At 45.5% G+C, this 143,028-nt stretch overlaps 4 protein-coding genes across 5 annotated transcripts; 2 read left to right on the plus strand and 2 right to left on the minus strand.

Annotated features, from left to right (window-relative positions):
* Nucleotides 1-6,733: 6,733 nt before the first annotated feature.
* Nucleotides 6,734-12,746, minus strand: LOC309518469 (ras-related and estrogen-regulated growth inhibitor-like protein). The gene is made up of 4 exons (XM_082198833.1): nucleotides 12,516-12,746; nucleotides 10,800-10,853; nucleotides 8,988-9,064; nucleotides 6,734-7,517 (listed from the first exon to the last, which is right to left on the minus strand). Exons 1-4 carry the CDS (start codon nucleotides 12,652-12,654, stop codon nucleotides 7,092-7,094), a joined length of 696 nt encoding a protein of 231 aa, XP_082054959.1. The 5' UTR covers nucleotides 12,655-12,746; the 3' UTR covers nucleotides 6,734-7,091.
* Nucleotides 12,747-17,954: 5,208 nt separating this feature from the next.
* KIF7 (kinesin family member 7) lies at nucleotides 17,955-47,509 on the plus strand. Its single transcript, XM_082198305.1, has 19 exons — nucleotides 17,955-17,971; nucleotides 19,279-19,675; nucleotides 20,805-21,005; nucleotides 21,520-21,937; nucleotides 22,443-22,980; nucleotides 23,464-23,607; nucleotides 24,437-24,634; nucleotides 25,689-25,882; nucleotides 35,673-35,785; nucleotides 36,738-36,890; nucleotides 38,186-38,388; nucleotides 38,529-38,726; nucleotides 39,853-39,978; nucleotides 40,619-40,795; nucleotides 42,258-42,473; nucleotides 43,155-43,361; nucleotides 44,852-45,050; nucleotides 45,165-45,311; nucleotides 46,756-47,509. The coding sequence occupies exons 2-19, from the start codon at nucleotides 19,348-19,350 to the stop codon at nucleotides 47,130-47,132; spliced, it is 4,137 nt and encodes a 1,378-aa protein (XP_082054431.1). The 5' UTR covers nucleotides 17,955-17,971; nucleotides 19,279-19,347; the 3' UTR covers nucleotides 47,133-47,509.
* Nucleotides 47,297-79,079, minus strand: TICRR (TOPBP1 interacting checkpoint and replication regulator). 2 transcript variants are annotated; one of them, XM_082198230.1, is made up of 22 exons: nucleotides 79,061-79,079; nucleotides 70,604-70,889; nucleotides 69,066-69,307; nucleotides 68,308-68,533; nucleotides 66,586-66,724; nucleotides 65,186-65,328; nucleotides 64,772-64,981; nucleotides 63,436-63,569; nucleotides 62,204-62,304; nucleotides 61,592-61,685; nucleotides 60,418-60,497; nucleotides 57,013-57,252; nucleotides 56,628-56,724; nucleotides 56,279-56,342; nucleotides 55,183-55,329; nucleotides 53,984-54,074; nucleotides 53,785-53,846; nucleotides 53,210-53,350; nucleotides 51,846-51,991; nucleotides 49,497-51,627; nucleotides 48,513-48,632; nucleotides 47,297-48,187 (listed from the first exon to the last, which is right to left on the minus strand). In XM_082198230.1, the coding sequence occupies exons 2-22, from the start codon at nucleotides 70,854-70,856 to the stop codon at nucleotides 48,072-48,074; spliced, it is 4,977 nt and encodes a 1,658-aa protein (XP_082054356.1). In that variant the 5' UTR covers nucleotides 70,857-70,889; nucleotides 79,061-79,079; the 3' UTR covers nucleotides 47,297-48,071. The 2 variants fall into 2 exon arrangements, with proteins under 2 accessions (XP_082054356.1, XP_082054355.1); XM_082198229.1 differs by lacking the exon at nucleotides 79,061-79,079 and adding an exon at nucleotides 72,118-74,198.
* An 18,486-nt stretch (nucleotides 79,080-97,565) lies between these two features.
* Nucleotides 97,566-140,060, plus strand: RHCG (Rh family C glycoprotein). Its single transcript, XM_082198643.1, has 11 exons — nucleotides 97,566-97,854; nucleotides 117,354-117,540; nucleotides 119,101-119,251; nucleotides 122,504-122,651; nucleotides 123,480-123,646; nucleotides 129,132-129,269; nucleotides 131,677-131,813; nucleotides 132,830-132,954; nucleotides 136,743-136,816; nucleotides 137,861-137,954; nucleotides 138,941-140,060. Exons 1-10 carry the CDS (start codon nucleotides 97,662-97,664, stop codon nucleotides 137,930-137,932), a joined length of 1,392 nt encoding a protein of 463 aa, XP_082054769.1. The 5' UTR covers nucleotides 97,566-97,661; the 3' UTR covers nucleotides 137,933-137,954; nucleotides 138,941-140,060.
* Nucleotides 140,061-143,028: the final 2,968 nt, after the last annotated feature.

Here is a 143,028-nt window from a genome sequence, read left to right on the forward strand (position 1 = left end):
TTTGGAGTAGGAGAAGAAGCGGGGGGGGGGGGTAGAACAAATCTAAAAGCCAGTAGGATTGTCATTTTTTTAAAAAAAAACACTATTAATTGCCCTCTTTCAGTGTTCTAATAGCCCCCAGGCAAACAGAAATTTGCAGCACATCAAGCTGCCAAGAAAGGCAAAGAATTGCCAGTTTCAATCTATGCAAGACTTCCAGGCAAATGGTCTAGTACAGGTAAATTATTTCTTGGTTGGACTCAGGGAACTATGTGGTACATTCCCTAAATGTCCAGGAATGAATATCAACAGGTTAGTATGCTAGCTATGTATCCTATTTTTCAGAGCACTATCCTTTTTTTGAAAATGTCCCTATTTAAAGGGTACTTTACCAAGGTAAAGGTAAAGGGACCCCTGACCATTAGGTCCAGTCATGACCGACTCTGGGGTTGCGGCGCTCATCTCGCTTTATTGGCCAAGGGAGCCAGCGTACAGCTTCTGGGTCATGTGTGGCCAGCATGACTAAGCCGCTTCTGGTGAACCAGAGCAGCGCACAGAAATGCCGTTTACCTTCCTGCCAGAGTGGTACCTATTTATCTACTTGCACTTTGACGTGCTTTCGAACTGCTAGGTTGGCAGGAGCAGGGACCGAGCAACAGGAGCTCACCCCGTCGCGGGGATTCGAACCACTGACCTTCTGATCGGCAAGTCCTAGGCTCCGTGGTTTAACCCACAGTACCACCCGCATCCCTAGACTTGGACCAAACTGCCCTTTAAATAGGGAACACATTCAAATAAGGATAAAAAAAAATAGGAAGGGATCAGGGGAGTCTTGCAGGGGGGAGTTACCTGGTGGCTGCCTTTCCGACTACGGTGAGATGTATTGTTTATCCTATTTAAATTATAGTATTTATTTCTGTTTGTATCACGCCCTTTAGCACGTGCAAATTGTATGCGGAACTGCTTTCATTCTCATTTCTTTTGGTTATGTGTAAGTGGACACTCTTAAGTAACACGTTCTATCATTTTGTGCATTCTGTCCAGTCTGTTATACAGCCTTTGAATCTCTGAGTTGCTCTGTTGCACTTTCCTGTCTCCATGCCTATAAATAGGGCTGATTTGTGCTTTGCATGGTCCTGGCAGAGAAATTAGCATCTAAGCCTTTGGAGCCAGCAGGTCACTTGATGACAGCAGCAGCGAGGAAGGAACACTCGAACTGGAATAAATAATAACTGCCAACATCTATGTGAGGTTTCTGCTTGGTCTAATTACTGGCTTCTCCCAGATTTCATGAGATAAGTCAGAAAGCAGTCTCCACTGGGGCTACCAATCTTTCCCCTAGTAAGAGGCTGCTGCCTTCTGTGGCTTTGTGAGAAATGGAAATCCGACTGATAAAGCTTTTTCCCATCAGTGCATGGGAAGAAAAGTCACCTGTTCAATTCCTGCCTGTTGAGGCCACCTACCACCCCACTCCCCCAACTCCTGTAATTCTAACTCTGAACAAGAGTGGATCTGGATGGGCAGCTGTGTAAGTGAAATAATGTGATCAGGTCACCTCTGTGCCTGACTGTCATTCATGTGGTGATAAGAGTTGATGGGCTCTTCTGGGGCCCCTCTTCCAGTAATAATAATAATATTTTATTATTTATACCCCGCCCATCTGGCTAGGTTTCCCCAGCCACTCTGGGTGGCTCCCAACAGAGTATTAAAAACACGATAAAACATCAAACATTAAAAACTTCCCTGAACAGGGCTGCCTTCAGATGTCTTCTAAAAATCAGATAGTTGTTTATTTCCTTGACACCCAATGGGAGGGTGTTCCACAGGGTGGGCGCCACCACTGAGAAGGCCCTCTGCCTGGTTCCCTGTAACCTCACATCTTGCACTGAGGGAACCACCAGAAGGCCCTCAGAGCTGGACCTCAGTGTCTGTGCTGAATAATGGGGGTGGAGGTGCTCCTTCAGGTGGACTTTGGTAATGTGTTGCTTTGAGCAAGGACAAAATTTGGCACCCCTCCTCAAATATATATATTTATTTTCATGCCCTCCTCCCTCTTGCCTTCCATTCTGTGCCCCCTCAGCTCGGTGCCCTGTATGGGGGAACCACCCACACTGCCCTAAATCCGGTGCTGCCTCTTCTCCCTTCCGATGGTTCAGTATGTGGTCAGCCTTTCAAATAGAAGACTCTTTCAAACAGAAGACTGTCCCTTGTAAAGCTGGACAAATGTGACACTAAGAGAGCATCGTGAGCACACCCAGCCCAAGAAAGACAAACGGCTGGTATTTGTTGCTGTTGTTATTAAAATATTTCCAATTATAGAGTAAAATTGGAGATAAACAAAGAAGAGAAAAAGATGCTAGAAATAAAGGAAAAAGTGAACGAGAGAAGAGTGAGATAAAGAAAAGAAAAAAGATTATCAGCAAAAGATGCAAGAGAATACACACACGCACACACAGTGGCACCTCGGAAGTTGAACGGAATCTGTTCCGGAAGTCCGTTCTACTTCCAAAACGTTTGGAAACCAAGGCACAGCTTCCAATTGTCTGCAGGAAGCCGCAGAAGCCGTGTCAGGTGTTCAGGTTCCAAAGAACGTTCGCAAACCGGAACACTCACTTCCGAGTTTGTGGCATTCGGGAGCCAAAACATTCAAGCCGCAAGGCGTTCGTCAACCAAGGTACGATTGTATATAGGAAGATGATGTGGAAAAATGAAAAAAAAAAAGAGGAATGGACAGCTTCATCCATCCCTACTTCTGACTCACATTGATTTGAGCGCTGGGCCATCTTTTAAAGGGCTGACAGAATGATGCATCACATAATCTGGGTTGTTTTGATCTCTCGGCATATCGTTGCTTTGCTTTGGAAACCACCTACAAGTGATGTTGCATCTAAAACCATTTTTAATTTCTGAATAAGGGGGTCTTCAGCATCTGGCACAAACTTACTGTTACAGCAGCAAAGCGTGTGTTGTGTTTGTGTACACGTGCTTGGCAGGTCTTCTTTGCTCTGATCTAAGCCAGGGCTCACCTAGTATGTGGTCAGTGACTGGAAAGAACAGTTTATCCAGGGAGAAGCGGAAAGCTATATAAACAGCCACCTTAGCAAAGCGACGGGTGCTGATGAAAACAAACGGGCAAAACAGGGAACATTCCTGCCTGGAATCACAGTAGCAGAAGCAGACCTCATATCTCTGGGAGTTCTGCAGCAAGGGAGGGGGACAGAGTTGAAGATGGGAGGCACTTCTAGGTGAGTTGTCGTTGAGCATTCATCCTGATACACTCAGAGGGAGATCGAATGTTGGCTACATATCGAACATTCACTCTGATTCGATTGTGGGGAGGTTAGATGCCATTGTGTCAAAGCACACATTATCCTATAGGCTCCAGTGCATTTTCCTGTCACTTTCCTTACTGCAATTAGCTTTGGGAGGAAAGTTTGTTGCACAATACCTCCCAATGAACTACAGTATACTTGTGCGACATGTATGAGCCAGTGTGATGGACTGCTTGGATGCAGAGGCATGGTGGGAGAAACCAGCTGGGGAACCCCCAAGGGAAGCAGGCTCAGAGCCTGGGGATCGGTGGTGGGATGACGATGAGTGGTCAGAGGAAGAAGAGGGAGAAGACTGGGAGGAGTTGGTGTCAGAAGCTGAAGGGGCAACAGGGCTTAGTGAGCGGGGGTGAGTCCGTGGTAGAGAGCAGTCCACATTCAGAGGCAGAAGCTGAAGAGGGAGGCCAAGAGGCAGAGGTGAGTCAGGCTGGTGAAGAGCCCCTCCTGCTCCCCTCCCCCGTGTAGTTTAATTCTACAGCAGGGAGCCTTTTTTCAGCCTGGGGCCACCTTAGCTCTTATGCAACCTTCCAGGGACCTCATGCCAGTGGTGGGCAGGGCCAGAGGCAAAAGTGGGAGGAGCACCAAATGTCAGTGTTACCATTTTACCATCATGTAGGAGGCTGATTACTACACACAACCCTCTCTTATCTTTCATCCAGGCATGTACCAGAGTACAAAAACATCTAAGGAGGTTGTGATCATGTGAGCCTAGGAGGGGGAGAATCTCAAGGGACAGATAGAGACACATAGAGGGCCACAATTGGGTTCCCCATCCCTGCCCTACAGCATATTCCTTCTTCTAGCGTGGACAAAAACAGAAATCCAAGTAAACAAATAAACATCTTGTTCTCTGCCCATTTTCTGGGCCATATGACAGCTGCCCTGCCCCTTGTCACCTGGCTCCAGGAATGTTCCCTTTCCCTCACCCTGTTGAGAACAAAAGATGACCCCCAAACTGCCTGGACAAGAGGTGCATTTGTCTTTATTTTACTCCCTTGTGCACAAAAGCAAAGTACCAGCATAGAAATGAGTCTAGAAACAGCCACATCCATCTTATTTACACACTCAGCCTTCTCAGCTCACCGTAGAAAGAGGAGCACATGGTAGTGACTTGAAATTACACACATATATTCAGGAAGTGGCTATGCTTTGTAGAAACGGCAGTGTGAAGGGTTCAGATCTCAGACTCATTTTCAGCTGTAAGCTGCAACACTGGAACAGAAGTGGAGAATCCTGCCTGCCCCCCCAGGTATTGCTGGACAAAAGCTCCAATTCTTGATGACTGGCCATGGAGCTGATGGGAGCTGAAGTTCAGCACCATGTATGCAGCAATCTCATTCCAAAGAAACCAACTCCAGGGTAGACCTTGTAACTTCTCTCCACTAGGCTGCTATCTGGGAATTGGTTTCCTTTGCATGCAAAGGAATGATTTCAACAGCTTCTCCCTCTGCACTGAACAGCTACTGCCCAACCCAACCTGTGCATCTGGGGTGAAAGGGCAAATCATCTCCTTGCAACCTTTCTCTGCCAGAGGAGTCGACTGCTCCCAATTCCTTGCACTTTCCATCGCTTCTTAGGGGCCCCAGGGACAATTTTCCAGCAGAAGACAAGCTCCAGCTCCTCTCTGGGATCGGGCTATTTAAGACCTACCACACCCACACAAGGCCCTGGAAGGAAGCCATGTCTCCCTTTGCACAGGCGTGTGCTGTACATCACTTAAGAACAGCAGCTGCCTGCTGCCAGCCAACGGATAGGGAGGGAGGGGTGGCTGATTAGGACATGGAGTTCCAGGCACCTACTCACATCGCTGCAGCTCAGCAGTAAAGCAGTCAAGTCGAAAGCAAGCAAGACAGAACCGGAGGCTGGAGGAAGACTTGGCAAAGCTTCTTGCCTCTTTGCTCAGAACACGCAGCTGACAGTATGCTTCTTCCAAGCGGCTGTTACCAAGGCGGGAGGAGCAAGGACTCGACAGCAACATGTACAGGGAGAGGCTAAGATCATACCATATAAGCTTGCCCCATTCAGCCTCCACTGAGCTTAAGAGATGGGAATGCTTTGCATGAATAAAGTCCCAGATTCTACTGTTCAGGTCCAGCATCACCAAGCAGCCCCACCAGTGTTGGAGACCGCAGCTGGGTTTTAATTTCCCACAATGCCCCATAATGCTGCTCAGGGGCACAACTGGAAATTAAAATGTCGGGGCACACCCAACCCCTGCCCCAGGGCCTGCAGCAGTGCTGATAAGTCTGTTGGGGGCCACCTGTGCAGAGGAAGGACCACCAGAGGTGACCGTGCTGAAGTCACCTGAATCCCTGGCCTCTCCAATTAAAGGTTCTTGGGTAGCAGACCTGGGGAAGCCTCTGTAAGAGTTGTTGCCAGCAAGCCAAATTAGGATGTACTGGGTCAGGTGGATGACTCAGTGTAAGATAGCTCTGTACAGTGTTATTCCTATTCCAGAGCTGACAATGAGATTTGCAATCCCATGCATCGAGTGAAATTCCCATCTGTGCCATGGGGTGTAAAATGAAGATGTAGGATGGTTGCATCCACACATTTAAAGCATCTTTATGGCCCCCTCCCAAATAATCATGGGAGCTGCCGTTGCCCCCTCTCAAAAAGCTACAATTCCCAATACCCCTAACAAACTACAGTTGCCAGTATTCTTTGCAGGGCGAGAGCACACTTTAAATGTGAATTTAAAATATGGTGTGGATGCAACCGTTGTCTCTTTCAGCCATTGGTCCGAAACAGCCTTTTCTCAATCTTGGTTTCTCAGGGGCTCTTGAACTACCTCCCCCATCATCCCTGAACACTGTCCATGCTGGCTAGGAATGACAAGAGTTGTAGTCCAACAACATCTAAGAATCCAAGGTTGAGAAAGGTTGGTCTAGAGCAGGGGTCTGCAACCCGTGGCTCCGGAGCTGCATGTGGCTCTTTTACACCTTTGCCGCGGCTCCGGGGCGGATACTAGCGAGGGGAGGAGGCACATTGTGCACCCCGACACTCCCCACTGTGGCGGGCGCTATACTGGCTGTGACGTCGCATGGGGGCGGTGCGTGCGTTAGTCACGCACCGTCCCAACGTCACCTTCCCGCCCGCTGTCAGATTGGAGGGCAGCAGCGCGCATGCTTTAAATGTTGCAATGGTTTTGCAGCTCCCAGTTGTTGTTTTTCTTCGGAAATGGGTCCAAGTGGCTCTTTTTGTCTTAAAGGTTGCAGACCCCTGGTCTAGAGATATGGCCCTGTGCAAAAACCAAGGTTTTATAGCAGCTCTCATGCATCAATATAGGAGATTGAAATGCAGACCCCCCCAGCTTAAATCAAGGGTCTTGGGCAAGAAACTAGCTGCCCCTGATCCAATTCCTACTGTGTGAAAGTTCAGGGGGAAGGGAACGTTCATTCCCCCTTAAGGGCAGCTGGCACCTCTTGTATTTCAACACCACAAGGAATCACTTTATTGCCTATTGAGTCGCATTGCCCTGCAGACTCCTGCCTCTGGAGCAGGGTTAGAAGAATGAGATACCCTACTCCAGGCAGTGAAGGCTGGATGCCATGGTGTTTCTCATATTCTCAGTCCATCTCACTAATGGTGGTGGATGCCCATTGGGACTGGTAGGGCAGAAGGCAAGGAGACCAACAGTAGGTGGTGCACAGCCACTGACAGTCCGAGCCTGTACTGATGGGTCGTACATAAGAAGGCAGGCAGTCGGGAGCTGGCTGACGGCAGGCTGAGGTTGGTGGGGCAGTGCCCTGTTTGCCCTGGCGGACCAGCTTCCACCATGTCTCACATGGAGTCTGTTCTCTTCCGGGCAAACACAGCAGACACACTCTTCACGATGCTGCGAATCCCAGTGCCTTTTTTCACGGCCAGTTTGGCCTCGCAGATGCGTTCCGCCAGGCTGTTGAAGACGACGAGGGCCCCGTGGTAGGCCTCTGCTGCTGACACCTCGTAGAACTCACAGTCTAGGGAGAGAGCCAGGAGCCTGCCCTCCTCGCTGGAGACCGTGCGCCGGTGGTGCAAGTCTCGCTTGTTGCCCACAATGACAATGGGCACTTTCTCCTGGGCTGCTCCTTCCTTGGCTGCCTTGATGAACTGGATTTTGGGCTGCACACTGTTAAAGCTGGCGCGGTCACAGATGCTGTAGACCAAGACAAAGCCATCGGCCCACTGGATGCGCTTGTCCTCAGAAGAGCTCTCATCTGTCCGCTCCTGAAAAGGAAGGAAAATGTAAGGGTTCCCATGTTTAGTCTATTGATTGGTTGCTCTTTTTTATTGATAAAAGCAATGCCCTTATTAAACAGTTGGTCTGCAAATATAAAGCATTCCCTTGGCGGGGAGAGAGAAGGAAAGAGGTATCTTCTAAGCTGGATTGGAGAACCTGCAGTTCTGCAATGCTGCTAGACTCAGCCTCAAGCAGGATTGCCAATGGTCAGGTATGATGGGAGTTGCAGCAATATATTGAGCCCTCCCAACCCAATATGAAAGAAATAATAATAATAATAATATCTTCTTCATCGCAATTATTGTTTTTCACATATGCAGATTTATTCAGTTTATTGACTGAAGCTCATGTGGCTAAAATGTAATCTAATCAGATGACAAATGAGAACCCAGGAGATGCAATAAAATAACATTAACAAGGCCGGTCTTTCAGAGGAGCACCATAGAATCATATCATCTACATCCTCAGTTTGGTTGAGATCCCATATCAGCTCAAGTCAAGAAACAAACGCCACTGGCCGGAATTCCCATAGTTACGGTAGTCAGTTACTTCTCAAGAGACTAATCCTGTGCAAACCAGTCTCACACACAGCTTTTAAACTTGCTGCACTCTCGTCAAGAGGAGACTCCTATTTCCCTCGTAGAGCAATAATTCCCTGAGCTCCCTGGGAAGAGGGGTTGATTGCTAAACCACTCTGGGAATTGTAGCTCCATGAAGGGGAACAACTCTCAGCACCTTTAACAAACAACAGTTCCCAGAATTCTTCGTGAAAAGCCACGGCTGTTTAAAGTGATATAAGAGGGCAGATGGGGCCTTAGAAAGTGGAGCTTTACACACACACACACACACACAAAGAGGAATTCGGCACGAAGCTTGTAATTTAAAGGTACTGATCGTCTGCCAGACCTTTGGGAACTAACTGAGATCAACTGGGAATATTTATATTCTTAACTGTTGCTCGCTTTGCATTTGTTTTAAATAGTTTACTTTCTTATTAAAAAAAAAAAAATCCCCACCCCCCACAATCATGGCACTGCCCATGAATCTCTTGTCAACCTTTTGTCATAGCTGTTCAAAGGCGGAGTATAAGTACTGGAAGTCAAATGAAGGTGATAGTGTGGATGGTTAAGTCCAGTCAAAGGTGACTATGGGATTGCAGCACTCATCTTGCTTTCAGGTTGAGGGAGCCAGTGTTTGTCCACAGACAGCTTTCCAGGTCATGTGGCCAGCAAGACTAAACTGCTTCTGGTGTAATGGAACACTGTGACAGAAACCAGAGCGCACGGAAACACCGTTTACCTTCCCGCCACAGCGGTACCTGTTTATCTACTTGCACTGCCATGCTTTCAAACTGCTAGGTTGGCAGGAGCTGGGACAGAGCAACGGGAGCTCACCCCGTTGCAGGGATTTGAAACACCAACCTTCTGATCAGTGATAGCGTAGGATAACCCCCTCACCTGCGAGCAAGGGAAATCCCAGATGTGGAAGAGGATCTCTCTGCCTTCCGCTGCCAAAGTGTGGGTGTAGATAGACTCTGGGTGGGGGAAAAGCATACAGTTCAGCTTTGCCAAAAAGCCACTCCCAATAGCTCTGTTCTCTCGCTTCTCCTCTCTGTGTCTGCTCCTCTGCCACTCCCTTTCCAACCTCTCCAGGTGTTAGCAACTGGCAGCCTCGTAAAGCAAGAAACGAGAACTGAAAAGTTGTGTACAGTTTCGATCCCTGTATGGGACAGCAGAATATTCCTGCACTGCAGGCGGTTGGGCGAGATAATCCTCAGGGTACCTTCTAACTCAACAATTCTATGAATCAAGGTTTCTCCTTCCTCCTTAATGACAACTTTATACAGCCAAACCTCAATTCCCAAACACCTCCATTTTGGAACGTTTCAGCTCCCAAACGACAAAAACCCGGAAGTAAGTGTTCCGCTTTTCTAACGTTTTCCGGAAGCCGAACATCTGACACGGCTTCCGCTTGAGTGCAGGAAGCTCTTGCAGCCAATTGGAAGCCATGCCTCGGTTGTCGAACATTTCGGAAGCTGAATGGGCTTCCGGAATGGATTACATTCAACAACCAAGGTTTGATTGTACACACAAAATGGCGCACTGTGTGGAGGCAGCTACTATGCAGTGTTAGTTATAAGTGGCCTCCTTGTGGCAGCTGAGCAGCAGGCTAAGAATCTTGACCAGCTGGAGGACTGAGAAGGCCCCGGGGAAAGCAGCCTCCAGGTCCTGGTGGGCCCACATGGGCTTATCTGGCCTTGTTGATGGTGCTACAGCCAGTGCCGGATAGCTTAGAGCTGCCATTTTAATTTTCCATAGTGCCCAGGAGCAGTGCTATGTTGGAGCCACAATGCGATGTTAAAATGAGGTCATAGAAAGTTCCCTTATTGGCCCACCTAGCTCAGTACTGCCCACACTGACTGGCAGACTAGGGCAACCTAAGGCCCGTGGGCCAGATCCGGCCCAATCGCCTTCTAAATCCGGCCCGCGGACGGTCCAGAAATCAGTGTGTTTTTACATGAGTAGAATGTGTCCTTTTATTTAAAAAGCATCTCTGGGTTATTTGTGGGGCACAGGAATTCGTTCACTATTTTTTTCCAAAATATAGTCTGGCCCACCACATGGTCCGAGGGACGGTGGACCGGCCCACAGCTGAAAAAGGTTGCTGACCTCTGGACTAGGGTGTCGAAGCCCTACCTAGAGATGTCAGGAGATTGAATCTGGCACTTTCTGCATGCAAAGCAGATCCACTACAGCACGGAGATCCCAGGGCTGGTTTCAGGTTTGGAGAAGCAGGCATCAGCGCAGAGACAGACTCTGGCAGCTGCCTGAGAATCCCATATCCTGGCACTGGTTTTTCCTAGAATCCCCCAGTGGCGTAGCGTGGGTTGTCAGCACCCGGGGCAAGGCAAGTAATTTGCGCCCCCTAACCTGTGGATTTGCGCCCCCTAACCCGTGGATTTGCGCCCCCTAACCCGTGGATTTGCGCCCCTAACCCTAACCCCCAGATGTTGCGCCCGGTGCGGCCGGCCCCCCTGCACCCCCCACGCTACGCCACTGGAATCCCCTCACTGGATGGTATTCTGATCTACCCATCCCTTCCTGCTCCACATTTCACGGCAGAAGGAAACAACCCAGCCCTTTGCACAGCATCCATTTTTGCAATTGGGATTTTTTCTTGTTTTTTTTCAACCATCCAGCCTCCCCAAGGGTGACATGAAATTAACAGGCACAAATCTGTCCATGCAATGATGCAATTATGACACTCACCCATGTCTCCATATTCCCCGATGAACCTTCTAGTGAGAAAGCGCACTGTCAAAGCTGTGAAAAAGAGTGGGAGTTGTAACTGTTATGTAGGACAGATATTGAGATTGGAGGGGGGGGGACCTTTGTTCTATTCTCAGAAAAACAAAACAAAACCACCCCACCCCAGACACAAACTCAAACCTGCAAATATGAAAGTTATCAAAATTAAGTTTGCTGGATTTGTAGCTGATCTGACAGCTATTTTTTTCCCCCGAGGAGAAAATCTTAAGTTTTACAGAGCCAAAAGCATAATTTTGGCCGTTTCCAATTAAAGATGTTTGCACAGTTGTAGGTCGATACCCCTGTAAACATCCATAATTATAGCACAATCCCAATCATGTTTAGTTCCACTGAGCTGGTTTGCATGTAATGCTGTGCCAAACCATGACTTAGCATGAACACTTGAGGAGAATTGCAACCTGCGGAACTCCTCTCCTGGTATTGTTGCCACCATACGACCTGGGCCTAAGCCATGGTTTGGTTTAGCTTTCCATTTGAACCCGAGCCTGTGGTTTGTCTCATTCTAGACAGACCATTTATAGCTAAGGTTTGTTCATTTGTTCGCAGTTCATGGTTTGTAAGTAAGCCAAATTATGGCGTCGCTCACATAAAGGCAGCAGGCGGAGAACTGTGCAAGGAACAAACACGATCTTCTCTCTGGGAATCTTCACACTTGTGCATTTGCACTAAACCATGGTTTGGTTTAGAGTTACATGCACACCAGCTTACTGCACTCTGTGGAGCTTGCTCCATAATAATTGTATTCAGGATAGAAGCCTTATTTCTAAGTTCAATTGAATTTTTGTGGAATTTCCTTCATACCAAGTTCCATAACACTTGGGGAGCATATGGCTGGGCTGTTATTTTTTCTTTATTTCTTACATTTCTGCTCCACCTTTCTTCCACCATAGAACCCAAGGTGACATAAATATAGTTCCCACACAGTCACCCACCCAGGCATTAACCAGGCTCAAGCCTGCTTAGCAATGACAAGATGGGGACGTTGTTTGCCTACAGGCCATTTGCTAGCAATACCTCAATGACCTAACATCCAAGTTAGTATGCAAAAACTCACACACAAAAAGATACAGCTATTGACAAATTATAGAATATATTTCATGTATGGATGCAATCATTATGCTTCAGATTACTGTAGAGTTTCTTTAAAGTAAGGCTGCAATCATTTGTACGTCTACTTGAGAGTAAGTCCCATTGAAATCAGCAGGATCTACTTCTGAACAAACATGCACAGAAGTCCACTGGAAATATATACTGCGAAAGAGTTAAGAAACAAAAAATAATTTTAAAAAAGACATTTGAGTGAGCTGTGAAATACTGCAATCTTCCTTCTGCACTTCATATCATTTAGCAAATCTGATGAGAGGTTAGCAATTGGCTCATACAACTGGATCATAGTGGATCATGCAACTTTTCTTGTGTACTGTAAATATCAAACTTACAAAACATTGCTGAGTTGATTTCCACCCTAGCTACCTTTTGTGAAAGGCAAAAGAGAACTCTCCACATGTTAAATTTAAGTTTTGCATGAAGATCAAGTTGAGAAGTCCCCAAAATAGAGGGTTTCTGTCTTTGAGGGGGTGTTTCGCAGCATCAAGTTTCCAGGTTTCCATCGTTTGGCTCACCTTTCGTTTACTTTCTCCCAGTGACAGAACTCACCTGATTTTCCCACGCTGTCTGCTCCAAGGACCACCACATTGGCTTCCACTTTCAGTGGCGAAGGAGTGGGTGCCTCCACCCCAGACTGGTGGTCTGGGGTGAAGCTGGCACTTCTACGCAGAGGGATTCGGAGGACCATTGGTGGATCTGTTCTCACCCAATCTGTCAACCACTGACTTGTCTCTTTGCTGCTTTCCTCTCTCTGTTCAGTCAGAAGGAGAATGACTCCCTTTCTCACTGCAGCTGGAGGAGTGATTTGCATGGATCATACCATTCCTAATGAACGGGAGGGGTTTCACTCAGGGGTGCTGCTAGGTGAACAGATCCCCAGCTATTAAAAAACAGACTATGACAGCAATGTAGCAGGCTAATTTTATTCACAATAAAATTGTCAAGAGGAACTAGTGGTGAGATTGACCCCCCCTGCATTGGAGTAGTGGGAGAATCCAGGTGGGGCTCATTCTTTCTATATAGATTTCACCTCCAGTATTTTCCATTTATTATACACACAACCCAATATGGGATAAGATGAACCCCATCATGTCTTCAAAGTGCATATGATTGGTATCTAACACTGAGTAAAATTGAGTAAAAATGTACAAAACAAGTTAAAAATTGTGTTGGAAATGTAAAGAGAAGGAGGGTACTTTTTACCAGATGGGGTGGACATGTACATTGGTAAAGGCTTTCTGGGAAATGATATATAATGAACTAAAGAAAATGTTTAAAAATACATTCGTTTAAAAAAAACCAGAAGCCTTTCCGTTAGGAATAATAGGTGAAGACATACCAAGAGAGGATAAAATACTTTTTATGTATGCAATGACGGCAGTGAGAATGCTACTAGCCCAGACATGGAAGGAAGGAGAAATACCAACAAAAGAAGAATGGCAGATGAAACTGGTGGGAGTATGCGGAGATGGTGAAACTGAAGGGGAAGATCCGAAACCAGGAAGATCAAGTATTTTCTAAAGACTGGAGTAAATTTGTAATTTATTTAAAAGGCCACTGTAAACAGTTAAAACCTTTGGCAGGGATGTAATGATACTTATAATGTGGAATTACTTATGGTAATTATGATAATAAAATAGATGGATAATGGTAAAAGATGCAGCAATTTTAAACATGGAACCCATGGAGGGAGGGAAGGGGGTTCGAAGGTTCAAAAGAACCTTGTATTTTAATGTTTGAAATGGTTATGTTTTATATGTATAAAATTATTAAAAACCCAATAAAAAATATAAAAAACAAAAACAAAGTGCATATGAAGGCCTCTGTTTGAAGGTGTTTTCTGTTTGAAGAGCTGTCTGTTCCAGGGGTTTCCAAGCAGAGGTTCACAAGCTTCATTCAGGTGAACCCCTGTTTCCAGGTTTCTACAGAATTCAGAATTGCAATACAAGGAATAAGAGAACCAATAACATTTCAATCAAAAATCGCACAGCATCTAGCACAGTGAATTACAGTTGTTGCAACAGGCAGGAAAATTGCAAAGTGGTCCTCCGGGGTCTTCAACCATTTTCACGTGGTCCATGGTGGGGAAAGTTTGCGAACCACTTGTGGTTTAAAAAAAAATTAGGGTTGTGTGTCCAGCTAAGTTCTACTCAGAGTGGACCTATTGAAATGAATGAACCTAACCATGGTGTTCGTTAACACCAATGGGTTTACTCTGAGTAGAACTAGCACTGGACCCAATGAATCTTAAGAAGGGAGAGCAGGCGACTTGAAGTTGCCCATCAACAGTTAACAGCACCTAACAGTAGACTGAGCAGGCCGGCACCCAGGTCACCTGGGCACAGTCTTGTTTTGCACTCTGGTATAATCAGTTGTATTTCTGTTTAAATGACAGTAATTATTTCTAAATCTGCATCTCAACATATAAATTAGGCTATGCAAATTTATAATTATAAATATAATTAATTATAATTATAAATATAATTAATTATAATTATAATATTTGCAAATTATGCCCTCTTTTGTCCTCTTTTTCGACAACATGTCGCAGGCCACTTTAAGCATGGCATGTTCCAGAATAGGTAAAAAAGTAAAGGTAAATGACCCCTGGATGGTTGAGTCCAGTCAAAGGCGACTATGGGGTTGCAGCGCTCATCTTGCTTTCAGGCTGAAGGAGCCAGTGTGTGTCCACAGACAGCTTTCCTGGTCATGTGGCCAGCATGACTATACCATTTCTGGCGCAACAGGACACCATGACAGAAACACCATTTACCTTCCTGCTGCAGCGGTACCTATTTATCTACTTGCATCGGCATGCTTTCGAACTGCTAGGTTGGCAGGAGCAGGGACAGAGCAACAGGAGCTCACCCTGTCGCTGGGATTCGAATTGCCGACCTTTTGATTGGCAAGTCCAAGAGGCTCAGTGGTTTAGACCACAGCGCCACTCGCATCCAGAATAGCACCTGCCCCAGAAGCTACAAGGTTATGGTGTTAGTTTCTTATTAACAAAATGTTACCTATTGCCTTTGCAAAATTGCTCATAGCAATACAGAAAACTGTATCGAAAAAGGATGGATTGAAATAGCTGCAGTAGCCTTTATTTTGAATTCAATTTGGAAGCACACGCTCATCAGGATGGAGGGCACTCCTATACCATCATCATTTTCAGGTGAGATTTAATCGCATCCCAGCAAACTTGGGCTGCACAATTCAAGCTAATGCAGAGCTCTTACGAAACAAACCAACTTCCCGGCACAGACAGGACTTTGGGCGATAAGAAAAGAGATGGCGTTGTGAACTAGAAAGTGTGAGATGACATTTGTTTGACACGATGTTGACTAATCTCCCCACAAGCAAATCAAGATGTATGTTCATGAAACAGGTCGTCTCAAAGCAACTGGAGAGAGGGGTGTGCAGAAACTTCTGGCTTTTGTGTGGCTGGAATGTAATCTAATGTACAAAGGTAGGAGTCACATCTGTTGCTCCATTTATGATCGCCTCAACCCTGGACATCGGACAATGTGACCGTCAGGCTGAATAAAGGTTACCTATCCCTGCCTTTACAAAGACCTGTGAAAGCAAATGAGTCTTCAGCGGGTGATTAGGAATGGGCTTTGCAGTAACTGACCCAGTCACTTGTTTTCCACAATTCCCAAGCACAAAATCAATTAGTTAAGTAAAATTGTTAATAAACCTGAGCTCGGCACTTGTGAGAATCCCATAATTGATTCTGGTTCTTTAGACTGGCTTGCCAGAACTCCTTGTGCAATGGGTAGCATTGCTTACAGTTCTGCTACTGTTAATTATTGCCCATTATCACCACCAAGTATTTATTTGCAGGCTGTTAGCAATACAGCAAATTTGTTTCTCTTGTGGTGCTGTTTCTTCTCATCTGCATGCAATTCCAACAGACCATCTTGTATTCACAATCTGTACCACTCTGAATCTTTACCCTTTTTTGCATATTTTTTTAAACCCAATTTGTTAGTCACAGTTTTATGTGTTTTTCAGAATCTTTAACGATGGACCATTTTTTTTTTGCATTGTTCAGAATCCTGACCCCACAGTTCAAGTTATTGTGCAATTTTTTTCCCACTTTGGCATTTCTAGGATCTTGAGCTGCAGGCCACATATTAGTGCATTTTCAAAATCCTGACTCCATGGGTCACATTTTTCTATTTTGCTATTGGGGCAGCCATATATGATCCTGCTTTTAATACCATTTGCATCCTCAAAAGTTTGGGGGCAATCCAGTGGCGTAGCGTGGGTTGTCAGCACCCGGGGCAAGGCAAGTAATGCGCCCCCTAACCCGTGGATTTGCGCCCCCTAACCCTAACCCCCAGATGTTGCGCCCGGTGCGGCTGGCCCCCCTGCACCCCCCACGCTACGCCACTGGGGCAATCACACAGCTTCATTTCCAATTAGTGTATATTCCAGAACTTCCCACTGAAATCCCGCAACTTCTAATGCTACAAATGTTCTGATTTATTTTTGTCCCCCTTTGGTTGTACTACCTCCTCTAGACTGGAAACTTGGGGGGGGGGACACATTAAAATGACCTGCTTACAACATCAAATATATCTGAATGACCCATTTGCAGTATTAAGTCCCTATCTGGAAGCACCAATGATTTTCATCTCTGCTGCTGCTATATTGTTGCTTTCTCATTTTGGAATCATGCTGCTGCTGGATTTGCTTTGTTTAACATGTCACTGGAAAGACAGTTGCTTTATTTCATAAGCAAATGCGATGCAATAAAAACAAGCACTTTCCAGTTGCTTTTTTAAAACATAAAAGTATTTTTTGTGGTATCACCCCCCCCCTTTGCTGTTTTTTGGCTCTAAAACAGTATTTAAGGAACCACAAATCTCTGTAAAATAAGGCTTCAAGGTGCAACTGAAAACATGTGGTTGGCATGTCAGAACTTTGATTACCATTCATAAAGAATAAAAGAAAATGCATTCAAGAGGTGAACAAGGCTCTTTCGTTGTTTGGGATGTTGAAGCAGGCATCACCCTGAGTGCAAAATGATGGGATTTATTTTTTTATATAATAATCTTTATTTTCAATTATAATCCAATAATAGCCTCATTATAACAATACCAATTTATAATACAATTACCAATATCAACCATGAAACCAAATTATATAATTTAGATAAGGTGGCCCAAATCCGTGTGCAAGAATTCATGATTTTGTTTCTGCATTCCCAAACCTTTATTGATTTCAATTACGTTCCAGTCATCATCGTAATCCCTTATACAACAGCTGCAATATTTACAACTTCTATTCGTGTCGACACATTAAGTGATTTATGCAGGGCTTTTTTTTGGGGGGGGATGCAAGGGGTAGGCATACCCCTAAACATTTTGTGAATCTTTGTACTTTTGTCCATCCATTAACTATTTATTTCCGATTTGAACTATAAAATGGTGATTTCCTTGAGTCAAAAGGAAAGCATCTCTAAACGTATTTTTAAAGGGAAAAAGCAATGGATTTATGATTTAAGGAGTGAAGATCTCGAACTGTCTATCCTGTGTGTGACATTTATTCTGTCTGTGGTGTTTCTTCCTGTGCTTGCAAAACGTTATGTCTTATCTTCTGCAAAGCATGTATTGACTGATTTTATTTTTATTAACTATTTCTGGTGGGTGGGTCGTTGGGCTTCTGTGGGTTGCAAGGATCCACACAACACAGCATCCTCTGGAGAGAAAAAAGCAAAGCCACGCAGGGAGCACCAGCTTCCCTGGCAGGGCATGAAAACGAGGCCTCCTCGACGGCGCCCTGAGGAGAAAGAAGGCCAAGGCGGCAGCGGCGGCGGCTCCTCCTCCCTCATTTTTAAAAGCCACATCTCCCCCCCCCCCGGCCGCCGCCTCCTTCTCCTCTCCGAAAGCCTCCCTCACTCGACGGCTCCGTCGCCGAGGAAAGAGGCGGAGCCGCCTGCCGACGCCATTTCCCCGCGCCGGCCTCGTCGGGCCCGCCCAGCGCCGACGCCTCAACTCTGGGTAGGGATCGCCGCGCCAAGGCTCAAAAGGAGGCGGCGGCGAGGTGAGGCGGGGAAGTGCACGGCGCTTCGTCAGCGGTTTCCCTGGGAAGGGTGCCTCTGAGCATGTGCAGGGAGTTCGCGGCGTCCCGCTCCCTCGGGCTTGGTGTGCTCGAGGCTTATGTCCCTGCAGGGGGCATGGAGCCGTTTGTCCCGCCGCATCTCCTATGCAGGTCCCCCCCCCCTTCTTAATTTCCTCGACCCTCGCATTGTAGGGGGATTTCTCGGTCCCTGACTGTCTCCTCCTCCAACCCCCCCCAAAAACCCCACCCCTCAACGCCCCCCCTTTTTTTGCTTATGCGACCTGTGCCCACCCCACATTTTCTCGTGGGGTGACTCCAGCTAGCCACGCGCCTGATGCTTCTCTTTGGGAAAGTCTTTGGGACTTTTGGGCCAAATTATTACGAAAAAGTTACGCATTTGGAAGTTGCAATTTCTACATGTTCTGCTAGTGCAATTTTTTTTATAAGGCAATTAAAGTTGCTGCTTATTATTCATTTATTGTGTTTCTGTCCCACCTTTTTCTCTCCAAATGAGACATACGTTGTTCCTGCCCCCTCATTTAGTCCCTACAACAACTCTGCGAGGTAGTTTAGGCTGACTGTCCGAAGTTCAGACTGTGAGCTTCACGAACGCATGGGGATTCGAACCCTGGTCTCCTAGGGTTCATCCCACTGACTATAATGTTGTCTAGCCTTTAAAAACAGGTGCTGAGCTGCAGATGGGCAAAGCTGGGGTAAGGGAGAAGGGTTAAAATGATGAAATTTATTTAAAAACCTGTTAGATTACTTTGAAACTGGCTGCTGTTTATGGGTGCTTTCAAGCTGTCACTATTTTCAGGTGGGATTCAATCATGTACCGGCCAATTTAGGTTGTGCAGTTTTAGTTGATTGAGAGGTCTTGACATTTTGTAGTGACAGGAAGATGCACTGGAAGGTGTGGGATGATAATACTTGCTTTGGTGCAATGTTATTCAACCAGTTTCTGGTTGTTATTCAACCAGTGGGGAGATTTCTGTTGCATTTGGGTCCTGCTTGCAGGCATCTGATTGGCCACTCAGAATATGGTTCTGGACTATTTAAATCTTCGGTCTGATCTAGCAGGGCTCATTTTATATTCTGTATTGTATTTGTATTGTTAACTGCTTTGGAAACTTTAGCTGAAAGGTGACCTAGATATCCAAAAATACATAACATATGCCTTAACCAGTACTTTATTTTATTTTTGCTTGTGCTGTCTACTCTAACTTGGCTTTTCCTCTTCTCATAGCATGTCAGGCATAGAGATGACACTCCTACTTAGTTTTCAGATGTCCTGACTCTTCATTTGCTACCAGCCATGGGTCTGAAAGCCAAACTCCAACCACCAACAGTGGAGGTTCCTGTCAGGGTGGCTGTACGCATTCGACCTTTACTTCCCAAGGAACGACTGCATGGGCACCAGACTTGCCTACAAGGTGACCCAGAGACTAAGGAAGTTACTCTTGGGCGCAGCCGCCATTTCCACTTTGACACAGTCTTCACTGAATCCTCAGACCAGGAGTCTGTGTATGCTGCTTGTGTACAGCCGCTGGTGGAAGCTTTCTTTGAAGGTTTCAATGTTACTGTGTTTGCCTATGGCCAGACAGGCTCAGGGAAGACCTACACCATTGGAGAAGCTAGTGTCTGTGAGTTCCATCTTTTGCATGAATAGCATGTCCTGCATTCTCCTCTCCTCTCTACCCAGGATACATGTAGCCCTATTACTTTTTATTGTAAAGGCAGGGACTGTATTATATGTAAGCCACTCTTTAAACAAATAAGATAAATCCTAACCTGCATCTGAGCAAGTCGACTGTAGTTCACAAAGGGATCTAGCCTCAAGGGCAGGATTTCATAGGTGGGTGGAGCTGCCCATCTGTCAATCCCTTGATGACACAGTGATGGCAAGTGATTGTGTGCTTTCAAGTAATGAAGTTGAGACTTTAAAGCACCCAGTGTAGCTGATTTACTCTCTCCAAAAATGTGAAGCCGATTTAAATGTTTTGAGGAAATTTTTCAATCAGGTTTCTAAAAAAGCTTTTGTAAGAATGAATCACTCCAAGCGAGCTAAGAGAGTAAACTTTGGAAGAAGCTTGGTTCCTCAACACCCATACCACTGTGCCACTAGCGCTATCATATGTGTGTTTGTGGCAAATGGGCTAATAAAGTACAGTCATACCTTGGAAGTCAAACAGAATCAGTTCCAGAAGTCCGTTTGTCTTCCAAAATGTTTGGAAACCAAAACGTGGCTTCTGATTAGCTGCAGGAAGCCCTGTTGGACTTTTGGCTTCTGAAATTTTTTTAGAAGCAAACATTCACTTTGATCGTTCGGGGGCCAATTTGTTCTAGAGCCAAGGCGTTTGAGATCCAAGGTGTGACTGTACTTTTGTGGATTCCTTTTGCAAGGCTGTTGTACAGTCTCAGGTGGGGACAGAAGCATTTTTCAGCTTCTTGCCTTACTTGAGACAACTGGGGACTCTTGGATAATCAGTGTAATATCTGCTGGGATTTGGCTGTCTGGTTTATTGAGTAGATGTGTGTCCCCTTAAAGTGTGTGGGACACACTTTAAGGAGTGGATTGCTAAATTCATGCTGAACTGTTATTGAAACCTGTGTTCTACCAGCAAAGTTGCCTTCTGAATCAGTTTGGTTAAAAGCAAACAATAACCACCTTCGGTATAATAACTTTCTTCCTGGTGATTAAATTAGTTCCCCACACATCCATTACAGCCTGCAATTTCCTCCCAACAAATGTGTTTTCTTTGTTGCTTCCAGCTTCCATCAATGAGGATGAGCAAGGCATAATCCCACGAGCCATGGCTGAAGCCTTCAAGATCATGGATGAGAATGACTTGCTGGATTACACGGTCCGCATTTCTTATCTAGAAGTGTATAAGGAGGAGTTTCGGGACCTGCTGCAGGTGGAGACAGCTAGCAAGGACATACAGATCCGGGAAGATGACAAGGGCAATATTGGTAAAAGCGAACAAACGGTTGCTGCTATTGCTCCCTGCATTTTTAAAAGCCTGACTTCTCGTCGTAGTTTCAATTGGCATTGCTCCTTTTCCTTGCCATTGCTAGGTGGCAAATTGAGCAGCTAGCACTTTGGTTTGCCTGGTCTGTATTTTGTGGATTTAACAATCTACCACTTCCCTTTTTACCTCTTCTCCAAAACTGGAGTTTAGTTCCCTCCAGCTTCCCTGGCATGGCTAAAAACTAGGCTTGTACAGGCATCTTGCCCCAGGATTTACCTCTTGAATCTTAAATTATTTCAGGATTTGGCTCCCTGTACACAGTGACCTTGCTATGCCATAATTAGCCCGAGTTATTGCTTTCATTACTTAATTAATCAAATGGGTTTTACTTACCCTCTTGTTTCTCAGCTGTTTAACTCACCTTGATGCTTTCATCAGCTGAGGCAGAAAAGCTTCATCAGCTGGAGCTCCCTTTAGCTCTTGATTTTCCCTCTTTGCTATCCCTCTTGTTGCAGTGTTGCATGGGGTGAAGGAGACCGAAGTGGAAGGCCTGGATGAGGTCCTGAGCCTACTGGAAATGGGCAACATGGCCAAGCACACTGGGGCCACCCACATCAACAGAAAGTCAAGCCGCTCGCACTCCATCTTCACCGTGACCATGGAGCAGCGCCGCAGTGCTGGGCGTCTTACTCGCCTCACCCTTCAAGAGAAGGTCTTGGTTCCAGCCTCTGGCCAGGTTCTTTCCTCCAAATTTCACTTTGTGGATCTGGCAGGCTCTGAGCGGGTGGTGAAGACGGGGAACACTGGGGAGAGGCTCAAGGAGAGCATCCAGATCAACAGCAGTCTTCTGGCTCTGGGCAACGTAATCAGCGCATTAGGAGACCCCCGCCGGAAAGGCAGCCACATTCCTTACCGGGATTCCAAAATTACCAGGTAAGTAGTATGCTGTTCTTTTTATCCACAGTGGCATGCATTAGGGCACAGTCCTGTTTTCTCATGTCTTGACTGTGCTGTCGGTTCTTCTCTTTCTGTGTTTCCTAACTTGGACTTGCCACTTGGAATCTCTGCTAGTTTTGTCCTGATTGCTGTTTCTGAGGCAGGCTCAGTAGTCGGAATGTTCAATTTTATTGTCCTCCTTGTCTGTTCAGCTTCAGCCTTGCTAATGGATGTACAGTGGTACCTTGGTTCTCAAACTTAATCCATTCCGGGAGTCTGTTCGACACCCGAAACCATTCGAAAACCAAGGTGCAGCTTCCGATTGGCTGCAGGAGCTTCCTGCACTCAATCAGAAGCTGCGTCGGACATTTGGCTTCCAAAAAATGTTTGCAAACTGGAACACTTACCTCCGGGATTGCAGCGTTCGGGAGCCGATTTGTTCGGGAGCCAAGCCGTTTGACAACCAAGGTACCACTGTACTGATTCCTGTCATATTCCTCAGGATCCTGAAAGATTCTCTTGGTGGGAATGCCAAGACCGTGATGATTGCCTGCCTCAGCCCTTCCTCCTCTGACTTTGACGAAAGCTTGACCACGCTGAATTACGCCAACCGTGCACAGAATATCAAGAACAGGGCGGTGGTGAACTGCTGCAAGGAGACGGAGCACATGGAGCAGCTGCAGCAGCAGATAAAGAGCCTGCAGAGGGCGCTAGAGCAGCGCCACCGCTCCGAGACACGCATCATCAACCGTTCCGAAGCTCCCGTCAAGCGGCCTTCGCAGGATAATGCCACCCGGTTGCATGCAGAGTGTAGCCGCTACAGGACCTGTACGGACGCCGCGTACCAGCTCTTCATGGAATTGCAAGGGGAAGGCAATCTGACTGTGGACCAGATCCTGCGGGTGAAGGAGTGGTTGTGTGCTGTGGAGAGCGAGAGGAGCGAGCTGAGCTCAGCCTCTGGCTTAGACAGTGGCATTGAGAGCACTTCAGTGGAAGATCAAAACCATAAGGCAGCAAGTTCCAAGCCAACTAAGTCTCAGGTACTATTATTCGCTGCTATTATTTTTTCAGATTTCTTAGCCACAAGGGTGAGCCACAACCATTTTTTAAAATCCCATTTAAAAAAAACAAAAAAACCCTCACACACTTTAAAATACAGTGGTACCTCGGTTTACATACGCTTCAGGTTACATACTCCGCTAACCCAGAAATAGTGCTTCAGGTTAAGAACTTTGCTTCAGGATGAGAACAGAAATTGTGCTCTGGCGGTGCAGCAGCAGCAGGTGGCCCCATTAGCTAAAGTGGTGTTTCAGGTTAAGAACAGTTTCAGGTTAAGCACGGACCTCCGGAACAAATTAAGTACTTAACCCGAGGTACCACTGTATAACAACAATCATATAACCCCGACTATGGTGGCTGCCTTCTAACTTCCTGGTTCAATTCCAAGTACTGTTTTTGACCTATAAAACCTCAGGACTCCAGTACCTTAGGTAGCAAGTGTCACCCTCCTTTCTCTTTGGCAGAAGCAAGAAGACCACATGGAAGGATCTGAAGCTGTGAGAGAAGAACACATGGCAAGGTTGGAGAGGCAGGTGGAGCGTTTAGAGGAGGAGAATCGGGATTTTCTAGCCGCCCTTGAGGATGCCATGGAACAGTACAAGCTGCAGGTATCACTTAGGCCATGTGCAGACTTCCTCTCTTGTGGGCACAATGGTGATCTTCAGACAGAGAAATCCATATTTGCAGCCAGATTCTTCTTGTCCTCCCTTTTACTTTCATTCTCTTCTTTCCTTCACTCCACTAGGAAGACAATTGGTTCATCTTTTGAAAATGAGCCCACACCAGCATTTTTACAGGTCACCTTTCCAACCTTTGAGTTTCGGGATTTTTGCTTGCAGTCTTCGTTCAGCTAAGCTGTCACTGGATGGGGTACCCAGCAGTATCTGCTGGGCTCTTAATACATGGAAGAGTCCATCTTCTATCATCTTGCGTATTGTTACTCTAAGGTAAAGGGACATGGGTGGTGCTGTGGGTTAAACCACAGAGCCTAGGACTTGCCGATCAGAAGGTCGGCGGTTCGAATCCCCACGATGGGGTGAGCTTCCATTGCTTGGTCCCTGCTCCTGCCAACCTAGCAGTTTGAAAGCATGTCAAAGTGCAAGTAGATAAATAGGTACAGCTCCAGCGGGAAGGTAAACAGCGTTTCTGTGTGCTTCTCTGGTTCGCCAGAAGCGGCTTAGTCCTGCTGGCTACATGACCCAGAAGCTGTACGCTGGCTCCCTTGGCCAATAAAGTAAGATGAGCACCGCAACCGGCCATGATTGGACCTAATGGTCAGGGGTCCCTTTACTCTAAGGTAGGTCTATCCAGATGCTGTTAGAATCCAGCCTAGCCAGCAGTCCAGGATGATGAGAGCTGCAGTTCAACATCTTCTGGAGGGCACCACATTGACTACCCTGTGAGGCCACCAAAACTTGTTTCGCCCTTCCCCCACAGAGTGACAAGCTGCAGGAACAACATGACATCATCTGCAAACTACAAACATACCTGCAGACGGAGATGCCCAGACTTGGTGTTCCTGAATTGCTGCAGAACGTCTTCTTGGTGCAGCTTGACCAAAGGCCTCACACAGCTCCTGTGGATGCTGCCCAGTCTCACCACCGGCTTAGGCTTGCCCGTGATAAGCACAGCAAGGTTTGTGAGCTGCCTTGGGGTATTCTATCATGATACATTGAGTTTTGTCTAGGAACAACCTATTTCACCTCCCACCAGCCCATCAATTTAAGCAAATTCTGCAACAGTAGAGTTGGATGTCCTGCAGATTTGAATTTAAAGTGGTGAGAGATGTAAATACCATATTGCTTTTATTCGAGGTGAGAAGACAACATAGACTTTGTGTGTAGAAAATACTTCTGATGCATTGTTTTTGTGAGGGCTTTTCCTTCATTTCTTTTCTTCTCTCGACAACTTTTTGTGTAAAATTGGGAGGTGCTTCCTCACACAGTTTTAGCATAACTCTGGAGTGAGTGGGAGGAGCCTCCCAGTATATCATTTGTCCACGCTGAAAAGAATTAACAGCACAGTAAGTCTAATGCAAGACCATGCTGTAGTCTAAACCACTGAGCCTCTTGGGTTTGCTGATCTGAAGGTTGGCGATTTAAATCCCCGCGACGGGCTAAGCTCCCGTTGCTCTATCCCAGCTCCTGGCAGCCTAGCAGTTCGAAAGCACGCCAGCGCAAGTAGATAAATAAGTACTTCTCTGGCGGGAAGGTAAACGGCGTTTCCATGCACTCTGGTTTCCGTCACGGTGTCCCGTTGCGCCAGAAGCAGTTTAGTCATGCTGGTCACATGACCCTGAAATCTGTCTGTGGACAAACGCCGGCTCCCTCGGCCTGAAAGCGAGATGAGCGCCGCAACCCCATAGTCGCCATTGACTGGACTTAACCATCCAGGGGTCCTTTACCTTTTACTTTTTTTGCCTAGAAATATTAAGAAGCTATTTGCGGATCACAGGTATCTTGTGTGTGCTTTTACTGGATATATCTGCCACAATTACATTTTCAGGTAAGGGAGTGTCGGGGTAGAAAACGGGTTAGATAATCTGGTGAACCTGTTACTCTTTCAGACTTCCTTGAAGGAGTTAGAGCTAAGGATCTGAAGTTTCCCCTTCAGAGGACAAATAATTTCAGGGTGCAGGCATCACGTCAGGGACATTTCACTTATTATCCCTTTCTCTCCCTCTAAACAGCTGTGCAGTGCCCCAACCCTCAATGGGAAGAACTTGTTGGTGTACCGCCAAAGACTGCCTTGTGGCTTGACGAGCAGCTTGGAGGCTAGCAGTACAATACAAACACAGGAGATTGACAGGACTTCAGAGCAGGCAGCGGAGCCATCTGTAGAGAAGGGAGACTGTGAACAGATAAGGTCCCTTTACCGACGCAGGTGAGTGAAGAGCCTGATGCTGGGCTTACAGACCCACCTACTTCGCATAACTCTGGTTCAGTCTCTAGCACTCCACCTGGCTATCTCTTCCTGAGACTTTGGAGCAGTGTTTCCCAAACTTGGGTCCCCAGTGGTTTTTGGACTACCAACTCCCATCATCCCTAGCTAGTAGGACCAGTGGTCAGGGATGATGGGAATTGTAGTTCATTGCTAGGAGATGCGATGAGGTTGAGGGAACTGTCAAGGGAATTGGGGTTGCTTGTGTGTAAACCTCCAGCTGTTCCAAACTGCTTAAGGGGTGGTTGTGTCTTCCCCTGACTGAGCAGCCCTTGGCGCTGCTGCTCAGTCGCTAGCAGAATCCGCGAGTGGGCGTCTCCTAAATTTCCTCCAGCATAAGAATTCCTTAACGGACAACCTTCGCCTCGCCTCTCTGCGCGGAAGCCTTCTGCGCAGAGTGGGCGTGCCAAGCGGTGGTCCTCCACTCTCCTCACTGACTTCACTGGAAGAGTCTCGGAGCCTCCCCTCCGAAGTGCTCTCTGCCTCTCCCTTCTTCCTGGTGTCACCTGGACTTCCTTCCCCAGATGACGTTCTCTCTCTTCCCTTACTCGTTCCCTCTCCTGCAGAATCCGGGAGCCTCTCCCCTCTGCTCCGATGTCAGTTCCCTGACAGGAACCTTCTTTCATATGTGTTGTACCTGTAAAATGGTAAAAGAGTTTTGGGAAATAATCCATAATGAATTGGGGGGAAAATGTTTAAAAGTACTTTTTTATTTAAAAAAATGAGTCCTTTTTTCCAGATGGAAATTCCCAGGTGTCAAAAAAGGTTATGCCACTACTGCAGCCCCTAAATGGAAAACGAGCGAGGTCCCAACTAAGAAAGAATGGCAACTTGGGATATGCACAGCTTGCAGACTTAACATATAGAATAAGAGAACAAAAAGAACATACATTTAGAGAAGATTGAAAAATATTTCTTGACTATATGGGGGGAAATTGTGTACACTTGAAAATGTTGGCAGCATTAAGATAAATTCAACCGTGTAAATTTGTTATGATGGATGTGATAATGGACTACTGAATGGTTTAGTTTGTAAAATATGCAGGGATCTATGATATGCAAAATGAACTATGGAAAGAGACGAAGGGAAGTCATTGATATTTTATTTATTTTTTTATAAATTTTTTATTGGTTTTTCACAATTTTTATAAACACAAACATTACACACTACAAACAAACAAACACATAAACAAACATGTATAATTTCAAATCCTTTTTTCCTTAAACCTTACTTCGCCGACTTCCCCATACCTCCCCTTTCTGCATCCTAATTCCCCAATTTGTTTCAGCAAATCCTGCCCCTTGGTTTTATCAAATTTTCCCTTATTCTTTTCTTTTACTTAATATTTTACAGCTGTAATCCCCTTTTTTCTAAAACCTCAACATTTTAGCATTCATTAATGTCAGGGGTTCAGGAGCAGAGGCGAGGGCAAGGGAGGAAACAGAGAGCGAGGGGGAGGAGGCAGAAGAAAGGATGAGTGACGACGACGACCCGAGATCTCCGAGTCTGTCCAGTGAATCAGAAGATTCACAAAGAGGAGCACCAGTGGCAAGGGCAAGGGGGGAGACTAGGGGGACACCCCAGGAAGAAAGAGCCAGAGGGGACTCAGAGGGGAGCAGTTGGAGATCGGGACCTACGTCACCGCCAGAGAGTAGGGAAGAGGAAGAGCGCCTGGGAACTAGCGCTGGCAGCTCACAACAGGAGGGAGGGCACGAGTCAGGAGTGGCCACACCTTCATCGGGGAGCGAAGTGACGGTTAGACGGAAAGTGGAAGGTTGGGCGCGTGCGCCAAGTTCAAATGCACAGGAAGGTGGCGCAGTAGGCAGCCCGGAAAGAGAGCCAGGTCCTAAAGCCCGGCGCAAGGAGACAGGGGAGTCAGGGGGGTCAGCGTCAGAAGAATCCCGGAAGGGAGAGACCCAGGGGGGCAGAGGGACCCAGAGGAGAACTGTCAGGCGGAAAAGGTGGAGCAGGGCTAGGATATTAAGTTGGTGCGCAAGGGGCGGAGACTCAGAAGGAGCTTCGCCGACCTAAGCATAAGGCGTAGGGTTGCACGCAGCAGCTCAATAATGGAGACTGTAACTCAATAAAGACTTTTAATCAACAACCGCTGGCTAGCGTGATCCTCTGTGAGCTAGGATCTGGAAGTAACCCTGACAGTAAGCTCCTTCTCTTCAAATTGTGGACATCCACGACCTCGCGGAGAGGAGGGAAAGCGGGTGCCTACAAGAAAGCTCACGAACGGTAGACAATATGGCGGCCGAACAGCAAATAACGGAACTCAGAGACGCGGTTTCACGACTGACTGCCGAGGCGGTGGCGTCCAGGAAGAGAGAGGAGGACGCAGCGGCCGCCTACAGGGATCTCCAGGTCAGGTTGGACGTGCTTACGAAGCAGGGGCAACAGACACCCAAATCAGAGGGGATTGGGTTGGGGAGACGCACAGGCAGTCTGGTCTCGCACTTCGATGGGAATTTGCAACAGTACCCCAATTTTAGAGCAGACGTAATGTGTGCACTACAACTACTGCACAAAGACTTTAGAGATGAACAAGAGAAAGTGGGGTTCATCATGTCCCATTTGCATGGAGACGCTAAAGCATGGCTGCGCAATTTGTGGAGGGATAAGGATCCTGTGCTCCAAAATGCGGACGCCTTTATTAAAACGATGGATGGCTGTTTTTTATCAAGCATTGACGTGGATCTTGCCCGAAGGGAGGTGCACGGACTAAGACAAGGGAGGGCCAGCGTACGGCAATATCATGCCCGCTTTTTCGCTTTGGTCAGTGCCCTGGAATGGGACAGAGATTCGGCTCCCGTCAGAGACCTTTTTTGGGAGGGCTTGAACAGCTCGGTGAAAGATGAGATTGCGAGGGGGGAGAGACCCCGGACCACGCAGGAGATCGTTCAGAGGGCGCTGGCGGTGGGAGTGCGGCTGGAAGAACGTCCGTGGAGCAGGGACGAAGGGCGCAGCGGGCGCGAACCAGCCAGGGGCTCCTCCTTCCTTCCCAGAGAAGCAGCGCGTGCGCAATCCACGCCCCCAACAGGGGGAGGGGTGGAACCGATGGAGGTTGGGAGTGCAAGGGCTCAGTCAGCAGCCAGAGCCCTAGCACCGGCAGCAGTGAAAGCGAAGCCTCCTAGAGGGAACAGGAAGTGTTACATCTGCGAGGATCCAGGCCATTTGGCGAAAGAGTGTCCCCGGAGGCTCCACAAGCACACTGCAGCCTCAGCAATGGTGACTGCAGCAACGCAGCAAGGAGAACCACAGCAGGGAAACGACGATGTCTGGCTGGAAGAGGAGGCACTGGGGCCCAGCCAGACGTGTCAGTGAAGCAGTCCCCAGAGATTTTACCGCCCATGGACCCCCTCCCGCCCAAGCCAGTAGTGAGGCTCACCGCATCGCTCCAGCTACCCAATGGAATCACCATGGACGTGCCAATCACCGTCGACTCGGGAAGCAATGCAGACTTCATAGGGCAGGACTTTGTCGACCGGCACGCTATACAGTTGCTGCCTGCCGCGCTGCCACTGCAGGTTGTCACGGTGGATGGCAGGGAGCTGTTAGGGGGGCAAGTGGTGAAGCAGACGCCACCTATGGTGCTGCGGCTTGGAAATCACAAGGAGATTATCAGCTTCAACGTCACTCAACTCTCAGACACGCCTATCGTATTGGGCATGAGTTGGCTGGACAGGCACAGCCCGACGCTGGCTTGGTACCAGAGGCAGCTGACCTTCGGTTCTTCCTTTTGTGCTGAACACTGCATCATGCCCCAGCAAGAAGGGGAGCAAGAGGAGTCACAGCTGCTGCTCGGCACGCTGCAAGCGATTCCCCACAAGTACGCAGAATTTTTGGAGGTTTTCTGCGAGAAGGAGACAGACAAGCTACCCCCCCACAGACCATATGACTGCAAGATTGACCTGCTGCCGGGGGCGGCGCTGCCCAAAGGGAAGCTGTATTCCATGTCTGAAGACGAACTGCAGGAACTCAAGGAGTTCATTGATCATAATTTGAAACGCGGTTTCATCCGAGTGTCCCAGGCAGCGGGGGGCAGTCCTGTATTCTTTGTGAAGAAGCGAGACACGCCCCAGAAAAGGCTCGTGGTGGACTACCGCATTTTGAACAGTGTCACCAAGCCGTCGGACTTCCCCATGCCCTGAATCGACGACCTCCTCGCGAAAGTACGCAAGGGCAGCGTGTTCACCAAGTTGGACCTGCGAGGGGCGTACAACCTGATTCGCATGCGGGAAGGAGATGAGTGGAAGACAGCCATGTTCACACCCCTGGGCACCTACGAATATAGAGTTATGCCTTTTGGATTGCAAAATGGCTCCCACGTTTTTCAAGCTTTCATGCATCACGTGTTGGCGGGGCTCCTCTACAAGACGTGCGTCTGTTTCTTGGATGACATCCTGATCTTTTCGGAATCGCAGCAGGAGCATGACAGACACGTCAGGGAAGTGCTGAGCAGGCTCCAGCAACATAGGCTTTACGCCAAGCTGGAGAAGTGCCAATTCGACGTGACGGAGGTGGATTTCCTGGGATACAGGTTGTCTGACAAGGGGCTCGCCATGGACAGCGCCAAGGTTCGAGCGGTGTTGGATTGGAAAAGCCCACGCAACCGGAAGGAGGTCCAACGATTTGTCGGCTTCGCGAACTTCTATCGCAAGTTCATCAAAGGCTTCGCTATGCAGACTGCAGCCATTACAGACACGCTCAGTTCCAAGAAAAAGAAGTTCATCTGGACAGCGCAGGCGGAGCAGTCCTTTCAGGCACTCAAGCGTCTTTTCGCCTCGGAGGAACAGCTGCTTCATGTCGATCCTAGCAGGCCGATGAGAGTTGAAACAGACGCCTCGGACAGGGCCGTCGGAGCAGTCCTGCTGCAGAAGGACCCGCAGGGGGTTTGGAGGCCCGGAGCGTTTTACTCCAGGAAGCTCAGCAAGTCCGAACAGAATTACACCATCTGGGACAGGGAGTTGCTGGCTATTCATGCAGCGTTCAAAGCATGGAGGCACTTCCTGATTGGAGCCAAGCACACGGTGCAGGTCTGCACGGACCACAAGAATCTGGAGCACTGGCGCACGGCACAGTTCCTGAACCAGAGGCAGATACGTTGGGCTGAGTTCTTTGCGAATTTCGACTTCCGAATAGAGTATGTCCCGGGGGACACCAACATCATGGCGGACGCGCTATCCCGTAAGCCACAGTATCTGGAGGACACCACGCCAGCGGCCGCCATGCACATCTTCGCGCCAACAGTGTGGGCGTGCGCTGCGGCGACAGTGGACCTGGAGGCGGTGCGACAAGCGTTGCAGAATGACTCTTTCGCGCAAGCAAAGATGGCTGAGATGCGAAGGGGCACGGCAGCGACCAACGGGTTCCAGCTGAGAGATGGATTGCTCATCCGCAAAGGGGCCATCTACGTGCCGGGAGACGAACTTCGCGCCAAGGTACTGCATCAGCTGCACGACGCGCCCACTGCCGGGCACTTTGGCAAGGAGAAGACGGTGGAATTAGTCGCCAGGGATTTCTGGTGGCCCGGAATGAGAGGGGAGGTCGCGGACTACGTGGCGAGGTGCGACACCTGCCAGAGGGCCAAACCAGTGCACAGACCGCCGGCCGGACTGTTGGAACCGCTGCAAACTCCGGTCGAGCCATGGGAGAGAGTCGCCCTGGACTTCGTCACGGATCTGCCCAGCTCGAGGGGCAAGACGGCCGTGCTGGTGGTGGTGGACTTGTTCTCCAAGATGGCGCATTTCATCCCGTGTGCGAAGGTGGCCACGGCGGAACAAACCGCCAAACTGTTCATAGACCACGTGTTCAAGGTTCACGGTCTGCCACGGTCTATTCTGTCCGACCGCGGGCGGCAGTTCATCTCGAACTTCTGGCAGAAGCTGATGGGCTTCCTAAACGTCAAGATCAACCTGGCGTCGGCGAGACACCCGCAGACCAATGGGCAAGCGGAGCGGGTCAATGCCATCATGCAGCAGTACCTGAGATGCTATGCGAATCAACAGCCTGCGATGTGGGTGGATTACCTGCCGCTCGCCGAGTTCGCCTACAACAACACGAAGCACGTGTCCACGGGGGTCACGCCGTTCTTCGCCAACAACGCGAGACACCCCAGAACCTTCCCGGGACTGGAAAGACTGGTGGAGGGGGAGCCGCAGACAGCAGATGCGTTCGCGTCGGAGTTGCAAGAGGTTCACGATCAGCTGCGGCGGCACCTGGAGCTGGCCAAACACGCATACAAGGTGCAGGCAGACAAACACAGAAGGGTTGGCGAAGAGATCCAGGTGGGAGACTGGGTCTGGTTAGCAGCCCACGCAGTGCCGGCCAGGTCGTTGGCCAAGAAGAAACTAGGGCATAAGCAACTGGGGCCCTACCAAGTCGAAGAGCAGGTCAACCCGGTGGCTTTCAGGCTGGCGCTTCCGGAGGGTTCCAGAATGCATCCGGTGTTCCACAGATCGGTGCTCACTCCCTACAAGGCACCGCACAGGTTTCAGGAACCCGGCACGGCGCCGAGTCCGCTCCGAGAGGGAACCAGGCAACGGGGAGTGGCACAGGAGGTGCGCCTCAACGAAGTCACGGAGATTTTGGACTCCAGATGGGGGGAAGAGGGGGTAGAATACCTTCTCGCTAAGGAGGGCACCCCGGCCAATGCCAACAGCTGGGTGCCGGGCTACACTCTAGATGAACCTCTGCTCAAGGAAGAGTTTCATGCCCTCTTTCCCCATAGGCCAATGCCGGCGGACTTTTTCGACGACTGGCTTTTCACGCCCACGCTTTCAGCCAGCACGTTCCGGGGGTTCGACTCGGATGAGGAACCGACACGAGACGCCCGTTCCCCGGAGGGGTCACCCTCGGGATCTGCCTCAGAACCCTCGTATTGGTGGGATGATCGACCAGAGGAGCAGTGGCGCAGGAAGTGGCTGGAGGGTCCAGGACGAGCTACGCCTACAGAAGGAAGCGAGGGAGAGACCGACATGGACTTTTTCGGGGACAACCAGGGTCTCGAGCACGGCGGCACGGAGATGGAAGCAGAGGTGACCGTCGTTGACGAGAGCAGGGAGGAAGAACCGGGAGTCTGCGGATGGAGGCCGGCCACGGGAAGCGAACTGTACCCGACATTCGTCCCTTTGACACTGCAGCACCCAGTTCCCGCACCGGAGGGAGGGGAGGGGGGAAGGGGGGGCTTTGAGGGGGGGATGGATGTCAGGGGTTCAGGAGCAGAGGCGAGGGCAAGGGAGGAAACAGAGAGCGAGGGGGAGGAGGCAGAAGAAAGGATGAGTGACGACGACGACCCGAGATCTCCGAGTCTGTCCAGTGAATCAGAAGATTCACAAAGAGGAGCACCAGTGGCAAGGGCAAGGGGGGAGACTAGGGGGACACCCCAGGAAGAAAGAGCCAGAGGGGACTCAGAGGGGAGCAGTTGGAGATCGGGACCTACGTCACCGCCAGAGAGTAGGGAAGAGGAAGAGCGCCTGGGAACTAGCGCTGGCAGCTCACAACAGGAGGGAGGGCACGAGTCAGGAGTGGCCACACCTTCATCGGGGAGCGAAGTGACGGTTAGACGGAAAGTGGAAGGTTGGGCGCGCGCGCCAAGTTCAAATGCACAGGAAGGTGGCGCAGTAGGCAGCCCGGAAAGAGAGCCAGGTCCTAAAGCCCGGCGCAAGGAGACAGGGGAGTCAGGGGGGTCAGCGTCAGAAGAATCCCGGAAGGGAGAGACCCAGGGGGGCAGAGGGACCCAGAGGAGAACTGTCAGGCGGAAAAGGTGGAGCAGGGCTAGGATATTAAGTTGGTGCGCAAGGGGCGGAGACTCAGAAGGAGCTTCGCCGACCTAAGCATAAGGCGTAGGGTTGCACGCAGCAGCTCAAGAATGGAGACTGTAACTCAATAAAGACTTTTAATCAACAACCGCTGGCTAGCGTGATCCTCTGTGAGCTAGGATCTGGAAGTAACCCTGACAATTAATTTTACAATATTTTTTGAGATAAATTTTAAATTTCTTCCAGTCTTCCTCCGCCGTCTCTTTCCCCTGGTCATGGATTCTGCCAGTCATTTCAGCCAGTCCCATATAGTCTATCACCTTCATCTGCCATTCTTCCAGGGTGGGTAGATCTTGTGTCTTCCAATACTTTGCAATGAGTATTCTTGCTGCTGTTGTAGCATACATAAAAAAAGTTCTATCTTTCTTTAGCACCAATTGACCGACAATGCCCAAGAGAAAGGCCTTGATATTTTAAGGATGTTTAAATGAGTATTCTAAATTGTAAAACAGAATTTAATAAATATATGTAAAGGAAATGTAGTTCAAAAAGCTGGAGACCTAAGTTTGGGAAACACTGTTTTGGAGGGATACTGATTGTGTGAAATACCTTGCCTTTCTTCCAGACTCAGCGACTTCCTTGTCAGGTCTGAAATTGTCAGTGTCTGAAATGGGAATGTCTGAGGCTCACCTCTTGCAAACACCCAGCTAACACAAGTGGGAGAACATTTTATGCATGAACTGCCCTTAACAATATAGGGGGGGAATGTTACTGACTGGCTGAGCAGGGATGCAGATGCTGCCAGCTTGGAACAGGGCAGTTCAGATAATAAAATAGAACATGAGCCCTGTTGCAGAAAGGATGCTGCTCTGTGCACAAAATCTTCTATTGTTGAAATATATATAAAAAATGTCCAGTGGCACCTTAGAGACCAACTAAGTTTGTTCTTGTTATAAGCTTTTGTGTCCATGCACACGGAAGCTTATACAGTGGTGCCTCGCAAGACGAAATTAATTCGTTCCGCGAATTTTTTCGTCCAGCGGATTTTTCGTCTTGCGAAGCACGGTTTCCCATAGGAATGCATTGAAAATCAGTTAATGCGTTCCTATGGTCCAAAAAAGTCCAAACAAAGCCAAATTTGGTACAACAAGAGTTTATTAAGTGCTCTTTAAAGTCACACATACTGTAAAGAGCATTTCAAAATTCAAACCCAGAATTTTTTTAAAAAAACAGCAGAGTGGCCCAATGGTCACAGAAAATCATAAAAATGCAGAAAAAACACACACAAGCTTCCAGATTCTTGCAAACCCCTTCCCAACACCAAGTCCTTGAATTCCAAACACCCCAACCCAAAATCCAAAACCCCCCCAAAAAAAGTTTTAAAAGCTTAACTTACCAAATGGCTGCAAAAGAAGTTTTGGAAAAGCTTCAAAAATCACCAAAGTCTTTAAAAACCTCAAAAAAGGCTACTATGTACACTGCGTTCTATGAGTTCAAGTCGCAACTGTATTAACGGTGTTAAGAAAAAGGAAACAAACTTGCAAGACGTTTTCGTCTTGCAAAGCAAGCCCATAAGGAAATTCGTCTTGCAAAGCAGCTCAAAAACGGAAAACCCTTTCGTCTAGCGAGTTTTCCGTCTTGCGAGGCATTCGTCTTGCGGGGCACCACTGTACCAAGAACAAACTTAGTTGGTCTCTAAGGTGCCACTGGGCTGTGTGTGTGTGTGTGTGTTGACTGTGTCGGACCAACACGGCTACCTACCTGATTCTATTTCTTGTGTGATCCCTTAACTTTAATTCATCAAAGGTGATGAATTCCGTACAACGAAGGGGAAACTGACTGAGATGCCACCAGCTTTACTTCTGTCTGGACTCAGGGTGGGGTGTTTGCTTTATAATTTCAACTTTTCTCTCCCGCATTGTTTATGCAAACCCTCTGGATAAAGTGACCAATTTGGTTGCCGTTCTAGAAATGGGATCTACAGCTGCAGCCAGGGGGAGGTTTCGGATAAGAGGAGCAGCAGACAATGGAATAAGAGCAATCCAGCACAGATCCAGGAGGAGCCTCCAGAACCCTCTAGAGGTAAGAGGAGACTGAGTTGCCGCTCTCAGAACTCTAATGACAGCAATATAAAACCAGGACACCCTGAATGCCTCAAGCTATACCTGGACTAGGCAACTCTTTTTTTAAAAAAAATTATTATTATTATTATTTATTATATTCAATTTTACACTATACATTTGACTTCAAGCCTTAATCAAAATCATCAACATTTAGGATTCTCCAAATCCTTAGACTTCCCTCCACCCTTTCATGGTTTCCGATATGAAACTTTTTCTGCTGCATCATATATTTTCTCCATTTTTCTTAAAATAATCCGTATTTACCTTAGTTTTCAATACATTACAAGTGTTACTCAAATCCTGCCAAAGTTTTTAGTTGTTTACAGTGTTCTCTTAAGTAAATTCTAAATTTTTCCCAATCCTTATTAAAGTTTCTACCTGATTTCCCCGGCAATTTTTGCCATTTCGGCATAGTCCATCATCTTCATCAACCATTCGTCTCTGGTCGGGACTTTATCTTCTTTCCATCTCTGGCCAGTAGTATCAGCGCTGCTGTCATCGCATGCATAAATAATAGTTTTTCCCCTTTGGTATCTCTGCATCTAAAATTCCTAGTAAAAAATGCTTCTCCTCCCCCCCCAAAAAAACACACACGTTATTTTAAACATTTCTTTCAACTCATTATATATCATTTCCCAGAAAGCTTTGTTATTTTGCACATCCACTGCATAAGGTAGAACGTTCCTTCCTTCTCCAGCATAAATTAAATACCCACGATACATCATTTTAATATAGTTCTCTTTCAACGAAAACTTTAAGTCCTTCTTTCATAACTTTTCCCAATATGAAAATTGAATATTATGCCCAATATCTCTTTTAGGCAACTCTTGCCTTGGTGCCTTCTGTCCCTTCACCTATTTGGATTGGATTATTGCCAGGGCACTTCTATATTTTGCTTCTTTTTTCCGCAGAGGACTGCAGGAGACCAGAGCTGAGCAGTCTTGGAGAAGGCTTTTCAGGGAAGGATTCAGAGTGGCGGCTGCTTCAAGCCCACCAGAAGATCCGTGAACTGGCAATCAACATCCGCATGAAGGAAGACCTGATTGTGGAACTCATCAAGACAGGTGAGGAGCACTCTTAAGTAGAGATGTAGCTTGGGTGATTGACTTGAGGATAGGGGAGTTTCCCCCTTTATATATTCTCAGAACAACTTATATATGAAGAGTTTCCCCCTTTATATATTCTCAGAACAACTGGAAGGTGTGTGTGTGTGTGTGTGTGTGTGTGTGTATATATAAATAATATCTTGGTTGTATGGCTTGAGGAAAAGCCTAAACCTCTCTCCAAGCTGAATGAGAGCCATTTGGCAGTCTTCTGCCATGTGTATGTGTACAGCACATAAAGCCAGAAAGGAATTACTTTGGTTTTCTTTCAAGAGTAGTAGCTGTATTGTTTTGTGTTCCCAAAGTAAATGCAGCCTCTGTATACTTACTTGAGAGCATCTCCATCAAACCCAGAGGGACTAACTTCTGAACAGGCTTGCATTGAACTGGAAATTCTTATCTGAGGTGTTCTTAGTGAAAATTGAAGCAAGACAAGGTGTTTTTTTGTGTGTGTGTGTCAATATTTTATACGTGAAAAGTGGTGTGCAAGTTTTTAAAATACTCTGGTTTTATCCAGAACACTTTTGTCTCTGGCTCTGCCAGTCATTGTCTCTAGCTCTGCCCCTTCCAGCATGCAGCCCCCATAAGAAAAAAAGGTTGCCAACCCCCTGTGGTAAAGGGATAATTAATTCTTATCTGTGTCATGCTGCAATAACAAATATTTACTGCCATTCAGCCTTCTTATTCCTTTTCTTTCCATTCCTGTTCCCCATCACAACTTCTGCTTGTCCTCTCTTTTTCCTGGTCTAACTTTCCTTCTCTATTCCCTTTTTTTAAAAAAATGATTTTTATTGGTTTAACAAAATTAAATTATAAAATCAAATAAGATTCTTCCGAATTGTAGGACTTGCCTCCTCCACTCCAGGGGTCCTTTGTATAGCTTAATCAACTGCATATTATAGTTCATCCAAATTACAATCCTCCAAAGTATCCAAAGTCTTTGTAACATTGCAAGAGTTATTCCTTCTCTATTATTCCCATCCCGGTTTACAGTTACTATTACATCCTTACCAAACACTGAGCTGATAAGACTGCTGCTGTCACGTCTTCCTCTTCCTAATTGCTGGTGGAAGCAGAGATAGGAGTCTGTCTTGGAGTGTCTTGATTTTGACCTGCAATTGATCTCCATGAAGTTTCCCTTCCCCTCCTTAAAATGATTTTGTTTATGCTGCTCCACTGACCCCCCCCCCCACAAAAGCCCACCCCAGGTGCCAGACTAGCCTTTGGTGGTGATGCCAAGCGTCTGTGTCTTTCAGGGAAGCATGCGCAGACGATGAACAAGCAGTATTGTCAGAAAATCCGCGACTTGGAGCAGGAAGCAGAGCTGGTGCGAGTGGAATTAAACGACGGCCAGAGGCAGCTTTGGGAGCTGGAGGGCAAGGAGTCCCGAAACCCCGCAGAGAAGCGGAAGCTCCAGGAATACCGTACCAAAGTGGCAGCAGCTCAGAGCAAGGCAAAGGTGAGCCCCGGAGCACTACTATATTGGGGGGTGGGGGGTGGCAGAGTGCCAGGGTGTCTCAAAAAGGCCTCTTCCATTTTGAGAGCCTCCTTTCGGTCCCTGGCATTAGCTGTCCTGCCTTATTGTCCGTCCTGCAACAGATCCTGCAAGAGAAGAAGCGAGCGACTGAGAAGCTGGCCTCTCTCTCCGCTCAGAACGAGAAGCGCTTGCAGGAGCTGGAGAGGAACGTGCAGCTGATGCGGCAGCAACAGGGGCAGCTGCAGAGGCGGCTGCGGGAGGAGGTGGACCAGAAGCGGCGCCTGGAGACAGAGATGCACAAAGGGCAGCACCGTGTCAAGGTAGGGGCGGCTCGGCTTCAGTGCCAAGGCCAGAGAGTATTCAGGAGCAGTGATGGCCCTAGCCATTCACAGAATTGTAGAGTCGGAAGGGACCATTTTAAAGAGAACAACACTGGTTGCTGCCATATTCTGACCTCGGGTTAAAGAAGCTAGTTTTAACCTTGAAAGCCCCTCAAGGCTTTGAGATCCAGGGACCCCTTGTATCAACCTGTGAGAGAATAACATTTTCCACTGAGGCTCCTCTGACTGCCACAACCAGTAATCAAGAAGGTGGAAACAAGAGAGGGCTCCTTCATTGGCTATGTAATCCATTCATTTCGTACCCATAAAAGGTAATATAAAGGTAAGGTAAAGGACCCCCTGGACGGTTATGTCCAGTCAAAGGCAACTGTGGGGTGCGGCGCTCATCTCGCTTCAGGCTGAGTGAGCCGGTGTTTGTCTACAGACAGCTTTCCAGGTCATGTGGCCAGTATGACTAAGCTGCTACTGGCACACGGAGGTCCATCACGAGTGCCAGAGGGCACAGAAATGGCGTTTAGCTTCCTGCTGCAGCGGTGCTTATTTATTTACCTGCACTGGTGTGCTTTCAAACTGCTAGGTTGGCAGAAGCTGGGACAGAGCAATGGGAGCTCACCCTGTCACGCAAATTTGAACCGCTGACCTTCCAATTGGCAAACCCAAGAGGCTCAGTGGTCTAGACCACAGCTCCACCTGCTTCCCATTTGGTACCCAATTACAATTCGGTACCCATATTATCTTTGTCACCAGGTTAAGACTTTTTTATATTTTCTGTGGCATTTTAAATGAATTGAAGTTCTAGTTTTAATGGAGAAGAACAGGGCTTTTTCTGGCACCTCTTTTTCTAGAAAAACAGCACTGGGGAACAATATACATAATAAATATAACTACCTGGAACTGAGTTACCCATTTGGCTTTCTGAATATGTTTTGATGTTTTGGAGTCTTTAGAAGGTGGTCTGTTGTTTGTTGTTGCATCTTAATTGCATAGTCTCATTTTGTGCCATGAGCCACGCTGGGATATGTCGCTATGAAGGGTTGTGCATAGAAATGTCTTTTAATAAATGATACCTTGCGGGTCTGACAGTTTCCCCTCCACTCATCTTCAGGAGTTGGAGCTGCAGCATGAGCAGCACCAGAAGATATTGCGCATCAAGACTGAGGAGATAGCAGCATTCCAAAGGAAGCGCAGGAGTGGCAGCAACGACTCCATGATCAGTTTAGAACAGCAGCAGGTAATGGGGCAAGGGCTGGCGTGCCTTTCATCTTCAACAGCTCGAGGCTGGGGTGTGAAATGCCCCTGCAAAAGGGCAGGATTGGGAGCAATAAGTGCTTTTTGAAGGGTTAATACAGTTGTACCTTGGTTGACGAACACCTTGCGAGTGGAACGGTTTGGCTCCCAAACGCTGCAAACCCCGGAAGTGACTGCTCCTGTTTGCGAACTATTTTTGGAAGCTGAATGTCCAACTGGGCTTCCGTGGCTTCTGATTGGCTTCAGGAGCTTCCTGTAGCCAATGAAGAAGCCCCACTTTGGTTTTCAAACGTTTTGGAAGTCGAACATACTTCCACAATGGATTCCCTTCGATTTCCAAGGTACGACTGTATAATAGTTAAATCGTTTCCCGGGTTTACAAGTCTTGTCTTTATTTTATTCAGTTGTGTTATGTCCTGAAATTGGGGGAACGTAGGAAGCTGCATTACACTGAGTCAGAGCATAGCTTCATTTAGTATTGTCTACTCTGGCTGGCAGTGGCTGTTTAGAGCTTCAGGCAGGAGTCCCCTTTTCCCAGCCCTTTTGGGAGATGCCAGGGATTGGATCCTCTGACAGCTTGAGTCCCTCTGACAGTCTCTCCCTCTGCCTTGCCTTCCCATCAGAAAATCGAAGAGCAGAAGAAGTGGCTGGACCTCGAGATGGAAAAAGTCCTTGAGCAACGCCGTGCCTTGGATGAGCTGGAAGACGAGCTGACCAAACGGGAAGCCATAGTGGCCAAAAAGGAAGCGCTCCTTCAGGAGAAGAATGGCCTTGAAAACAAGAGACTCCGCTCTAGCCAGGTGAGCCTTGGGTGTGGAAGGTGAGCTGCTCGTTGCCATTATTTTCTTTGTGACAAGTATAACATAATCCATTCTGAATGTTTTTTCTTAGTAAATCTGGGGTGGGGGAGTACATAAATGAAGCTTACATTAACGAATCTGTTCATGGAGAAGGTGTAAACGAAAATAGGAGGAAACACTTCATTGCAAAATTAAAGCTCATTGACTTTTTTTGGGGGGGGGCTTAATTTACAAGTCAATATTTATAGGATTAGGGGATGCGGGTGGTGCTGTGGGTTAAACCACAGAGCCTAGGACTTGCCGATCAGAAGGTCGGCGGTTCGAATCCCCGCGACGGGGTGAGCTCCCGTTGCTCCGTCCCAGCTCCTGCCAACCTAGCAGTTCGAAAGCACGTCAAAGTGCAAGTACATAAATAGGTACCACTCCGGCGGGAAGGTAAACGGCGTTTCCGTGCGCTGCTCTGGTTTGCCAGAAGTGGCTTAGTCATGCTGGCCACATGACTCGGAAGCTGTACGCCAGCTCCCTTGACCAATAAAACGAGGTGAGCGCCGCAACCCCAGCATCGGTCATGACTGGACCAAATGGTCAGGGGTCCCTTTACCTTTATCTATAGGATTGGGCTGTAACAACCAAAATATGCTGTTGGCTGAAGGAAGTGAGGGGTGGGGGTTGCTGCTGCAGCCTAGTTCACTCCCTTGGTCATTGTTTGGTGCCCACCTAGCAGAATGAGGCCTGTGCAGACTCCGCCCCATTACAGTGTACAGTGGCTGCTGGGGACAAGACCTGAGGAGACAGTTCCTCCTTGGTTTTTGCCTTTTACAACTCATTCCACTTCGGGGGTTGTGTACACACACAGAATTCTCCGCTGAAATCTGCATGAAGGCAGAAAATTGCCTGAGGGTTGAAGGGAGGTGCCCCCCCCCCTTAGGATAAATAAATAGGGTCCTCCTTCGGGTACAGAGGACTCGATCAATGCTAGCTGCCATCCTCCCTTCAAGAAGATGCAGTGGGACCTCGGTTTAAGAACTGTACTGTTTACAAACGATTTGGTTTATGAATTCTGCAAAACTGGAAGTAGTGTCCCGGTTGGCGAACTTTACCTCCGTCTAAGAACGGAATCCGAATGGTGGAAGGGCACCAGCGGTGGGAGGTCTCATTAGGGAAAGCGTGCCTCAGTTTAAGAACGGTTTCGGTTTAAGAACGGACTTCCAGAACGGATTAAGTTCGTAAACCAAGGTACCACTGTAATTGTTTTATTCTATGCCAAGATGTGTCCCCTCTTTTCCCTTATAGTTGCTATGCTATTCCTTCTTTGAATAGAATTAGCTCTGTTAGCTCCCTCCCCTGAGGAATTAAAACTAGGCGATGTTTGGTAAACCACAAGGACATAAGCTGCAACCGGTGGACTTGCCATCCTAAGGATTCCCCCCCCCCCCCCGTCCCTTGATTTTTTCTGGCTTAGGCCCTGAATGATGACATCATGCGGGTGTCCAGCCGCCTGGAGTACCTGGAAAAGGAACTGACGCAGAAGAATGGGCAGCTTTGCCACAGCAGCACGCATGATCAACAACAGATCCGGCAAGAAATTAACAACTTGCGGCAAGAGAAGGACCAGTTGCTCAAACAAAGGCTGGAGATAGACAACAAGCTACGTCAGGGCACCTTGCTGTCCCCAGAGGTTAATTGGCAATTTTTTCTTGTTGCAAGTATAGTTGATGTACTAGAGATGTTTTGTTTTTCCCCCTGTGATTTTTGGTTCTTACTATAAACAGTCTACACAGGTATATTTCAGGGGGAACTTGCTCTGAAAGTGCTTTGAAAACAACCTATGTGCATCTTCATTTATTCATTAATTTATGATGTACAGTTCCTCTCATTTTTAAATAAGGGTGTGATTGCCATGAGTGCAGAACACAACTGCTCGATAAGGTGGAACAAATGAGCCACCGTGGAGTGCGGGAATCTTAAAACTAGGTCATTAGTGGAACTGGGACACGACATCCTGTGTTCATTTGGAAGGAAGTAATGTAAGTTTAATAAAATGAAAATATATCTGATGTCTTGACTCTTGGGGCACTGTGTCCATGAGTAGCATCCTATTTCTTTCCTAGATGCTAAATTTTAAACTCAGGTCCCTGCTTGGCCAAGGACTTGAGCAAAAAGGCTTCGAGTAAATTATGATCAGCCTTTGTACGCCAAGTGGGAGTCACACTAAACTATATTTCAGGTTTATGAGAGCAGCTAAATGTAAGGACTGGGAACCTCTCTGCCCAGCAGAACTAAACGTTATTAGTTGCAAAACAACTAAAGTTATCCTTTCCCTCTCAGTAGTTTTCTTGCTTTCTTCCTCTCCATTTAGGAGGAACGGATCCTTTTCCAGCTAGATGAAGCCATTGAGGCTCTAGATGCTGCCATTGAATACAAAAACGAGTCAATCACTTGCCGGCAACGTGTTTTGCGGTCCTCAGCCAGTCTCCTATCCCAATGCGAGATGAACCTGATGGCCAAACTCAGCTACCTCTCATCCTCCGAGACCCGGGCACTGCTTTGCAAGTATTTTGATAAGGCAGGTGTTGAATTGTGGCTCTGCTCCATGGAGCAATTCACTGTCCAGTATGAGCACATCAGAGGCCCAGGCCTTACCCAGGGGTGCAAAACTTTTAGTCAAGTTTGGTCTCTTTCCCTCCAAACCAGCTCCTCCCTGCAGCTTTCAGAGCAAAGCTCCCTCAATGGTTTTCCTGGTTCTTAAAATATAATAAATATAATACCTTTATTGCCAATGTACAACCTGTGTACAATGAAATTAACCGAGCCTCATCCCCCCCCCCCACAAACACTCAATCTCATTGCACTCTGTGTGCTTGTTGCACAACACACCAACCCCGAAAGTCAGTTGCACTATATTATTTTCCGTTCAGCAGCCTAACAGCCCCACGGATAGAAACTGTTTTTTAGCCTGTTGGTACGACTGATTATACTTCTATATCTCCTGCCCGAGGGTACAAGATTAAAGAGGTGCTGGCTGGGGTGTGAATCGCCCAAGAATTTTTCTCGCTCTCCTAAGGCACAATCCCTTGCAATGTTATCTAGCAGAGTCAGGGGACAGCCCATGATATGTGCTGTATTCACTACCCTCTGTAGAGACTTTCTGTCCATGGCTGTCAAGCCAACGTACCACAATGTGATACAGTATGAGAGGACACTTTCTATTGTGGACTGGTAGGAGGAGGTCATCAATTGTTGTTTAACATTGCTCTTTCGCAAGACCCTGAGCAAATGTTGGGCCTTTCTGACCACCTGAGTTATGTTGATTTTCCAAGTGAGGTCTTCACTAAGGAAGGACTTTAAAGGAATAGACTCTCTCCATACAACTCCCCCAATATACAACAGGGCTAGTTCCCCTCTCTTCCTCCGAAAGTCCAACACTGTCTCCTTTGTCTTGCTAATATTTAGGTGCAAGTTATTCTCTATGCACCATGTAAATACTTTCTGAACCTCCCCTCTGTACGCTGATTCATCTCCACCTGTAATTAGACCCATTGTGGTAGTATCATCTGCAGACTTAATAATTGCAGTAGATGGATCAGATGAAATAGTCATATGTCTACAATGAGTACAGGTAGGGACTCAGCACACATCCCTGTGGGGTGCCAGTGCTGAGCTTCAGGGAGGTAGAAGTAAAAACAAGCACAATACCTTAAACCCGCATTTGGACTGCCACCATTTTGGGCAGTAGGTTGCATAGGAAGGGAGCAAGAAGGCATCCCTACACATAGAAAACTAGGATGTCTGGGGTTAGATTGGAACCCTTCTCCCTGAAATACCCATTCTCTGTGTGAGGGGATTTTTCATTTATGTTTTGCACAGAGGAGCTCCCAGCCTCCATCTGCAGTGGCGGTCCAATCCAGACCCAAGCAATGGCTTCCCACATTATCACTGGGAATCTCTCACTTCATGAATCTGTCAGTGTCATACGCATACAATGTTTCAGTTCTGTTAACAAGATGATGCCTTAGTTGCGAGAAGACCATGCAGAAAGTTTGTTTTTTTGGCCAGGTGGTGACTCTGCGAGAGGATCAACACAGGCAGCACATTGCCTATTCCGAACTGGAGATGCAGCTGGAGGAGCAGCTGCAGCTGGTATTTTGGCTGGAAGTAGCACTGGAGCGCCAGTGCTTGGAGATGGACCGCCAGCTCACCTTGCAGCAGAAGGAGCATGAGCAGAACATTCAGCTTCTGCTCCAGCAGAGCCGGGGTAACAAAGGGCCTTTGTAGTCATTGGCGGATCACTTGGCATGTTAAATCTCCAGTTGGACAAAGTTTGCCGGTCCTCAGCAGACTGCGTATTTAATTCCCTTCTCTCACACAGAGCACATGGAAGAGGGGCAGGCAAACAGCAGGCTTCAGTACCAAGGAAGGATCCAGGCATTGGAAAAAGAATTGGCACATTACAAGTGGGCCAACCACGAGCTGACTCAGAAGCTGAGTGCAAATGATTTGGAGGGACAAGGCAAAGGTGAGGATAACCTCGGCTCTGGAGGTTTAGTCTTTTTATCACTGCCACTGATGACGGTTCAGATGTGACTATTCTACACAGCAAACCAAGCACATAGTCCCAACCATGTTTTGAAAGGCAAAGCGGTGGACTGGATTCCTTAGAACAGGGATGAGCAACCTTTTTCATTCAGAGGTCCAAATTCCTGTGCTGAGTGGGGTCAGGCAAAAGTGGGCAGGGCATTTGGAGTAAATTTCACCTTAACACTGTAAACTAGTTTTTGCAGGCATTTTCTGCTCTCCATCCAAACGATGTACATTATCAGAATTAAAGGACACACGCCAGCCGGGCATTGGGAGTGGTGTGGCTTAGGAGGGCTGTATTTGAACCTTAGACCTACCCGTGCCTTAAAAGTAACAGAGGCCAAAATAGACTGGTGCTTGCTGCCAAAAAAAATTTAAACCTGAAAACAGGGAAGTAGAGGTGAATGAATGGGGACCATTGTTGTTACACCTACTTGGTTACAGTTGGAAATGATAATTAGGCTTTGGCGAACAAGGGAGTTATGGACTGGAGCAGCATTTGAAGGGAAGTTGCTCAGACAGTGGCTCTACATGGTTGTTGTGGGCCATCAGTCTTAAAATATTTTGGAACCTGCTTTGTGGAGAGATGTACACTGATGTTGGAAGGGCTGTAGCACATATGCCCAGCATGGAAAAATGCTCAGCTTTAATCTCCAGGTAGGTAAAAGGTGGAATCAACACAGCCCATTTTAATATATTTTTTCAGCCCTGGCATTCTCAAAACTAGCACTGTTATGAAAGCCATTTGCAGGGGGAAACCAGTTGAGCTCACCAGCACTGTATTTCTAAAAGAGATAGGGCCCAGTCTCTCTGAAGCTATATTGACCAGGGCCACATTATCAATCTCTGCCATCAGAAAAAAATATATGTATGCTTTTGTTTCCTCCACAGCTTTTTCTCTGAGCATGTGAACAGAGATTGCAGAGGTGGACAGACTTCAGGCTTACTTCGGGTCTTTTATTAGCTCCCAAGATCCACAATCCATAGGCAAATGCAAAAAGACATGCACTAAAAATCAAAAGAATTCTAAGCCCAGGAATGGTCCCCCATACCTGGCACGATGATTGTCCCTGGTTAGGTCAAGCTTTCTTCGCTTAAGTAGTATAATTTTGGTGTGTTGTTTAATGGTAGTAACAAAACAAAGTGGGATTTGGAAACCTTTGCTGATCTACTTCAAATCACCCAGAGGTCTCTCTTGCAATACCAAAGTTGGGCAGAAAGCAGGCAGTGTTGAGCTCAATGACCAAATGGCTTAATTTTACTATACTCCTGTTGGTTTTCTCTGTACAGGGATTTGCCGATTTTTCGGTCCATTTTTTGTTCATTACACAGCACAGACCCTAGGAAATTACTTTCTAAAATGTTCTCCTCTTCTCATACAGGTATGGAAAGAATCACTTGTGCAGCCGAGGACAGACCTGGTTCGATTAGAATACATGGTGACTTTAGTGCGAGTAGCATGTTGGATCCCGTGCAGATAGAGCTCTCTGAAAGAACCCACAGAAGCGGGGATGAACCCCGGGACCTGGTGCATGCAGCCTTGCCATCCACCTGGAGGCGGTCTTCATTATCCAGTGCCAACACCTTAGTACCGGAAGACTTTTGCCAGAAAGAGACAGACTTCTTATCCAGAGGTGGCCAGATCAAGGAAGCATCTCTGCCACTGAGCCTAGCTCCTCTGCTGAAGTCTCACATGGAGCTGTACAGGACTGGGCTGTCATATCCAGAAATAATTGATGTCAGGAAAAACCCATTCTAGGTCCCAGCTTCTCCCTGCTACTCTTGCTCAAAGCTTGAGGGGTATTGCCTACAGAACAAGTGTATTGTTACAAGTTGCTACAAGTAGTAATCGATGGCTATGCTTAACTTAAGGTGCAAATTAGCCTTCTGTCATACACTACAGAGGATTTTTTTTGGAGGGCAGAAAAGCAGTATGTCAGACTTTTTCCTGTACAGCAGTGACCTTTGTATTTAGCTGCAGTACCTCCCAGAGGGAAGACCACTACCTCTGGCAAAACACCTGTCTCTGGAGAGATAGGAAAGTCAGAAATATTTTCTGCTGTAGGCCTAGAGACATGTAAATAGTTTAACTAGCCTTTTATACTGTAGCTTCTAATAAACGAGTAACTTTTATAAGGGCTTGAAATACATTGTTTCCTTCCTGTTCACAATTTAACCAAAAGTATTACTATTTATACTCCCTTCCTAGCAGTATTCAAGTACCATACAGCTTTGGAGGGTAGACTGATGCTAATTTCAGTTAATTTATGAGCTTTAAAACCTAACAATAAATATTAGTTTCCTTCGTTTCTTGGCAAGGAAGATGTGAAATTGTTTTTTGCATGGTACGTAAGAGATATCCAGTTCCCTAGTATTTAGCTAGCACAAATAAAGAACATTCTTTCAGTACCATAAGAGCAACTTACCATATTAATTTATTTTACAAAAGTACTTTTTAAAAGCAGTCAGTTTCACCCATCATTTATACCCTTTAGTGCTGGAGCCCTATGATGACACGCTCATAGCTTAAATTTATATGGAGACACTACAGCTTTTCCTCACAGAACACAACTGTGAGTTCATGAGGAAGAGGTGCTTCCATTGTGGCTGGCAATGTTATCTTCATTTTGGTTTTAAAGTCATCCAAAATGGCTTTGTCATCAGGCTCCCAAGTATGTTCACCATCTTTTTCCCAGGTTCAGCTGAGCAGCCTTTTCCGTGAGTAGGTCCTCCTGATGGAATGTTGTCTCATGGTTGTACTGTGAAAGGGGGAGAGGTCTTCATCTGCAGCTCCAAATGCATCATTGTTGTCTCCTGTGTAGGAAAGCAATAATATGAAAAATACTGGCAGGCATAGACAGGAGAGGCAAGCAGTTGTAAGTCAGCTATTTCCCTCCGTGGAACAGCAACTTTCCGTGAGAGAGCAAAATATTGAATAGCTGGTGAAAAAACCCAAAGCAGTTTAAGAATATAGCCTTCATGTCCTGTTCTGCGAGAACCTAAAGGGAACTGGGTATTTTATTGCTACAGGAAGGTCTTAAAAGAACCATTGGACTATATATGTGTGGGCAGTTTGGCTCTTTGCAGTTCAGGCTTCTTTTGAACACCATTCGGGTTCAAATAAACTGCATTTTTTTACCTGTGGGCCATTTCCTCAGGGATGTGGTGTGGCCTTGATAGAGCAGCGGGGACTGCGTCAGTGCCCGAAGTCCAGTAGCAGAGATTGTGCTCTTCCCTGAAGACGTTGGTGGAGTCATACCTAGGAGACGTGACAAAAGATATCAGACACAAACCCTGGTTGGAGGTTCCAACACTTCTGGTAGCTATGTAGTATTCATATGTGCAAAATGGCAAAAATAGGGCTTGGGTTAAGGTGAATAGATTAATCAACTACAGCTTGATCCTTCCTTTGAGCATGCAAGTGCAACCTTCTGTTTACTAAATTCTAAAATACTGAAGGAAAGTTAAGACATATCTAAACGACTGGTCGACATTTTGGTAATATGCAAATTGACTGTTTAGTTATCTGCCTTTAATAAATTAACAGAACAATCCTATGCAAATTTACTCATAAGTCCCACTATGCTCAATGGAGTCTACTTCCAATGGTGTGCATAGGACTGCATCTTAAAAACATCTGATCCACTGATAGCCCTTGACACAAGATATGTGTTGCCCCAAAACTGCTGGGGGGGGGGGGGAAGAAATACCACTAGCTCATTAGGGAAGCAATTAGACTTGTTTGTTAACCCTGTAAATTGCAATGCAGACTAATGGTGCTGTATAAATTTGGCATAATAGTGGGAGTATTAATTTTAAAAAGACAGTAGTAAATTGAAAATCTGTTCCAGCTCTGCTTTTATGAACTAAGTGATTCAAGGCCCTTCTCAAAGGCATGACCTTTGGATCTACCATGCCACAATCAAGCAGGTACACTGTTGAATGGTTCCTGCAGCTGGGATTTTTTAAAGACTGAGCCTTGCTTGGTGTGTTGGTTGGGCTGGCTAGAGGGTAATTCTAGAGCAATAAAGGTATGTGTGGAAAGATGCAAAGGAGCCTTTTCTCTGTTTGTATCCTCTACTCTGTTCCTTTTCACTGTAGCTGAATTTCAGTCCAAAATTACCTGAAATGCTGAAGACCTCCTCTTCCTCTTCCAGTATTGTCTTGTTTAAGGACGCTACACCCTTTCCTGTACTCAGCAGTTCGGCTGCATACACTGCCGCGTTTGGGTTGCCTCTCTTTGCGCAGTGCCTTTTTTTCACTTCCTGGCTGACTTCCTCCTCAGGAGACATGTGGCCAAAGGGCCTTTTTCTGAACTTTAGGCCAGGGGTCCCTCTGCAGGTGCTCTCGTCTCCACTGGGCTCTGCATCGCTGCAAGGTGACTGGTCCTCGAGCCTACAGATGCCTTCAAGTTCAAAGTCCCCCAAAGGCAGTGCTTTATTGACGCCAAGAAGGTCGGAAGCTCTAGTTTCCCCAGCCACCTCCACGTGCCTCTCGCTTTTGCTGCAGCCCACAGTGGCCCTTTTCCTTCGCGGCCAGTCCTTGATTGCTTCAGGGGTCACTTTCCCTTTACGCTTTGGAGAAGGTGTCCAGGCAAGGCCAACATTGCCCTGGGATGGGGAAGTAGAGTTGGGGGTGCAATGAGTTGGAGTGTATGACTGACATATATAGGTCTGCCCCCCACCCCCAAACTTCGCAGGGGTACTGTGAGCAGATCGATTACAAGATGGCGAGATGGAGACGGTTTCCAGTTTCCCAGAGTGCCTGCCGCACCAGGTCACGGAAAGATCCCCTGCAGCAAGATCGCTTTCATCTCCTTTGGGCTTTCCAGCCTGCAAATGAGACTGAGGATCCAAAGCTGGCCCAGAGCCAACCCTTTTAATCCGGAGCTTGGGCAGGCCAGAAGCTTGCATCTCGAGCTCAATCTCGTAAGTTCGTGGGCTCGTTGCCAGAGGCAGAGTGTGAGCAGTCCTAGGTGTGCTGAATGTTGCCCCCTTCTCGGGCTTGCCCAGCCGCGCTGCAGCCTCCCGCTGCCTTCTGTCTGGGGTGTGACGCAGTGAATAGGCACTCGAGCCAGACTTTGGGGTTTCGGGCAAGGAGGCCTGGTCACACGCAGGAGGGCTCTGGAGGAGCAGAGGCTGCAGACCTACTGCCTTCTCCCCTGGCAAAACTGTACCTGGACCACCACCTGCTTCAGAACTGCCAGTGGCAAACACATTGGTTAGAGAGGAAGCATCTAGGCGCTTGCACAGAACCACAGCATCTGGGAGATGCACGTGGTCCTTTGTGGAGAGCTCAGGAGGCAGGTGTCTTTCTAACCCCCTCCTCTTACTTGGAGTCCTCACTCCACGTCTCTTCACGGAGGGGGTGCTCTCTGCTTTGGTTTTAGCAGAAAGATTCACGTCGGTATAGCACGGATGCTGCTTGGCAGGCAGGCAGGCAGGCGACTGGAGGGCTTTGGCTGGGTACATGCTTGTGACCCTCTGGTGTTTCAAAGGAGTCTTTTGGGGAGTACAAGGCTTCCTGCGCAGATCCCAAGTCCCAGTAGGAGAAAGTGTGGATGTGGCTATGGCATTTGGGGGTGGGCTATATGGCAATGAGTTAACATCGGGCATCAAGACAGGACCACCAGGTGGGGAAAAGGTTTCACTAAGCTTGGTATTCTTTGGACTTGACGGTTCTGAAAGTCTGCCTCTGAATACCGCAGGTGTCACTTCTGACACCGGAGAGTCCAGCTCCAATGCTGAAAGTGGCTTTGTAGGTTGTTCTGTCCCAAGAGGCTGTTTCTGAGCAGAAGCTGGAGAGGCAATTCTCCAGGCAACTCTCAAGGAGCGCCTTGGGGACTGCAGTTGTGAGAGCCACGTTCCTGGTGAATTTGATGGGACTGGAGAGAGCAGAGCAGCTGCCGAACAGGAACCACTTGCAGGCGAAGCAAATACATCATCAGGCACCTCATCCCCTGCCTGCATTCCAGATGTTTGCAGCTGTGCTGCCTTGTGCGGGGAAGAAAATATTTCCTTCATCAGAGCCGTGCGTGCAAAACAATCCCCTTTCTTTTCAGTGGCTTCAGGCAAGGACTTGCTCTTCTGTCTACAAGGTGAGAAGAGATTTCCCAAACTTTTGGCTGCACTATGCTTTGGGGCTCGGCTGTTTTGGGGGGTCTGCTGTAGCTTCTCCAGAATAGTTCTTCCTGGTGTGTTATTAGGGGGACTTAAGAGCTTTGGGGAAGACCGAAGGGATGCTTTCCTTGGTGTCTGTGGAAGGAGAGTGAAAATGGGTAACTGCTTTTGTCTAGGACTACAGCAACAGAACAGACTACATATGGAGCTTAATATCATTTCTACTTACAGAATCACTTATGTATTTGACTATTGACATTACATATTAAGGCTGTACACTAGAAGTGGGAAATTAAGGTGGCATGTAGACTAGATAAGTAGGTATGGAAAGAAACATAAGACAGCAATTTTACCTGATAAACAAGCTCACTGGAGGCTAAAGTTTTTCTTCTTGTTCTGGGTGAGTCCATCCCTTCAGAACCAAACACATCAAGAACTGCTCCAAAGAGAAGGCTCTTTGGGGACTGGATGGCTTTTTTCACAAGAGGAGATGCTAAGCCTGTAAAACAAAAAGATAGCAAACAGTCCACACAAGTGTCAGCTGCTGTAGGCTCAAGCTTTTAAGGCAGCATGTTCCTGGCTACCCACATTGGCATGAACTAATTAGTAACTACAAACCAAACATTTCCAACTTGTAGATGTCTGACTAAATGTATGACTGACTTGCTACGCTGAGAGACTGTGCCATACAAACCTTGGTCTCTGCAGTGACAAAGTGGAATAATTACTTTCAGCAGCAACAAGTGGCAAGTATCGCCTACAACTGCAACTGGAGGGACAAGTTAGCATGCAGGGACAGGTTAGACCTCCCTTTTACTATCTGCTTCAAATTGCCCTCTATCATGTACAGTGGTACCTCAGGTTACAGACGCTTCAGGTTACAGACTCCGCTAACCCAAAAATAGTACCTCAGGTTAAGAACTTTGCTTCAGGATGAGAACAGAAACTGTGCAGCGGCAGGAGGCCCCATTAGCTAAAGTGGTACCTCAGGTTAAGAACGGACGTCCAGAACGAATTAAGTTCTTAACCCGAGGTACAACTTTACTTATGGCAGATATATGAATATCACTAGCGGACTATGAGGCCTGTAGAAGGAATGAATGAAAGTAGGAGTAGGACCCAGGTGATTGTTAGATAGACAGTAGTTTTCTGTACCAATCCATCTACCACTGAGAAGTGGGGCTGTCCACATCCAAGGAAATATAGGGAGAGTAGTTTTAGGTTGTGGTACCTGTGGAATACCCTACCCAAGGAGGCTTGCTTACCTCTCCCTTCAATGTTCTGAAAGAAAGGATGCAGCAAGTTCACCACATGTCGTCGTGTGTTGCTGATTTTGTGTGAAAATCAGTCTGTTTGAGAAACGAGTATCTATCATTTTTTATTATTATTGGATAATCAATTTGTTTTGATGGGGAAAGATAAGGGAGCTTGAACATCCAGCAGATGTAGATTAACGTCTACTTTGCCTTAAAAAAATACCTTTCATTTGTAGAGTTTTTCATGACAGTACAACATCAAACAAGCATTAGAAGAAAAGTACAAAATCTCCCAAGCAAATAAACAATAGAAAAGTTGCAGGTGGAGCAAATAGCACAGTAGGAACACCCAGGTAAAATAAAGCAGCATCTACTTTGCCTCTGACTGAACTCTCATGTGTTCAAGTCAATCTTGTAATCAATCCCTGGAACCAAAAGCAATCCGTTGCTTGCTTCCATACCTGTTAAACTGTCTTGTACATCAGGTGCTTCCGACTGCATTTGCTGTACACTCTTCTTGCTGGGTTGAGAGCAGTAGAAGGAACCAGAGACTGCTCTATCCTGTAAAAGTTGCTTGATCCGTGGACTTCTTCTTAATCCACCTTTGGGTTTGTATGTGGAAGAAACAAGGTTCATCTTTAAACTCACAGCCATATAGTACCAAGTCAGTGCCACCAATAAAGGGGTATCTAAGAACTGGTGCTGCAACTCAGCATTTTGTTGTTGTTGTTTAGTCATTTAGTCGTGTCCGAGTGTTGAGATGATAAAATGGAGGGAGAACCAGTGATCTTCCCAGATATTGCTGGACTACCATTGACCATGCTGGATGGCCGTGACTGATGTTGGAATCCAACATGTTCCCCATACCCACTGTAAACTGTCCGGAACTCCTTGAAGGAAAGGTAGGATAAAAATGAAATAAAAATCGGAATTTTTGCCACCTTCTGCTCTGTTAACAAATGAATTTAAGCTATAGCCAAAGAGCTGGAGCTCCCCAAACATGCAAATAAAAAGGTCACATAAAATCAACACCTACATGGTATGGCTTTTTCAGGAGATTCTTCTACAATGCCAACTTCAGATCCAGGGTCTGAATTCCTATGAAGGAAACACTGCTTTAGAAGTTCAAGCACAATGGCAAAGGACATCCAAGTGCAGAAAGGTATCCAGAAAAGTTCCACTTTCTACCAAAAACAGTAAGTTGCTTGATCAGTGAATCTGGTGCCTTCACTCACCGGCCTTTAATCTGCTTGTGCAGCAGCCGCCTGGAGATCTGCTTGTGCAACGGTGTTTCTGCCACACTCTTGGTCAGCAGCTTGAGATTATCTGAAAAGGACCAAAGAATAATTATCGCAAGGTAGCAAGTCTGCACAATGACTTGCATTGTGTAAGCCAGGTGAGGATAACATATTTGACGTTTTGAAGTTTAGAAGCAAGTACTTTTTCAGATTGCAAACAGCTTCAGCCCCCGCATCTAAGTTTTTCCCTTCCCTTCCAAAACACCCTTTGACTCTCTGGGGTGGGAAGTCCTCCTGGCTCCACATTCACTTAATCCCTTCCATAGTAGACACCTTCCCTGGTGTTCCATATTTTCCCACTTACTGCTTTTGCCCCAGCCATCCTACATAAGCCAAAACAAGCAGTGGGAGTTACGTTCCAAGGCACCACACATTTAAGTGAAATTGTGTATATCTGAAACACTATTGAAAAAGCCTGCAAACACCCTGTTCTGCCCCCGACTCATCCCCTTTTGTGATGTTTTTGGGTCACTTCTGGGTTTGGAGCAATGCATGTGTTGCGCACAGATCGGACGCACGCACAACAGTCGCTGCCTGTACAGCAAAGCACTCATTTAAGTAACCTCTCACCTAAAGAATCATTGACACCGAGAGACAACGGGACTGCTTAAGGTGCCCCGACTATAAAATTGGAGAAATCAAGAGATATATAGCTCGCCGTTCCTGGAAGGAGCCTTTAAAAAAGTCCCATATGCTCAGAGACTTTGCGCCTGTTCATTGGGGGAGATAGGAAGCCCAGAGAACCTGTTCTTTAGATGTCCCTTTTATGAAGAGGCACGTAGTAAGACCACTGATCTCCTACTGGTGAGGCTCCCTGACTTCCCGGAAAAGCAAAAATGTGACCTTCTCCTGTTAGGCAAAGATCAGAAGACGACCCAGGTGGTCACCAGATTCTGTGTACAGATCTGTAGGTGGAGACCATCTCCCATCTCAAACTAGTTTGTTAAGAAAACCCCCAAACTTGGTTCTATGGGTGACTCTGGGTCAGCTCCCTGCGGTAGTTTATTGTTGTACATTGTTTTTAAATTTATTGTTGTACATTGTTTCAATTGCTTGTTTTCCTTCTGTGACTGTACCCCAAGTGTGCTTTATAAGCTGGTCTCCAACCGTAATAAATTATCTATCTAACCTCTCACCTCTTGCACACTCCTTAGTTCGGTTCCGCCTGTTTTTTAAACCTTCTACAGCTGATACTGACTGGCTTCGAGGAATCTTTGATAGGGATCTTTTGCCTGGAGGAAGCATTTCTTCATTGAAGAGGTTCCTTCGTACCTTTGTCACTTCTGGAAGCATCAAAAAGCCAAAAGAAGGAACTGAGTTTTGATTGCTGTTCACAAGACAAAGCACTCTGGAGAAAATATTATTTTTCTGTGCAGTTCAAAATCCGAGAATTAATATAAAGTGTCAGATTATTTTTTTTCATAATTAAGTATTTTTTTCTTTGTTTTAAATCCTGGACACACAGAGAACCAAAAGGAAGACACTGGGTTGTATCCAACTAATTTCTATCCCAAGTAGACCCATTGAAATTAATGGGCTTAGTTAGTCATGTCCATCAATTTCAGTGGCTCTACTCTGAGTAGGATTACCACTGGATCTAACTCTCAAGAAATTAAGAAGATCCAGAATATGAATCACATAGAGCCCAAATGCATTGCTGCTGAACTGAATCATGTATCCTGTTGAACGCAGTGGAGATATGAATTGCTTCTCTCCACAATGCACAACCTGAATTCAGTGATACATTCTGGATTACTATCGATAGACACTAGGGACTCTGGCAATAAATGCACATTTCATGGCACTTATTGTAGGATCAAAAGAGAAAAGTTTGGTAAATATAAAATTATTTCCATCCTCATAAGCCTGGACAAAGCTTTTAAAACATATATATGGATATTCTTTAAATAAACCAAGCACTGTGCCAAATTTGAGAAAGTTAGCTGCAGTGGTTACAGTTTTGGGATGGATAAAAAAAAAAGGAATTATTGAATTTCTCCTAGTGTATTGTGGGCAATTGGTCTGAAAATTGAGGACAGGAGAGATGCCCCTGGGGAAGAAACTCGCCAAATTGCAAACTAATAGGTCCACTAGTAGGTGGATAAATGCCACTTTATAAAGACCTCTTGCTTCACCTCTTGACAAGCCCCAAAATCCCTCCAAGGGATTAATCTGAATCAGATCACAGCCCTACCATCTAGTTCTCTAATAAGGAAGGAAGAAGAAGTTTACCTTGCACTGCCACTTTCTGTACAGATGGCACTGATTTCACATCAAGGCACACATGAGAGCTGTCCTGAATTATTAGAATATAGTATTAGAATGATTTCAGAATTACATCTATTTATAGGTAATTTGGAAAAAATAATGCCGGAAACTGAAATCCATTTATTTGGAAAAGGACTTCCCTTTGTTCCAGTGAAAACTAAATCAGTGTAACAGCTTTCCATATAAAGGTGTTTTAACATCAGAAAGACTATTCAAACAGGCATAGAGACACAGGAGTTTTACAGCTGCTACATGCATTTTCTGGTTTTCCAGAAAGGTATTGCGGGGGGGGGGGGGGGGGAGGAAACCTTACCTTCCTAGTACGGTTTCTGGGTACTTGAGGAATCTCTATTTGGCGCAAGTTCTGCGATGCTTCTGTTACACTCCGGTGTCTGGCCAGCGTGTTCTTTCTAGAAGTACAAAGTAAAATCTTGAGCAAGGCGCACAATTACATTTCAACAATTTTTTTAAAAAAAAGTAGGGGCTTTTCATGCAGTCACCTTGAAATAAGGTTCATTGTTTTCAACACAAAGTGACATTCTCCCATGCTGCCCTCAAGGTAATCTAACACCAACAGGAAGCCCACATGGACACACCTTTGAAATGTTTGCAATATCCTTTGATAAACTTCAGAAGGAAGGAAAGAAATTGCAACCCAGTCTAATTTTAATTCAATGCCATTTACGCCTTGCAGTCACCTTTTCTTGGCAGATCTGGTGCGTAGTTCTTCCAGTTGTTCTGCATCGGTACTTAAGGAAGCTGTTCTGGAAACAGGAACTGAGGATGCAGAAGCAGGCAGAGATGGGGTTTGGCTCTCCTGACTGAGGGAATCGTCACTGAAGAAGTCTGCTGGCAGGACAGAGGCCAGCTTTGGGGGAATCTGTGTCCCCAGACTGTAGTACAAATCCCCAAGGGTCTTTGGCATAAATTCCAGATACCTACAGAGACATCGTAACACAAGCACGCATCAGACATGCTACTTACCACGGACTCTAACCTTTGTGAGATATTGTTACCTGATTCTGCACCTGACTTTATTATTAAACTTGCAAGCTCTTGCTTTTAAGAGTATGCCTATGGTTTCAGTTGAAGAAGAGGGGTGGTTGTGGCAATAATGGAAAGCATACAAATCTGCCATAAAAATAAATCAATCAGAAGGCATGTTCACTCACTACTAGCCCAATTATCCCTCTTTCCCAACTGAGTTATGTTTCCTTCATTTGACGATTTAGCCCAGCCAGAAAGTTTTCACACAACCAGGTATCCAGCTGAGCAACCAAAAGTCTTGTTGTGTCTTCAGTGGATTCACAGTGCAATCTTAGAATCATAGAACCATAGTTGGAAGGGACCCGGAGGGTCATCAAGTCCAACCCCCTGGGTGGGCTTGAACCACCAACCTTCTGGCTAAGAGCCAGAATCACTGACCCATTGTGTCACCTGAGATCTTCTGTATGTTTGCTCAAAAGTAGGGCCAATTGAAATTGATGGGTAGAAATCTTAACCAGTGAAATAAAGCAATATACCACCTACAGATTTGTTACACACTGTTCTGATATCTCTAATGAATTGATGGTATATAAGTATGCTTACAAAGGGACACGGGTGGCGCTGTCGGTTAAACCACAGAGCCTAGGACTTGCCAATCAGAAGGTTGGCAGTTTGAATCCCCGCGATGGGGTGAGCTCCCGTTGCTCGGTTCCTGTTCCTACCAACCTAGCAGTTCGAAAGCACGTCAAAGTGCAAGTAGATAAATAGGTACCGCTCCGGTGGGAAGGTAAACAGCGTTTCCATGCGCTGCTCTGGTTCGCCAGAAGCGGCTTAGTCATGCTGGCCACATGACCTGGAAGCGGTACACCGGCTCCCTTGGCCAATAAAGCGAGATGAGCGCCACAACCCCAGAGTCGGCCACGACTGGACCTAAAGGTCAGCGGTCCCTTTACCTTTACCTTAAGTATGCTCACAAGTGAATAAATAAATTTACTACACTCCATCAAGCAACAGTACTACCCAAGTACTCTGGTCTATATTTGGAAACTTTAAACAAACAAACATCAACCAAAAGAAACCAAAGTGTTCTTTAGATTAAACTCGGTGAAATTCATGGACCTAAGTTGGTCTTGTCTCTTAATTTCAGTGGACCCACTCTGAGTAAGACTAACGTTGGATGCAACCCCAAATAAATTTGTAGCAGCTAGAGAAGAAAAAAACACCCTAGACTTAATTTGAAACATCCCCAACTATTTAAATAGTGATAAGTTGAAATACAGTCAATTTTGTTTTAATTCTGGTTCAGGAAGGCTGCAATGAGCCTAAGAATGGTAAATATATCTGGAGGTGTGGGGAAGGATGAACTTTTCCTTTTGGGGTAGAATTTCAACGATTAAAATGAGTGTGCTTCCAAAGATGTTATTTTTATTCCAAATGATTCCAATAATTAAAGGGACAACAATCTTTAAAGAATGGCAAAGAGTAATTTCAAGGCATATATGGCAGGGCAAAAAGCCGAGAATAAAATTCAAGTTATTAACAGATGCGAAGGAAAGAGGAGGCTTTGCCCTGCCAGACTTGAAATTATATTACGAAGCATCGTGTCTCTGTTGGTTAAAAGAATGGATAAAATTTAAAAATACAAAATTGCTAGATTTAGAAGGATTTGATAACAGATTTCGATGGCATGCGTATTTATGGTTAGAAAAGAAGAAAAGTCAAAGGATTTGAGAACCATATCTTCAGGAGATCTTTAATAGAAATATGGGATAGGTATAGAAATCTATTAGAACCAAAAGTTCCACACTGGCTGTCACCATTAGAGGTTATGCGTATAAAGAAAATTAATATGAGAGGGAGTTGGGTTACATATAGAGAACTGATAATTAAAGAAGGAGGAAAATGGAAAATGAAACCATATTAACAAGTAAAAGAATACGTGTTTGGCTGGTTGCATTATTTCCAAGTAAATGAAATGTTTAAAAAAGATCTTAAAGAGAGTGGATATTTAGAAAAAGAATCGAAATTCCAAACTGAAATAATAAATAATGATTATAAGATACTGTCAAAAATGTACAAAATACTGTTGGAATGGCATACGATGGATGAGGAAGTCAAATCGGTTATGATACATTGGGCCAGAGAATTTGGATATAATATACAATTGGAAGATTGGGAAAAAAAATGTAAAGAAAATATAAAATTTACAGCATGTATTACGTTAAAGGAAAATGTTATGAAAATGCTATATAGATGGTATATTACACCGGTTAAATTAGCAAAAATGTTTAAAACATGTAATAAGTGTTGGAAATGTAAAGAAAAAGAAGGGTCATTTTATCATATGTGGTGGGGTGTAAGAAAGTGAAGGGTTTCTGGGAGATGATTTATAATGAATTGAGGAAGATGTTGAGATATACATTTGTAAAGAAACCAGAAGCTTTTCTTCTAGGAATAACAGGAAGAGAGATAAATAGAAGGGACTGTAAACTTTTCCAATATGCTGTAACAGCGGCAAGAATATTAATGGCCCAAAAATGGAAGCAGGAGGATTTACCAACTGTGGAAGAATGGAGAATGAAACTTATGGACTATGCAGAACTGGACAAACTAACTGGGAAGATTAGATATCAACGAGAGCACAAGTTCACTGAGGACTGGGGAAAATTCACAGAATATCTGGAAAGTATATGTGATGAACAAACAACGCTAGTGAGATTTAAAGAAGCTCTGTGAAAGTTAGAGGAGTATTGTAAAAAAAGGAAAACAGGTTAGGAGGGGTATACAAAAAGGCAATGTTAAATTTAGGGAATGCGTAACAAAAACTTAAATATGGATGATTGACAGAGAAGCTGATGGAAGTCAAAAAGTTGAAATTTATGAAAATGATTTGTATAATGGAAAAATGAATAAAAATAATTATAAAAAAGGGGGGAAAAGAATGGTAAATATAAAATACTGGCAATTCAGATAACCAGCTCTTTAGCTCACGTTCTGCATTAATAGTCATGCAGCTCTCAAGTCCTCTGCATAACAGAATTTGTTCAGCCTTCCCTGCTCCACTCATCATTTTGTAAATGAATGAATAAAATTAGCCAGCACACAAGAGCACTTACGTTTCTACAACTTCTTCCAAAAACCTGGCAAGGTATCCTGGGTCTTCAGTCAAACACAAAATCCGCAGCATCTCTGTCATCTGCAAGCAAGTTGAGCGGCAAAAAATTGGTCAAGGGTTAATGATAGCAGGCCAGTTCACATGTAATGCCAGGCCAAAGCATGATTTAGCATGAACAGACAAATGTGAAGTTCTACTGTTTCCACTATGGCCTCATTGACCTTTGTTCAGATATAACATAAAGCCAAACCTCGACCTAAGCGCACATGAGCAAACATGCAGGTTCCTGGGGTGAACACTAGGGCTGCTGTGCTCCTTTCCTAGACCCGTGCAATCCAGGGTTAAGTCAATGTTTGTTTGAATACATTTTATCGAGGCTTATGGAGAAAAATAGAAAACTTAGTATCATTTTTTCCCCTTTTTATCCAAACTAAGACTTTAATCTTACAATAAAAAACATAAAGAGAAATGGCGAGGGAAGGGGAGAAAGGAATAAAGAAAGAGAAAGAGAGAAATAAAGGAAAAGAAATAAATCAGAAGGTAGGGGATTTCGTCTGTCAGCTATATATAAACAATATTCACTTCATCTACTCCAATATAACACCCAACAAAGCCACTTTCTAAAAAACAAACCTTATCTTCATTCCTCAAATCCAAATTTAATTACCGGTAATTCATTTTCTTTTTCATGCAAAAAAGTCTTTAACAAATGTTAACAATGACTTTTTTCCGATTAAACATGTCAACTGACATGTTTAATTGATTGGCGTGGTTACGTCAATGTTTAAATTAGCAGTGCATCTCAAACCTAGCAGACAAACAAGGAGTGGTACACTAAGAACAAACTTTGGTTACAAGCTTGTGACTTGTCTGGAATGAGATAAACCACAAACCCGGGTTTGGACATTAACCCTGAGACAAACAATAGCTTAGCCCTGCATAGTCCATCAGTAGCAAGACCAGGGGAAGAGTGCAACGGCAGTGATCTTCACACCAGGAAGTAGCATGTTTGTTCATTTGTGCTAAGTTATTGTTTGGTTCCACATTATATGCTGGCCGGGTCACCAAGACCATAGTTGCTGCTCAACAGCAATTGAGATGTGAAGATTTCACATGCTGGCTGAGAATTGCTGTTTTCAACTTCTGGAACCCAGAGGCAAGGCTTGTTCATCTACCTCTTCCACAAGCTGTTCCATCTCATCTGTGCTATTTTGCAAAGAAGGGCACTGCAGGCACATTTCAAGGCGCAGATAGACCTGAAGCTGACACCTGTTAAAGAGAGGGAGAGGGAAATATGAATGGAAGAGAAGGTATGCCGTGCTGCCAATTTTATATCACCTGCTGAGAGTAGTAGCGACATTAGCAGCAGGAAGAGCTACAAATGTTTCCACCCAGTGCCTTCCTTGCTGCCACCATCTTCCAAAAAGCTGAGCAAGGAGCCACACGTTATTGCTAAGATACCATGGATATTGACTGGCATTCTGGTTTGTTAGTGCAAGGGTGATATCTGCCTATCAAAAGCAGTATACAAACATTGTAAAACAGATTAACATAAAGTGATTTTGCAAGGTTGTTTACACATTCAGCATATTATCTAGATACACACCACTACACAAAGATATCCTTGAAAATTAAAACAAAGGGCAATTGTTATTTTTGTAGCGTTCACTAGTGAATTCCTCCACTACTGCACAAGAGAATTTGGTAAGGCAATCTCTTCAGCACTACAGCAATCTATTCCACAATTATCAGAACAACCTATCTGGGAAAGTAATAGCGTCTCGTACTCTCTGACTTTGATTTCCTTATCAGGATCGTTGCCAAGCTGCTGACGGAGGGCTTTGCTGGTTTTCAGGAGATTGCTTCGGATTGTATCCACACCAGCTGCCTGTAGATTTAAAATCAGAAAGCATGTAACGCTCCGAGGACAGACAGCAACTTTAGAAGCAATGCAATGAAATAATAGCTGAACTGTTTAATTGCAAGGGCAAAATGAAATATTTGAGCGGACAGAATGATCAGTGTCAAGGAGACATTCAGGAGCAACAGGGTTAAGACTTCTAGGGGTTTTTGTGTTAGGATATAAAATGTTAACACTGGATCTTTACCATCAGGCTTCCTACCAACTTCAGTTTTTTTAAGTATTTCCTAGGTTCAGTGCAGTTACACCCAGCATGTAAACTCAAATAGCAATGGACAAACAACTAGGTTCAAGGATTAAAGGTTTTTAACTGATTTAGTAAGAAAAGGGCATGTACAACACAAAAATGTGTATTTGCCACTGCCGGCAAGATTTAGCACCAAACCAGATGAGACATTAAGCACAACCATGCATGTAACATGCCATCTAATTTGACCTTAGCAAACACACTGATTCTCACCAGGAAATATATCCCAACACTGGGAATGTTGCTACTGTGCTTGGAGCACAATTCCTGCAATTTATTGCTCTGGATTAGGGTGGGGAACCTTTGAACCTGCAGATGTCGGCGGATCACAGATCCCATCACCCCCAACCACAAGCCATACTGGTTGGTGCTGATGTGAGTTGTAGTCCAGCAACAGGTTCCAAAACTCTGCTCTGAATAATCTAGGACTGAGCTGAAAGGGACCTCCTTTTTGTGATGAAGTATCTTGGTTTGTGCAAAAACAGAATCCTTGTTTTGATTATTAGAGGGGCTGGAGGGAGGAATGCAAACTGGCAAAAAAGAAAAAAAACCCAGCGAAATTTTCCCAAAGCATGTTGCCAAAAGAGGTCAATGGATGGTATGTTTTACAGCAAAAGACATCTGTGTCCCACAAAGTTGTGCTCATTGCAAGCAGACAGAGATCTGTAAAGAAAGGCCTCATTGGTGCTGCTGCCTGAATATCCAGCATTTTCTTCCATTTCCATTCCAACTCTAAAATGGCATGAAATCGCCTCCTGTTTTAAGAACCTGTTGTACATTCTTCCTACCCCCAAACACCTTCCTATATGTTTATATTTAAATGGAAAAGCAGGCATGTCTAGCTACCCTACCTCATTTGATTTCTGCAACGCATTAACAGCTGCCACCGTCTCCTGGGCATACGCAAACAAATTCTCTCCGCTTGTCACCGCCTTCTGGTAGTTTGTAGATATAAAAGAAAGCATCTCCTCCGCAGTCGTGAAGCCTACAAAACAAATGCACACATAGGAAAACCAAAGTGGGAGGGGGGAATCAAGAACTTGCCATGAACAGTTCATGCAATCAAACACTTAAGGAATAGTGCTAAAGGATTATTTGAAACACATATCTTTAGTAGGTAAAAGAAAGGAATGGCCAGGGGTAGCCCTCTGGGTAGTCCTCCGGGTGTAGACGGGACTTCAACTTCCATTACCCCAACCACTGGGCCATGCTGGCTGGGGCTAAGGGAATTCAAGTATGACCACAGCGGGAGGACACTGTGTTGACTACCCACGAGGTAGGCAACCATAAATGCTTTTTCCTTTTAAAAAAAAATTTATTAAAGTTTCTGTTTTACAATTTGGAATATTCATTTATACAACCTTAAAATATAAGTGACTTCCCTTCTCTTTCCATGGTTCATTTTACACAGCATAAATCCCTGCAGATTTTATATAAACTAAACCATTCAGTATTCGATTATTACTTCCATCAAAACTTGTTTACACTGTTGAATATTTCTTATTGCTGCCAGTGTTTTCAAGTGTACACAATTTCCCCCCATATACTCAATAAACATTTTCCGATCTTTTCTAAATTCATGTTCTTCTTGTTCTCTTATTCTGTATGTTAGGTCCGCAAGCTGCACATATTCCATCAGTTTAAGCTGCCATTCTTCTTTGGTTGGGACCTCGCTCGTTTTCCATTTTGGGGCTAACAAAACATTTTTTGACATTTGGGAATTTCAGTCTGAATTATCCCCAACAAAAATGACTCTGGGTTTTTTTGGAAAGGATTTTTTGGAAAGGTGCTTTTAAACATTTTTTTCCAATTCATTATAAATGATTTCCCAATACTCTTTTACCCTTTTACAGGTCCACCACACATGAAAGAATGTTCTTTCATAAATGCTTTTTCCAGTGAGGGAGCAATAAAAAAGCAATTCTACCATTGCAGATTTCTCATACCTTGGCTCACAGGTTGCACTAGGCCCCATACTGGTGCCAACAGTAGCAAGAAATACTCCACAATTCTACTACATTTAGCACAGTGCCTTCTACTCATGCTCTTATAGCTAGAATATCCTAAACATTTTCCTTCCCCCTCTACTTCCGAAGCCATTGCAAAAACCCATTGCTTCTCCTACAAAGCCTCTCTCTTGCACTCTCCAAAACACAGGATGGGCAGAGGACTTCATCTTGTACATACCTATCTTGGTTTTCTTTGCTTCCCCCCTTTCTTCCACTTTATCATTCGATTTTCTCGGTAATAACTTTTGGGAAACATTCTCACTGACTGGCAGCTCTCCATCTGGCTGGAACTTTTGAGCCTTTACATTCAGCCTTGCAGCGTTTAGCATTTGAAGGGAGCGAGGCATGGTCTTCATTTTTTGCCTAACAGGAGTCCGAGGAACTCCGCCTGTTCAAATCAATAGACATAGGCATAACTTGGAGTTAGAGAAATCATAGTGAACCACATCCAACAGAAGAAAAGAATACCACATGCATATAAAGTAGCTTTTTAAAAAATGAAAGTAGAAGCAGGGTGTTTATTAAAGCACAAGAGAGGCAGCTATCTTGAAGAATGGAAGAGGGTAGACAAGTGACAGTGGAATGTGCATACGTCTCTTCCTGTGATCCCGCTGTTGGGATGTAGCAGAGATGCCAGAGGCTTTCTTCTGGTAAAATTCAGACAGACAGTGGGTAAGTTCCCTTTCATGCTTTGGAGCCTCCTTTTCCTCAGCAGAAGACCCTGCCTGCAGCAACCTGTGTAGGGAAAGATTGCTTCTGTTTATAAATCTTATTTTGACAGCAAAAGCAAAGATTTTCCTTTCCACTACAGTTGAAAGCTTGCAATATGTAGCATGTCTAACCAGCTCCGCTGAACTCTGCAAGTCTTCCTAGTCATCCTAGACCTGAGGCCAAACTCTTGTCCGAATAGGACATATTCATTCATGTTGAAATGTGAAGCTCTGAAAACCATATCTTTTTTATTCAATTTTAAATTTGGTCTGTATTACTGAGTAAATGTTATTTTTGCTCATTACTTCATAGCTCAATCTCTGCGACGAGGTTGGGACCACCTTCACGGAATGCTTGCTCATTCAGTCTAAACTGCTGCATTGCCATTTATTAAGCTCATGTTAGACTTAGAAAAAATTAACCGGACACCCGTACCCAGGTACCCAAGCTCCATTCTTATCAGCCAAGTGCCTCTGGGGAACTTTGAAGAGCTTTTGCCAGGAAGCAAGCACAATAAAAGCCTTATGTTTTCCCCCCACTCCAACTCCCTGCCATCTTGATGCCATAACCCAAGGCAAGAATGGGATGGGACCATTTCTCATAAGAACCCTCCCTTAGTCTGAAGAAGTGGTCACCAGAACCTCCCTCAATATCTGTACCCTCACCCATCTAACCAGGCAGTAAAGGGACTGTTTACTGAGTATGTCTATTTCACCACTCAAAACTAGGCATTCATTTCAAAACCAATAAGACAAGCTATAACAACTGTAACACAGAGAATAGTCTATGTGTTTTGATCCTCACTAAGTAGCCTTCATGTTGCCCATCGCCCAGGCTTTAATAGATGCTTAGGATTATATAATTCTAATTTTGCATTTATTTAACATGGAAATACCATGGAAATAACATGGAAATACCATGTGGAGAAGAAAAAAAAACTGATAAGGCATAGCCAATACAAATACAGTCGTACGTTGGTTGACAAACGCCGTAGCAGTTGAACGTTTTGGCTCCCGAACACCGCAAACCCGGAAGTGAGTGTTCTGGTTTGTGAACGTTCTTTTGGAAGCTGAACATCCAGCAGTGCTTCCTGCAGCCAATTGGAAGCTGCGCCTTGGAAGCCAAACGTTTTGGAAGTCGAACAGACTTTTGGAATGGATTCCATTCAGCTTCCAAGGTACAACTGTATATTTTGCAAGGCTGATTATAGAATCCTCCACATCACAGATCTGCTCTTCCCGAAATTAAACTGGCTTTGAAGGCAAAGCAAAAAAGAATCACCTGAATGATTCCATCAAGTGAGAACTTGCTCCACAGAGGTTTGAGAAAGAGTACCAGCCTTCAATCATGGCAGGACTCCAGGGGTGGGTGCAGGACAGCTCCTGCTGTGCCCACTCTGGAATCAGAGTTTCTGCTGGGTCTGCAAAGACAGAATAAAAGCATCCAAGAATTATAACGGCCACAAGCTATCCCACAGTTAGGAATGAAGTTGCTGCAAATGTTATGCATGTTTATTTAGTTATTTTAACTATTTCTTATACCATACTTTTCTTTAAAAACAATACTTCAAGGTGGTATTTTATATCATTTACTAAGAAATTACCGTATTTTTCGCTCTATAACACGCACCAGACCATAACACGCACGTAGTTTTTAGAGGAGGAAAACAAGGAAAAAAAATATTCTAAACGAAATAGTGGATATATGATTTTTGTGGTTCATGCTGTGGCCACAGACATGTGATCTGACAGTGAGTTTGGAGTAGCCCAATGCAAAAATCCTGAGGATCCATGTGGATCCATGCTTTGTAACCACGGAAGAGGGAAGGAAGGGGAACCATGGATCCTCTGCTCACGACTGCAGCAGATCCCCCCGCCACCTGCAGGCATTCGCTCCATAACACGCACAGACATTTCCCCTTATTTTCTAGGAGGAAAAAAGTGAGTGTTATGGTGCAAAAAATACGGTAATCCCCCAGAGTTCAAAATACCTCATTTTCCAAGTCATCTGCATACAATTCTACTTTCCAACAATATGGATGAGTCTATAGCATAGACTCATCCATACATTTTGCTCACTAAACTGCTTTAGAAGAAGAAGAAGAGTTTGGATTTGATATCCCGCCTTTCACTCCCCTTCAGGAGTCTCAAAGCGGCTAACATTCTCCTTTCCCTTCCTCCCCCACAACAAACACTCTGTGAGGTGAGTGGGGCTGAGAGGCTTCACAGAAGTGTGACTGGCCCAAGGTCACCCAGCAGCTGCATGTGGAGGAGCGGAGACACGAACCCGGTTTCCCAGATTACGTGACTACCGCTCTTAACCACTACACCACACTGGCTCTCAAACAGGCAGGGCATCGTTGTTTTAGATCAGTGGCTTTAAAGCTATATTCCAGCGAACACTGGAGTTTCTTGGGTGCTTATCTGGGGTTTCTCAATGAGAAGTTCTGATTAAAGATGCCTTTCTCCTCGTTACCAACCTTCCCCTGCAATGTGCAGCTGCAAGAGAAGGTGGGTTATGTTTCTCAATTCAAGTAGGGCACTGGTAGTGGAGAACTGAAGGGAAGCAACTCTGGTTGATTTCTGTTGGAATGATGGAACCAAGGGCCATTGGGAAACTGTATCCCCTTTCACCCAGGAAGAATATCACGGCAAGGGCCCCATCCACTCTGGCCCCATCCACTGACCAGAGAAGGAGCAGCTGTAGGGAGCTTGCTCTCTCCCCACCCACACTCTCCTGGAAATCACTTAGCTCCAACTGAACAGCTGAATGAAAGTGTGCCTTGGCTCCAACCAAAGAGAATTCAGGGGTGAAAAGTTGTGTGTCTGTTATGTGTGGTTATAATCCATTGTAAACCAGTTGATTGAAAAGTAGGCTACAAATCTTCTAAATAAATAAAACAAAATAAGAGGCCTGAAGATTCCTCCACCGATGAAACAATATGGGTGAGGTTCGCTGGAAAGTTCTAAGCAAGCAAGCAAGCAAGCAAGCATGTAAACGTACCAGAACTTGCCAGATCACCAACTTGATTTACCACGCTGCTCACGATTTCTGGAAGGCTAGACTCCTCTTTTGAAAGATTCTCTTCTAGAGCTGTTTGAAGGAAGGCTCTCTCAACTTCTGGTGCTCTCTCAGCACAGAGTAAAGAAAGAACTGCAGTGCTATTTGAGGTGGGAGAGAAAATCCCAGTACAGGGACAATAGGCCCCGGATGGAGACACTTCAGCAACCTTTTAAAAAGGTAAGGAAGAAAAAAATATATATCATATAGCAGCTCTACCTTTGCTCAGAAAGGAAACACTATTCAGTATTCAGGGCAACCCTTGTGTGTAGTGCATAGACCAGAAAACATGGACCACTTGAAAACTGCTCAGAATCTTGGTAAATCATTTAATGACTTTTCTGCCTGTTGTGGAAAGGGTAATGCACTCTGTGCTAGATGCTGTAGGATATGTAAATGTATTTTTATAGATACACCAGACTACCTGAATGAAGGTATTGGACCACTAGCAGTTCACAGACCACAGTATGGTATCCCCTGGACTAGAGAATGGTGCCAAAATATCTGATTCAGCTCTATATCTGAGGTTTTGCAAGGTGCAACCCTGGCTAATATAAGATATCCCCTGGAAAAAGTGATACATGTACTACTGAACACTCAACAAGTAGAATGAGTCATAAATGTGACTAATAAATATTGAAAACTAGTTAGCTCTTCACAGCTAAATGAGAGTTGCTATTTTGAACAGACACAATCCTTACCATGTGTAGCCCTTGTGCTTGGAGGGATTTTACAAACTGCTGAAACAATGAAGTCTCTTGGACTGACAGTCCTGACAATGTGCTTCGCAGTATCCAGCTCTGTGTGTGAAAGCTCCCAGCATGCACTGCATTCCAGCTAGTCATAGTGCATTTCAGAGTAATATTGACTGGACTTTTGAGGTGCCTCTGGCTTAGAGTTAGAGGCTCCAAGACCACACTACAGCTTTGTGCCTCTTCAACTCCTGTTTAGGGGAAAACACAAGTGTTAAGATTTAAGAGCTTTTAAAATGGAAAAGAAATAGTAAATTAAAGCAGGAAATAAATTATTGATTAACTGAGAACTCAGCGACTATGGAAAAAATAAAGAGATTTACACTTTATTTACTAGGTTGAGAAGCACAGAACTGAGCCTTATACCTAGGAATAGCTTCTTACAAGTTTAGTTGAGACAGATGTTCGTTTAACACACCAGGCCCCTTTCAAAAATAATACTAATGCAGGTATTACATTTGCTGTCTCTCCGTCTTCTTATAAGGATGCTCTCAGCAACAAACTACATGTTTTAGCTAAAAGATTAACAATCTCACATTTAAGTTAAAACTCAAGACAGCAGCTTTCCAGAGTACAACTTCATTGTTACCCTAATTGTTTGCTGAAGAATTTATAAACATCTGCAACTAGGAAACGATTTAATTGGTCTGTTTGAAAGTACAGCGGTACCTCGGGTTAAGTACTTAATTCGTTCTGGAGGTCTGTTCTTAACCTGAAACTGTTCTTAACCTGAAGCATCACTTTAGCTAATGGGGCCTCCCGTTGCTGCTGCGCCACCGGAGCACGATTTCTGTTCTCATCCTGAAGCAAAGTTCTTAACCCAAGGTACTATTTCTGGGTTAGCAGAGTCTGTAACCTGAAGCGTATGTAACCCGAGGTACAACTGTACAACTACTTAAAAGAATAAAGCAGGGGTGGAGATCCTACAGTTCATCTCTGGCCACTTGTCATGCTGGTTGGAGCTGTTGCAAGCTGGAATCCAACAACTTCTGGAGGACCACAAGTTACCCAGCGCTAGAATAATGTATCCTTTTCACAGCACTTGAGCTGTACAGAAAAGGGAAAAGAAGTACTTGCTGGCTATAACCAGGCATTACTTTCATTACCATCATTATTGATTTTTATCGTCTTCCAAAGCAACTACTCTATTCTGAACTTAAAAATGGAAAGTGTCATGCTGGTGGTCAACAACTGGGAAACACAGGCCTGTGAGCACTCCAACTGGAGAACAGCCTTTACCAAAGGTGTTATGGGCTTTGAAGACGCTCAAACTCAGGACGAAAGGGAAAAACATGCTAACAGGAAGGCACGTTTGGCAAACCCTCACCATGATCAACACCCGCCCGGAAACCTATCTACCCACTGTGGAAGGACGTGTGGATCCAGAATTGGCCTCCACCGTCACTTACGGCCTCACTGTTAAAACCGTGTTTATGGAAGACAATCGTACTCGGCTACGAGTGATTGCCAAAACAGACTTTCATTACCATCAGATTTGAGGTACAACACTCCTTCTACATGAGGGAAGGATGCTTGCAATGAAGAAGGCGAGGTAAACAGGCAGTTCAAAGTTGAATCAAAAGGCAGGGTTGTAGTCCATGGTGTGAATGGTTGCCCGGAGGACACAGGCTCCATAGGAAAGTCAGGGGTAGCCCCTGTACATTGGTGACTCAAACACTGAATTAAAGTCTCAGATGGCAAGATGTTGCCCCCCAATAAGCGCATCATTTCAACCAACATCCAGTAGCCAATGTGGTCTGACGTTCCAAGAAGCTGAAACAAGGCAACAGAATGGCTCAGGTTAGTGATATTAGTAGGATGACCAAAGGCTAATGATACAATGTATTCTGCCTACAAGCAGAGGGAAAAGAAATATTATGGTCTGAGAGATTTCAATTATGCATTTTTTGTTATTAAATATTGCTATGAAAACAACTGTTCAGTGCTGGTTGAATGTTTGGTGGTTTGTTTTTGTTTTTAGCAAAGAACCAAGGCATATATACTAAAAGCAGGCTTCTAAAAAGTAACCTCCAGGCAATCAGGGGAAGCATCTGAAAGACCACCTGCTTCCCTACACACCCTAATGGGTCTGAGGTTCAGCAGGAGGTAACACTGTGCATGCGTATTTGTGTATGTAGCTAAGTGCTGTCATCTCTGTTGAAGAGAACAGGTAGTCCACATGCACAGAAGTTCTATGCACATCTCATAATGTGGACTGCACACTTATACAAACATACCCTTGCAGTGTCACTATCTGTGAAAACCAGAGGAGCGTAATGGGTTGTAGAAGACAGTATTGGACCCTGACCAGTGAGATCTGGGTTCAAATAGTAATTGAGGCATAAAGCCCACAACATCACCATGGCACCACCAATCTCTCTCTCTGCCTAACCTACATTAACAAGTTTGGGGGAGGATAAAATGGCAAGCCCAGCATTTGACACCATGTGCTTCTTTGGGGAAGAGAGGGAAACAAACACAACTAGCAACATGCCACATAAGATGGCAGGGTAATTGTCAGGGAACTGCCATCAGAGGCATGGGAGAAGGAGAGGGTCTCTGATTCTGCAGGGGAAGGTCCAAGCGCCAGAGGGAGACTCAGCCGGGAGGAAGGGGAAGAGAATGAGTGTAACACCAGGGATCCAGGAGAGCAACGGGACAGGGAGGTGCAGGGGCTCCAGGACTCTTCGTTGGAAGTTAGCGAGGAGAGCCCAAGCACCCCGCTGCCCACGCCCACCCTGCGCAGGAGACTCCCGCGCAGTGAGAGGCGGAAACGATTGGGGGTCAAACAACTCTTATGTTGGCAACGCTTTAAGAAACGCCCACAGACAGATTCTACAAGTGACTAAGGGCAGCCACGCTAATATGGGCTGCGTAGTCCGGAGGGTTTAACCAGGCAATCCGATGCTCAAACGGAGCAGGATTACGCACGAGTAACTCCCAACCACTACAGTAATCATTTGTGATGCAGCATCCATAATGATTAATTCTCTCATATTACCTTGATCCAGTCAGCAGTGTCCACCCAATACAATGAGATTTTCTGGCTAGCCATCATTTCCCGGATTCTCTTAGGGATGAACTTTTCTGTCAGATCACATGAAGCAAGCAGTTCATCAGAGAAATGAGTGGGACTTCCAGAAACAAATTGCAGCAGCTCCCTCTGGGAATGAGGGCAAGGAGAGAAGAGGAAAATAGCATTCACGAAGCCCTCAGAAGGAATATAACTCCCTGGAGGTTTGTTCAGGGTCACAGTTAACTTGCTTTTCTGGTTCCTCAACACTGGTTTGGATGGCGAAGCAATTTCAGGCCGGTCCCACTGATAGTCAAGTAACGATTCTTTCAGTATGTTCTGAGTGAGTGTGGCTCGGGGTACCGAGCCAGATGACTTTGGGTTGCAGTCCTGGTTTCCAAACTTTGCATCCAGCTCCTCCTCGAATTCTTCCCAACTGCGGGATCCAAGCTCACGGAAATTGCCCACTCGCGAAGTTCTGCCCCGGGCGCCTGAGGAGTCAAAGAACTTGAAGCCCCACCGGATTTTAGCTAGGCCAAACTTGCAGCCCAAGTAGTTCAAGATCCTCAAGGTGCCCAGGTGAAGGTGAATCTTCCGCTCAGAACTGGCAGTGTCCAACAGGAAAACCACATTGTAGGAGCAAGTCATGACGCTACAGAAAGTGCTCTTTTTTTTGGTATGGTGCCTGCGGTCCGTCAGTCCAGGGCGGCGCTCACGAAAATGCAGATTACATAAACCAGCCGGCAATCTAAGGACAAACCCAGCTCAGCCTCCTTGCCTTAGCATCCCAAGGCTGCTCCTGGATACACTTCCTTAAGAAAGATTAGCCCCACTGAAGAGGCAACTGGGGGAACTTGCTTCCAAGCAAGCATTCTTAGGGCCAGGCTTGCAAACAAACTGAATTTTCTATTCTGCCTGGGACGCCAAAAATACGTTTCCCTTAAGATTTAAGTCCTATTGCCCCTCCCCCACCCCCTGCATTAACAAACCTCCCCAGCGAATTCCTCTCACGCCCCTCACTGCCACCTTCTCCCCCCAACCCTCCCTAAAAGGGGGCTCTTGATAAGAGTAACAGCTTAATACTAAGGGAGCACTCGGTTAACTGCTATTTTCAAGTCTTAAAAGGGCCCCACTAGCTTCTCTAAGCCCCCTCGGGGTCAACCGCACCAGAGCTTCAGAATAAAAACAGGCCCCCCCGTTTCTTATGTCGCCGCCGCCATTATCTCCTGCGCGCATCCCTCAGTCGAACTGCTGGCGCGCTCCCCTCTCCGCTCTTCTGATTGGCTTCAAGGCGCCTCGCAGCCGCCCTCGCCATTGGCCCGGGTGGCTTCCTAGGCTCCGCCCCGCTCTCGCGAGCTCCTTCGGATTCCTGTTCCTTTTACAAATCAGCGCTGGGCTTCTTCTGATTGGCTAACTGCTTGAGTGGCGGAAGAGCGGGTTCCCTCTCCCCTTCATCTAGGAAGACGTGGAGGCTGAACTTCCGGCTAAAAAGTAATCCTGCCGCTCTGGACTTCTCTCTATGGAAAATCAGTTCTTAGGCCGGAAGTGTCCAGGGGTTTTTGCCTGTACCAGTTGCACGCTTACCTAGGAGCAAACCTCACTGAAGATCTGTATAATTTTCTATCCCTGTTGTTGGCCCTCCAGATTACTGGGTCGTCGGTTTGCTTAGCTATGTTTTGCCTCTAGCCTGTTCTAGCCATTATATTTCTTTGGTTTTTCTTCCCCAGGCCAGCTTCCTGCTTCACTTTCATTGGCTAGTAGCTCTGGGACGCGAGCTCCCATTGGCTGGCAATTGGGAGGCACAGATTGGACTGTGGGCGGAGTTATTTTGAATTTAAATGTATTGGAGGGGAAAGGAGGTGACTGGTGGTTGGGGAGTAATAGCAGAGTCTGTTAATAATAAGCTCTTGGAAAGGAACCTTGACCTAATAAGGACAGTGATAGTTTGTTAAACAGAACACACAATTACTGGTATTCAAAGGAGCATCTCTGTTAGCCTATAAGGCAGTAAAGCCAAGATAAAGTGCTGTAATCTTCAGAGCTGTATGCAATGGACAAACAGGGTCTTGCACCACCTTGGCAGATTACAGTGCAATCTTGTAAAATGTTTACTCAGGAGAAAGCCCCACCGAGTTCCATTGGACTTACGTTTAGACAAGTGTGCTTAGTATTGTAATTCTGGGAGGGGTTGCATTGTAGGATAAGCTTTGATGGACTGGATGCAGTAGTTTTCTGTCTGTTTGGACCAGAGACTCGCCTATAACCTGAACCTACAACATAATAGCAAATTTTAATTTTTGAATAGTGCATATTCATCTCTTCCTGTCTTCTACAATCTTCCACTTTTTGGGTCCCTCTCCCTTCTCTTAGTAAAATAATAATAATAATAATCATCGTCCTGAATATGTTTTTTGTTTTGTTTTTGTTTTAAAGTTAAATGATGGTGTTTCCTATTGTGAAACCGATTTCTTGGTCCTGGCCAGTCAGTTCACTAATCTCTCATCAATTTCCAGGAATCTCGGGGGAACAGCAATGCCAGAACTGTTAAGACGGTTATGAAACCGATACAAGTTTGTCAGGCAAAGAAGCCTTGAGATAATAAGCCTTACTGTTTCTTTCTCTTTTTTACCACTAGATGTCAATATAGGCTCACTTATAAGGAAATGATTGCTTGTTCGGATAAAGGTAAAGGTAAAGGTACCCCTGCCCGAACGGGCCAGTCTTGACAGACTCGGGTTTGTGCGCCCATCTCACATCTATTGGCCGGGGGCCAGCGCTGTCCGAAGACACTTCCGGGTCACGTGGCCAGCGTGACAAAGCTGCATCTGGCGAGCCAGCGCAGCACACGGAACGCCGTTTACCTTCCCGCTGGTAAGCGGTACCTATTTATCTACTTGCACCCGGGGGTGCTTTCGAACTGCTAGGTTGGCAGGCGCTGGGACTGAACGACGGGAGCGCACCCCGCCGCGAGGATTCGAACTGCTTGTTCGGATAGAGCTAGGTTATTTTCCACCCAAGCAAGGCTGCATGCTAATTGTAACAAATTATTTATTTGATTTATATCCCACCTTTCTTCTAAGGAGCTCAAGGTAGCTTACATACTTCTACTTCTCTTTGCCATTTTTATCCTCAACAACATCCCTGTGAGGTAGGCTAGGCTGAGGGTGAGATATTTGCCTAAGCTCACCCAGGTGAGCTTCATGGCCGAGTGGGCATTTGAACCCTGGTCACCTAGGTCCTAGTTCAACACTCCAACCACTATGCCACACTGGTGTTAGAAGAATTCTAAGGTCTCAAACATAAATTAAATGTTCAGAAATGTACGAGGCAAACACATACATAAGTATATAAACCACGTGTCTGAAATAGTACAGGAGAACCATCCTGGAGCCATTTTGACTCTCCCAGTGACCTCAAATATTCCTCTGCAGTAAGGGAGGAAAATGGGGAAAGCCTTCACATTGTCTTTTGCTTGCAAATCCTGTTGTAAAGGGTGTATTTGTGTATTAATAGGGCGAGCCTGTGACCTGAATTCAGGAACTAAAGTATTTACCATCACAAAAGAATGGCTAGGCTGCCCAGGTAAAGCAATCAGTGACCATTATCAGGTATCCTGGCAGACAGGATTTCTGCTGTAGGCTGCCTCCTTCTGTGATGTATGTATGATGTTTTGCAGGTGGTCTTGAGCTACAGAAGGGCAATTTCAAAAGTCTATATATGGGCTTGTGCACCATTCTTTCTGGATTCTTTCCTCCCTCCTGTGTGTGGGGAGTGGGGACTCTGTTGCAACAGTTCTTTTCTATTGCAATAAAGATCAGGCTTACTAGCTGCTTTGCTTCTCAATATACTCTGGTTGGCCTCTGATATTTTCTCCTACCAATAGGGAACCCACTTAAGGACTATACAGGCTCCTGGATACCTCATAAGGGAAAAGGAGCAGTTTTTTCTTATAACACTGGCTTTCAACACTTGCGTGAGACTGACAGTCCCATTGAACGTAGTGGGTCATAAGTCCAGCAACACATGAAATGGGAGTTTCATTACTGGAAATTGAACCTTTAAACCTTTTAGAGTTGCATTTTCTAAAAACAAGTCACTAGTTTATTTATTTTTTAAATCACCCCAATACACATGTAGCAGTTAGACTTGTGGACTAAGGCTGGGAAGATCTGGCTTAAAATTTTCACTCAGCTATGGAGCTCCTGGGTGATCTTGGAGCAATCACTAGCTATCAGCCTAAAGGATTGTTGTGAGGGCAAAATGGGGTGGGGTGGGGTCAGCTATGCAGTTCTGCGCTCCTGGGATGCAAAGGCAATTTATAAGTATCTATCTTTTATGCTGATTTTTGATAATTGTTTACCAAATTAGAAATACTGGTACAGTTTCTTCCTTAGAGAGCCAGTGTGGTATAGTGGTTAAGAGCGGTAGATTCGTAATCTGGGGAACCTGGTTCGATTCCCCGCTCCTCCACATGCAGCTGCTGGGTGACCTTGGGCTAGTCACACTTCTTTGAAGTCTCTCAGCCCCACTCACCTCACAGAGTGTTTGTTGTGGGGGAGGAAGGGAAAGGAGAATGTTAGCTGCTTTGAGACTCCTTCGGGTAGTGATAAAGCGGGATATCAAATCCAAACTCTTCTTCTTAGAGCTTTGGAGTGGGGAATTTGTGGCTCTCTAGATGTTGTTGGACTCCAACTGTCATCAGCCCCAGCCAACATAGCCAATGGCCAGAGATGAAGAAAAGAAATACCTGGAGCCCCTCGTCTTGACAAATAAAACTTTCACCCTATCAGCTGACCTCTCCTTTCTGAAAGATAACCTGTCACACTTAATAAAGTTTTTATTGAGTTTTCATAATTGTGTGGTCAATAAGAAAGAAGGCATAATCATTAACAACAAAAACCCTGTCTGCCAATTACAGATTAATATAAGGGAAAGGAATATATCAGCACAACTGATAGCGTCCACAGAGATCATGTTGATGAATGGAGGTAACCCTGCCACAAAGTTATCTGAGTCAATGGGAGATGAAACATGTAAGTTCTTATGAATGGCTGTTTTTTCTCAGTTATAGTTGAAGCCACCTAAAGTTAGTAGCCATAGTGAGGTAGCAGATTCTACCTATGTGATAGAGGAATGGGATGGGTAGTGATTAAGGGGAGAGCCTTTTCAGAGGTGGCATCATGTAGATCAGGGGTAGTGGGGCTGCATTTCCTGCTGAGCAGAGATATATCATGATATGGGACCAGAGATAAAACAGGGAGGGGAGTATTAAAGGTCAGGATAAGGAGTTTTGCAATGATCTCAGAATGGACAGGGAGCTGGTGAAGAGATGAGATTTAAGGAAGGAAGTTGTATATCCAGAGCAACGAATGAGAGAAGATTTCGAAACAGACTTCTGGATAGAGGTGAGTATAGCTGTGCATGGCTGGACAGGTGGACTATTTATATTATTATTAGAAGGCAACTTTCATCCTATACCCTCTTGATTATGTCAAAGATAAATACAGTGGTACATTGGTTGTCGAACTTAATCCGTTCCGGGAGTCCATTCGACTCCCAGAACCATTCGAAAACCAAGGCTTGTCTTCTGATTGGGTGCAGGAGCTTCTTGCACTCAATTAGAAGCTGCGTCGGACGTTCGGCTTTCAGAAAACGTTTGCAAACCGGAACACATCTGGGTTTGCAACATTTGGGAGCCAATTTGTTCAGGAGCCAAGCTGTTTGACAACCAAGGTTCCACTGTAGAACTCTTCCTGGATCATTCATGCACATTTATTTATTTTTAAATTACTACACTGGCTTTCCTTATGGCAGATAACCAAATGAGTTTATAACCCAGAAATCCAATGAAGCTAAAATGTAACATGAAAACAGCAATAGCCAGTGGCCTTCAGAACCTGGTACTAACAGATAAGAGAAAACCAGAATGAAAGCACGGGCCTCGAGCATTAGACTATCTGCTTTCAGAAGGATGCTTACTTGATGGCCACTCGATGACTCAGAAAGAGCCGTAGTTCAGTGAGAGAGCACATGTTCTGCATACAGACAGTCCAAGGTTCAATCTCCTGGTAGAAGAAGAGTTTGGATTTGATATCCCACTTTATCACTACCCTAGGTAGTCTCAAAACGGCTAACATTCTCCTTCCCCTTCCTTCCCCACAACAAACACTCTGTGAGGTGAGTGGGGCTGAGAGACTTCAAAGAACTGTGACTGGCCCAAGGTCACCCAGCAGCTGCATGTGGAAGAGCGGGGAAGCGAACCCGGTTCACCAGATTACAAGTCCACCGCTCTTAACCACTACACCACACTGGCTCTTGGTAGGGCTGGGGAGAGAATCCAGCCTGAAACCCTGGAGAGCCTCTGCCAGTCAGTGCAGGTAATACTGAGATAGATGGACTCATTGAACAACATGTAGCAGACACAGAGCACCAATTGGATTAAGCCCGGACCCGAACTTTAATTGCCAGTGAATCCACCAGGTGCTCTGCCTCCCCCATGGCATATGTAGCTAAACTCAAAGTCCCTAAGCTCTGGAGGGCTTTTACCCCGGCATGATGTCATGCCCTCCCCTCGGCTGTCATTGTAGGTCGATACAGGAAGATTGCTTACTCGGAGAGACAATGCCCCTGTGACTCTGGTCAAATGGAAACAATAGAGCATGTGCTTCTCCAGTGCCTATACTATGGAGACATTCATATTAGCCTCATCTCCCCACTACTCCATAAGTACCCCGGGTGCACAGGACAACTTTATTTTCTACCTCCCTGCTGCTGTCAGATACCAATCCTGCTACAACGTACAATGCTGCCAGATTCTGCACAGCAGCATTCAAAATTTGTCAGATGATGACCTGTGCCACAAACTAGATTGAATGAACACTCACATCAGAGTGCTCTCTGCACTGATAGTTGTAGTCTTTTATATACTAACCTTTTATGCTCTTTCATATCTGTTTAATGTGACAAGAGCTGCAGGGTGACCTTGGGCCAGTCACACTTCTTTGAAGTCTCTCAGCCCCACTCACCTCACAGAGTGTTTGTTGTGGGGGAGGAAGGGAAAGGAGATTGTTAGCCGCTTTGAGACTCCTTCGGGTAGTGATAAAGCGGGATATCAAATCCAAACTCTTCTTCTTCTTCCTAACCCTTCTTTTAGATTCTTTTAGTTTCTTTTAGATTCTTCCTATAGTCTTTTAGATATAGGTAAAGGTAAAGGGACCCCTGACCATTAGGTCCAGTTGTGACCGACTCTGGGGTTGCGGTGCTCATCTCGCTTTATTGGCTGAGGGAGCCAGCGTACAGCTTCCGGGTCATGTGGCCAGCATGACTAAGCAGCTTCTGGCAAACCAGAACAGCATGCGGAAACACCGTTTACCTTCCCGCCGGAGCGGTACCTATTTATCTACTTGCACTTTGACATGCTTTCAAACTGCTAGGTTGGCAGGAGCAGGGACCGAACAATGGGAGCTCACCTGGTCATGGGGATTCAAACCACCCACCTTCTGATCGGCAAGCCCTAGGCTCTGTGGTTTAACACACAGCGCCACCCGCATATCTCCTTTTAGATATACCTTCTGTTTTAATACTTTTTAGCTTTCCAAAACATTTTACACATGATTGTACCCCACCCTACTTATGCTGTTCTATGACCGTAATAACTGTTTGGTTGATTGACTTAGATGGACCAATGGCCAGCCATGGTGCAAGACGGGCTTCCTGTGTTCTTATAGGTGTTTGAATGGCCCATGCCAGAATGTACCTGTCGAAGCGACCTGAAAGGGACATGTAGGAAAGGTGAAGTCACAACCTGCCTTATCAGCAGTGGCAAGAGAACAGAAAACAACAAAAGAGCCTAGCGGAGTTTTCTAACTGACTTCTGATGGAAAGATACGATCCATAAAAATCTGTCGGTTGACAACCGCCAGGTTAAGAGCTGATAACGTCAAAGCCTTGGGGTTGGAAGCTGATCCAACTGGGTTGTCCTGCTCCAGGCAAGTTGCTGTGGCTCTTTCTTTCCTCCCTTGCTCTTTGCAGTCTCCTTCCTTCACTCCTTCGTCAGCAATGCAGCTTGCTGCCAGCATCACCTTTTTGTGCGCTCTTGTCACCAAGGAGTCCAGCATTAGCATGTATCTAAGCTGGCGAGTGGAGATGGGTGACCCAATCAGATCAGCTTCCAACCCCAAGGCTTTGACGTTATCAGCTCTAAATTACGGTTTCTCATTTTTCCAATCTTAAGTTCAGTTCTCTGCATTTCCACATCAGTTTGCAGTTTACGTCTCTGTGTGTGTTTTCTGTTTTACAATTTAGAATATTCTATTAAACAATCTTAAAATATCAGTGACTTCCCTTCTTCTCTTTCCATGTTTCATTTTACCTATCATAAATTCCTGCATATTTTACATAAACTAAACCATTCAGTATTCCGTTATTACATCCATCAAAACTTATTTACACTGTTGAATTTATCTTAATGCTGCCAACATTTTCAAGTGTACACGATTTCCCCCCATATATTCAACAAACATTTTCCAGTTTTCTTTAAATGTATGTCCTTCTTGTTCTCTTATTCTATATGTTAGGCCCACAAGCTGTGCATATTCCATCAGTTTAAGTTGCCATTCTTTTCTCACTCATTTTCCATTTTGGGGCTAACAAAACACCAGCCGCAGTAGTGGCATACACAAATAACCTTTTTTGACCCCTGGGAATTTCCATCTGAATTATCCCCAACCCAATGGACTCTGTTTTTTTGGGGGAAAGTACTTTTAAACATTTTTTTTTTCAATTCATTATGGATTTCCCCCCAATGCTCTTTTACCCCTTTACAGGCCCACCACATATGAAAGAATGTTCCCTTGTGTTGTTGTTTTTTAATGCTTTCTGAAAATTCATCAGCACTTTATTGTGAATAACACATAACATACACATTTTTTGTAGGTCATCTTCCCCAATAAGCACAATTATGCTGGGAAGTCTAGAGAACAGGGAGTGTGATTTCTCAGACTGTTATCATTCATGAAGCTTAGTCCTCAGGCCATGTTATGTCTCATTGAATTAGCTGAGTCTCATTAAATAAAATGCATAAGGAACCATGTACAATACCTTCAGCTCCTTGGAGGAAAAAGTAGGATACAAACACAATGAAAAGTATTCTTTCTGCAGAAAAACTCCTTGCTGAGGATGTCAGTGATGGGGCATCATTTTGCCATGGAGAAAAATCAAAATCGTACATTTAATTTTGGGGGGTTTGCCAAAGGCTGGCAATCGAGAATGTAATGCTACAAGCTGTAAGACTGATATGCTCTTGAAACCTTTCTTGGCATTGCCTGAAGCGAATGGAAACCTGCAACATTTGCGCTCCCTGAACTGATGTGCCATTGTATTCAAACCACCAAACAACATCCCATTCTCCTGAAACTGAAATTGATACCAGAGTGACCTCCTTTACTTGCCTTATCAGAGGACAGAGGTGGGTGGAAATGGTCATATCTCCCTTGCACTGTTGCTACTTTTTATACTCTACTTTTTATATCATTTTTACACAGTGAGAAGAACTCTGGAAGTTATCATTTTACACAGTGAGAAGAACTCTGGAAGTTATCATTTATAAGCATGGCTGTTTGTTTTTTTAATAGAACTCACATTTCTAAGTTTTGTTTAAAGACTGCACAAACACTATGAAGCCTATCATTTTACTTTGCACGTTTCCTCCTTGCTTTCTTTATAAGCAAATGCAGCTTTACTAGCAAACATTGAAACAAATAACTAAATAACCCAGAACAAATGACCCAAAATTACTAAAAGCACCATCATAAGGCTAAGAGCAGACTGAAAACAGTTCAGATTAAGAAGCAGAAGATAAAACCATTAAAGGATAGCTTAGTCGGTAGAGCATGAGACTCTTAATCTCAGGGTTGAGGGTTCAAGCCCCACGTTGGGCAAAAGATCCCTGCATTGCAGGGGGTTGGACTAGATGACCCTCATAGCCCCTTCCAACTCTACAACTCTATGAACAGATCCCATGTCAAAAGCTCTTCACTCTACCCCCATGAGTTGCTACTTTGCTCTCTTGATAGGGCAGTGTTTATTTTTCCCTTTTGTCCCTTCCAGAACACCTATGCCAGGTGCGGGAACCATTGGCCCTCCAGATGTTCCTGAACCACAACTCCCATCAGCCCCAGCAAACATGGCCAGTCACCAGGAATGGTTGGAGTTGGAGTTCAGGAACATCTGGAGGGCAAGATGTTGCCCAGCCCTGACCTGTCAACTCACCCTTCCTTCAGACTTCAGCTCAAAACCCACCTTGACCGAGGAGACTTTAGCTTAACCCAGGAATGGGGGATCTTTTTCAGCCTGAGGGCTTCATGCCAGTGTTGGGTGGAGCAACGAATGTCCATCTTACCCATGTGCAGTAGGCTGCTTTCTACACACACTCCCAAGAAGAAGAAGAGTTTGGATTTGATATCCCACTTTATCACTATCCTAAGCGGTTAACATTCTCCTTTCCCTTCCTCCCCCACAACAAACACTCTGTGAGGTGAGTGGGGCTGAGAGACTTCACAGAAGTGTGACTGGCCCAAGGTCACCCAGCAGCTGCATGTGGAGGAGCGGGGAAGCGAACCCGGTTCACCAGATTACGAGTCCACCGCTCTTAACCACTACACCACACTGGCCACCGCTCCTAACCACCACACCACACCAAGCCCTTCAATAGTCTCCACCCAGGCAAGCGAGAGTTCAAGGACATGTTCCAGTCAGACAAAAACACTTGAGGAGGGGGTGAAGCTGTGGCAGTGAGGAGTTTTGCCTAGTCTGAGGGCCTTATTATTATTATTATTATTATTATTATTATTATTATTATTACCCCGCCCATCTGGCTGGGTTTCCCCAGCCACTCTGGGCAGCTCCCAACAGAGGACTGAAAACAGAATAAAACTTCAAACATTAAAAACTTCCCTAAACAGGGCTGCCTTCAGATGTCTTCTAAAAGTCAGGTAGTTGTTTATTTCCTTGACATCTGGTGGGAGGGCGTTCCACAGGGCGGGCACCACTACCAAGAAGGCCTGCTGCCTGGTTCCCTGTAGCTTTGCTTCTCGCAATGAGGGAACCGCCAGAAGGCCCTCGGCACTGGACCTCAGTGTCTGGGCTGAACAATGGGGGTGGAGATGCTCCTCCAGGTATACAGGGCTGAGGTGGTTTAGGGATTTAAAAGTCAGCACCAACACTTTGAATTGTGCTTGGAAACATACTGGGAGCCAATGTAGGTCTTTCAGGACTGGTGTTATATGGTCTCAGCGGCCACTCACACTCACCAGTCTAGCTGCTGCACTCTGGGTTAATTGTAGTTTCCAGGTCACCTTCAAAGGTAGCCCCACATAGAGTGCATTGCAGTAGTCCAAGCGGGAGATAACCAGAGCATGCACCACTCTGGCGAGACAGTCCATGGGCAGGTAGGGTCTCAACCTGCGTACCAGATGGAGCTGGTAGACAGATGCAGTTCACTCCTGGGTGTGAGGTGCCCTGCCATACCCTCCAAGTGTCCAGATTTTCCAGGGACAGTCCCGGAATTATGAAAGCCACCCCAGCTTTTGATTTCATCCCCTGCCAGTTCCACCGCTGCTGAGCTCGGGGGGAGGATGAGTCGGCGTTTCTCCCGAGCAATGGCGGTGGTGGCAGTGCCAACTGTGAAAAAACATCCCATTGCCTCTCCATGGCTGCTGCTGCCGGCCTGCTTCCTTGGGCAGCTTGTAGCTGTTGCTGGAGAGCAGGAGAGGCAGAGGAGAGGCTGTGGTTGTCAGGAGTTCGGCCTACACTTGAGTAGGACCCTGGCTGTTAAGTTGTGGGTTGACATAGCAGCCGGCACAGCGATTTCTTCAAGTAGCTCTTTTATTCTGGTAAGCTGGAAATAAACTGACAGCGAACAGCTCAGCCGGCCTGTATTTATAGTCAGCCGGCTGTCAACATTGTAACCATAACAGCTCAGAGTTCCCGCCTAAAATAACGGACGCGGACCTGAGTGAAAACTATCTACAGACCTGAGTGAAAACTATATACAGTATCCCCCTGTTGGCCCAGGGTGAAACTACACTACATAACACCCCTCCCCACCGAGATAAGGCGTTAGTTACAATCGTAATGGTTTCCTTATATACAGCACTACGCGTAATGGTTCAATTAGGCACAAAAGCATATCGGTTACATTTCCCCTACTTAGACCAACAGTGATACCTGTCCAACAACATAGTCCTTTAAATAAGTTGGGCGCTTGGAAACTCTGCCAGACCGCCGGGGACTGGTAGCCAAGTCCGGAGGGCCACACAGTTCTCGCTGAGGCTGTGGTGCGACCCTAGGTGGCGTTGGAACCAACTCCCCTGGATCCGCTGCTGTGGGTGGAGCCTCCGCAAGTGGAGTGGTCTGAGTCTGTTCTGAAACGGCTTGGTTCGGCTCCACGCTGGCAGTTTGCGAGGGAGGTGTAGGTGGGGCCTCGCCATCTGTACGTGTCTCTTCTGGAGCCGCAAGCGCAGTTGGGGGCACCTCGGTAGTGTCCAAGTCCCCAACCCTGCGCCTAAGCTGGTCTATGTGCCGTCGCCACAAGCGTCCGTCTTCGAGTGCCACCTGGTATGAGCGAGGTCCAGTGACTCCCACTACTGTGGCTGGCACCCAAGGGATGTCCCCCACATAGTTCCGGGCAAAGACCTGGTTTCCTGGGACAAATGACCGTGGTGCGTTGGCACAGCCTGGGGGTTCAGCCACGGCAAAGTCTGGGTGTAGCCGGTCGAGCGGTGACCTGAGGCGGCGGCCCATAAGCAGTTCAGCAGGGCTCCTCCCTGTGGCCGCATGAGGGGTGATGTGTTGCACGAACAAATATTCGGCGACCCGCTCATGCCAGTCTCCCCGGTCCAGGCGCGCCAGTGCCTCTTTTGTCCAGCGCACCATTCTTTCTGCTTGCCCGTTGCTGGATGGATGAAAAGGTGCCGTTAGGGCATGGCGGATGCCCAGTCCCAAAAGATACCGCTCAAACTTGCCTGACGTGAACTGCGGTCCGTTGTCAGAGACCAGGACATCAGGACACCCATGCGTTGCAAACAGGCTTCGCAGCACCCGGATGACAGCTTCGGTAGTGGTGGAGGGCATCAGGGCGACCTCCAGCCATTTGGAATAGGCGTCCACCACTACCATAAAGGTCCGGCCGTGAAAGGGGCCAGCCAGATCGATGTGCACCCTTGACCAGGGTGTCTTTGGCGTCTCCCAGGTGTGTCCCTTAGCTGCCGGTGGTGCAGGCCTCGACTCTTGGCACGCTTGGCAGGCGGACACCCAGGCAGTGATGGCATCGTCCATATTAGGCCACCAGACGTAACACCGAGCCAACGCCTTCATTTTGACAATTCCCGGGTGGCCAACGTGCAGAGCCTCCAGGACGCACTGACGGAGTCCCTGGGGAATCACGACGCGGTCTCCCCACAGCAGACAGCCGCGATGAGCTGAGAGTTCATGTTGTCTGGTTGCGAAGGGCTGGAACTCCGATGCAAAAGGCCCTTGTGGCCACCCCCTCCACACCCAGTTGAGCACCCGGCTGATGGTGCGATCCTGGGCAGACGCGGAGGCCACAGTGGCAGCCGATACAGGCGCTGTCGGAAGATCCTCAATCAGAAGGAGCGATGAAGCTGGAGCCGGGTCTTCCACAAATGCTGGAAGAGGGCAACGGCTGAGGGCGTCGGCATGGCCCATCGATTTCCCCGGGCGATGGATGAGCCGGTAGTGGTAGGCAGCCAGGAAAACAGTCCATCGCAGCATGCGTGGTGAGAGGACCGGTGGAGTTGGACGATCACCGGCGAGAAGGCCCAGGAGTGGCTTGTGGTCAGTGATGAGGTCAAAAGTCCTGCCATAGAGGTATTCATGGAACCTCTTCACTCCAGCCACAAGTGCCAATGCCTCCTTGTCGAGCTGGCTGTAATTCCGTTCCGTCGGAGATAGTGTCCTGGAAAAGTAGGCGAGCGGTGCTTCTCTTCCATCTGGAAAACGGTGACAAAGGACAGCACCGATGCCAAAAGGTGAGGCGTCGCAGGCAAGGACCAGCGGCCTGGATTCACTGTACTGTACCAGCACACTGTCTGAAGAAAGGAGAGCCTTGACCGCATTGAAGGCCGCCGTCTCCCGATGACCCCAGGCCCAAGGCGTCTTAGTGCTAAGGAGTCGGTGAAGAGGCTCAGCCACTGTGGCTTTGTGGGGCAGGAACATGTTATAAAAGTTCAGCAGCCCCAGGAATGCCTGCAACTCCGTTTTGTTTTTTGGGGTGGGGGCCTGCTGGATAGCGCGGATCTTGGATGTGGTTGGATGAAGGCCGGAGGCATCGATAAGATAGCCCAGGAACTCTACCTGTGAAACGGCAATCTGGCACTTCTCCCTCTTTACCTTGAGCCCGGCCTCCTGGAACCTGGTCAGCACGGCACGGAGGCGCTCGAACAGCTGCTGGTGTGAGTCTGCAGACACCAAGACGTCATCAAAATATGGTACCACGCCCGGAAGCCCTTGCAGGAGACGCTCCATAATGCTTTGGAAGATGCCAGGAGCCACACTCACCCCGAACTGCAACCGGCGGCAACGGAATGCCCCCCGGTGGGTGACGATCGTCTGGGCCTCAGCAGTGGCATCATCGACAGGCAGTTGTTGATAGGCTTGGGCAAGGTCCAGCTTAGCGAAGACCTTACCCTCACCCAGGGAATGCAGCAGGTGGTGGACAACAGGAACCGGATAAGCGTGCTGCTGAAGTGCCTTGTTAATCGTGCACTTGTAGTCAGCGCAGATTCTCACCGACCCATCTGGCTTGACAGGCGTGACGATGGGGGTTTCCCACTTTGCGTGGTCAACCGGCTCCAAAACTCCTTGGGCGATCAGTTTGTCCAGTTGTTCGTCCACCTTAGCCTTGAGAGCAAAGGGAACCCGGCGTGGCTTTAGCTTGATGGGGGCGACTTGTGGATCAAGGCTAAAGGAGATGGGCGTACCTGTATATTGCCCCAAGGTGCCGTCAAAAACCTCGGCAAAGTCTTTGACCAGACCCTCAGTCTCGGCGTTAGAGATGCAGTTGATGCCGGTGATTTCCAGGCCGAGGGCATCAAACCAGTCTAGCCCTAGGAGGCTTGGCCGCTGACCTTCGACCACCACCAACCGGAGCAGGCCCGAAAAATCCTTGAAGGCGATCTGGAACCGGCCAACGCCTACCACGGGAATGTCGTTTCCCTGGTAGTCTCTCAGGTGTACGCGGTGAGAGTCGAGTTGCCTTTTGGACACTCTGGGTACCAGTCTTTTGAGGGTGCTCCATGACACGATGGACAGGGCAGACCCGGTGTCGATCTCCATGTCACATGGAGCTCCTTCAATGAGCACCGTGACGTTCAGCTTGCGTCGCGTCGACGAGTCGGTTTGGCCAATCGTGGTTCCAGACGGGCAGCGGCAGTTGGTGAGAGCGAAACAACTTTCCTTGGCAGACTGGAGTGAAGACTTGGACTTGCGAGTCGATGAAGGGGGGGTGTCAGACGGAGCCGATCGGCAGACCTTAGCGATGTGGCCCCTTCTGGAACACTTCCTACAGATGGCGTCTCTGAATCGACACTTGGCACGGGAATGGTTGCCTCCGCAGCCAGCACATTCCGGTTGGCCCTTGGAGTTCTGTTGGAACTTCCTGCGCTCCCGCTTTGTCTGGTGCACATCATCGTCTTCACTGGAGGATGCCTCATCACTGCTGGCCTCTTCATGATGCACCGGAACTGGCTCCCTAGCAAGACGCGGGCTGCTGGACTTGTGGATCTCCTGAGCGGAGCGTTCAGCAGCTTCTGAGGCCACAGCCTCCTCAATGGCTTTCTGTAGCGTGAGGTCTGGCTTGGCTAGGAGACGCCGTTGCAGATGGATGTCCCGGACCCCGCAGACGATTCGATCCATCAGGGCATCGTCTAAGTCTCGGAACTCACAGTGCATTGCAGCCTGTCGCAGGGCGGTGGTGTAGTTGTTGATTGACTCCCCCTCTGCCTGGTTCCGGTGGTAGAATGCATGGCGGGCAGCAATCTTGGACGGCTTTGGTGCGTAGTGGCTGCGGAGCTTCTCTTGGATCGTGTCCCATGGTGTTTCCTGGACTGCTTCAGGCGCAACCAATGCTCGGGCCGTCGCAAACACCTCAGGCCCACAGAGGCTGAGGAATAGGCCCCGCTTCCGATCCTTTGATACTGCTGTCAGCTCGTTGGCTTGGAGGTAGCAGTCGAACCGAGCGAGGTAGGAGTCCCATGATTCAGATGCTGGCGCAAACGGCGGTAGAGGCACAAGTGAAGCCATGATTCCGATGCCGGCGTGAAGGGCGATGGATGGAACACAGTGCTCCAGCCAGAATAGTCAGCTCTGAATTGGTTCTGCCCAGTGATTTCGCTCAGTGATTTCGCTCAGTGATTTCGCTCTGTGATTCAGCTCAGTTCAGAGGCTGGCCGCATCTGGCTGTGCTCTGATGTCCATCCATCCCACCTTCGTCGCCAGTGTTAAGTTGTGGGTTGACATAGCAGCCGGCACAGCGATTTCTTCAAGTAGCTCTTTTATTCTGGTAAGCTGGAAATAAACTGACAGCGAACAGCTCAGCCGGCCTGTATTTATAGTCAGCCGGCTGTCAACATTGTAACCATAACAGCTCAGAGTTCCCGCCTAAAATAACGGACGCGGACCTGAGTGAAAACTATCTACAGACCTGAGTGAAAACTATATACAGTATCCCCCTGTTGGCCCAGGGTGAAACTACACTACATAACACTGGCAGAGACACATGCCCGACTGGCATGGTCCCTCCTGGTCAATCATTTGGGAGCTTCAAAAGTTTTCTTCAGCCTGAACAGCACAGTGACCGATGCCAACCGACACCGGCACACTTAGGGATCCGCAGAGTATGCACATCATGTGTAACAGACCTCAGTAACTCAGCATTTTGGCTAATCTACTTTATTTACATATAAACACACATGGAGCACTGCAACATGGCTCCCTCTCTCTCTAGCATCAGCCAGCAAAAAGAAAAGAACAAAGGACATTAGTCTCACTTCATGGAACACAGTAACACAAACATCCTGTCTCTGTCACTTCAAAACATATACCGTCATGTGATAGACAAAAATCCCATGACTGCAGTCATGGAGCACGAATTCTAACAGTGGTCACTGAGACCCAGCCCCATGTAATACACCAGCTCTGAGGGGCAGGCAGAGGGCAGGAAGAAAGGGGGAGTGGAGTGGCGCTCAAGCAGTCTTGATTTTTTGAAAAAGTGCTTTGTGTCTCTGTGTCTAATCTTTCTAAAAAAAAAATATTATTGCCACTTTCTAAAAAAAAAATTATTGGTGTATGCTTTTCTTTTTGCAAATCTACCGAAGAATAAAATATTTTTTTAAATGGGATTAATGGGATTTCTCAGGACGGTGGAGGGCCTGTGTGTTTTGTCCCATTGGTGTTGCGGTGGTGACACTTACCCTTCTTCAGATAGGAAAAATGGGGAGACGGTTGAGAAGTGTCAGTTGGGGGAGACGGAGAAATGTCCCTATTTTCATCTGAGGAATGTTGGAGGGTACGCAATGGAACGTGTACAACAGGGTGAGAAAAACCTTGGAAAGGAGATCATTCCACATCTCAGGGGCCACCACAGAGAAGATCCTTTTATGACCTGCTGCCCACAAACTTGCTTTTAATTCGTGGAAAGGTTGACATGCGTCCATTCAAGAATAAAGGTGTATGTGTGTGAGAGAGGGAGAGGGAGAGGGAGAGGGAGAGAGAGAGAGAGAGAGAGAGAGAGAGAGAGAGAGAGAGATTATACTCATATCCAGGGATACAACTTGATCAGTGCCAGATTTACGTATAAGCTAAACAAGCTATAGCTTAGGGCCCCACTCTCTTGGGGGCCCCAAAAAATTTAAAGGAAGAAAAACCTGGATGCACATTTCCAAAATAAAAGATAAAAAACAAATAAAAATAAAATCTACATACAGCAGCAGTGTTTTGTGTTGTGTAGGCTCCTATTTGTTATGTGCAAATGGCTTTAGATAGCTATTAGGTCCATAAATTACCATATAGCATATATTCAACACAAAAAACAGTGACAATTTGTTGTTGACAAAGGACAGCTGGACATATAAAGGGCCCCATAACCTTTAGTAGCTTAGGGCAAGGGTAGGCAAACTAAGGCCCCGGGGGGGGGGGGGGCTTCTAAATCGCCTTCTAGATCCAACCCGCGGACGGTCCGGGAATCAGCATGTTTTTACATGAGTAGAATGTGCGCTTTTATTTAAAATGCATCTCTGGGTTATTTGTGGGGCCTGTCTGGTGTTTTTACATGAGTAGAATGCGTGCTTTTACTTAAAATGCATCTCTGGGTTATTTGTGGGGCATAGGAATTCATTCATCCTCCCCGCCCCAAATATAGTCCGGCCCCCCACAAGGTCTGAGGGATAGTGGACTGGCCCCCTGCTGAAAAAGTTTGCTGACCCCTGGCTTAGGGCCTCATCAAACCTAAATCCGGCCCTGAACTTGATAGTGGTTGACAGGGGAAAGTCCTGCACGCCAATCATCTGCAAAAGCAGATGAACTGGGATGCCAAGGAAATGAAAAAGAAGCTATTCAAAAGTTGAACAAAGAGAAGGGAGTGCCAAAGGCTATCCTTGCCCGGGGCACCATGTGGTCTAGAGACAGCCCTGGGATTTTTCCTCTTCCTTACAAGTGAAGCAGTGAGCAACATGTTTTCCTTTAACCACACCTTGATTGGCATTTGCATTGTCCCATTCCTTGGTGATACAATGCTTTCAAATGAAAACAATGTCAAGATGTGTTTCAAAACACGGCGTACAGGAAAAACAAACCACTTGTCCCTTAGATGACTGTCCTTTCATGTTGCCCAGACTTCCATTCATTCTACCAGGATCTCCTTGTAACCATTTCAAATTTCAGCTGTTCTGTTTCAACCATTTCCAGCAGCATTTGTTGTTCCCTTAGATCAGGGATGGAGGACCCTGTGGCCTTCTGGATGTTGTTGTAATCCAACTCTCATCAACGCTAGCTGACAATGGCTGACAACCGGGAAAGATAGGGGGTTGTAGGATGCTTCCACAACATGCACAGCAAACATGCTTTCCCCCACCCCACAAATCAAGACTTTTTGCAATAAGGAAAGTGACAGGGGAAATGTGGGATACACCTGCTTGACACGGCATTGTATAACTACCCTGTAAGGAAATAAGAGGGAATGCTTGATAAAATGGCTGACATTATCTAACCACCCTGCAAGCCTGTGCAAACATATTGTGACTTCTTCTTCTTCTTCTTCTTCCCCTCCTCCTCCTCCTCCTCCTCCACCCATCTGGCTGGGTTTCCCCATAGGTTGTTGGGAAGAAAACAAAGCATCTGAAGATAGTGTTGCAAGTACAGTGGTGCCTTGCAAGACGAAAAGAATCCGTTCCGCGAGTCTCTTCGTCTTGCGTTTTTTTCGTCTTGCGAAGCAAGCCCATTAGTGGCTTAGCGGATTAGCGCTATTAGCGGCTTAGCGGGCTTAGCGGATCAGCTGATAAGCGGCTTAGCGGCTTAGCGGATCAGCTGATAAGCGGCTTAGTGAATCAGCTGTTAAGCGGCTTAGCGGATCAGCTGTTAAGCGGCTTAGCGGATCAGCTGTTAAGCGGCTTAGCGGATCAGCTGTTAAGCGGCTTAGCGGCTTAGGATCAGCTGATAAGCGGCTTAGCGGCTTGGGGAAAGGGGGGGGAAAAACCCCGCAGGAACTCGCAAGACATTTTCGTCTTGCGAAGCAAGCCCATAGGAAATTCGTTTTGCGAAGCACCTCCAAAACGGAAAACCCTTTCGTCTAGCGGGTTTTCCGTCTTGCGAGGCATTCGTCTTGCGGGGCACCACTGTAATGGCGGTGAACCTGTGGCCCTCCAGACATTGTTGGACTCCAACTCCCATCATGACCAATGGCCTGGGACGATGGGAGTTGTAGTCCGACAAATATCCAGATGGGTTCCCCTTCTGTGCCTTAGCTGATGACCGGAAATATTCTTATTTATTAAATGTGTATACCACCCATGCTCCGCAGATCTCAGGGCAATTCACAACATAAAATTAAAAGATGATAAAAAGAACAAAACAACAGCAAACACAGACCAATAACCCTCTCCCTCCACCCACTCCCATAAACACATTTAAAATAAGAGGAGCATTTTTGCCTGGCACCTAAAGGTGTATAATGAAGGCGCCAGCCAAACCTCCTTGGGGAGAGCATTCCACAAACGGGGAGTCACTGCAGAAAAGCCTGTTCTCGTGTTGCCACCTTCCAGACCTCTTGTGGAGAGGGCACGCGTGAATGATGATTGCAGGGTCCAGGTCTGTTCACATGAGGAGAGGCAGTCCTTGAAGTACAGCCATTTAAGGTTTTGTAGGTCAAAACCAGCCCTGTGAATTGGACCCGGAAACTAACTGGCAGCCAGTGCAGTTGCGCCATGATTTTTAGCAGCCAACTGTGATCCTCACAGTGGGGTGAGAAATGGGAGAGAGGTTGTGTTTAGACTAGAGGAGAACCACTGGACCATGCAGGCAACTTCATGGTTTGGAAGACTGCCCACAAAGTTCTGATCCCAAAGACCGATAAGGTGAGAAATGGTGGAAAATAAGGCAAGGTGAGAGAGTCTATTGCTTCAGTGGAAAAGACGTTATTTGGTTCTCATAATGGGTGCAAACAAGGAAAGAAAGACTCTTTGCTTTCTTTCCAGTGGGAAAAAAAGTATTTGCTTAACTCAATCTCTGCCACCCTACAGATGTTTTGGGTTACAGTTCTGATCGGCCACCGCTGGATGGTGACCGATGCAAAACAGAGGCAGAGCAAGATCACTCCCAGAGCTACAAAGTCCCAAATGGGATGAATGAAGTCTGGTGCCCATAGAGACTCATGGGGTGGGGGGAGAGAGACAAAAACCCCAAGGGTAGAGTCAGAGCCAATGACAGGAAGAGGCAAATACTTCTACTTTAACCTCTGCAGAGATCTAGAATGACACTGGTGACGCTATGTCTAAAGAGGACTGGATCCCTGGACTGGATGTAAGTAAGGAGACAGGCGGCCCCGAAAAAGCACAGGATTGTGGCCCTGAAAAAGCACTTTCTTTGGGGCCACCGTGCTCTCAAGGGGGGGGGCTGTCCCAGTTTTTCCAGGACACTTGCAGGGGTGGCGCTGTGGTCTAAACCACCGAGCCTCTTGGGCTTGCCAATCAGAAGGTCAGCGGTTTGAATCCCACGACGGGGTGAGCTTCTGTTGCTTAGTCCCAGCTCCTGACAACCTAACAGTTTGAAAGCACACCAATGCGAGTAGATAAATAGGTACTGCTCTGGTGGGAAGGTAAACGGCGTTTCTGTGCACTCTGGTTTCCGTCACGGTGTTCTGTTGCACCAGAAGCAGTTTAGTCATGCTGGCCACATTACCCAGAAAGCTGTCTGTGGACAAACAACAGCTACCTCGGCCTGAAAGCGAGACGAGCTCTGCACCCCACAGTCGGCTTTGACTGGACTTAACCGTCAAGAGGTCCTTTACATTTTTACCTTTTTTGCTGCTTTTGGCAAATGCTGAGGGCATATCTCTTTACTTTGGCCTTTGATACCTGAGATGTGGGGGGGTTGGGGGTGCACTTTTCCCTGTTACTGTAATTTGTTTTAACTGTTCTTAATCTTAAACTGTTGTAACTTGCCCTGGGACCTGGTGGTAAAGGGCAGATAATGCATTTAAAATAAAATAAGTAACAAAAATATAAAGCAAAACAGCACTGTGCAACTTGCTACTTGAGAACGATTGCCCAGGAGTCAATTAAAACTTGCCCCCAGGTGAATGGCAACTTAAAAACCTGCATTAGTAGTTCTAATGATGAGTATAAGTTAGATAACGGCTAACAATGTACACCGCAGTGCCCCAGTGGCAGTTGGGGTTTTTTTTTACACCCAGTGACCAAGCCAGATGGTTTACATGCCATCCCCATAGAGACAGCTGCAGGCAATTCTGGAATGGCCTTCTGTGTTCCTTAGGAGGTTAGGAAAGAAAACGGGAGGAGGGAAGAGGTGAAAGGGAAGGGCAGCAAGGCCTGCTGTGAGTTGGAGGAAAACCAAGAGGCCAGAAGAAGATAAGAAGAGCCTGCTGAATGACCCATCTAGTCCAGCATCTTGTTCTCATAGACGCTGTAGTGGATTGGAGTTACTCGTGCGTAAACTGTCCCCGTTTGGGAGCTTAACTGCCTGGGTTAAACCGTCTTGACTGGACAGCCCATCTCCGCGTGGCTGCCTCAGTCGCTAGCAGAATCTGTCTGTGGGCGTTTCTTAAACCTTTGCCAGCATAAAAGCTGTTTGACACCCAGTCTTCTCCGCCTCTCATTGCGCGGAAGCCTTCTGCGCAGGGAGGGCGTGGGTAGTGGAGGACCAGCGCTCTCCTCACTGATGTCCAGGGAAGAATCCCGGAGCCCTTCCACCTCCTTCTCCATTGGCTCTCCTGGATCCTTGGTGTTACGCTGATTTCTTTCCCCCTCCACCAAGCTGTGCCTCCTCCTGGTGCTAGTACCTTCTCCTGCAGAGTCGGAGAGCCTCTCCTTCTCCTTCTGCTCTGATGTCAGTTTCCTGACAGAGGCTAACCAGATGCCTGTGGGAAACCAGTATGGAGGACTCAAGCACGAGAGCACTCTCGCCTCCTGGGGAAGACCAAAAATAGCCATCATGGGTCATGACCTTCATGAATCTGACTCATTTTCTTTTAAAGCCATCTAAGTTAGTGGTGGGGACGCGGGTGGCGCTGTGGGTTAAACCACAGAGCCTAGGACTTGCCGATCAGAAGGTTGGCGGTTCGAATCCCCGCGACGGGGTGAGCTCCCGTTGCTCGGTCCCTGCTCCTGCCAACCTAGCAGTTCAAAAGCACGTCAAAGTGCATGTAGATAAATAGTACTGCTCTGGCGGGAAGGTAAACGGCGTTTCCATGCACTGCTCTGGTTCACCAGAAGCGGCTTAGTCATGCTGGCCACATGACCCAGAAGCTGTACGCCGGCTCCCTCGGCCAATAAAGCGAGAAGAGCGCCACAACCCCAGAGTCGTCTGTGACTGGACCTAATGGTCAGGGGTCCCTTTACCTTTAAGTTAGTGGTCATCACTGCCTCCAGTGGGACAGAGTTCCACAGTTCAACTATGCACTGCATGAAGAAGTACGTTTTTTTATCTGTCCTGAATCTTCGAACGTTCAGCTTCATTGCTGAGAGCAGCAAGAGGTAAGGTTTTAAAATGATGGAATATGCACAGCTTGCGGACTTAACATATAGAATAAGAGAAGAAGAAGAACATACGGTACTTTTAGAGAAGACTGGAAAATGTTTATTGAATATGGGGGGGGAATTGTGTAGACTTGAAAACGCTGGCAGCATTAAGATAAATTCAACAGTGTAAATAAGTTTTGATGGACGTAATACAGTGGTACTTTGGGTTAAGTACTTGGAGGTTCGTTCTGGAGGTCCGTTCTTAACCTGAAACTGTTCTTAACCTGAAACACCACTTTAGCTAATGGGGCCTCCTGCTGCTTCCGTACCGCCGGAGCACGATTTCTGTTCTCATCCTGAAGCAAAGTTCTTAACCCGAAGTACTATTTCTGGGTTAGCGGAGTCTGTAACCTGAAGCGTATGTAACCCGAGGTACCACTGTAATGGAATAATGAATGGTTTAGTTTATGTAAAATATGCAGGGATTTATGATATGTAAAATGAACTATGGAAAGAGTAGAAGTCATTGATATTTTGATGTTTAAATGAGTATTCTATATTGTAAAACAAAAAACATTAATAAAAATTATATATAAAAAATAAAATAAAATGGTGGCTTTTAATGACAGGATCAAGTCCTAGGAGTTTAAAAGCTGCATTAGAAGAGAATTCCTCTGAGCATATGCAGAGTATATTTCCCCATGCTACACTTAACAACTACAGCCAGCTTCCACCCATCTAGAATTAGAGAGTAATATATAATAAGGTGCTAGTTCTGCATTTTATATGCCACAAGAAAACTCCTCTGTAACAGCTAGAGTTTCAGACTAGGCCCGGGAAAAAGCAAAATCCATATCTCCATACGCAGCCATAAAATCATTGGGGGATATTTGAACTGAACACTTTTCTTTAACCTAGCCTACCTCACAGGGTCGTTGTGCTGATGACTGGTAGGGGAGGGGGGAAACCATGTACACCATCTTGAAAGGTCAGAAATGTAATAAGTAAATAGCTCTTAGTGTAGTGCAGGAGATGAAAGAATGAAATCAATGAAGGATCCTGTGGACCCAAAATACAGATACACAGGGGAGGCGACCCACTGCTTCTCTAAATCATTCCCTGCTCTGGCCTTGGTTCTTTCACACCATACATTTAAAGTGGTGTCGTAGTGCTTTAAATGTATGCTGTCAATACACACGCACACAAACACACACGCACACACGTGTGCCCGAAGCAGCTCACACTACACCGCACAAAGGACAACCACAATTCAGAAACCATGTTAGGAACCATTACAAATAACCCATAATTATTTAATTAGGAACCATTACAAATAACCCATAACCCATAATGTCAGTCTTTAAATATATCATTAAAAAAATCAACCTGTGCAAGCAACTTTGTACAAATCAATAGACTGTTTTAACAGCTTGAAACTAAACAGGTGTGAGGATCAAGCTTAGCGCAGAAATAAAACAGCAGTATATAAGGCCAAAGGGGGGGGGGGGAATCTCCGTTTCAAAAAACCAGTCCGCATAGATTCACCACAGTTAACTTACATCCCTTGAATGTCAGCCTTCCCTCCCGACTCTCTCACCTGCTAAGTCCCTTCCCCATCGCTCACCTGGGGAGGTAAAGATTGCCACTCCTCCTACACTCACGGTCTTGATCCAACTCGCAAACTGAAACAGTGAGTCCACATGAGAACGCAGTGCAACAGGTATGGTTCCTAAGCAGAGTGCAAATGTAGATGAGATACATAGAGTGGTCATTTTCTTAGCTGTGATGGCACTGCGGCTGCCTCCCCGCACCAGCACAAACTCAGCCACTGTGTGTACCCCACAGATAACCCTGGCTTATCAACCTCTAGCCGCTCCCACCTTAGGATGCTGTGATGCTAATCATGGAATCCATCCAGCCGTGATGCTGAATCTATTCATCTGTGATGCTGAGCACACAGAATGCACTCAGTTTCTTAAGGCGACACGACACATGTGCCTCGCCCCTTTGTTTGTGGCTGGTTATATGAGAGAGTGCCCTGATCTATTAAGGAAGCTCTGAAATGGGACTGGTTGCCAGTGTCCTTGAGTGTCTGAAGTGATGACTGACAGCCGCACGGTCACACCCACTTCTCCCCAGATGACATAAAATGAATGAACTTCCCCCAGCAGTTGGGACTGTAACTTCGCACCTCCCAGCTCACACACAGCTCCTCTTCCCCCTTCACCAAACAAGCAGGCAAATGACAAACTGATTGCGAGGACTATGATGGCGAGGAACACTGACATGCGCTGGCGTCTGCCGCTGGTTTGCCTCCTCTGGGAGCTTGCCATGATCATCCTTTTTGGCATCTTCGTGCGCTTCAACGCAGAATCCGATATAGCCGGCTGGGAGAAGGCGAAGCAGGAGAAGAACATCACGAGTGACGCTGAGAATGACTTCTACTTCAGATACCCGTGTAAGTAATGTTGACATTTGGCCATTAATGTTCCGGGGGGGCTTTCCAGATTGTTGGGATTTTTGAAGGATGGGTTCTTACTGCATGCCAGGAAATTTAGGTTTGGGTGACTGATGAGGATCAAAGCATTCTGTCACTCTGGTGCAACAAAGGCACTTTTTAAAGAAAAGAAACAGACTGTTTGCAGTTAGGAAAGTGACGGGAGAGTTGACGGTGTTCGAAAGTGAGGGGTGCACGAATGGTTTAGCAGAAAGCTGCATAAAACCCCTGCAAGAAAATCAGGATGAATGCTCATTGTTGTATAAAATTCCTGCAAACAAATCAAAATCAATGCTCAAGAAACACCAGGTATAAACTAGCCTCTGTGTAAGCTTTGCGCAAGGGAATCAGGTTAGTTGCTCAGTAAACAGGTGATCCAGAGGAGCCCAGTGGTTCTTTATTTCTCCCATTGGACCCCATCCATGGGGCACCATCTATATGTAGACCTTGGGACCCCAACCACTGCACACTGGGTGTTGGCAAGCACCCAAAGGAAAGGGGTTAATCGGGAATCATGATCCTGCATTGGTGAGGCAAGTTATCACAGAGGAATGATTTCATTCCCAGATCAGTTTAATTTCAGTGTTCTGGTGATATACAGCCAGCCCTACCATTGGACAAAGTGCCGTGGCTGTTTCAGGCAGCTGATCTTAGATGCTGTGAAAGGGCAACAATGATCAAGTATCTATTTTTTATTCTATTTTGAGGCAGGGATTTTTCTCAGGTGCCAAAATACTGTATACTGTGACTTGGGGAGAGGTTTTCTGTTTTCTGTTCTGCTTCAGGCCAAAAAGAATTTTGGGCCAGTCCTAGCTTTAGACAAGACTAGTTTCCTCCTCACTTAGGCGAAGGGGTGGGCAGTGTGCTCAGACATTCTTATACAGAAATAAACTATTTCTAGCAGCAAAAACGTAACTTTAATGCAGTTTTGCACAAAGGAGTCTTGATATAGTGAAATCCAGAGAGCAAAGCCTTTCCTGCAGGTGTGAGGAACTTCAGTTCTCTCCCTCAGATGTTGCTGAACTGCAGCTCCCATCATCCCTTGGGCATTGGCCATGCTTGCTGGGACTGATGGGAGATGCAGTTCAGCAACATCTGGAGGGCCAAAGGTTCACAGAATTGTAGAGTTGGAAGGGGCCACGTGGGGCATCTAGTCCAACCCCCTGCAATGTAGGACTCTTTTTGCCTAAGGTGGGGCTCGAACCAGCAACCTTGAAATTAAGAGCATCATGCTTTACAGACTGAGCTACCCTCACACCTGATTTACGGAGGCATTCTGAGCCAGTGACCATCCTTGAGCTTATTCGGTTGAACAATTGGTATGGTTAGGTTAGGTAGAACTGTGGACTTGGTGTTCTTATGGGATAGTGCTCTTTGGGTGGGAGACCATGTTAAGCCCACCAAACTGACTTTTGAGGGTCCTTCTGCTCCTTCTGCTGAAGTGGGGGCTAGACTCCTGCCCTACAGGCATCACTGCAGCTAAGTGTGCATATTGGAGGGCAAGGCAGCTTGAGAAAGGAATAGATGACCCTGCTTAGGGAAGAGATGCTGAACTAGGACCAGACCTGAGAGACCAGGATTCAAAGCCTAACTTTGCCAGGAAGCTCACCTTGCCTCTCAGCTTAACTTACTTAACAGGGTTGTTGTGTGGATTCAGTGAGGAAGGGGAAAACCATGTACCCCACCTTGTGAGCTCCTGGGAGAAAAAAGTGGGATATCATCATCATCATCAGTGCTTTTGTTTTCTTAAAAAATGTTTAGGGGTACTCTCCTTTTCCTACTCATATTGAAATACTGTCTCTCAATGAGGACAAAGTTAGATTCACAAAATGTTTAGGGGTTTGTGTACCCCTGCGTACCCCCAGAAAAAAGCACTGATTATGATAATGATAATAATAATAATAATAATAATAATAATAATAATAATAATAATAATTATTATTAATTATTTATACCCTGCTCATGTGGTAGGGTTTCCCCAGCCACTCTGGGAGGCTCCCAACAGAGTATTAAAAACACGATAAAACATCAAACATTAAAAACGTCCCTAAACAGGGCTGCCTTCAGATGTCTTCTAAAAGTCAGATAGTTGTTTATTTCCTTGACATCTGGTGGAAGGGCGTTCCACAGGGTGGGCACCACTGCTGAGAAGGCCCTCTGCCTGGTTCCCTGTAACCTCACTTCTTGCAATGAGGGAACCATCAGAAGGCCCTCGGAGCTGGACCTCAGTGTCCAGGCTGAACAATGGGGGTGGAGACGCTCCCTCAGATATAAATGCAACCAACTAACTAAATAAAACCAAGTTAAGAGGATGAGGTCACATCCACACTACATTTAAAGCACATTTATAGCACTTCAACAGTCATGGCTGCCCCCTGAGAATCCTGGGAACTGTGGTTTGCTTACCATTTCCCAGCCCCCTTTAAAAAATCAGTTATTATTCTTTGGGGGAAGTCATGGGCTTTCAATGTTGAGTGTGGATGGAGCCTGAGCCAAGTAAGAACCTCTATGGACAACAGTGAAGAACGTCAAGCCTGAGGACCAAATGTGGACCTCTAGGCCTCTATCTATGGCCCTCAAAACTCTCCTCATTCAGACCCCTCACTGATTGTACCATTCACTGGCTTCACCATTATGTCTAAATGGGAATCCTATGAGGAATGTTGGGCTGAGGTGGTAGTTTCTGTCCAAAGGTTATACAATGACCTTTCATGGCAAAACACGCTTCCTTCTCAATTCAAGTGCATACTCTGTTCAGGACACCACACTGGGCCTCCACAAGTTCTTCTGCTTAAACAATCCTAGTGGCAACTGTAATAATAATAATAATAATAATAATAATAATAATAATAATAATAATAGTAGTAGTAGTAGTAGTAGTAGTAATCTGGGCAGCTTCCAACGGAATATTAAAACATGATAAAATATCAAACATTAAAAACTTCCCTGGCAAAGGGGTTTTGGGATGCTGATTTTTTTCTCTCCCTTGTGCCGTCATCTAGTAGCAATGCCCATCAGTATTCTATATAGGACAGATGTGCCAGTCTCTATGTAGAAGAATAAGCGGGCACAAATCTCGACATTCCTCCCCATCCCCCCAGCCAAAATGTGAAAACAGCTAACAAGCTGAAACAAAAGAAAAAATGTTGCATTCATGTAATGAGATTGCACTGTTCATGAACCAGTGGGAGAATCTTTCAAACTCCCAGGACACTCTGTAACTGACCTCAAGGTTGCCATTCAGAAATAAAAGGATCACAAAGTAAGAATACAATAGGGGTGTTCATATTCAATGGGTTGCAATCCCTCTGCCTGGGTCCACAGACCCTGAGCTGTACACATGCGCAGTTAGTCACATGTAATCTTCACAAAGTATATGGTCTGAGTACCTGTGTACACAAGCTGTGCAAATCAATAAATGTACACTCTTTCTCACAAACACTTGCACATGTGTAGAACCAGCATGTACCTGTGTTCAGTGCGAATACTGTTTCAATGTGAAACAACAGAATTACAAAAATTCCTTCCAGTACACGAAAGCTCATGCCAATAACAAACTTAGTTGGTCTCTAAGGTGCTACTGGAAGGATTTTTTTATTTTGTTTCGACTACAGCAGACCAACATAGCTACCTACCTATAAACAGAATTACAATTCATTGAGGTAAAGGTTTTTAAAAACCACCCTAAGTATACTAACTTTGCATTGTTATTTGTATTTAAAAATTGTATCCCACGGTTCATAAAAAAAAATAGCAGAGTGGGTTACAACAATTATGCATAAAATCATATGATAGAACCATATAAAAATGTTAAAATCAGAAATCAGCTAACTGTTAAGGAAAGATGCGTTCTTGATTGTCTTTGTGAGCCTAATTAGTTGACCAATGCCAGGATATCTGTTGTTATCAATGGTTTTCTGTATTGGCTCCTGCCACAATACAGGTGTTGATACAATCATCTTAGCAATGCTGAGTATGTGATCACCAATTGCTACACTGAAGGGTGTGCCTTTTCAACACAGATTTGTGCTTTAGTTACAACTGATTTGTTGAAGTGGGGTTGTATCTCATTGTCGCCCAACTCCCAGTTTTCTCCCTGCCAACTAAGATTTCACTTTGCACATCTTACAAAGTGGCCTTGAGTCCACGAAAGCTTATGCGATAATAATTTGGTTCATCTTTTAAGGTGCCCCAGGTCTTTGTTGTCTATTGCTGCAAAAGACTAACAACCCACCTCGAGAGAGCTAAAACAGTAGCAGCCTAAGGCAGAAATCTTCCAACAGCCACTTATTAAGTAAGTTTCACGCAAATTGGAAAATGGACAAGCTAGGAGTTTGGAGTGGGATCCAGATCTCTGCTTCAGCAGCAGCCAAATGTGTGAATTGGTTTAATGTGCAATCGACACATCCATGCCATAAATTTAAAGCATGTGACTCTCCCCAAAGAATCCTGGGAACTGTAGTTCCCTGGAAACTGTAGACTATAGCTCTGTGTGGGGTAAATTACAGTTCCCAAGATTTTTGGGGGGGCAGCCTTGGGCTTTAAATTTGTGATCTGTATTGATTACACTCTAATGGAGAATTCAGGAACATCTGCATTTCTAATTTATATTGGTTTTGTATCAGCTTAGCAGGCATAGCTCTAAAAAAATAAAAATAAATCCTGTGAACTGTAGCTTGGTGGGGATGCTGAGAATTCTCTTATAAATCTGTATGCAACTCACACAGGACCACAGCTCTTAGAAATCCATGTGGGGAGAGAATGATGGTTTCACCAGTTTAAGCACTAAGAGGAAAGACCAGGGTGGTTTTTCAGATGTTGATGAACTACAACTCCCATCATTACCTGGCCATTGGTCACGCTGGCCAAGGATGCTGGGAGTTGAAGTCCAACAACATCTGAAAGGCCACAGGTTTCCTATTCATGTACTACAGCCTGGGTGCCTTAACATTGCCATATGTAATGGGTAAGGGGCTGGGTGGGGTGGAAATCCACAACAGTGCAATACTTGTGCGAAGAAAAAATTCAATAAGTGATCAACAAATGAGTAAGCTTCTGAGTTCCACAGAACTCTGGATCTCTTACCAGAGAGTAAATCAATGGGTCTTGCTTTGACATGAATAGGATTGCACTGTCAGGCTCACTGAGTTCAAGGGGCTTCCCTTCAGGTAAATGTACATGGAAATGAATACTGAATTTGATCAGACTGGGGTCAGCAAAACAAGATTTCCACTTGAACCAAAGGCTATGGGGGAAAGGAAATGTCAAGCCTAAATGTCAGCAAGTCTTTGTTTCTTTTGCCAATGCCAAAAGGAATACCCTGGTCCCTTGGGAGAATAGGGAAGAAAAGAGCAGAGAAAAACTAGCCACCATTAGCAAGCCTCAAGATAAATCTTAGGCAGTGCAGCTATTCTCCACATGTGTTGAACAACTCCATGATCGGAGAAACTGTCCATTTAAGTTTCTCATTTTTTTTCAAATCTTAAACTCAAGTTATCTACATTTCCATAGCAGTTTGCAATTATTAAGAAATGCTAATGAAAATTTGTCAACGTTCTTCTCTTTTTTATTCTTTTTGGATTGTTTGTGGTTTTTTATGTTGGTGTATATGTCAGAAATAAAATAAAAAGAATTTAAAAAAAAAAACTTTGTCAACGTTCTAGCACTAATTTCTCCTAAAGATATGTTTTTGCAGGCAGTTTTGACTAACATACTCATTTGGGCAAGCAGAATGTGCATGTTTTTTTTTTGTTTTTTTTTACTAATATATGCATTTGTATGCACACCTCCCTCTAATATATGCAGCTTGGTTGGAGAATTGCACTGCAGAATTCTGAAAAGTGGACCTTACAAAGGATAAATGTCTTTTACATTCATGTATCAGTTTGAGGAGGGACGCGGTGGCGCTGTGGCTTAAACCACAGAGCCTAGGACTTGCTGATCAGAAGGTCGGCAGTTCAAATCCCCTTGACAGGGTGAGCTCCCTTTGCTCGGTCCCTGCTCCTGCCAACCTAGCAGTTCGAAAGCACCGCTCCGGCGGGAAGGTAAACGGCATTTCCGTGTGCTGCTCTGGTTCACCAGAAGCGGCATAGTCATGCTGGCCACATGACCTGGAAGCTGTCTGCGGACAAACGCCGGCTCCCTCGGCCAATAAAGCGAGATGAGCGCCGCAACCCCAGAGTCGGTCATGACTGGACCTAATGGTCAAGGGTCCCTTTACCTTTACCTTTATCAGTTCAAGAGGTGTGAATTGGGTAAAGGTAAAGGTAAAGGTAAAGGGACCCCTGACCATTAGGTCCAATCACAGATGACTCTGGGGGTTGTGGCGCTCATCTCGCTTTATTGGCTGAGGGAGCCAGCATACAGCTTCCGGGTCATGTGGCCAGCATGACTAAGTCGCTTCTGGCGAACTAGAGCAGTGCACGGAAACACTGTGCTACTTGTACTTTGTGCTTTCAAACTGCTAGGTTGGCAGGAGCAGGGACCAAGCAATGGGATCTCACCCCGTTGTGGGGATTCGAACCGCCGACCTTCTGATCGGCAAACCCTAGGCTCTGTGGTTTAACCCACAGCGCCACCCACGTCCCACCATGAATTGGGTAGTTTCACCTTAAATTGCAAAGGAAAGCAAATTCCTCTCCCATCCCTCTTTGTAATGTTTGGAGCGCTTTCCCCATTCTGTGCCCATTGCCCCTGAGCAGCCCATCCTCTCTATTCCTTCTCATCTTACCTGTCTTGGTTCTTGTGCCTGGTTCTTCCCTGTATACAACCATGTGGGGATGGAGGTTAATGGGTATATCAGGATGTGTGTTGTTTTGCCCGATTTGGATAGGTGCCAAACAGAGAGATGGTGAAGCCTGACTCACTTCAAGCGGTATAGGCTGAAGGAGAAAAGCCGTCACAGGATTGGGGAGAAACTGTGCGCTGTTTCTCAGGTTTCAAGGAAAGAATTACTACCACCCTTTCTCAAATACATGCAAACATGGATTATATGCAGTAGTTCATGGCACCTCTTTTTTATAGCACTGACTAGTATTGTTGTTGGTCTTTGCAACCCTGTGGATTCCACAGAATATGAAGGGACTGAAAAGGAGTCATTAGATCTTTTGGCTGGGCCAACTAGTTTGCTTTAAAGTCAACTGGGATCCCTGGATAATTTGAAGGAGATTGGCAAGGACAGTGGTGGGCAATGTGGCGCCTTCGAGCTGTTGTGGACTGGAACTCCCATCATCCCTGATCATTCACCATGCTGGCTGTGTCTGATGGGAATTATAGTCCACACAACATCTGTAGAGCAGCATGTTAGCTTTTCCTGAGCCAGGATTTCTGACTCCCAGGTGTTTAACAATAGCAACAACAAGCTGACTTTTTCCACCTAAAGTAGGCTGCTGAACGGAAGAAAGACACAGTGGTACCTCGGGTTAAGTACTTAATTTGTTCCAGAGGTCTGTTCTTAACCTGAAATTGTACTTAACCTGAAGCACCACTTTAGCTAATGGGGCCTCCTGCTGCCGCTGCGCTACTAGAGCACGATTTCTGTTCTCATCCTGAAGCAAAGTTCTTAACCCGAGGTAATATTTCTGGGTTAGCGGAGTCTGTAACCTGAAGCGAATGTAACCTGAAGTGTATGTAACCCGAGGTACCACTGTAACCAGGAGTGGAATTTTGTGTGAATGGACCGTAAGCTTAGTTCAGTTCTGGTAGTGAAAACAAATTGCAAGTCTAAGCATCTGCTCAAAGGTACCCTGTTTTTCGAGGTCACACGCATTCCACACCATGCACTGAAAACACATAGCTTCCCCTAAAGAACCCTGGGAACTGTGGATTACCCTTCAAAGAGCTGCAGTTCCAAGTACTGTACCCTTAAAGGAAATGGCCTACATTTCCCAGAGTTCCCTGGGAAGAGGGAGTGATTGTTAAACCACTCTTGAGGACTGCAACTCTCAGCACCCTTGAACAAACTACCTTTCCCAGGATTGTCTGTGAGAAGCTATGACTGCTTAAAGTGGTATACTACTGCTTTAAACGTATGGTGCAGATGGTAACCTTACTTAATTTCAGCTGGGTGTAATGTCACTGGATGTCTTCCTCATTCACGAACTGCCACCACTTTGGGAGTATGGCAAAGCCTGAGTGTTTTGTTTTTTCTCTATTATGCAGCCTTTCCCAAATGCTCCCACTCACCCAAGACTTTTACAGTGGCATTGATATTAACAGAGTTCTGACGCGACGTGCTTGGGGAAAATCACACGCTCTTCATTTGGGTTTCATAAACAAAACACCTCACTTCATTAAACACGAGTTTGAGATGAGAATCTCGGCTAGTTCTCTCAGTCCCTGGAAAGCTTAGCTGCTCAGTCTCACCCTCACATCAGTAGAAAGCCTGGATTAAGCCAGACACTGTTTAATCATTAAACTTCCTCTACTGGTGGCAGTAGTAGCGTTACAACATTTTCTCCTTCTGGGAGTCTACATGAATATATTATAAAAGGGATAGAATATGTTGCTTATGATTGACTCAGCTGCCAAACTTCTTCATTTGTGTCGGTTAAGGGATACAATCCGAACTGGACAATCCTGTTTCCCTTTGACGTGCAATTTTATCTTTTTCCTCCTCCACTTTTGCATAGGATTAACATTCCTTTGTATTCTACTAGGAAACCAGACAACGCTTACTTTATTCTTTCTGTACTTATTGTACTAACTTGAAATTTAGCTGACACATTTTAACTTTGCCTCTGAATCACACGAGTTCCCAAAGCAATCCCAGGAAGTTTCCCCCTCCTCATGAAGAGGGGGTGCCATGACTGTTCATAGATTCATAGAATTGTAGAGTTGGAATTGAACACCAGGGTCATCTAATCCAACCCCTTGTTATGCAGGAATCTTTTGCGCAATGTGGGGCTTGAACTCACAAACCTAAGATAAGGAGTCTCAAGCTCTATCGACGGAACGATCCCAGCTGTTGGCTTCAAATGTTACATCAAGTGTGGGACCGCTGGAAAAGTGGCTGGATTGCCTTACACAGCCAATCCCTGCAGAAAGGACTGTACCACCTTGTGGGGAGTCCAGTGCTGTTGGGTCTGGGTATATGAGAGAGCTCCCTGTGTGGAAATCTTTCATGTACCTGAAGAAAGCTGGTCGGCTCCCACTGCCCATCAACTAATGAATGGGAAATTCTTTTTTTTAAAAAACACACAATTTTATTAATTTTACAAATATAAAATACAAATAAACACACATCAATAAAGTAATACTATATGTGGAGATTCCCTGAATCTCACTTCTTTTCCCCATCCTGTCCATGGGGTTTTGTTTTAAAACATCTACAACTGCCCATTAGTCTGTAGTCCAGTTTTTATATCGAACCATATTGCCATAATATTTTTTACACTACAAGTGTGTCAAAATCCTGCTCTTGCTTCCATCAGCTTACAGTGGTCTCCTAGATAACTTGTAAATTTTCCCTATTCTTTTAGAAAGTTTTTATCCTCTTGAGCAGGGGTCAGCAAACTTTTTCAGCAGGGGGCCGGTCCAATGTCCCTCAGACCTTGTGGGGGGCTGGACTATATTTTGGAAAAAAAGAAAAGAACGAATTCCCATGCCCCACAAATAACCCAGAGATGCGTTTTAAATACAAGGACACATTCTACTCATATAAAAACATGCTGATTCCCAGACCGTCCGTGGGCTGGATTTAGAAGGCGATTGGGCTGGATCCGGCCCCTGGGCCTTAGTTTGCCTACCGATGCTCTTGGGGAATTCAATCCTGCTTGGTCCTGCTACCATCCTTTCCACCTCTGCAGGTTAACTTTGACAAGGCTTCTCTAAATACATTGGTAGATCCAGCCTGTCTGGTAGCAGAAGCAAACATTAGTGAAAACAAAGCAAGATTTTATGGGATTCATTGAACAACCCCTTGCCCTTCCTCTGACAGCCTTGAGGTACATCTTTCACATACTTTTTGTGATGCTTCTGAATACCAGTTCCTGGAAACCACTGGAGGGGAGAGTGATCTTCTGCTCAGATCCTGCCTGAGTGTTTCCCATGGGCATCCAGTGGGAGTTGGTCACTGTGAGAACAGGATGCTGGGATAGATAGGGCATTGGTGCCATCACTTCCGGGGTCTTAGGGGTTGTTACACCTCTGCTTCAGAGGCCAAGTTCCCTTTCTGGGGGAGAGATCCCTGCCAGTCTCCCACAAAGGCCTGACTCCCCCTTTACTGTTCTGGGCTGTTTCTGAGGGCTCCAGATCCTACTTGACCAGATCTCTGGGAGATTTTGTAGTCGGACACAACTGCATGATGGTTAGTATATGAAAAGGGTCAAGGACCACAGAGTTCTAATTGCTAGAGAAGGTTCAGTTAGGTCATGTCCCCTCAACCCCAGTGGGGAAGGAAATGCTGTATATCTTATCTTCTTTTCCCCTTCTCCTTTCTTTACGATGTAGCTATGGAAGCAGCATGTGTCTCTCAATAGCTTCCAGCTCTAGACACCTGTCTGAAGCTATCTTGCTGCTTTCTTTTTACCCATATGCCTGCATTTCTTATCGTTGCTGCATAGAATAATGCAGGACTGTGACATCAAATACGTAAGTAAAGTATTTTAAACTTACTTCAGTGTGTGGTCTGCTTCATTGCAGGAGGGATAGAAAGGGGCGTCAGCTGCTTTATACAGCTAAACGGAATGAATAAGGTTTAACAGTATATTCCCATGCATCGCTATTCTGCCTAAGGATAAGAATGAAATTCTGTTAGGGGTTTTCTCCCCATCAGAGAGACTGCTAAAGCCCCACACTTTGGAATACAGGCTTGCTGCCACTTTTCTTTGTTATTAACACACCCACACAGGTCTCTGTAGGATTAAATATGATTAATATATCCTTTTACCAATTCCCACCATTAAATCCTCCATGGAAGAGGAAGCACATATGATCTTGGGGGCACAGAGTGTGTGCTTTTTACCTTTTTCATCTGGTTTGCCAGCTGTGTACCCATTCCCTTTAAAAAAAGTTTTTATTTATACATTTCATAAATTTTACAATTATTTTAACATTTCAAAGTTTGACTTCCTCCCTGCTCTTTCTGCAGTTCCTTAAATTTATTTTTTTAATACCTTCTGCATATCCAAATTCATTTAATTTGCTCATTTAATTATCTACTTTAAATATAAACTCTTACGAAACTGCAGGTTATTACAATAATCCTGCCAACACTTTTATCTGTTTGCAGTTCATCTGTAAATATTCAATAAACCATTTCCATTATTTTATTTTAAAAAAGTTTGCTATCTTGATTTCTAATTCTTCTGGTGAGTTTCGCCATTTCTGCATATTCCATAAGTTTTTTTTTTATGCATAATTTTTATTAATTTACGTAGTACAAAATACAAAATACAGAAAAAAATTCAATTCTCATTTTCACAGGCTTTTGGTATGACTTCCTTCAACCTTTCCACAAATCATCCGTTATAATTTTTATGAGGGTTCGCATTTCCTGTTTTATATTGCCATTATTCATCACAGTTCTTCCAATTCTCTTTAGACAATAACCTTTTCTTTTTACAGAGCTCCTTTAAAGCCCACTAGTGTTATCTGTCCGTCACTTAGATTTTCCAGATATTTCGTAAAGCTTTCCCAATCCTTAATGAACCTCTGGTCTTTTGAGTATCTAATTTTCCCTGTCATCTTATCCATCTCCGCATAATCTAACAGTTTTGCTCTCCATTCCTCGATAGTCGGTAAGCCCTCTGATTTCCAATTTTGAGCTAATAAAACTCTTGCTGCTGTTGTTGCATACTGGAACAGCTTATGATCTTTCTTCTTTATCTCCTTTCCTACCAATCCCAAGAAAAAAGCCTCGGGTTTTTTAATAAAGGTATATCTTAAGATTTTCTTCATTTCATTATATACACTCTCCCAGAACCCTTTAACTTTTTGGCATTCCCACCACATATGGTAGAAGGACCCCTCCCTTTCCTTGCACTTCCAGCATTTATTGCAGATTCCATACATTTTGGGCAATTTTGTAGGAGTCATATACCATCGATAGAACATTTTCATTAAGTTCTCCTTTAATGTCACACAAGCTGTAAACTTAAGATGTTTTTTCCAAAGTTTCTCCCATTCTTCAAAATATATATTGTGACCAATATCTTTAGCCCAATATATCATCACCGACTTTACTTCCTCGTCTATTAAATTCCATTCCAATAACTGATTGTACATTTTTGATAGGATTTTATAGTTATTATTCAGTATCTCTGTCTGGAATCTAGAATCTTTATCAGCATATCCTTTGTCTTTAATGTCTTTTCTAAACATTCCATTTATCTGAAAGTAGTGCATCCAATCATAGACTTTCTCCTTGACCTGATCATACGGCTTCATTTTCCACTTTCCTTCTTCTTTCATTAGCAGTTGTTCATAAGTGGCCCAATTATTTCTCATGTTAATCTTTTTAACGCTCATGACTTCTAGTGGCGATAGCCAATGGGGTGTTTTAGGTTCTAACATATCTCTATTCCTCTCCCATACCTCAAATCAGTGGGCCTCTAAAGATGTGATTTTCGAAGCCCCTGTGCACTTTTTTCTTCTCCTGCCACAAATAGGCGTGCCACCCAAATCTGTTGTTAAATCCCTCTAGGTCTAACACTTCCTTGTCTTCCAATTTTATCCATGTTTTAATCCAGCATAGGCATGACGCCTCATAATATAATTTCAGATCTGGCAGGGCAAAGCCCCCCCTCTCCTTCGCATCTGTCAACAATTTAAATTTTATTCTTGGTTTCTTGCCCTGCCAGACGAATTTTGAGATCACTCTCTGCCATTCTTTAAATAACTTTGTACCTTTAATTATGGGGATATTCTGGAACAAAAATAACACTTTAGGGAGTACGCTCATCTTGATTGTGGCTATTCTGCCCCAAAATGACAGTTTCAGCTTGCCCCACACTTCAATATCTTTCTTAATTCCTTTCCATACTATCTCATAATTGTTTTTAAATAAGTCTATGTTTTTTGGCGTTACCCATATTCCTAGATATTTTACCTTTCTGACCACCTCTATCTCCGTTTCATTTTGTAGTTCTTCTATTTTATCTATATCCATATTCTTTACTATAATTTTTGTTTTCCTTTTATTTAATTTGAAGCCGGCCACTTTTCCAAATTGGTCAAATTCTTCGAGTACCTCTTTTATTGAATCTATTGGATCCTCCATTGTTACAACCAGATCATCTGCGAATGCCTTGATTTTGTATTCGTTCTGCCCAACTGTTACTCCTTTTATCCCCTTGTTTTCTCTTATTGAGTTTAGGAGGACTTCTAACACCATTATAAATAGCAGTGGGGACAGTGGGCATCCCTGTCTTGTTCCTTTTGCTATTCTAATTTCTATTGTCTCCACATTATTTATTATCAGTTTTGCCTTTTGTTCCGTGTAGATTGCCTTTACCCCATTAAAGAATTCGGTGCCGACCTCCATATATTCCAATTGTTTCAGCAGGAAGTCCCAGATTATATTATCGAATGCTTTCTCTGCATCCACGAACAACAGCAAGCCTTGTTTATCACACCTATCAGATAAATATTCTACAATATTTACTACATTTCTTGTATTGTCTTTCATTTGCCTGCCCGGCAAAAAGCCCGCTTGGTCTTTGTGTATGCTTTCTACCAATATATTTTTTAGTCTCCTTGCCAAGATTCCCGCGAAGATCTTATAATCTATATTTAATAAGGAGATCGGTCTGTAATTTTTGATCTGCTTTAAATCCGAATCCTGTTTGGGGATTAATGTAATTAATGCCTCCTTCCATGTCTCTGGTATTTCTCTTTCTTTAAGGATGTTATTCATTACTTCTTGCAGTGGAGTCAGCAAAACTGACTCCATTTCTTTATAATAGCTGCCAGTGAACCCGTCTGGGCCTGGGGCTTTCCCTTTTTTTAGTTCCTTTATGACTTCTTTTATTTCTTCTACCTCGATTAAGGCACTCAGTTTGTCTTTCTCCACTGTCGAGATCTTTTTTATATTCTTCCCTTTTAGAAATCTTTCTATTTTTCTCAAATTATTCCTTTCACTATTTTTATAGAGTCCTCTGTAAAAATCCAAGAAGGCCTTCCTTATTTCCTTGTGGTTATTTATCTCTTCACCCTCCACTTCGATTTTATTTATTGTATTCTGTTCCTTCCTTTTTTTGAGCTGCCAAGCCATTAGCCTTCCTGATTTGTTTGCAAATTCGAAGCTCTTCTGTCTTAGTTTTTTGACCTTCCATTCTATTTCCCTATTTATCAGCATTGCAAACTGGGATTGTAGAACCTTGATATTTTCTTTTGCTCTCTTATTTTTGGGGTTTTTAGTCAATTTTTGTTCATTGTCCAATATTTGCTGTAAAATTTCTTTTTTCCCTTTCTCTCTTTTTTTGTTCTTAATTGCACTCTGTTGGATGAAGAAACCCCTCATCACCGCCTTGCCTGCATCCCACACCACCTTTATTTTTGTATCTTTACCTAAGTTGTCCTCGAAATATTCCTTTAGCCTTTTCTGAGCTTTCTCTACAATCTCTAAGTCGTCTAACAGGTAGTCTTTCATTTTCCATCTATATGTTCTTTCTTCCAGCCCTTTCAATTCCATTTTTATTGGGTTATGATCCGAAATTGTTTTGGCCTGGATCTCCACCCGTATAACTCTTGAGACTAATTCTGCCGAGGTCCATATCTGATCTAATCTCGAGAATGAATCATTAGGTTCTGAGTGGTAAGTATATTGTTTTTCTAGAGGATATTTAAATCTCCAAATATCCACCAAATTGCAGTTTTGAACCAATGAGAAGAAGGTTCTGGGTAGCTTCCCTTCTTTACCCCTTCCTTCTCTTAGTCTGTCCATGTCTAGGGACACCACACCATTCATATCTCCCAATAATATTATTTTCTGATCAACATATTCAGATAGCTTTTCTTCTAACATTCTGTAAAACTCCGATTTATTGTCATTTGGTGCGTATATCCCCACTATTATTAGGTTTTCTCCTTGCCATTTAATTTGAACTGCTATTATCCTCCCTTCTTCATCTTTAAAGATTTGTTGTGCTTCAATTTGCTTTTTGATATAGATAACCACTCCCCTTTTTTATTTTTATCCGACGATACAAATTCATTTCCCAGTCTTTTATTGATCAGAACTCTTTTATGTTTCCTCGCTATGTGGGTTTCTTGTAAACAGATAATATCTAAACATTCTTTTTTTAAGATATACTCAATTTTATTCCTCTTTTTCTTATCATTCATCCCATTAATATTCCAGCTCCAAGTCTTTAGCGCCATAGTAATTGTGTTTACGAAAAACTACTTCCTCTCTTTAAACTCTTCCCGCTCCCCCCTCCTCCTCTTCCTCCTCCTCTTCCTCTTCCTCTCCCTCTGTCCTCTCTGTCTCTTCTTCTAAGTCTTTCCTTCCTTCTGCCTCCTCACTTTTATCTTCTTCCTTTTGTATTTTTAGTTCTTTATATCTTCTTAAAAATTTACCAGTCTCTTCTGGAGTTGTCAACTTTTGCCTCTTACTCCTGTAAGTAAAGGAGATTCCTTCAGGGAACTCCCATTTAAACTCTATGTTGTTCCTCTTCAGAGTCTGAACCAATTCTTTATATGGGTCTCTACGTTTTAACAGCCTGACTGGGATGTCTTTGAAAATTATTACGTAATTCCCATCAATGTTCAGCCTTTTCCCTCTGTTTTTTTTTTGGAGAATCCTATTCCTCATTTCCTTTTCTTTAAATGTAATTAAACAATCTCCTGTAAATTTTTTATTTCTGGCTGGTTTGGTTTTCAGTCTAAATGCAGATTGTACTGCGTTTGCCATCTCTTCTATTGGATAAGTTTGCCATCTCTTCTATTCCATAAGTTTTTGTATCCATTCTTCCTTTGCTGGGACTTCTGCTTCTTTCCATTCTGAACAGGAATATGCTTAGCCCAGTGATTCATGTTCCATTTCTTAGGGATGGGCCAGATTCGAAATGCTAGTACAGTGTACCTCGGGTTACATACGCTTCAGGTTACATACGCTTCAGGTTACAGACTCCACCAACCCAGAAATAGTGCTTCAGGTTAAGAACTTTGCTTCAGGATGAGAACAGAAATCGCGTTCCAGCGGCGCGGCAGCAGCAGGAGGCCCCATTAGTGGTGCTTCAGGTTAAGAACAGTTTCAGGTTAAGAACGGACCTCTGGAATGAATTAAGTACTTAATCCGAGTTACCACTGTATATACGCCACAGTGCATATGCCCTTTAAATGCATGAGGGCAGAATATGGGCTGATTCATGCAAGTTTACTTGTTTGTGTGTAGTGGGAATTCCCAGGCCAAATGATGGAGGAAACATAACCCTCATCTTGGTCTTATTCAGCAGCCTAAGGACCTCCTGGACCACTGATAATTGCTGAGTGTCATTTTACATCACTGGAGCTGATTTCTATCTCGAGGACATGATGGATGGCAAGTGGCTGGAAATGTATAGACTTGTTTTGCAATGCAGACAGAGTTGCAGAAGCCCAAGGGGGTGGGTGGGAAATTGCTGTGCACTGTGCACCTTGTGTAGTGCAAATGGCCAGTATATCAGCGTGTGATACGTTTTACTAATTTTGTCACACACACACACACACACACACACACGATACGTCAATGGCAACGTCAAATAACAGGATGTTTCCAGTCTCTTCTAGCGGTTTCTGAATGAGAAGTCCACAGTTTGGGGTTTCACAAATATGCTTGCTTTCACATCATCATCATCATCATCATCATCATCATCATCATCATTTATTTATACCCCGCCCATCTGACTGGGTTTCCCCAGCCACTCTGGCCAGCTCCCAACAGAATATTAAAAACACGATAAAGCATTGAACATTAAAAGCTTCCGTAAACAGGGCTGCCTTCAGATATCTTCTAAAAGTCAGATAGTTGTTTATTTCTTTGACATCTGATGGGAGGCCGTTCCACCACACGGCGGGTACCACCACCGAGAAGACCCTCTGCCTGGTTCCCTTTCACCTTACTTCTCGCAGTGAGGGAACTGCCAGAAGGCCCTCGGATCTGAACGAAGTCTTGATGAGCTCAGAGTTGTTCTGTATGTCTCCAAACCTAAGCATTTAGGAATGAAACTCTAGCTGCTTCAGTTTCAAGAGAATGATATGCAAGTTCTGCTACATACAATGAAATTTCATGGGAAACACAACTTAAGTCACTCTGAAAGAAGATACTAGAGCATACCAAATCATTTGCCGCATATGTGCACAGCAGTAGATCTAGCTGCAAAGCAACACATGGGGTCTGCATTGGTCATTGCAATGCATGGCTAGTTATTATTATTGTATAATTATAAGATTACCATAGGATAAGCTGTCCTGCCCAGCTTAACTGGGTCAAACCCCTTCACCTTGGGAGAAAAGGTTACCAAACTCTGTTCTCTCTCTTCCACTCTGTAAATCTGACTAGTGAGGAGGTCCAAGCTTTGACCGTATGGCTTAAACAAGCCATCTTTGTGTTTCTATACAAATAATTTAGAAACATTTACCATTCAGCAGCCTAAGTTATACCGCCTGTCTTTTCTTGCTGCTGTATGGAAAAACACATGAATCTGACCTTTGAAAAGTTGGTAAGTAAATCATTTTTTAACTTACCAAACATGTGGTCTCTTTCTATGCTAAGGGAAATGGGGGGCTTTGGAGGCAACTTAGAAGGGGATATTTTAAAAGTCTAATAGCCTATATTTCCTTGCTTTACTTTGCTGCATGTTTGTGCTTTTAAATCTCTGCTGGTGCTCTCTCATCAAAGAGTACTTACCCCAAACCTTGATCTAGACACCCAGGGAATTCTCCTTTTTAATATATCTAAAGTATTTCCCCTCTAACCAAAACAACAAACAAAATTTTAAAACCAACGCAATTAGGTGGTCCCCTGGTCTGATACTAAGAGGGAAAGACTATAGTGGTTGAGCATCTGTTTTGCTTGCAGGAGGTTTTGCTTCCTAGATTCAGTCCCCAGCATCTCCAGCTGGACTAGGAAAAGGCTCCTTCTTGAAAGTCATTGTCATTGGACAATAGTATGCTAGATTGGCCAATGATCTGACTTCGTATGATGCAGTTTCCTAAGTATATTCCACTGATCCACTAGAGCTCTACTTATGTTTTTGTATTCTTAAGGCATCATTCGATGCCACTTATGTGTGATAGTCCTCAGCAGCATTTAGGGATTTTTAGGGATTTTTAGCTTTTGGGATTTTTTTTTAAAAATAGTTTTATAAGTTGTGCATCTTTGTTTCTCAACTTGATCCTTTTACATGTAGGTATTGTGGTATTTTATGCATCGCTACTTGCAGTTATTTTTATTGATCATAGTTTAGTGATTATTTATTGTGATTGTTAAGAGTGAATTTCTGTTTAATTATTATTTGCAGGTATTTTGAGAATTGATTTTATTGTGTACTGTTATATTCTAATAGATTATTGAATATTACTTCGTTTGATTTAAGCCATTCCATTTTAAAGTTATGTTTTATAATGACTTTTTGTATTGGATCAGATTATCATCTGGTGTGTGTTCTTTGTTGCATATTTTGTTGCTGTAAAGTGCCTTGTGCATAGTAATATTGAAAGGTGGTGTGGGAATTAAAAGTGAATTGAAATGAAACAGGAAGCGAGCATGGTTGCTAGATATGCAGATAAAGTCAGATGAGGGTTGGGGTGAGCACAGATTTTTGTTTTTATATATAATTTTTATTAAATTTTCTGTTTTACAATTTACTCATTTTTCATCCTTAAAGGTATAGGGCAAAGGGACCCCTGACCATTAGGTCCAGTCGTGGCCGACTCTGGGGTTGCGGCGCTCATCTCGCTTTATTGGCCGAGGGAGCTGGCGTACAGCTTCTGGGTCATGTGGCCAGTATGACTAAGCTGCTTCTGGCAAACCAGAGCAGCACACGGAAACACCGTTTACCTTCCCGCTGGAGCGGTACCTATTTATCTACTTGCACTTTGATGTGCTTTTGAACTGCTAGGTTGGCAGGAGCAGGGACCAAGCAACGGGAGCTCACCCCATCACAGGGATTCGAACTACCGACCTTCTGATCAGCAAGTCCTAGGCTCTGTGGTTTAACCCACAGCACCACTGTGTCCCTTTTACATCCTTAAGATATCACTAACTTCCCTTCTTCTCATTCCATGGTTCATGTTACAATCCCTGCATATTTTACAGAAACTATACCATTCAGTATTCCATTATTACATCCATCATAATTTATTTACACTGTTGAATTTATCTTAATGCTGACAGCGTTTTCAGCTGTACAGTTATTTCCCATGTATTCAATAAACATTTTCCAATCTTCTCTAAATGTTATGTTCTTCTTGTTTTCTTATTCTATTGAACACACGTTTTTGAACCAATGTCAATGAAATTTCTTTCTTTAATGCAGCTTTCCAAGATGTTCATGTGATGATTTTCGTGGGCTTTGGGTTCCTCATGACATTTCTTCAACGCTATGGTTTTGGGGCTGTCGCATTCAACTTCCTCCTTGCCGCCTTTGGGATCCAGTGGGCTCTCCTGGTTCAGGGCTGGTTTCATACCTTTGAGAACGGGAAGATACTCATTGGAGTGGAAAGGTAAGTTTGCCCATATGGAACCTGGCTGGGGTGAGGGTGGGGAACCCATATTTCTTGGTTGGACTATAAGGTTAGTGTGATACACTGGTGAAAAGAACCAGTTTGTTGTACAGTGGTACCTCGGGTTACAGACGCTTCAGGTTATAGACGCTTCAGGTTACAGACTCCACTAACCCAGAAATAGTACCTCGGGTTAAGAACTTTGCTTCAAGATGAGAACAGTAATCGTGCAGCGGAGGCGCGGCAGCAGCAGGAGGCCCCATTAGCTAAAGTGGTGCTTCAGGTTAAGAACAGTTTCAGGTTAAGAACAGACCTCCAGAACGAATTAAGTTCTTAACCTGAGGTACCACTGTATTTGAATATAAAGATATACACAGGGAAGGAGGGCTGGCGAGTGAGACGGAATCCTTTCGCCCTATAGGGAACCAGAAAGATATGGAAACTTCTGAGTTTCACAGAATTGTTAATAGGACAAAATGAATGCTTGGAGCATTAAAATATGGCATTAAGAGTCTGAATAGTCAGAAAAATATAAGATGAGCCAGTTGGATCAAGACAATAGCCCAGCTGTTATTTACTATATCTCTGTAGCATACCACCACAGGGTCAGTTAAGTCAGAAATACAGGCCCCTACCGCAAGGAATCTACAGTGATACCTTGGGTTAAGAACTTAATTCATTCCGGAGGTCTGTTCTTAACCTGAAACTGTTCTTAATCTGAAGCACCACTTTAGCTAATGGGGCCTCCTGCTGCTGCCCGACTGCCGGAGCACGATTTCTGTTCTCATCCTGAAGCAAAGTTCTTAACCCAAGGTACTATTTCTGGGTTATCGGAGTCTGTAACCTGAAGCGTATATAACCAGGAAAGATGGAAGATCCACACGTCGTGTTTCTGTCCTCCCTGTGATTCTTGAGGGCCTCCTGATACGGAAGGGATTCAGTTTATACCAGCCTTGCTTCATCCTTGGGTCCTGTTGGACTACAACTCCCATCATCACTGTAGCCAGCTTAGCTAATGGTCAGGATGATGGGAGTTGTGATTCAATGCAGTAGCGGGCAGCATGGGGAGGCAGTGGTGCTTGCCTGATCTCCAGTCAGTCATGTGGGTGGAATTAGCGGCAGAAGGACAATGGTGTGGTGAAAATTACAAGGTGATGTGTCATTGCACCATACCTGCTTGCCACCCAACACACGATTCGCTACTGGTCCAACAATGTCTGGGGACTCAAGGTGGAAGTACACTGGTTTATACAGGTTTTGATATACAGGAACCTTGGGTTGCGAACGTGATCTGTGCGGGAGGCATGTTCACAACCCGCAGCGCTGTGTCTGTGCATGCGCGGGTCATGATTTGGCACTTCTGTGCATGCACAAAGCGTGATTTAGCATTTCTGCGCATGCACAAGCACCGAAACCCAGAAGTAACCTGTTCTGGTACTTCCAGGTTTGGCGTGGTGCGCAACCCGAAAACGCGTAACTTGAAGTGTTTGTAACCCGAGGTACCACTGTATATACATAAATGTGCTTCATTTCTAACCTTCCTCTTCCTCTTCCTCTCAGCATGATTGGTGCAGATTTCTGTGTGGGTTCTGTCTGCATCGCCTTTGGCGCCGTCCTGGGCAAAATCAGTCCTGTGCAGCTGCTGATCATGACATTGTTTCAAGTGACTCTCTTCTCCGTTAATGAATACATCCTACTGGACCTGCTCCATGTAAGGCTATTTCATTCTCTCTCTCTCTCTCTCTCTCTCTCTCTCTCTCTCTCTCTGTCACACTCACACACTCACACACTCACTCTCTCTCTCACACACACACACACACACACACACACACAGGCTGGATCTAGACACATCCAAGAAGTGTTTCAGTTAAACGCGCCGTAAACTTTGTATAAGAAATCGGGTTGGCAAAAATGGTGTCAAGTGTTTTAATGAATATACAGCGCATATGAGTCGCGATTTCTTTGCCAATGTAGCTGAGTCCACAGACACTTACTAGTGCCCAAGTGGTTTCACAATTAATTCTCCTTCCCAGGAAACTTTGGGAAATATAGCTCTGCACACAAGTGGATTTAGGGCAGAGCGACTGCTTCGCCCACACTGGGAGCCAAGCCTAGAGGGTGCTTCAGGGACGTTGTAACAATGACAAACAAAGGAAGATGAGAGGCCAGGGGCGAGGCACCAAATTTTGGTATTGCATAGGGCGCCCCTGAAATCTGAAAGCCCAAAGTCCTCTGCTGCTCTGTAAGGAGAATGGTGGAGACTGCCTCCCCATCCTGACCCTTCCAGGGAGGAGGAAGAGGAAGACAGTACAGCTTTACAACAAGGGGGTGAGGGAGGTTGCAGCTCAGAGGCAGATGAAGGGGAAAGTTGGGAAATCAGGGGAGTGGAGGAGCAGGCAGGGCCGGAGCAGCAGCTGGCTGACATGTTATCACTAGAAAGCATTCCAGACCCACCATCTCCCAGAACCCGGCGAGCCTTAAAAGTAGGAGAGCAAAGAGCTCAAAGACAGAGGGCATTTATCAGCACCCGTAGAAGAGATGACGAATGAAGAAGTGGGAGAGAAGGGGAGTGGAGATTTACTCAGGACCACGCCGTTATCCAAGAGGCTGGGTTCTGTAAAGTATGAAATAAAAAGGACTGTATGAAACGTTTCCTTGTCTTTATACTTTCCTGGGCAACCAGCTGGGAGCCGCTGACAGCATCCTGACAATAGGGGATTTCCTTCCAACTCTCAGCACCCTTAACCAGCTACATTTCCCAGGATTCTTTGGGGGAAGCTGTGACTGTGTATGATACTGCTTTAAATGTATAGTGCAGATGGAGCAGAGCGAATTCCTACCTGTGTGGGTAGGGGAGGGATGAAAGGAAAACTGCTTGAGGGACAGAACCAAACTGGACAGAATGCCACTCATGGGATTAGCAATTGCACAAATAGTAGTTGTTTTAAAGGGTGAGTCGGCACAGGCCTTCCCCAATCTAGATCAGGACTCTGGCAAATAATAATAATAATAATAATAATAATAATAATAATAATAATAATAATGGGGAGGGGGTGTTGGTGAGCTTTAAGCTTTAAGACCTGCCCAGCGCAGGTCTCTTTTCCAAAGCACACAAAAACCTGGAGTTAGTCCTGGCCTTGTGGAATGTGATTGCACAAGTAGGGCAATGGTGTGTAAAGGCCCCCAGAGGAAGACATTCCTCAGACCATCAGATAGAGGAATTGGACTGTGCCCTGAGGGAGGCAAGCTCAAAAATAGATTTTTTTTGGTCACTGTGTGGGATGCAAGGACAGCCTTGGGCTTCACTCAGGCCCACCAATGTTGCAAACGCTGGGAAATATTACTTGTTTGCCAAATTCATGTCAGTTGCACCAAATAATATTACAATGAATTCACTCCATAAACGGAAAGCCAGATTAGTTTCCTATATTTTCCCGCATAACATTCTTCTTTTATGTGTGCCAAGCTCAGAACCAAACTGGACAGAACACCACTCATGGGATTAGCAATTGCACAAATAGTAATTGTTTTAAAGCAGGGGTCAGCAACCTTTTTCAGCCGTGGTCCCTCAGACCATGTGGTGGGCCGGACTATCTATCTATCTATCTATCTATCTATCTATCTATCTATCTATCTATCATCTATCTATCTATCTATCTATCATCTATCTATCTATCTATCTATATCTATATCTATATCTATATCTATATCTATGCAGGTTTTGGTGTCTTCGGGTGTCTTCCCGTGTAAGAGTCGAGGTGTCTGTGCGACGTTTCGACGAGGTCTCACTCGTCATCTTCAGGCTGGTGCTCTCTGTTGTGTGTTTGGGTCTAGACTCCTGCAACTATCCTCACACATCTCACTGGCTCCTTCCAGCACCTGGGAAGATGCAAGCTGGACCAGTAACAAGAAGCCGAAAGCACCAGCCTGAAGATGACGAGTGAGACCTCGTCGAAACGTCGCACAGACACCTCGACTCTTACACGGGAAGACACCCGAAGACACCAAAACCTGCATTCCTATACCCGTGAAAATCTACGAAAGCATCTATATCTATATATCTATATCTATATATCTATATCTATATCTATATCTATATCTATATCTATATCTATATCTATATCTATATCTATATATTGGGGGGATGAACGAATTCCTATGCCCCACAAATAACCCAGGGATGCATTTTAAATAAAAGGATACATTCTACTCATGTAAAAACATGCTGATTCCCGGACCGTCCACGGGCCGGATTGAGAAGGTGATTGGGCCGTATCCGGCCCACAGGCCTTAGGTTGCCTACCCCTATTTTAAAGGGTGAGTGAGCACAGGCCTCCCTCAATCTAGATCTGGGGTGTTGGGGAGCTTTAAGCCTTTGACTTCTGCTGTGGTCCTGAGCTTGGGGAGGGTTCGTTGACTACATTGGAGAAAGCTTCCACTGTTGCCAAGATTCGCCACATTCACACCATATGTTTTACATACCACTCAACTGCCCCGATTAAATGGGAACATCCATGAGAGCATGGTACCTGAAAACATGTGAGATCTCGATATGTCATGAGATCATGGAGCCCCAAAATGTGAGGTGTTTTGGCTGTGTACTCTCGCACTGGGAGCGCAGCCTGGAAGATGCGCATCCCAGTTTTTCGCCATAACATGTTGGAGGGCATGCATTTAAAACACCACACATTCAAAACACTTTTAACAGTCATGGATTCTCCCAAATAATCCTGGCAGCTGTAGTTTGGTAAGGGTTCTGAGAGTTGTTAGGAGGCCCTTATTCCCCTCACAGAACTATAATTCCCAGAGTTCTCTGTGAAGAGGGATTGGATTGTAAAACCGTTCTGAGAATTGTTGCTCTGTGAGGGGATTTTCTCAATGTGGTTTAGCTGCTTGTGGGACAGTCATGGAGACCCTCCCGTTCCTTCCCAAGACTGACCCCTGTTCTCTCCCATCACTGCAGGTTAAAGATGCTGGTGGATCCATGACCATTCACACATTTGGCGCTTACTTTGGACTAGTGGTGACCGCCATTTTGTATCGGCCCAACTTGGAGCAGACCAAAGATAAGCAGGGTTCTGTCTACCACTCAGATCTCTTCTCTATGATTGGTAAGATTTGCCTTTGGTTTTTGATGCTTTCCGCCTTCAGCTTGCAGGGTGGCCAGGCTTAGGGAAGATCGGCCCCAGTTGCTAATGAGAAGAATGTCCCTTCTCTCCATCCTTAATCCTGCCAAAGTAGCTCAGAGACAGATTGAACAATGAAATGGTCTGCAGATGACAGCGTGCTTCTTTGTCAGCTCACAAAGCTCAGTGTCAGCCTGTTCTACATCGGCGGTGTGTTATAGAAAAAAACTGCTCCTTTTCCCTTATGGGGTATCCAAGAGCCCGTATAGAGTCCTTAAGTGGGTTCCCTATCAGTAGGAGAAAATAACAGAGGCCAACCAGAGGGTATTGAGAAGCAAAGCGGCTAGTAAGCCTGATTTTTATTAACTGTTGCAACAGGGTCCTCACTCCCCACACGCTGGAGGGAGAACCTTGAACAATGGTGTGCAACCCCTTATATAGACTTTTGAAGTTTCCCACCCTGTAGCCCAAGACCAACCCCCAAAACATCATACGTACATCATAAAAGGAGGTGGTCTACAGCAGAAATACCGTACATCACAGGAATCGGTCTACAGCAGAAATCCTGTCTGCCAGGATTCCTGATAATGGTTACTGCCAAGGCTTGAGACTTATATTTTAACTCTTGGGGACCACTCGCTGGTGGCAAAGAAGAACTACAGCCCCAAATTCATGTTACAACGAATGAATGGGTCATGAACCCAAGTAAAATTGGATTTGTGGGTTGACATACCGAAAAGGCTGGGAACCACTGATCTAGATGCTTCTGTTAATCTGATGTTGCAAGTTAGTTCATCCTTCCTCCTCCTCCAGGCACCTTATTTCTATGGATGTACTGGCCCAGTTTCAACTCTGCCATTTCTGATCATGGAGATGCCCAACACCGAGCTGCCATCAACACCTATTGCTCTCTGGCGGCCTGTGTCCTCACGACCGTGGCCTTCTCGAGCTTGTTGCAGAAGAAAGGCAAGCTGAACATGGTGAGCAAAGACTGACGATCTTCACATTGCCACCACTAGCATGGGGTACATAAGCACACTCCCTTCTTTGCTCCTTGTGTTTTGTGGGCTCTTAGGAACTGTAGGGAGATACACATGCACACACGCCTCTGGCAAGCAATTATTGTGGGGGGAGTTGCAGAGAAATTAAAGGTTTCCAAAATTCTTGGGTGTAGTGGTTTCAAACCACTTTTCCAAGGACCGCCAATGGCCATTATGGAAGAGCAAGGGAGGAAAAAATGTTAACGTTTTCCGCTAAATGTTGAAGAGGCAAGCCACTATTCAGTGTGCCTTTTAACTGAGAAGGCTTATCTCTTCAGCCGTGCAGCTGGCACCAGTGGAAAATAAAGAACGGAAGGATAATCAGTGGAACCAAGTAGACAGAATTGGGTTCTGGAGAGCAAGAGGAGGAGCGTCACTTTCCCTTGATAAGAGTATAGCTTACTGAATGCAGGAAACTCCATTATACTGAGACTGTCTATAGTCCACTATTGTCTGCTCAGACTGTCAACAACTCTCCCAGGATCCAGAGAGAGGTCTTTCTAATCCTGAGATTATTTGAGTGCAAATGTAGGGCAAGATCACCAAGCTTTTGAAGCTGGTGGAACAAATCCCATGGGCACCAGTCACTACCACGTTTGTACACAGAGAGAACCTCTTTGCATGTCTCCTCTTTTCAGAAAGGAAGTGAGGGCAGGTAGGTGCCTAATTCTGGTATCCAATGAAATCTGGATATGTCTGAGGAGGTGTGTTCAGCCTAGGAGGGGCTGAGCAGGAACTGAGCAGGAAGAGCAAACAACCTCTCATATTTATTGAAGAATATTTATTGAGACCTTTCATGGATGCTATTGTGGGAATGTTGTAGATACTACAACACACAGCTGTGAGGCATTTGCGAGCTTTTGCGGAGAAGGTCCTGTTGCTCCGCCATGACCTCCCTGCCAATCTGGATACAATAAAGGAACTGGAGGCCCCTCGACTGTCCTCGGGTCCAGTATTGGACCACTTTGACCGTATATCCCCAGCCGATGTGGACAGACTCCTCCAAGCTGGAAAGCCCACCACTTGTCCTCTCGACCAGTGCCTGTCCTGGCTGATTAGAGCGTGTCCAGACGAGGTGTGGTCCCCCCTGGGGGACATCATCAATTTGTCCCTTGGCACGGGGACATTCCCAGGGGAACTGAAGGAGGCAGTGGTGCGCCCGCTCTTAAAGAAAACATCATTAGATCCTTTAGATCTATCCAATTACCGCCCGGTTTCGAATCTTCCATTCCTGGGTAAGGTGATTGAGAGAGCGGTTGCTGAACAGCTTGGTAGGTTTCTGGATGAAACATCAGCTCTGGATCCATTCCAGTCCGGCTTCCGTGCTGGTCATGGGACCGAGACGGCTCTGGTCGCCCTAACAGATGATCTTCGTAGACAGCTGGATCGAAGCGGGTCGGGGCTGCTGATTCTTCTAGATCTGTCAGCAGCCTTTGACATGGTCGATCACGAACTCCTGGACCACCGCCTTGCCGACGTGGGGATCCAGGGCACAGTCCTTCAATGGCTGCGCTTGCTTCTCTCTGGTCGGGGACAGAGGGTGGCGCTTGGGGGGAATTGTCATCCCGCCACTCCTTGGTGTGTGGAGTGCCTCAGGGTGCGATACTCTCCCCGATGCTTTTTAACATCTTTATGCGCCCTCTCGCCCAGCTTGTCCGGAGTTTTGGGCTGGGCTGCCATCAGTATGCTGATGACACCCAACTCTATCTGTTGATGGATGGCCATCCTGACTCGGCCCCAGATACACTGACCAGATGCTTGGAAGCTGTGGCTGGATGGTTACGTGGGAGCCGGTTGAAGTTAAATCATTCGAAGACAGAGGTCCTCTGGCTGGGACGGGATGATGTGGGATTGAGGGGGCAACTCCCATCTCTTGCGGGGGTGCAATTAGTGCCAGCACTGTCCGTTAAGAGTTTGGGTGTAATCTTCGACACCTCCCTCTCCATGGAGGCGCAGATTGCAGCTATAACAAAGGCGGCATTTTTTCATCTCCGCCAAGCTAAGCAGTTGGCTCTTTACCTCTCTCGCCCTGACCTAGCCACTGTGATCCACGCGACGGTCACCTCCAGACTGGATTATTGTAACTCGTTCTACATGGGGCTGCCCTTGAGACTGACCCAGAAATTCCAGCGGGTGCAGAATGCCGCAGCGAGACTCCTTACGGGGTCTTCGCTGCGAGATCACATTCATCCGGTGCTATACCAGCTGCACTGGCTCCCGGTGGAGTACAGGATCAAGTTTAAGGTGCTGGTTTTAACCTTCAAAGCCCTATACGGCCTAGGACCCTCGTACCTACGGGACCGCCTCTCCTGGTATGCCCCACAGAGGAACTTACAGTCTTCAAATAAAAACATCTTGAAGGTCCCAGGCCACAGAGAGGTTAGGCTGGCCTCAACTAGAGCCAGGGCTTTTTCGGCTGCGGCTCCAACCTGGTGGAACGCTCTGTCACAAGAGACTAGGGCCCTGCAGGACTTGACATCTTTCCGCAGGGCCTGCAAGACAGAGCTGTTCCACCAGGCCTTTGGTCAGGGCGCAGCCTGACTCCCTCCTTTGGCAATCTTTACTAAACTTTAGTTTATTGTTGCCATCAATTTTGATTTTAATTAATTTTTATAATCTTTTTATAATGTTGCACTATTTTAGTGTTGTTAGCCGCCCTGAGCCCGGCTTCGGCTGGGGAGGGTGGGATATAAATAAAATTTATTATTATTATTATTATTATTATTATTATTATTATTATTATTACAAGAGGATTTATTGATTTCATAGTATCCTTCCTAACGCATGCTTATGAGTCAGCAGCAGAGCGACATTCCCCAATATATAGCAGGAAGTTAGTTGGCAGAGTCGTTTGAACCTCTTTACTTAAGCAATCCAATCTGGCATTGTTCAGATTGGGTTCTGTTCCTGGTGAGTCCCCTTTTATCCCTCCTAAAAAAGAATAAAGACACAAGAAGCTTCTTTTAAAAGTAATAAGAGGTTTACTCACATTCAGTTCACAGTTGGATCCCTGAAGGCAGGCTTTAGCTTATAGTTACAGATACAGTGTGGCTAACATCCTTGTAAGGATGAGACCCTGTGCTGCTGGCAGGGAGCCAGCAGTGCAGTCCAAGAGAAGAAAAGGCATCAAAAGAGGAGGATGGCTGCGTGGCTGGACCTTTTGTGGGGTCTGCCAGGGTCACGCCCACCTCCCTGGTAACATGCAGGGGGAGGATGCTCCAGACCAGGTGGGACAGGAAGTTCAGCTGGCTGGTTCAACATCCCCCTGTCTGTGTCCACTCTAGGCAGACAAGGAATGTTGCATTTGACTGCTCCAATGGACTACATCCCACAGCCATAACCGGTAGGGGCAGCATATCTGTCCCTTCCAACTCTACAATTATTTGATTCTGTGACTTTGATTCTAACGCCTGATAGGGAACTGAACTCTACAAAGTTGGAGAACAAACGTGTGCTCTGCCTTTGAACTACAGCCCTTCTCACCTTCCTTGGGTAGCCAAGGTGGTCTCCCTCCAGATATTGTTCCAACTGCAACCTCCATCATCCCCGATCCTTGACTATACTGGCTGGGTCTGATGGGAGTTGGCTAGCCCTGATGCAAGGCTTGGAATTCTGCTACTTATCTGCATGACATGCTCATTGAGCAGTCATCCTGATTTGCTTGAAGAAAGCTCATGGGGTTAGATTATCATATCTGGTGTTGACTGAGCTTTCATTCTTATTCATTTCCTGGTAGGCTATATATGACAATGACCATTCATCCTAATTTGCTTCTGCAGTGTTTACATCCTGTGAATCATTGGTTCATCATACACTTTTCAACGCATTCCCCCAACACTTTCCTAACCACAAAAGTTGTTGTTGTTGCCATTAAGTGATTTTCTTGAGGTCACCAAAGCACTTTAATCCACTTTAACTGCACAAAGCTCAGTTTCCCAGTGTGCACTTGAACCCACCTCCTACTGACAGTCTGGGCACACCTCAGCTTATTTATTTATTCTATTTAACAAGATTTATGTGTCACTTACTAGAACAGGGATACCTCCCAGGGATTTACAAAATGTGATCTAAAGTGGTGATTTTAAAAACATAAAAACAAACATAAGAAATCAAGTTATATAAAAGAAATTAAAATATAAAATGAAACCGTTATCATAGACTTGTAAAGATAGAAGGGACCCTGAGGATCATCTAGTCTGAACACCTGCAATGAAGGAATATGCAGCCATCCCATATGGGGATCGAACCTGCAACCTTGCCGTTACCCGCTCTAATAAAACACTTATCCTAATTAAAACCACATGTCCAGACACACCAGCATTTTAGCAGGCACTGAAACCAATTCAGTGAGGGTGTCTGTCGAAGATCCATGGACTGCGAAGGCTCCAATCTCAGCTGCAATGAGTGCAAAACAAATAATATGTGCAATCATAGGTAAACATAGGGTAATAGCTAATTAAATTTTAGTCAGGGTAGACCCATTGAAATTAATGGCCTAACGTAGGCCCATTAATTTAAGGGGGGGGGTCTGTTTTGAGTAAAAATGAGTTGAAGATAACCTGCAAATGTCCAGGAGCAAAGTGCTAGCAAACAGCAGGGGCAACTGACAAGAGGAGGGAGATTCCATGAAAGGAGAAGGGCAGAGGCTTGACAAATGAGCTGGGAAGGTTTGGTTGGCTTCCAACAGTTTATAGAAGAGTGACGGAAGAAGACATCACCACAGGACTCCAGAAAGGGTGACGACAGAAGGAGAATAAGGCAAAGTATGCACACTTTAAAGCCAAACTTGGCCCTCCAGATGTTTTGGGACTACAGTTCCCATCATCCATGACCGCTGGGCCTGTTAGCTAGGGGTGATGGGAGTTGTAGTCCCAAAACATCTGGAGGGCCAAGCTTGGCTATGCCTACTTTAAAGCATGTTCCTTCCCTCAAAGAATTCCGGGCCTTGTAATTTTCTTTTAACAATTGCCAGGAATTGTAGCTGCTAGGGGTAAAGTACAGGTAAAGTACAGGGGTAAAGTACAGGATTCGCTGAGGGGTAAAAGGTTCTCTGATTGTACTTCAGAAGTATAAATGTACACAACCTAAGACTGTATGGACCAGCATGTGAGAGATAAGGGATGTGAGTTTCACTTCCATCCTTTGTAAAACAGGGATGGGGAACCCATGGTCTTCCAGATGTCGCTGGACTCCAGCTCCCATCAGCCCCAGCCAGCAGTGGACAACCTTCAGGGATGGTGGGAGTTGGAATCCAAAATGTGTGAAGGGCACCACCCCTGGCCTAACTGCGCCTCAGTAAACAGGAAGCCTTGTGCTGTAAATGGTGGTCCTTAAGGTTCTTCCATGAACACAGCTAGACGGTCAGGGTATAAATAATAAAACTGTTGTTGTTGTTGTTGAATTCTGAATTTGCTGTTTTGTGCAGGTCCACATCCAGAATGCCACCCTGGCAGGGGGTGTTGCTGTGGGCACTGCAGCAGAAATGATGCTCACCGCATATGGCTCCCTCATTGTTGGGTTTATCTGTGGCATTGTGTCTACCATTGGGTTTGTCTACTTCACGGTAAGGGCACCTCTTTTTAGAAAATATCAGATCTAGCTTCAAGGCAACACATGGAGGTCTGCATTGATCATTGCAATGAGGAAGCGCCAGCTTCTCCAGCTGGTTGAGGGGGTACAATACAATTTCTCGAATAGCTAAGGCGGAGCCAAATGTCCTCTGAAAATTGAGGGGGCCTGGCCCCCTCAAAAATGCATTGGGGGGAAAACTACCTCGGCCCCTACAAATCGGCTCCAATGTTTCAATGCACCCATTACTATTATTGCACAATTTTCAGATTATTTTATATGTTTAGAAACTTGTGTGGCCGGCACTTTCTTGATCTCCTGCCTTCAGGCAGAAGATATAGAAGCATGATTAGTCGCATCAACAGGGTAAAGAACAGCTTCAATCCATGGGCTGTTAGGCTGCTGAATGAAAAGATAACAACAGGGCAACTGACTTTCGGGTTTGGTGGGTGGGTGTCAGTAAACAAGGGGAATTAAGACTAAGAGAGCTGAGTGGGGGGTGCTTGTGTAATCTCGCTGTATACAAGTTGTACAAGTGACAATAAAGTATTTCAAATTTCAAATATTAATTGTAGAAGGGGTGTGGCCTTGAGGGGCATAGCTGTGACTATCATGAAAGGACCCTGCACTTCCGAATATGCCACTATATTGTGAAATGTCCCACAAGTGACACGATCCTTTGCTCCTACATGCTTTATGGCAGCTTTTCAACTGTACTTGTGGATTGGGAATCTCCAATATTCTGCCCTCCGTAGATCTATAATATGTACCAGAGTCCTCGGCAATGCATGTGAAATATACTCGGAATCGAGAGTGGATTTCATGCTCTTTATTCAGCTCATAGTGGTAAGGAGGAATGAAAGTTCCCCCAAAATATCTGCTTTATATACATTATTTACACAATGGGCTGCACGTGATTGGCTAATTCCGGGATTCTCCTATAGGTCAATCAGGTTGTGGATTCACTTCCACCTGGAGCTGGATTGGGTGGCTCCTGCGGACCAATCATACTGCTGCATTGTTCTAGGACCAATCAGACTCCTGCATTCTGAATCCTATTGTTCTAGGACCAATCAGACTCCTGCATTCTGAATCCTATTGTTCTAGGACCAATCAGACTCCTGCATTCTGAATCCTATTGTTCTAGGACCAATCAGATGGGGCCTATTTCTCCCTCCACTATGTTTATATCTTGGCTTCCTTTCTTGGAGCTCAAGGCAGAATACATGGCTCTCCTCCCCCTCTATTTGATTCTCACAACAAGCCTGTGAAGTTGGTTAGGCTGAGAGATCCCAAGTCCCGCAGTGAGCTACTTCACCAAGTGGAGATCTGAAGTTGGGTTTCCTTGTGCCTAACCTCTACCCTGCACTAGGCACGGAGAACCCAGATGTCGTTGGACTACATCTCCCATCAGTCCTGGCCAGAATGACCAATGGTGAAGGATGATGGGAGCTGCAGTCCAATAACAGCTGGGGGGGGGGAGAACGACAGGTACGGCTCCCTATGTAGCCGGAACCGCACCTTCACCACAAGCAGGTGGTACTGGTAGGCTTGAGGGACCCTCGAGGTTTGCTGAAGCACAACTTTACAGTGGTACCTCTGGTTGCGTACTTATTTTTTTCCGGAGGTCCGTTCTTAACCTGAAACTGTTCTTAACCTGAAGCACCACTTTAGCTAATGGGGCCTCCCACTGCTGCCATGCCACCACAGTGCAATTTCTGTTCTCATCCTGAAGCAAAGTTCTTAACCCGAGGTACTATTTCTGGGTTAAGGTAAAGGTAAAGGGACCCCTGACCATTAGGTCCAGTCGTGACCGACTGTGGAGTTGCGGCGCTCATCTTGCTTTATTGGTCAAGGGAGCCGACGTACATCTTCCAGGTCATGTGGCAAGCATGACTAAGCTGCTTCTGGCGAACCAGAGCAGTGCATGGAAACACCGTTTACCTTCCCGCCAGAGCGGTACCTATTTATCTACTTGCACTTTGCTGTGCTTTCGAACTGCTAGGTGGGCAGGAGCAGGGACCGAGCAACCGGAGCTCACCCCATCACAGGGATTTGAACCGCCGACCTTCTGATTGGCAAGTCCTAGGGTCTGTGGTTTAACCACCCGCGTTCCTATTTCTGGGTTAGCGGAGTCTGTAACCTGAAGCGTCTGTAACCCGAGGTACCACTGTATTATTATTTTTTAAAAAAGACAAGCATCCTGAGGGAGAGGGAACCTTGAAACAGCTGACTGAGCAGTGACTGGCTGACTATTTGGGAACAGAAAACCAGTGTGTGGCGGTGGCCATGGAATGGAGTATTCTAGAAGTGGGTCATGGCTGAACAGTGGCCCCCCGCATTGCAACACTGTGTTTTGGGTTCTGCTTCTAAATGCCTTGTTCTCCCCTCATGCCTGCCAGCCTTTCCTGGAGTCCAAACTGCGTATTCAAGACACATGTGGTATCCACAACCTACACGGGATGCCAGGACTGATAGGAGGAATTGTGGGGGCCGTCACGGCTGCCGCTGCGACTGAAGGAGTCTACGGGAAGGAAGGGTGAGCATCTCTGAAAGGTGGTGTGTTTTGTTTGGGGTGGGGGATGAAGGAGATATAGAACTTGACTCTATGGCGGCAATTCACCTGCATTTTAATTTTTATTTTAATGCCTGTTACTTAGCAGAAGCTGGAAGACCTTTTTCAACTCAAGAGCCACATTCCATTCAGGGTAATCTTCCTAGTGGTGGGCGGGGCCAGAGGCAAATGTGGGCGGGGTAACAAATGCAAATTTCACCCTAGTACAGCAGGCTACTTTTCGACGCACACTCACCTCTCTTATTCCCCCCTCCTTAGATGCAAAGAGGCATTATTGTTCAGTTGTTCCGCCTGGCCTTTGACTTGGAATCAACTTGATCCCCTTCCCCTCTTTCCTTTTTCCTTTCTCCTTCTGTGATGGAACTCCCATTTGGCGATTTCCCTGGCTTTTTTCTGGCCCACACAGGACCGGTTTGGATAGTTGGCCTTGGTGAAGACTTGACGTTTTCATCCCCCCCAAAAGTTTTTGATTTGAGTTTCTACTGAAATGAGGCTGCATTTTAATGTTGTATTTTAATCTTGTTTTAAAGTTGTATTTTAATCAATTGTTTTTATACCTGGTGTTAGCCGCCCTGAGCCCAGTCTTGTCTGGGGAGGGTGGGGTATAAAATTTTATTATTATTATTATTATTATTATTATTATTATTATTATTATTATTATTATCATCAGAGTTCAAGGGTGCATTACAGCCAAGTCAAAACATTCTGGGCGCAAAACAGGGCTGGTATGGGGTGTGGCACAAGGGCCAGGCAAAAAGGCCAAAGGGCCCACATTTGGCCCCGGGCCTGGGATTTCCGAGCCCTGATTGAAGTGTAACCGAATCGTCATGTGTTAAAGAAAAGCTCACAATTCTGAGGAAATTATGGGCTTTGCTTTGGCAAAACAGTGACGCTTCTGAAAGGACTTTGGGTTGCTCTCACTGAACATGTGGCAAAGCCTGACTCCCCTTTCTTTCCCCTGTTGCTTTCCTTCCACACAGGCTCATCCGTGCTTTTGACTTCACGGGAGACTTCAGCAACAGAACCCCCAGCGTCCAAGGCGGCTTCCAGGCAGCTGGCATCGCTGTATCATTGGGCATGGCCTTAGCAGGAGGGGCCATCGTAGGTGCGTGGTAGAACCACAGCTTTGCATGCTGACGGCCCCAGGGTTCAATTCTTTCTTTTTTTTTAAATGAATATTTATTAGCGTTTTCATAAAGAACAAAACATATAACACCAAGCACAAAAATAAACAGAAAAAACAAGAAAAATACAAAAATCAAAAACATAAAAAGAAACAATTAAAAACACCTGATTGTTCATATACTTATTCTTACCCTGTTTCTCAGACCTCCTCACACCTCCCCTTCCTGTATTCCAATTTAAATTATTGGTTCAGCAAATCCTTGATCTACTTCTCCATTTTAACTTAATTTAATTTATTCTATCATTTTATTATTTTACTTTTCTTCTTTCCTCCATTACCTCAATTTATATTTACTCACTTTATTTTCATTTAGTTTTAACCATTTTAAAAATAAGACCATTTCAGCTTATTCAATTTTACCCATCATTTCCCTAAGATCGACCAAGAGTTTCCCTTCCACGACTTTACCCCATTTCCATACCAGTAGCAAAACAAAATAAAAATAAAACAAACTATGTTTATATACTTTTGGATTCCCAAACTCCCCCCACCCTTTTCCCGGTTTCAATCCCCAACAACAAACATCAGTCCCAATATTCTGTTTAGCCTGGCGATCTCACGTCCGAGGCTCTCAATTGTCTTTCAGTTCCTTTCTGCCGGTCTTTTTGATAGTCTTTAATGTTAAACTCCAAATCTCGAAGAAGCTTCGGCCCAACAGGATCCATATTTCTACCAGCCAGACCTCCATATTCAACAGTAGAACTTACGAGGTTCTTCAAATCTTGTTTTATATTCCTTTCAGGTCCAAATGTCCCCCAAGCTCCAACTTCCACCTCCAATTCAGGCCAGGCTCTCCACATCAAATTTTTATTTTCCTTTTTTCTCATCTTGTCAGGTATCAAAATGCTACTCTCCTGTGACTTCTGCAAAATTTCTGCTTCTCCCTCCTTTTCTTCAGGAACAACATCTGTCATCTGCTCCATATTGTCAAAGCTCTCCATTTTCTCTGTTTGTTCCATTGGATAGGCTCCTTGTTTCAAGTCCTTATCAGGTTCAACAATGTTGCTTACTGTTAAGCCCAGAGCCGTCACATTTGTAGCCAAAACATCATATTGGCTTTGTAACTTTCCCAAGAGAACAAAGGCTCTGTCTAATTCACCCTGGACTTTCTTTCCTCCAGCCATTCCTGTAATGTCACTAATCCCCTCCAAAAGTCAAATTGTTTTGCGTCAGCCCTTCCTTATTTTCAACAAATTATTACAAATTGTCAAACAGAAACAACCAAAATAAAATTCTCCATTTCCTTCTCGACAGCCAACTTGACAGCTGTCAAATTTTCCAATCTTTCATCAGCAGGCAGTCTCGTGGGACATTCCCAGGTCCGGGGTGTGTGTGTGAAACTTCAGCTCCCAAAATTTATCCTTTTATCCTCCAGCAACGATTCTTGTAGTGTCAAAATCATGGAATTAAAGTCTTTTTCTAAAAAAAGAAAGTATTCTCTCAACCTTAGCTAGCAGGTCCTTTGCTTTAAATTATTTACAAAGAGGGGGGGTGGACTTCCTTTTTAACCCTTCCCCGCTCGTTCCTAATCCGCAAAATTTTTCTTTAAAATTCCGATTTCCGTGTTTACTCACGGGTTGATGTTTCAGAGTCCGAATATTCCAAGGAAAAAGTCAGCGCTCTCCGCCAATGGCTCGCGGCTTCACTCCGCAGATGCAGGAGTACTCTCAGCACCACGCCGCACCCCGTCCCCGTTCCGAAGCCTTTAAAAAGGCTCCTTCACGGATTGAGGGGGCGCAAATGGTGCCCGCCGAGTCACTACGTTCACAGGCTTCTACGCCTGTGATTTTAAGGGTCCCCGCGTCGCCGCAGCAGTAAGACCCAGTCTCTGCAGAGCCGATTCCCTCCCGAGCTCGGAGGGACTCCGCCATTGAGTGATGGCGCCAACCCGGAAGTCCCCCAGGGTTCAATTCTTGACATCTCCAGTGAGAAGAATCGGGAAACGAAAGATGGGAAGGACATCTCTGCCTAAGACTCTGGAGAATGCCAGTCATGACTGAGTCCATATGCCTTTCCATTTCGACTCAGAATTCAGGCTGTGTGTCGCATTAGTCTTTTTGGCCCTTTCTGACCTGCCAAACAGGAATGCCACCTGTATTATTATTATTATTATTATTATTATTATTATTATTATTATTATTTACTCCCCAGCCACCCGGGGTGGCTCCCAGCAGAATATTAAAAGCACAATAAAACACCAAACATTAAAAACCTTCCTAAACAGGGCTGCCTTCAGATGTCTTATAAAAGTCAGATGGTTGTCTATTGTCTTGACATCTGATGGGAGGGTGTTCCACAGGGCGGGTGCCACCACCGAGAAGGCCCTCTGCCTGGTTCCCTGTAGCTTCACTTCTCGCAATGAGGGAACCCCCAAAAGGCCCTCAGAGCTGGACCTCAATGTCCAGGCTGGATGATGGGGGTGGAGATGTTCCTTCAGGCATACTGAGCCGAGGGCGTTTAGGGCTTTAAAGGTCAGCGCCAACACTTTGAATTGTGCTCAGAAAAGTATTGGGAGCCAATGTAGGTCTTTCAGGACTGGTGTTTTATGGTCTTTGTTTTATATGACTGACCCAAGGAGCCCAGGTTGTGTTAAGTCAGATCAGGCTTTGATCTGGGCCTACAATGACAAATGTCCTTCTGCTTTCTTGGTATTGAGAGTCCAGCCTGCGCCATCATCCTGAGTGAGTTCTTTGCCGTTTTTTCCCCAGCAACTGCCTACAATTTTAGCCTCATGGTTCTTTGTGGTGTTTCACTACTGCCATCTTGTGGCATGTTGGGGTATGATTTTTTTTATTAAAAAAACCTATTTGCAATGTTTCCAATAATTCAGTTTACTGTTACCTGTCACACATCAAACAGTCTTGGGCCCAAAATTAGTTTCTTGAGGAGTTTCTCATGATCACTTTTTTTTTTTGCAGTTTTGACAGATAGACACATTTGGCAAGCAATATATCCCGTAATAAAATACATTTTATTTCCACTCATATATTCAGTTCTATCTATTCCCCTAGTATGTTTTCTATGTTTTTAAACATTAATTGAAAAACTACACCACCAAATCCAGGTAACTGCAAATCCTGAAGGGTGGCTGCATTTCAATTCAGGTGTGCCTTTAAATGAAGCAACAATAAAACTGAATCAAATTTCTGCTGCATCCCTGATTCCTAGTTGGCCTGCCCCACTAAACTGCAGCCAGGGGCCTAATGAAAAACCATATTGTCCTGAGGTGTGTGTCATATTGCTTTAATTATTTCTAACTGCTTTCATTGCCATGCTTTTTAACTGGGGCTTTCTTTTATTTTTTAATTAAAGCTGTTTTCACAATCTGTGTGTTTTAATTACACAGTTGTTAACCACTTAGAAGCCATTTTGGCACCTAAGCGGTATATAAATTACCATATTTTTCGCTCTATAAGACGCACCAGACCACAAGACGCACCTAGTTTTTGGAGGAGGAAAACGGGAAAAATATTCTGAATCTCAAAAGCCAGAACAGCAAGAGGGATCGCTGCACAGTGAAAGCAGCAATCCTTCTTGCTGTTCTGACTTCTGTGATAGCTGCGCAGCCTGCATTCACTCCATAAGACGCACACACATTTTCCCTTACTTTTTAGGAGGGAAAAAGTGAGTCTTATAGAGCAAAAAATACGGTAAATAAAAAATAAACATAATAGAATAAACTCCGTACTCTGTTATCTTTCGTTCAGGTGGCATTTTGAAACTGCCTTTCTTTGGAGACCCCACAGATGAAAACTGCTTTGAGGATAATGTTTACTGGGAAGTAAGTGATTTAGACCTCTAGCTTCAGGCACCTGAAGGATCCTGTCTTTGCAGAGTTTGATTCAGCTGACTTGATCCACAACTATAAAGTATGGAATAATCTTTTGTCTTGCTGAGTATTTGGAACATAGGGCATCTAGCCCAGGCTGGGGAAAGCTGTAACTCTCCAGATGTTGCTGGATTCAAACTCCCATCAGTCCCAGCCAACCTGGCCAGTAACCAGGGATAATGGAATTTGTAGTCCAACAAAATCTGGAGGCCCATCTTTGATGTGATGCAAGTTAAATCTTATCTGGAGCCATGCTAGATTATGCAACAGGCAGATTTAGCACGTGTTCCTGCTAAACCACTGCCCCTAAACTGGGCCAGCTGGTTATTATAAGAACAACGGTTTGGAAATTGGTGCCTGAATTTTAATTTTAATTTTCCTCTTCCCTCCCTGTTCCTTTTTCTTTGTGTGTTGTGGTAGGGACTGTCTTGCTTTCATTATATGTAAGCCACTCTGGGAGCCATTTGTGGTTAAACAGTGGGATAAGAACTAAATAAATTTGCTCCGATACAAAATTCTCCCTTTACCAAAAATATGACCAAACTCAGTCCATATTGCAGGTTATCCAGTAAACAAAACTGAATAAATATGTAGATTGTTGTTCATATTATCCATTCTTATCCATACTAATAACAACTACAGTTCTAGGCCGACCATATTGGTTTGGACCAGCCTTTTGACAAGCTTTTGCCCTCCAGATATTTTTAGGACTACAACTCCCATCACCCTCGGTTATGCTGAGTGGGACTGATGGGAGTTGTAGTCCAAGACATCTAAGGCTTGTGTGGACTATGGTGAGGAAAGCAAAGCAAGCCTCTTTAAGCCACAAGATGGTGCTGTTCCCTGTCACATGAGGGCGTCATTGTGTAACAGTTTTGTTTTGTTTTCCCTCTTTGTGCGTCTTCCCAGCCTCTCCTTTCTCCAGGGCCATAAAAGCTACAGATAACCATGATAAATAAATAAGTTGGGACCTAACAGATGTTTTCGCCTTATCAGGTACCTGGGGATGAAGAGAGCAGCCCGTATTGTATGAACGACTCAAACGCGAAGCCTGTGACAGACCCTTAATCCACTGGAGTCGATGCCAATGGTAAAATGGGACCCCTGTTTTTGGGACAAATGAATCTTGACAATTTCAGATTTTTCGAGACTTGAGTTCAGTTCACCTGCAGGAAATTTTATGTGTGTGTTTTCATCCAGGTCTCTCCTAGTATACATAACCTGTACACAATCTCACCTAGTTCCACCTTGCACACACAATCTCAACTGATCTCGCCTAACAGTTTGGGGCCAGTTTACATGAAAGTTCACCTTACCCATATATATTCACTTAGCCCCTTCAATCTGCAGAACTGACACCATTACAAATGCCACATAATGCTTTCCCCTCATTTGTAGTAAACTGATATTTTAGTGTGACAGAACCTGCACTTCGGAAGTGCCTTCAATGTGCTCTCTTTGGTGACTGCTAAAAACCATTTTTCTTTAGGCAAGTGTGTCCAGGCATGGAGAACATTGACATGTGTTCTAGTCTGACTTTTTAGCTTATCGTTGGTTTTAATTGTTTTAAAAAGGTTTTAATTAGTTCTTTATAACTGCATGAATTTCTCCTAATGCACACTTTTTTTGCCTAATGGACTCATTTTTGCAAATCAGTTTCCCACAGTGCTTTTTTCCTTAAAAAAAAAGTTTGGGGGTACTCTCATTTTCCTAATCATATTGAAATACTGCCCCTCAATGAGGCCAAACTTTCGATTCACAAAATGTTTAGGGGTATGCGTACACCTGTGTCCCCCCAGAAAAACCCCCACTGGTTTTCCCTAATATAATGCATTTCCATGCATACTTCACTCTAGTATATGCAAATCAAATTAAACCCTTGTTGCCAATGACCAGCATTTTTATGCCTTTCTGTACACATTACTTTGAGATCTACCTTGAAAAATTCAGATAATTTCAAAGGATGGCTGTGTTTCTGGTTTTGTATTGCTTTGGAAAGAGAGAATGATAAATGCAAACTTAATGGAATTTCTCCCCTGTCTTTACACATGAGCCTCTCATTTTCTTTTCTTATAGGACAATGCAGACAACCAGATCAGTATAATCAGCTTCTCCTTTTGGAATTCCTTGAGTGGTTTTTGTTTTGTTTTGTTTTGTTTTTTGTTTTGTTTTGTTTTGTTTAATCTCCTACACTCTCAAGTACGCAAGAAGGTTGTGGTTTTCTGGAAGCTGTAACATTTGCTACCATCATTTGTCTGGATGCAAAGATTCTTCATGGAATAGATTGTGCCCTTACTATTATTTCTCTTCCTGCATCTTGCACCATCGTGAGGTTAGCCTGGAAGAAAGAGTGTTTACATCCTCCTGCTACCATGCAAAGACAAGTGGAAATCTATAATATCATGTGGCTAGAAGTGGCAGCAAAGTTCCCCCAAGTTCAGGACTTGGATACGAGCTGCAGAGCATGTGAAAGATCACCTAAAAAGAAGAAGTCAGCTTTGCAAGCCCCAAATGTATTCACCGTCTCAGTTTGAAATCTCAGCCGGAGAATTACTGGCCTCCCCTGCTTTTCCACAACAGCTCCCCTGACTAGCCCCATTTAAAGGTACCTAGAGCAGAAATAGTATGAGCAGAAGAAAGAAGAGGGGAAGAAGACTGTCCTTTCCTTCTCTCCCTCCCTCATCATCCAGGCATTCTGCATCGTTAGGCAGCAAAGCTTGAAAAATGAATGGAATATGTAGCTATCCTAAAAGTAATGCATTTTCCCGAACTATCAGATGGGCTTGGGATGTCCCCTCTGATTCCCCCCCCGCCCCTTTTTCTGGGAAATTCCCAAGCTGGAGCTGATCTGAGAAGAGCTTGCAGTGCTGTGTTTCGGCCCCTTCATATTCCTCAGATTGGTCTGAGATTCTCTGCTTCCATCCCCCGCCCCCTAGGAAGCTTTTGAGCCAGAGGCAATCTGGAAGAGAGCTTTCGAATGCCCTCTCATCTCTAAGTGCGCGGTGGACCCACTCACGGTGGCAGCGTCTAGGGTCAGGAAGACAAAAATGCTCAAGGCTCCGAAAGCCAGCATGTGATTAGCGTGCTGAAAGATCTGTGATAACGCAGCTGGAGAAGGGGAGACTTGAAACGCGTGCTGTCGAAATCCCTCCTGTTGGAATCAGTGGATATTAAAAGCGCTTAATGCTAGACTGTACCCTCAAATTTGTTTTTCCTTCTTTTCCTTCTAATAACCAGCAAAGGCACTACCTTTAGCTCAGTGGCACAGCATCTGCCTTGCGCGCAGATGGTTGCAGGTTCAGTTCCCAATGGCTTCTCCAAATAGGGCTGCCAAGGCGCAGTCAGAGGCATAAATGCTTCTGAATGCCAGTTGCTGGAAGCCACAGGAGCAGAGAGGTTTTTATGCGCTTGGGTCCTGCTAGGGCGCTGAACTAGACGGGCCATTGGCCTGATCCAGCGGGTTCTCCTCATGTCCTTATGGTTGGGAGAGAACCTTGCTTGAATCCCTGCATAGAGCCGCAGGATGGAATTCATCTGCCAGAGACCTTTGGGAAAGGGGACAATGTATAGCTGTTTATTTACTAATTCTTGAAGCTTCTGAGCCAAGATGGGGGGAAATAGAGTGCTTTCCTGTAAACTAAGAACATAGATGTAGTGGACACAGGAGAAACCTGATGGTATGGAGAGAACCACTGGAATGTTTTTTCCTGGTTCCAAGCTCTATAGAAAGGCAGGGAGTGTCACACTGGGGGAACTTTAGCACAGTATGTTAGAGAGAGCATGGAGTTCATTGAACTATATTTGTTTCTAAGCCAATGCTAGTCCTATTCAGAGTATTCCCACTGAAATTAATGAATGCAAGTTCCTAATTTCAATGGGTCTATATTGGATATCACACATTGCTACCCTGCTCTTTAGCTACAAAAAGAGGCACCCAGAGCAGCTTGCAGAGATGATTCTTTTAAGACAGCTCCTTCCATCAGGTTTAAATATAACAGACATAACACAAAAGGAAAAGGGATTGGGAGGGAGGAGGAAAATCATTGATGACTACACAATGCCACGTGTCTCAGGAACGGCCGCTGAGTTGGAAGCCAGCACCAGAGCTCTGTGCTGCTGAAGGAAGCATAACACTCAAAAGAAAAATAAAGGCCACTTGGCCATGGTGCTGCTTGGATTTTGGGAGCTCCCTGGCATGGGTGGGTCTCTCTGGGATGGACGGGGCCCCAGACTGGCACCCACTAGTCCAGCCCTAACAACACCTTGGTGGTAGGTGATCACAAGCCTGAAAAGTATACGTTATACTTGAGAGAAACTGTTGCCGTCCTGGCAAAATAGTGAGGATAATCTTGAGATAGAGGAATCAGAAGTGTTTTAGTAATGCGACTTCAGTTATTGCTACATAGACTTATTTCACAGGCTGTTTCCAGTAAGGTGGATTTGGGGCAACAGACAAGGGAGTGTTTGGAGCAAGGAAACAGGCACGGGAGACGATGCTTATAAGAAGTGGAGTGGGAAAGGAGACCAGATGCAAAAGAGAGAGGGGAAAGTGGCTGTTCTTTGCTGCGTCTGCATGTACTTCTCACACCTGAGGAGAGAGAGAGAGGGAGTTGAACGTCAGCTGTGCATGTCCCCTTAGGATACAACACTCTCATTTCTCCTGCTGGATAAAGCCACTCACACACACCTCTTTACAACACGGTCCTGGGATTTGTCAACTGCTGCCAGCAACCGCATCTTAATTAACTGTCGGCAAAGATGGAAGCAAAGAGACCCTGTTCTAATTGGACAGTTTGCTTTGTGAGGATGGGGAGGGGAGGTGGCGGCAAAGGCGACAAGTTCCCACCGCACGGCATGGGAATTGGAGATGAAGGTGATCCGGCATGCTGTGATCAGCCAGGACGGTCTGGCTTTAGTTGATCTGAGGTAACGTTTCTTTAAGGGTGCAACAGTCAAGAAACTGCCTACATCCCTGGCTCGCAGTTAATTTTGGCTGCATGGCAGCTATAGCATGGACGAGATGCCGCAAGGCCCTGTCTGCACTATACATTTGAAAGCCATATCATGCCACTTTAGAAAGTCATAAAGGTAAAGGGACCCCTGACCATTAGGTCCAGTCGTGACTGACTCTGGGGTTGTGGCACTCATCTGATTTTATTGGCTGAGGGAGCCAGCATACAGCTTCCGGGTCATGTGGCCAGCATGACTAAGCAGCTTCTGGCGAACCAGAGCAGCGCATGGAAATGCCGTTTACCTTCCCACTGGAGCAGTACCTATTTATCTACTTGCACTTTGACATGCTTTCGAACTGCTAGGTTGGCAGGAGCAGGGACCGAGCAACGGGAGCTCACCCCATCGTGGGGATTCGAACCGCCGACCTTCTGATCGGCAAGCCCTAGGCTCCGTGGTTTAACCCACAGTGCCACCCGCGTCCCCTTAGAAAGTCATAGCTCCCCCCAAAGACTCCTGGGAAGAGTAGTTATAAGGAAATAGAATCAAGGGATGGTTTGCTTGCTGAACTGCTTGCCCCCAGGTATCAAAGTTGGTCGCTTGGCTCCTAAGTCTTACCTGAATTTTGCAATGCTGTTCTCCAACCAAGTGATGTTTACAAGAGTGCATTTATCAGGAGACGCCGCTTGCAAAAAGAAAGTGTGCATTGGCCAAAGCTGCACAATAAAAAAACAATGTCACATCTTTCCCAGAGGCATTCTGGGAAGTGTGGACAGTGGGAAGCAGAGTGAGACTATTTACACAGGCTGGACTTCCTCAGAGGAAGCAACCACCACCTCCTCCACACAGATCAAAATGAATGCCTCCACTTCCCCAGGAACAAAAGTTGGTTCCTGTTTCTTTTGCAGGTGGGGACCATACTTTGGGTAACTGGAGAGGGAATATTGGCTCAACCTTACACAAAAGGGTATCTTTCCGCCACTCTTTCCCGGTATGGTCAGTGCTTTAAAGTTCTGTGTCCAGGTGCCTTTTTGTTTCCTCCAGAGCTTTCTCCATGAAAAACCTGCTCTTTAAAGCTCAGTTGGAGCAAACAGCAAAAACCCGAGTTGACATTTGCTCCGATTGAGCGCTAAAGAGCAGGTTTTCATGGAGAAAGCTCTGGGGCTTGGACAGGACACTGAGCTTTTAAGCGCAGATCTGTGCCTAGAAAGGGA

Source organism: Podarcis vaucheri (assembly GCF_965113315.1).
Source record: "Podarcis vaucheri genome assembly, chromosome: 14".
NCBI classification, from domain to species: domain Eukaryota; kingdom Metazoa; phylum Chordata; class Lepidosauria; order Squamata; family Lacertidae; genus Podarcis; species Podarcis vaucheri.

Excerpts from the sequence above, each read along its gene's own strand:
- RHCG (XM_082198643.1), top strand. The coding sequence starts at position 97,662 with ATGATGGCGAGGAACACTGACATGCGCTGGCGTCTGCCGCTGGTTTGC. Across the intron at positions 122,652-123,479 it reads AGATCTCTTCTCTATGATTG|GCACCTTATTTCTATGGATG; the intron begins GTAAGATTTGCC and ends CTCCTCCTCCAG. Across the intron at positions 131,814-132,829 it reads GGAGTCTACGGGAAGGAAGG|GCTCATCCGTGCTTTTGACT; the intron begins GTGAGCATCTCT and ends CCTTCCACACAG.
- TICRR (XM_082198229.1), bottom strand. The coding sequence starts at position 72,777 with ATGACTTGCTCCTACAATGTGGTTTTCCTGTTGGACACTGCCAGTTCT. Across the intron at positions 55,330-56,278 it reads ACAGAAAGTGGCAGTGCAAG|AAGTGACAAAGGTACGAAGG; the intron begins GTAAACTTCTTC and ends TGATGCTTCCAG. Across the intron at positions 48,188-48,512 it reads CCTGAGGAAATGGCCCACAG|GAGACAACAATGATGCATTT; the intron begins GTAAAAAAATGC and ends TTTCCTACACAG.
- KIF7 (XM_082198305.1), top strand. The coding sequence starts at position 19,348 with ATGGGTCTGAAAGCCAAACTCCAACCACCAACAGTGGAGGTTCCTGTC. Across the intron at positions 21,938-22,442 it reads CGGGATTCCAAAATTACCAG|GATCCTGAAAGATTCTCTTG; the intron begins GTAAGTAGTATG and ends CATATTCCTCAG. Across the intron at positions 25,883-35,672 it reads AGGTCCCTTTACCGACGCAG|AAATGGGATCTACAGCTGCA; the intron begins GTGAGTGAAGAG and ends TTGCCGTTCTAG.
- LOC309518469 (XM_082198833.1), bottom strand. The coding sequence starts at position 12,654 with ATGGTCCTCCGAATCCCTCTGCGTAGAAGTGCCAGCTTCACCCCAGAC. Across the intron at positions 9,065-10,799 it reads CGGGGAATATGGAGACATGG|AGTCTATCTACACCCACACT; the intron begins GTGAGTGTCATA and ends TCCCCCACCCAG. Across the intron at positions 7,518-8,987 it reads GGGATTTCCCTTGCTCGCAG|GAGCGGACAGATGAGAGCTC; the intron begins GTGAGGGGGTTA and ends CTTCCTTTTCAG.